This window comes from Rattus norvegicus, chromosome 1 (genome assembly GCF_021556685.1).
Source record: "Rattus norvegicus strain SHRSP/BbbUtx chromosome 1, alternate assembly SHRSP_T2T, whole genome shotgun sequence".
Classification (NCBI taxonomy): domain Eukaryota; kingdom Metazoa; phylum Chordata; class Mammalia; order Rodentia; family Muridae; genus Rattus; species Rattus norvegicus.
Window position 1 is genome coordinate 96,233,102 of NC_141534.1, and position 131,005 is coordinate 96,364,106.

The following is a 131,005-nucleotide window of genomic DNA, read 5'->3' on the forward strand; positions in this document are numbered from 1 at the left end:
GTTAGTAAAGACAAACTGAAGGGCTGATTTGCCAGAACAAATCTGATCTGATGATGGCATAATTGAACAATGTCGTGTTGTAGCTTTAAGGGGCTGGGATATGACTGAGAAGTGGAGAATACATTCTACCTCATTTACAAAGGCAATACCGGGACCTGCAGAAGTGCTCACCGACTTCTTACAAAGACTGGGTTCAGTTGTAAATAGAGCCATACCAGACCCTGAAAGCCATACAGCCATTGATACAAATATTGAATGTAAATACTGAATGTAAGAGAGCAGCCAGACCATTGAGGGTACAAGGAGCCCTGGTAGATGAATGGATAAGAGAAAGACAACTGGTATTGATTTTCAGAAGCATCATACTAATATTGTAGGACAAGCCATAGCTATAAGTCTTAGAAATCTAAATGTCCAATGCTTTAAATGTGGTGAATTTGGCCACAAAGTGTCCAGTGGATTACCTATGTAGGACCAGAAGAGCAGACAGGGAAGTGGAAACCTTATGTAGCTAACATACCCATAAATTTATATGGAAGGGATTTTTTTTTTACAGCAAGGAGGTACTAAACTAAATGTTTGCATAATTCCAGGAACAGCAAATGAGGAAATTAGGGGCGGTGTGGGAGATGCTCCTGGGGAAGGTATTGATGCAGGTTGCTAGCATTCTGTCTGAGCTCCACCCACCACAGTTACCTGGCAACAGCCAGGTATGCCTGACACTGTAAAGGGGGCTGCTTGCCCCCTCCTCTCTCTCTTGCTCCTCTCTTGCTCTTATCCTCTTCTCCCTTTCTCCCCATTCCCTTGCCCCCTTCTCTCCACAGGTTCATGGCCAGCCTCTACTCATTCTATTTCTCTCTCTCTCTCTCTCTCTCTCTCTCTCTCTCTCTCTCTCTCTCTCTCTCTCCCCGCCTCTACTACCCTCTTAACTCCCCTCCCCATACCCTGAATAACCTCTGTTCTATACTATACCATCATGTGGCTGGTCCCTCATGGGGAAGGGATGTCTGAGCATGGGCCTGCTAAGGCACCCCCTTCCCCATACTTCACCACACCTCCATAGAACATAATCTCCCCTCTCTTTACCTTTTGATAAACACAAAGTTGGTGCCCAAACCCGGGATATATCCTCTCTTTTTCTTTTTATAAACACATCACAGGTGATCAAAAAAAAACAACAAAAAAAACAAACAAACAAACAAACAAAAAAAACAAACATGCTATGCCCATGATTCAAAAGCAGGACATCATAGGAACTAAATTTCCAAATTTATAAAAAGGGCCACTGCTAATATACCAACAACCTTGCCCATAAAATGACCTGTATGGAAGGTGACCCATAATAAAAGAAAAATTGCAGGCACTTGAGCAACTGGTATAAAAGCAGCTGGAGACTCAACATGCCAGCCCATGGAATTCCCTGTGTTTGTTGTAAAAAAAAAATCAGGTAAATGGATGATAGTAATGGATTTAAGAGCAATTCAACCAATGTGTCTGTTATAGCCTAGACTTCCTCTATTACTGAAATCAGGGCTAATAATAATAATTGATTGGGAAGATTGCTTTTACACAATACCCTTGCTTGAGCAGGATAGGAAAAGGTTTGCTTTCTCAGTACCTACCTTTGAATAACAGTCATCCACTAAAGAGATACCCCTAGAACGTACTTCCACAGGGAGTGATAAATAGTTCAACTTTATGTCAGTATCTTGTGCAACAACCATTAGAAATCATTCACAAGCAATTCCCTCAATCTATCATTTATCATTATGTGGATGACATTCTCTTGGCTGATTCTGACAAACATGTTTTAGAGAACATGTTGGAAGTAACACAAAGAATTCTGCCATGCTAGGGGTCATAGATTCCTCCAGAAAAAAATATATATAAAAGGAGATTCACTTAGTTGTTTAGGTTATAAAATCAACAACAATTTAAAAATGACCACAAAGTCATTCAATCCTGAAGAAACCGAAGGCTCACCCCAGCAAAACATCATTTGACATAACTAACTTTCCAAAGAAACTAGAAGTTTCCACTTCATGTTTCTTCCACAATTATCCCACATCCTTAATATCCATCCCCATATGTATTCTGTAGACTTCTGTGTGAATTAATTAGCATATTCATTATGATCTTTAGTGCACTATATCTTCTGCTGAGAATGGAGAGATACTTTCTCAGGAGAGACAAATCATTGAGAATCTGAGGGTCCAAAAGTTCTCAGTCTCAGTGGGATTTCCTTCCCCACAAATCTCTATCCTGAGTTACTAGATCCCATTCTGTATCAATTAATGTCCTTACTTTAACCAAGGCTGAAACTTTCACCGTAACCCAGCCAACCATATAATGAGGGCTTTGGTTTGATTTTGCACAACTTGAGCTCTGTGGCTGCTGGAAAGAAGATTCTCCTCCAGGGCATACTCAGAAATCTTGACTGTTTATGTGCATCTGGAGCAGTCAGTTCTATCAGAGACCTTCATTATCCTTCACTGGATTCTGAGATGCTAGACATGAGTTAATTTTATCATGAGCTCATTCTTTCCTTTGTCAATTTGTGTGGCTTAGGTTTTTCAAAGCCTAGGGTTTTATTTATTTAGGGTTTTATTTAGGGTTCTTAAATGCTTCAACTTCTCTTCTAGCCCACTGACCAAAGGTAGAGGGAAAGGTGGTTAATAGGACAGAAGAGTTATGGGCCTGTTTATTAGTAGTTCTTTGGGGTGATTCCAATCTTCGTTGCCAGGATATCAGCAGTCCAGTCCAGTAGCTCTCACAAACCATAATCAGCAGCAGTGGCTTGATCCAGCAGAAACTGCAAGGTCCTGCCGAGCCAGCATGAGTCAGCAGAATCAGCCAAATACCACTGCATGTCCAGCAATGCAAAAGCATCTCTCACTGTTTGTGGGGTTCTGTTTATGCTCTTTCCAAACATCATGTGCCCTCTCATGTGTCTGCTTCACCAAAAATCCTCTCACAAAACAGCTTCCAGAAAAACATCACGGGACACAACTGAGTTTCCAAAGAAACCAGAAATTTCCTCTTTAACTTTACCCAAAGATTCTAGGAGCAACAAACTACCATCATCATTGTCCATATTTTCCATAAATTGTCAGAAGTTTTTTTTTTTTGGAGCTGGGGACCGAACCCAGGGCTTTGCGCTTGCTAGGCAAGCGCTCTACCGCTGAGCTAAATCCCCAACCCAAAAGTTTTATGTACAGAGTCATAAATTGACTTTCTTGCCTCTCATAACAGTCGAATTAGGATAATAAAAAGCATTTGTCTCGATATGTTTGTAAAATAGCTCACATGGGCTTTCAATTCTCTCTGAGCTTCTAAGCAAGGATTTAGTAACTGTAAGTGTTGGCAAATCAGAAAGCCTATTCTAGATAATTTTTTAAATTTTTACTTACGTTTCTGTTACTCTAGAACTATGTCTGGTACCAAAATCTGTGTTAGTCAGGGTTCTCTAGAGGAACAAAACTATTAGAATATACATATGGTTTATTAAAATGGCTTACAGGCTGTGGTCCAGCTACTACAACAATGGCTGCTTTTGAATGGAAACACCGAGAACCCAGTAGTTGTTCAGTCCACGAAGCTGGATGTACCAGATAGTCTTCAGTATATTCTGGAATCCCAAAGAAATAGGCTGTAGGCTTGGATTTTTCTCTCTAAACCTACTTTATTTAGGGTTCTTAAACACTTCAACCTCCCTTCCAGCCCACCAACCAGGGATAGAGAGAGAGACACTTCTCAGAAGAGACTTTGACTTAGAATTTTTAAGCAGTGTTGAGACTGTGATAGACTATGAGGACCTTTGAAGTTGGACTTAGTGCATTTTGCATTATGATATAAGTACAGGCCTATGGGGGAGCAGGGAGTGGAATGTGGTGCTTTGAATAGGTATGGCCCCCATAGGCTCATAGAGCATCAAAGGACTACTGAGAGGTATTAGGAGCTGTGGCTTTGGAGTAGATGTGGCCTTATTGGAGGAAGTGTATCACTGATGTGGGCTTTGAGATTTCAAAAGCCCAAGGCAGGTCCAGTGGCCCTTTTTCTACTGCCTGTTGATTTTGGTGAGGATCTCAGTTACTTTCCAGCATCATGTCTGCCTGTGTGCCACCGTGCTCCCCACCATGACAATAACAGACTAAACCTCTGAAACTATAAGCAAGCAATGGCTTCTTTTCACAAAAGATGGCATGGCCATGGTGTCTCTTTACAGCAGTAGAACACTGACTAAGACAGCCATACACGTGACTTCAATAACTATAAAACGAAGTTAACTCATCAGTACTGACATACGCCAACATCATTCTGTACAGAACCCACACACTAGGCCGGTGTGGCGGTTGATGGGGATAGTACATCTTCTTGAGTGGCAGTGGCAGCCAGAGGGTGAAGTAGCTGGCAAATCACAGCTGTGGTCAGGAAGCATTGTTATGTTAACTTGAACTCTCTGTTAACATGGGATTTCATAGTACTGTGATAAAATTTGGCTTTGGGAGGACCTAAGGATGCAGGTCAGGTGGTAGAATGCTTGCATTGAAGGAGCTCCGTTTGTACGCCTCAGTGCTTCACAGACCTAGTATGGTGCTGCAGCCAGTAATCCTAGTATTTGAGAAGTAGAGATGGGAAGACCAGAGGTTTATGGTCATCCTTCGTTATATAGTAAATGTAGATCAGACTTAGCTACATAACGCTCCCCCCCTTTTTTTTTCTTAATGTGTTTTTAAATCATGGGAAGATTCTTAGAGTTCTTCATTACCTCCCATTTACCACCTCTGACCTTGTCATGGTTTGAATATGCTTGGCCCAAGGAGTGGCACTATTAGAAAGTGTGGCCTTGGAGTAGGTGTGTCACTGTGGGCGTGGGCTTTCAGACCCTCATCCTAGCTGCCAGGAAGTCCGTATTCTGCTAGCAGCCTTCAGATGAAGATGTAGAACTCTCAGCTCCTACTGCACCAGGCCTGCCTGGATGCTGCCATGCTCCTACCTTGATGATAGTGGACTGAACCTCTGAACCTGTAAGCCAGCCCCAATTAAATGCCCTTTATAAAACTTGTCATGGTCATGTTGTCTGCTCACAGTAGTAAAACTCTAACTAAGACAGACATACACAAAACTATTCTATAAAACAAACAAAACTACAACAAAAAAGGAAGATCCAGAGCTGGGTGGCAGTGACTCACACCTATAATCCCAGCACTTGCAGAAGGCAGAGGCAGGTGGATCTCTGAGTTCAAGGACAGCCATGGCTACATGTCTCAAACAACCAAAAAGAGGAGGAGGAGCAGAAGCAGGAGCAGGGGGAGCTGGTGGAGGAGCAGGAGGAAGAGGAGGAGGAGGAAGAGGAAGAAGATCCATGGCTGGAGATCCTGGCTAAGAGCACCTGCTGCTCTTACAGAGGACCTGGGTTCAGTTTCCAGCACCCACATAGTGGCTCATTTGTAACCGAAGTTACAAGGGATCAGGATTCCACTTCTAGCCTTCAAGGACACTAGGTGTGCATGCAGTACACGCATACATGCAGGCAAACCTGTCCTGCATGATGGAAACCGGAAGCAAAGAGGTGTCTCGCCCACCTCGTCCGGCAAGGAAGACGCAACACGGTTGGATTCTTCTCAATAGCCTTTACTGCAGGACACCTTCTTTGTTGATACAGGGAGGTGGCGGCAGCCAGCCCTAAGTGTTACAGCTCCAAGTGTTACAGCTTTAAGTGTTACAGCTTTAAGTGTTACCACGCCGAGCGGCAAAGCCGCTCGGCTTATATACACAACAGTATGCTAATCTTCCTTCAGGGATTGGTGGGGCACGAGTCACCCCACTGCCATCCCAGCTACTTGTCCTCCAGAGATTGGCGCTGCATGAACTCCCATTTAGCATAGTACCGCCCCAGCCAGACTGACGTCAGGTGCAAAACTCCACGCATGCTCAGTACTGTTGTTAGGAGGGCGCCAGATTCACCTCATTATCATACAGCTGCCGCACCGCTCCCTACATCTCCCCCTTTTTTGTTTAATAAAATGACTGGTCTAGATCTGGGTGTCACGTCAATCTTGTCATTGTTCCTGTCTTAGGTCGTTCCTTAGGTTGGTCCGAGCTCGAGGAAAGTTGCCCGTCCCTGGATACAATGACCCCACATGACTGTGACAAAAATGATCTACGGCCAACTCTTAATCTTTCAAAGAGGCCAGCCATTTATTGGGAGAAGCACCATTGTCAATGGCGGTCATAGCCTGGTAAACAACCGCTTTGTGTCTGGCATGTTCTCTTTTTAAATGGCCAATAAACCAGAGACATAATGCATAAACCTCTTAGGGAGGAAAGACAGCTCTGTCATATGATACAGTGTTTCAATTTGTTCTTGAACTAAATCTATCCTTTGATTGGCTAATAGAAGGCCAGATGACAAATGAGTATTAAATTCTTCTTGTATCTTTAGCGCCATTGCAGTTCTTTCTACAATCTGATTGACAGTCTCAGCTCTCTGTATTTGATTGGTCATAGCGATTGCAGCTGTGGTAGCTGCGGCAGCAGACAGCACGATGGCTGAAATTATGGCTGCCGTAATTCCAAAATCTCTTTTGGTTCTCAGCAAATTAAGAATAGGGAAACTATCTGGGTTTGCCTCTACTGGGATTGGCACAAAGGAGGGAATCTTGACCATCACTGCGGTGTTATTGTTGCCATCCCAGCATTCAGCTAAATAGCAGACTACATCAGAGCTATTACAATTTAAAACATCATTGTTGACATTAGTGCTTATCAGAAAGAAAAAAGGTGATCTAACACATACTGAAGTACTAGTGGCAGTATTATGTTCCAAGAGGTTATTATATTGAATATTGGTCAACCTGGTATCATTTTTTCTGGTAGCCGAAACATTATACAGCGTGAAGTTCTCACCCATCAACCTAGCAAAGGGGGTCAGGGATGTATATGCCCCTTGCTCATTGGACAGCACCCACTGAAACCAAGGCCAGAGATTATGCTTGGCAGTCTTATTCTCCTCCCAATCATACTGTACATGGCCAAGAGGAGGGGAAAATTCAAATCCCGGTAGGAATTGTTTTGTTCTATGGAATGGACTCTGACATGGGGTAAAATCAGGTGGAAACTCTTGATTCGGGGGGCAAGCGGGTAAGACTCTACGACGGGTAGAGCTATTCTGTGCATAGTTACCTTGCCCTGGGCGTGATGGAACACTACAATTATGCATCACAATTAGTGTTGTAATGTTCAGATCAGCAGAACTATCGACTGACATGTCCTCGCTGGGTGTAGAGACTCCCTGGGCAATTTGACTCAAAGCAGCCAGGATGATCCCGGTGTTCATTGTGCTGTCACTCACAGGATTCAACCAATTAGCTAACGTGGCTCTACACAACCAAATACAGGGCAGGGAAGAGTCTTTAATGGTAAAACATAAGGTATGCAACAGAGAAACGTTAGTGGCGGCATACCATTGGGGCATTTCTCCAGTTGGCACTATACAGGGAACATCACGCAAACAGGAGGTAGAGAAAATGGTTGGTAAAACAGTAGAATTGCTATGGACTGGCATGGGTACTGGCCAGGATCTGGCAATAGCCCACAGGGTGATCGAATTAACCTGTATTATCATTCCCAGTAGCAATAGCAGGGTTCGTAGTCTCATCTTCAGGAAGAGCAGAAGGCAATTTTCGAGTCAAGTGCTCAGGTACCCAAATTGGATTTTCTTGATTCTGCGGAAAAACACAAACAGCTCCCCTAGATCTCGAGATCACGGGATCTGGGCCACGCCATTTATCAGTTAAGACATCCTTCCACTTTACTTCCGCAGCAGAGCGGCCATGCACATCCAAAACTAAGAAATTTAGAGTAAAAAGAGCTAAAGAAAGTTGTTCTTTTGGTGTTCGGCTGCTGGCAATTCCCTCTTTTTGTTTTTTTATCAGCTCTTTTAAGGTACGATGTACTCTTTCCACAATTCCTTGACCTTGGGGATTGTATGGCAATCCTGTAGTATGTTTGACCTGCATTGTCTGGCAAAATGCCTGAAAGGACTTTGCAGTGTAGGCAGGCCCATTGTCCGTCTTGAGACTATCAGGCTTTCCCCAGGCTGCCCATGCCTCTAAGCAATGGCTAATGGCATTACGAGCCTTTTCACCAGTCATCAGAGTGGCATGTATAATACCAGAACATGTATCAACAGAAACATGAGCATATTTTAAATTTCCAAATTGAGATATGTGTGTGACATCCATCTGCCAAAGTTTTAGCAGGATCAGACCATGAGGCTTAATCCCTACATGAGGAGGGTGGTGAAATTGAACACAATTCTGGCAACTTAACACCACATCACAAGCTGCAGCTCTAGAGATTTTAAATTTTTGTCGAAGAGTAAAGGCAGGTACATGAAACTTTTGATGAAATTCTCTAGCGAGGTCAATCAGAGCAGCATGAAAAATAAACTCTCTATGAGTACTAGCATCCACCAGGGCGTTATTACTGGTCATGGGACCAGGCAAATTAGTATGAGCTCGAATATGTTGTATGAAAAATTTATTTTTTCTGGACCAAATCAAATTTTGTAATTCTAAAAGAATTTGACATACAGTACTAGTCGACCGAATTGGCCCTGCAATTTCAAGTGAGCGCACCGCATTAACCACATAAACAGAGTCAGAAATTAAATTAAAAGAATCATGAAATCTTTTGAAAACTTCCAATACTATTTTACATTTTGTAATTTGGGGGGTACCTGGACTATATTGAATTAATACTGGTTCTTGAGAGTCAACCATATAGGCACCTACACCTGTTTTGGAGCCATCTGTAAGAATATCTAACGCTCCAGACAAAGGCTCTGAGGCAGTGATCTTAGGAAAGATCACTGGATGTTCAGTAAAAATTGTAGCAGCAGATCCTTAGGATAATGATTGTCAAACTCTCCATCAAAACTACAGCGCAATATGGCCCAATCATCTATCAATGCACACAATGTTTCTACCTGAGTGGTTGTATATGGTATAATAATTTTCTTTGGTGAAATACAAAAATGCTGAATGCAAGATTTAATGCCTAATACAGCAAGCTGTGCAACAGCAGAAGGGTAATATTCAAGGGTTTTATTAGGAGAAATATGGGGATAAATCCACAGAAGTGGACCTTGTTGCCATAATACTCCTGTAGGCTGACGAAAAGTTCTCAGTATACACAAAAGCAGAGGAGTGATTTTTGTTCCTAAATATTCTCCCATTTGGCCCATTTGAACCTTTTCAGGTGCTATGAACAATTGATTGTTTTTAAGCACCTTAACCACTTTTGTATAGGCCGCTTCTAGGGCGGCTAGTATAAACATTTAGCCAGCCCCCTGGGGAGCTTGCCCAGCCAACTTAGGCTTCTAGCTACAGATGCCGGCTCCGAAAGCCAATTGAAACTTTTTATTTATTTGTTCCTTTCTTGAAAGGAGTTAAAGCTACATCAATGGGTGAATCAACCAGCATTTAAAGTTTTAACCATTTTTTTTTCTTTTAAACATGAAACACAAAACATTCAAGCAACAAGAAGCAAAACCCAGACATAAATTGACATACATCCACAGCTTGGTGCACCAAGGACAAACAATAGACACAGAGGAAAAGGACTAGATGGTGTTCCACCAAAGGGACCCAGACATCCTACCTAAAGAACCAGAAATAAGCACTTCTCCAATAGGAGCCAGCAAGGAGGCAAGACGTCTCTCACCTCCTTCGGTTCCCAGGAGAGCTCCAAAAAGTTTAGGCTCATTTCCTTCTTCCGCCAAAGCATCTGTGGAGAGTTCGGGAGGACTGTTTTTCTCAACCCCATTCTCTCTCTTGTCTAGGGTGTAAACTCTCTCTAGTCAGGGTCCAAAGACTAAAAGCATCTATGAGAATCAACTTTGTTTCTCTAGATTTTAACATAACTCTAAAAGAACACATACACAAAAACATTTTACCATATTACCTTGTCCCCTTTTGACCACTACCACTACCCCAAGTCTTTATCTTTGCACATGCTTTAAATTTCTGTGATACTTCTGAATTCTGCTTACTGGGGCCTTTAAAATCTGTATCCACCACCTGAGTTCCCATTCTAGGGGTCAATATGAGTCTGGTGGTGGAACTGAGGTGGAGTCCTGCGCTTCCTTTTGTTGCTCTGTGGGAGGCCCGGGACCCGATGGTTCTACCTTTACTTTCACTTTCTCTAAGTGGTCAGTGATGCTTTCTAGATTGTCTGACATTTCTAAGGTCAAGGCTTTTAAAGAATATATCTTATTTGTTTCCTGGTCCTGATTATCCTCTTTTTTCATCTCTGCCTTCTCTCTGTTCCTTTTATCTCCTTTTCTTTTCTTTTTTTCTTTCAAGACCTTTACTCCCTCTGACATACTATCTTGTTGCTCTGCAAGGACCCTCTGACCTGTCCTAACAGCTTTCTCACATCGTTTATCCTCTAAGCAGGCACGGACCATTTGTCAAAGAGGTTTTGGTCCGGGCTTAAGCTTGTTGTCTGTGGCTTCTCTATTCCACACAAAGAAAAAAAGAAACAAAATTATAAATCCTGCCCACAAAGGATCAACTTGAAACAACATTGCTGCAGACTGCAGACCTTTTAGCCTCTAACCCAAGGCTTCCATCGTCTCTGCTCACCTCCAGAGAACTTTATCTTCCCTTACCGGGAACTTTTCCGACGTCGCTGGTCCTGAATCTGAAGAGTTCTGAGATCCACGAGGATGTCCTCGTCTCCGTACGGGCCACCACTTTGTCACGCCCACCTGGTCAGGCAAGGAAGACGCAACACGGTTGGATTCTTCTCAACAGCCTTTACTGCAGGACACCTTCTTTGTTGATACAGGGAGGCGGCGGCAGCCAGCCCTAAGTGTTACAGCTCCAAGTGTTACAGCTCCAAGTGCTACAGCTTTAAGTGCTACAGCTTTAAGTGTTACCGCGCCCAGCGGCAAAGCCGCTAGGCTTATATACACAACAGTATGCTAATCTTCCTTCAGGGATTGGTGGGGCACGAGTCACCCCACTGCCATCCCAGCTACTTGTCCTCCAGAGATTGGCGAGGCATGAACTCCCATTTAGCATAGTACCGCCCCAGCCAGACTGAGGTCAGGTGCAAAACTCCACGCATGCTCAGTACTGTTGTTAGGAGGGCACCAGATTCACCTCATTATCATACAGCTGCCGCACCGCTCCCTACAAAGAGGCTGGAAGGTAAAACCTGCCCTGCTTCTAGGGGCTGTAAAGATCAACAAATGGCACAGGTACAACAGGTTAATGTGCAGCCAAACGCACCTCGGAGAATCAGCTCGGGCCTCACGTGCACCTTCAACCTTCCCAAGCCTTTGTGCAGCACATGCCTGCTAACAACGGTGAACAGGCTTACAATGAATTGACCTGGAGACGGATACAAACGTCAGATTTAAAGCATTTTGTAGACCAATAGTAATGAACAGTTTACATTCTTCCTTTGTCAAAGAAATGCTAAATAACTGGGCTATGCACCATGGGGTTATCCCACAGGATTGGAAGGGATTGGTGTCAGCTGTTCTAGAAGCTGGGCAGCAGTTTCAATGGTTGTCATGGTGGAGGCACGAAGCCACAAAACTAGCACAACGTAATTTAGCAAGGGGGATAAATGTTACTAAAGACCAGCTGCTTGGTGAAGGCCTCACGCTGACTTATAGGAACGAATCAGATCTGACAATGGTGTAATTGAACCATGTTGTACTGCAGGTTTAAGAGCTTGGGATTTGAGGGGCTGGAGGGATGGCTCAGAGGTTAAGAACACTGACTGCACTTCCCGAGGTCCTGAGTTCAAATCCCAACAACCACATGGTGGCTCACAACCATCTGTAATGAGATCTAATGCCCTTTTCTAGTATGTCTGAAGACAGTGAAAGTGTACTTATATAGAATAAATAAATAAATCTTTAAAAAAAAAAAGAGCTTGGGATTTGGTTGAAGAACGGGGGGGGGGGGGAGGAAATCACCCCCCCCCCTTTACTGGGATAATACAGGACTTTGGAGAAGCCTTCACAGAGTTCTTACAGAGGCTGAGTTCAGCTGCGAATAGAACTATAACAGGCCCTGAAACCAGTCAGTCATTGATAGAAACATTGGTATTTGAAAACGCAAATACTGAATGTAAGAGAGCAATCAATCAGACCATCGAAAGCATGTGGAGCCCCTATAGATGAATGGGTAAGGGAAACAACTGATATTGGTTCTCAGGGGTATAATGCCAGTATCAGTTGTGTCTAGAAATATCAGGAATCAAACGCTCGATGTTTTAAATGTGGCGAATTTGGTCATTTCCAAAGAAATTGTAAGGCAAAGGACCCATAGCACAAAATAACAGGTGCAAAGACTCTAGAGAATATGGTAATCATAGGCGAGAACAAGAAGGTTCTGGTTGTTATGAGCAGCAAAGGCTTCCAGGGTATTGTAGCTCTGTGGAAAGGGCAAACATTGACCAATGGACTGCCAATCTAAGAGAGACATAAGAGGTAACCTCTTGCCATCAGGAAATGAACAGAGGGGCCTGTCAGCTCGAGTCCCTGCAGTAAACAATATACCCATTTTCCTTTGGTCTGTCAGGAGGCAAGAAAACCAAAAGTAGGATTTCTGATCTTGTGCTTGCTACAGAAGGAAGTGCAGCTTTGGCTCTGGCCACAGATGCCCCTCTTACATTATCCCCAAAAGTGGAAAGTAATAAGTTAACCACTGGTGTGTATGGTCCCTTTCCTTCAGGGACAGTGGGAATAATCCTGGGAAGAAGTGGGTCAACTTCTCAAGGATTTATTGTGCATCCAGGTGTTGTAGATGGGGATAGCAAGGAAGAAATCAAAATTACAGCATATGTGAAAACGGAAATGCAGATTGATGCAGGGGATAGAATCGCTCAGCTGCTGTTTCCTGACATCAAGGGCAAGGCTGCTCCAGTAGGAAGGACAGGAGCTTTAAGGAGCACTGGAAAACATGTGTTCTGGCAAACAATGGTTAATGGTCAGAGACCCAGATTAATGGTACAACTGATGTCAGTATTCTTCCCCAAAAGTCTTAGAATCCAGATTGGCCACTTCAAAAGGTTTACACACAGTTTATAGGAATTGGCAAATTATCACAAAAAAGACAAAGTACCCAATGTTTTACCTATGTGGAACCAGAAGGGCCATCAGGGAAGTTGAGACCTTATACGGCTGACCTACCCATAAACTTATGGGGAAGAGAGCTTTCACAACAATGGGATACTCAGATTAATATTCCTGAAATTCCGGGGACAGCAAATGAGGAAAGTAGGGTAACATGGCAGATGCTCCCGGGGAAGGTATTGATATCAGCGACAGAGAACAGTCACAAACTGTACCCATGGTCAAAACACAGGATGTCACAGGGATGGAGCCTCCCAATTTATAAAAGGGGCTGCTGCTGACCTACCAACAGCCTTGCCCCTGAAATGGCTATCTAAGTGACCTCTGTGGCAAGAGCAGTGGCCCATAACAACAGAACAATTGCAGGCACTTGAACAACTGGTATAAAAGCAGCTGAAGGCTCAACTTATAGAAGAGTCCACCAGCCCATGGAATTCCTGTGTTTGTTGTGAAGAAGAAGAAGAAGAAGAAGAAGAAGAAGAAGAAGAAGAAGAAGAAGAAGAAGAAGAAGAAGAAGAAGAAGAAGAAGAAGAAGAAGAAGAAAAGAAATCAGGTAAATGGATGATAATATGGATTTAAGAGCAGTTAGCAAGGTAATTCAACCAACACGTCCTTTACAGCCAGGATTCCTTTTCTATCTTTGGTACCAAAATCCCGGCCAATAACAATTGACATGAAAGATTGGTTTTGTTCTCAATACTTGCACGAGAAAGACAGGGAAAGGTTTGCTTTCCCCGTACCTTCTTTGAATAGTAGTCATCCTCTGAAGAGATACCACTGGAAGGTTCTTCCACAGGGAGTGTTAAGTACCCCAACTTTATGTCAGTATCCTGTGCAACAACCATTAGAAATTGTCCATAAGCATTTTCCTCCATCTATCATTTATCGTTATGTGGATGACTCTCGGTTGGCTGATTCTGACGAAGATGTTCTAGAGACTATGCCTAAAATAACACAGAGAATCCTTTACCAGGTGTCCTTTCACGTGCTTGACTTAACAGAACATCCTCTCTCTCCCGTTGTCTGCTTCAGTGAAACATTCCTTCAGGAGTCTGCCTTAGCCTCTCGCCTGTATCCAAGGCAGGAAAACACTCCTTCAGGTGTTTGTTCCAGCAAAACACCATCCAACACAACTGCCTCTCCGAAGAACCCTTACGTTTCCACTTCACAAACCACTCATACACACAGAATAAAAATAAGTAAAACTTAGAAAAGGACACCTGACAAATTAAAGATGGGAAATTGAGGTGGTGGGAAAAGTGACTTTGGTGCCTCCAGTTTCTCAAAGGGCTTAGATTAAAAAAAAAAACAACTACTTTTAATAAGAGTTCTCAAACACTCTGACCCCCACTTCTAGCCCACTGTCCAAAGGTAGGGGAGACAAGATAAGGGGATGTGGACCTGTTTGATCAGACTCCTCTGAATCCTCATTTAGATCTCCCCAACCCCCACCTCCGCCTCGGTCATCCTGACATTAGCAGAGTCCCTTGATAAGAACATCTTTTATTGATATTCAAGTTCTCTCAGTGCTTAACCACCCACTCACTCATCATGCGGATTGACCGTAATTCCTCTGTTGCAACGCGTATTTATTTGAGAAAGCTCAAACTGGCCTTCGATTCGATTCCATTCGTAGAGCTCTCTTGCCTCATCTTCCTTGATGCTGGCATTAAAGACACGAGCCACTATGTTAGGCTTGTAGCAATCCAAATTGTTGTGATTTTAAAAAGACATTTGTTTATGTTTGTGTGTGTATGTGAGCGCTCAATGCAGCCTTCAGCAGACAACTTGCAGGAATAGATTCTCGCCTTCCACTGTGTGTCCCTGGGCCTTTAACCCTCTTAAAACCTTGCAGATTTAGCTGGTCTGTTTCTGTCTTTCTTTGACCCAGCACTACATCTCACTGCGAGTTTCCAAAGAACCGCCACTCAAGTGGCGACAAGCGGAACCACCGGATATTCTGGGAAATGTAGTTCGAGGCCGTGTTGGCGACCGGAGGCTCGCCGCTAGAGTCGGCTGAGTCATCCAATCCCCAGGCGGAAATCTGGCCAGGGAGGCTGTTCCGAATTTGACTTCCTGCTGGAAGTTGGAGCCGCAGACCAGAATGTAGGATCCCAGCGTCTGAGACCCACCTAGCAGTGGCAGTTTGACCAAGAGGAAGCCTGCCTCGTCCTGTAGGTGACAGAGTCCTCAATGACAGCCCTGAGTGTGTGTGAGAGAGAGCATGGGGAGATTAGATTGTGTGAGCGGCTGGATCTGGGAGGAGTTGAACCGCAGAGAAACTGCGAGGAAAGGAAAATGAGCCTGAGCGAGAGTTGGGGTCGAGCTGTGGCGCTTTGTGAGTAGAGCGAGCTGTTGTGGGGAGGGGACATTGTACGTGGATCAAATGGTTCTTGGGGACTGTGTCTCGACTGAATGGATCACAGTACAGGAGTGGCGAGATTGTAGAGATATCTGAAGTCTCCTAAATCTCATTTTCTTTTCAAATTACGACTAGTAAGTGTGATCTTCAGGAGTGTCTGCGTTACGGGAGGGAAAAGGTAAAGCTAATAATAACTAGCATTTTTACTTGTCTGTAAGTTCATTGTGCGGTGTAGGCAATCTACAGGCAAAGGCTTTTTTTTTTTTTTTTTTTTAACACAGTGTTTTGTCTGTCCGGGTGGTTTTTTGGGTGGGTAGGTGGGAGGGTTATTAACGCCCAGGGTCCTCCAAGCAGACATCTTCCCTTCTTTAGAGAGTTCTTGAGAAGACATAGGTGGGGTTTGGTTTTGAGGCTGGCTTGCAATTCTCTTTATAACCAAGGTTGACCTGAACTCCAGGTTCTGTTACCTCCCCTTCTCCAGTAGTTTCTGTTGTCTTGTTGTTTAGACAGGATCTTGCTATTTAGCCCTGGTCACCCCTCCGGAGGCAATCCTCCTGACTGAGATAACAGGTTTGAACCACTGTGTCCTGCTCCAGAATGGGATTACGTGTATTACAGAGAGCAGCCTCACCACGATTAAAACAAACTGCACACAGTACTGAAGAACCACTGGGGCCCAGCCACAACGGTGTGTGTCCAGATCATCCAGGTTTAGAAAGTAAATGTCCTCTCGTTTCCTTATCTGAAGTATTTAGAAACTTTGGTGCCATGAGCCTTCCCCCTTCCCTTTCTCTTTTTGAGACGGGGCCTCTCTATGTAGCCCTGGCAAGCCTAGAACTTGCTATGCAAATCCATTGAACTCAGGGATTCATCTTCCAGCGCTGGGATTACAGGTTTGGGCCACCATGCATGATATATATATATGCATGCCATATATATGCTGTGTGTGTGTGTGTGTGTGTGTGTGTGTGTGTGTGTGTGTAACATCATTAAAGACCCAAGCTCAAGCACAGTTGTCAAGTGGTGGTTTTTGTTTGATTTTGAGATAGGCTGTAGCCTCTGCTGGTCTCAAACAGGATATGTGTCAGATCAGAGTCTAGGGCTGTACTGGATCCTCCCAGCCCCACATTCCAAGTGCTAGCTAGAGCGATAGGTGATCACCCTCACACCCTGCTGGTGAGTTGGTATTTGAATTAAAATTCAAATCTTGCATCATCCTCTCTCAGGTAGATTATAAGTCACTAAACTGGATGCAACCTAGTTGAACAAGAGTCTGGTGGGTGGACAGAACCGTGAAGGACATTCTTAGCCCAGTAGCTGAGTGAGAACCATTTACGGCACAGATGTCCACTGAGGGACTGACCCCATTGAAGTGCCTTCAAGATGTCCTCGTAAGCCCTGCTCTTAAGTTTTAATCGATGTGAACCATCCTCCTCTATTGGGACTTAAGCAAGTAAACAGACGGACAGACTGGTATCACTATACCAAAGATCAATAACGGAACCACGAGCAGGCGTCTCAACACATGCGTTAAGGGGAACTGAAGGGGACGGAGAGATGGTTCAGCAGTTAACAACACTTGCTACTCTTGGAGAGAAACTGGCTTTGAATCCCACTACCCTCATGGTGGCTCACAACTGGCTGCAACCCCAGCTTCAGGGAATCTGACACCCTGCTCATTGGCAAAACACCCAAACACATTTAAAAAAAAAGAAAAAGAAAAAAGCATTTGGAGGATGGGATGAAGGTATTTCTGTTTGTTTGAGAGTGGAAGAGGCTAAACCCGAGTTCGAGGTAGGATTTCCAGGCAGGACACAGCTCAGGACCAGGCACCAACTCAAACATCTTTCATGGAAAAGCAGGCAGGTGTGCTACTGTGATAGGAGGTGGTGAGTGGTTCAGCCAGTTTGTTGTTGGAGTGTAGACTGTACAAACTCACCACTAGTGTGATGCTGTTTTACAACCCATGTGTCTTGTTATCTTTCCGAGGCCAGTTTCTCTGGCTGCCCAGGCAGTGGACTACATTTCCCAGGAGTCATCCCACCCAAGGATAGTGCTGGTCCAAAGATGGCTAGAGGCATCGTTCGCATAGCTGAGGAAGAGTAGTGTGTAGGTCTCAATATTGGTCATCTCAACGTATCCTAAAATTCCTGAAGCTCTTGTAAACAGATGCTAGCGTTGTGTGTGGGAAAGGACTGTGTCGCTGGAAGTAATGGAGTTTAAAACCAGGGCCTTTAAATTGACAGTTGCTGTGTAGTCTTTTGTTAAAGAGAATACAGAGACGGACTACATTTCCCAGGGTGCACTGTGACCAAGCGACTTCCGGTGGTTCAACCCAATTGGCTTCAAGCTTGAAGCCCTAGGAAGGTCTAGAATCAGTGGGGCAGAGTGAGTGTCAATTTAAGGCTTGGAATCAGAATGGTCATGAAAGCTGAGGCCAGGGGTGAACGGCTCTCCTGCGGAGCGCGGAGTTCTGAAGAGAATGTGGTGCCGTTAGTACTTGAGATTAATGTGGGAGCTGTGGTCAATCACCTTACCCTGGGTGTGTGTTCCGAAAAGTGATGGTCACAGTCAGTGGACGGTTTATGTGCGCCTGTATGTACACGACCGTGTACACGACAGAGCAGCTGCCCTGGCACACAAAGAATGAACGTTGTGTTTAATAATAGACACTGTACTTTCTGAAAGCGGGCGTGGAGCGGAAGGACGTGCTCTCCCGTCTTGGTGAGTGAGAGGGCAGAAACACAAAATTGAACGATAGCTTGGCTAGATATACAGTCATTGATTCTCTCATCTCTTTTCCCACAAATATACAAGCCATAAATTTTCAGGGTGCAAAAGTCTAATAAAAACTTGAATATCCTCTCAGAGGTAGTTGACCTTTATAGCATAACTCTTGGTGCGTTTTAAATTTTTTAATAGCTTTATTTTATGTGCTTGAGTGTTTGCCCGTGTATTTGTATGTACACCACATGTGTGCCTGGTTCCCTGGAGAGGTCAGAAGAGAGCACTGAAGCCCCTGGAACTGGAATGCTGGATGCTCCTGTGTTGGGGATGAAGCCAGGGTCTTCTGCATGAGTAACAGTGCTCGTAACCCCGAGGCATCTCCCTAGCCCATCCACTCATCATGGGTTTTTATCTAATGTTTTTTAGGTGATGTTTTGTGCCATTTCCCCCACACCATTGTATTTCTTTAGGCAGGTAGTATCAGTAAACACTCACGGTCTCACAGTGTGTCTGTTTAGTCACCTTGAATCCAAACCATGTATCCCTGGCTGTCCTGGAACTCACTCTGTAGACCAGGCTGTCTTCAAACTCAGAGATCAGCCTGCTTCTGCCTCCCAAGTGCTGGGATTAAAGGTGTTCACCACCACCCACTGGCCCTTATATTGGGGATATAGGGGGGAGGCACGGGGTCTCATTAGCCCTAGTCTCTCTAGCCCTGGCTGTCCTAGAATTTACAGTGATCCTGTGAACTCCCTGCCTGCTTTTCCTGTCATGTCTGTCAGAATCTTGTGTTCAGTGTTTGCCCACTTCTTACAGAGTGAGGATTTCTCGTTGCTGGACTGTCCACATGGGTTCTGTTTATCTCTGATTCCTCTACATGGCTTCAGGAGGAACTCGGGATTAGAACAGTTCTTCCTTCAAACTGTGTAATAGTTGCTCTCAAGTCCTCCCTCTCTCCTCCCAAACACAAAGTGTGTTTCATATAACAATTGTTCAGGAACCGTCACTTGACTCGCAAAGACCCATCACAACCATGGAGCTCTTTGTGTCCTGGGGAAATGGATAGAGTATGCTTTACACGGAATTTACATGAGCCTCACTGTGCCCTGCTCTGCTCTCTGTGACAGCTTCCTCCTTCCATCCACACCCCCCCCCACATATACATACACACTTTTTTTTTTTTGAGACAGGGTCTTTTTTTTTTTCTTTTCTTTTTTTTCAGAGCTGGGGACTGAACCCAGGGCCTTGCGCTTGCTAGGCAATTGAAACAGGGTCTTACTATGTAGCTCCAGCTGGCCAGGAACTTGTGTTGTAGACCAGGCTAGCCTCAAACTCAAAGATCTTCCTGCCTCTCATTCCTCAGAGATAAGATTGAAGGCATTGACCACTATGTCTATCCTTTTTTGGTTGGTTGGTTAGTTTTTAGTCTGTTTGTTTGTTTGTTTTAATTTTTCTGTGTGGTTTGGTCTATTCCATGCATGCAGTGCCCGTGGAGAGAATGACTGATCCCCCAAAGCTGGAGTTACAGATGCTTGTGAGCCAACATGTGGGTGCTCGGAATTGAACCCAGGTCCTCTGGAAGGGCAGCCTGAACTCTTAACTATTGAGTCACATCTTTAGCCCTTTCCATGTCTCTACTTAAGTTTAAACCTTATTCTTAAAATGTAAAGTTAGAGACCGGAGAGATGACTCCACAGTTAGGAGGACCCACTGCTCTTCAGGAGGACCTTTTTTTTAGTTTCCAGAACCCACGTGACAGCTCACAACCATCTCTGATTCCGGTCCCAAGGGAATCTGACACCCTCTCCTATCCTCAGGGAGCACCAGGGACACGTGTGGTACACAGGCAAATACTCATTCACATGAAGTAAAAGTAAAGTTTTTAAAAAGCAGTTACTTCTCTCCGAAGAGGCGAGGCCTCCGCCCAGGCTGAGAGGCACACGTGGTAGGACTGTGCCAAGGTTGGAGTTTCGGGGGCTGGCAGTGATGCTGGACTATGTGCAGGTGCCCTGTGAGCTATGTGGCCTGTGCTCATGCTTGTCTCACTGATGGCCTGGCGAGGTTCTTCAGGCTCGTTATAGCCTCAAAGCTGTCTCCAGTTTTCTAGCGTGACCCTTTGTAGATGGTCTAGATGGAAATGACCCAGTAGGTGCCGTAGAGTTTGTTAGACATGGGAAGAATAAGGAGGCCCTGTTCTACACATACAGAGGAGTCCCACCAGCTCCTGTGGACACCCACAAGGGAGAGTTCTGTTTCCTTTGGAAATGTCTACGCTAGTTTTGTAGAGCTTTCAGAGGCATTTAGACTAAATGAGAATAACCTTGTCTCATACCCTGACCTCGGGAACGATTTTGTTTGTTTTGTTTTGTTTTTCAAGACAGGGTTTTTCTGAGTAGCCCTGGCTGTCTTGGAACTCAGTCTGTAAAGCAGGCTGGCCTCGGACTCAGAGATCTGCCTGCCTCTGCTTCCTGAGCGCTGGGATTAAACATGTGTGCCAGCACCTGGCTATAGAATGATTTTTGCCATGACTGATTAGATTACAACACCATCCTGCTTCACTTGGGGGTTCTCTTGACTTTTGGCGGGGTGTCATTTCACACGCTCCCTCTGGCCTTCCTCCAAGGAAGAAAATGGCCTTTTTACTTGCCCTCTGAAATGGCCTGTGGAAAGCCAGGCATCTCATGATTCTCTTCCCTGTGTGCTGTCTTCTCAGGAGCTGGCCTCATCAACATAGGAATCAAGAAGAGGACTGACTGGTCACTTTTAGGAGTTTCAAATCATGGCTCATGTGAGTTCACATTGTCTCAACAAAAACTATTTCTCCTCACAAGAATGTCTTTGTCTCTAATTCTGCAAGATCAGTGGTGCCATGGGGCAGTCTAGTACTTTCTGGACATGGTGTTCTTTCTTCTGTTAATAGACCCTTATCTCTCCCACAGGGCAGTCCTGAGGTTTTGTTTGTTTTTGTTTTTGTTTTTTTTTTTGTTTGTTTGTTTGGGTTTTTTTTTTTTTGGTTTTTTTTTTTTTTGGTTTTTGTTTGTATGTTTTTTACTTATTTTACTTATATCCCACTCAGTGCCCGGCTACCAGTCACCCCCTCCCATTATCCTTCCCCCATCCCCCAAGCCCTCCCCTGAGCAGGTGGGGCCCCCTGAGTATCCCTCCACCCCACCCCGGCACTTCAAGTCTCTGCAAGGCTAGGAGCTTCCTCTCCCACTGAGGCCAGACAAGGCAACCCAGCTAGAAGAACATCCCACAGACAGGCAGCAGCTTTTGGGATAGCTCCCTGCTCCAGTTGTTCAGGACCCACGTGAAGGTTAAGTTGCACATCTGCTACACGTGTGCAGGGAGACCTAGGCCCAGCCTGTGTATGTTCTTTGGTTGGTGGTTCAGACACTGAGAGCCCCAAGGGTCCAGGTTAGTTGACTCTGTTGGTCTTCCTGTGGAGTTCCTATCTAATCAGGAGGACATCATGTCTGTGGAGGGCATCCTAGACCGTCATGTCAGACCCATAGGCGGGACGATGGCGACCGATGGCAAGAAGGTTTTCATGTTCTGTCTGTACTGACTGGAGCATTTTAGTCAGCCAGGATGAGACTCGGTGCAGTTCTGGGCCTGCTCCAGTATATGTCTCTTTCCTATGCATTCAGAGGAAATGGCAGGAACCCTGAGTGTACGGGAACCTGGGAATTAGCAAGAAGTTAGCTGATTGACAGTTGCTTCCACAGAGCAACACGGTTCAGCTCAGAAACAAAGAAAACAAAACAAAAACCTAGTATCTATTTTGGGAATGCATCTCTAAAGACTTCTTTGAATCTAAACCAATGGAAAATCGGCCAGAAAGTACCCACCACTAAAAAGAACAAACATCCACAAAATGACCAGATTTACTCATGGTTTAGTACATCTGGAGTTAGCGACTTCCAACAGGTGTCGTCTCTCCAGGATGTCTTTTCTCCGATGTTCCTTCCGTGAAGCTGATAAGGATGTTGTGACCAAGCCATAGTTTTTTTGTTTTTTTGTTTTGTTTTTTTTTTTTTTTTTTTTTTGTTAGTGCATATGTGCGTCCGCTTCTGTAAATAACATGATGTGGGTTGGTTTGGGAGCTGGCGGAGGCTAGAAGCGGATGTCAGATCCCCTGGAGCTCTGGGCGGGATGGGCGCCAAGGATGGGTACTCGTAACTCAGTTCAAGGCCTCTAGAAGAGCAGTAAGCACGGAACCACTGAGCCGTCCCCCCAGGCCCCAGAGCAGTAGTCTTTCTGAGCCTGTGGGCCCTCGACTCCGTTTGTCACACTTGGTCCCGAGCCATAGCTGCCAGCTCTACCTACTGTTCCCTGCCCTCCCTTGGCCATCTTTTGCCTTCCAGCGGAATCATTTCTTAACCTTCACCATTAACACTGGGTTTGTCCCGCGGCAGGTAATGACGTTCAGAGATGTGGCCGTAGACTTCTCTCCCGAGGAGTGGGCGTGTCTGAGCCTGGAACAGAGGAGTCTATACAGAGACGTGATGCTGGAGAACTACAGCCACCTCGTCTCCGTGGGTAAGACTCGACCCTAGACATTCCGGGCTTCCTTATTGGCAGCCACTGACTTTCTTTTTTATAAGAAATGTCAGGGGGTTTTCTGACCTGCGTTTATTCTGGAAAACGGCCCGTGTTTTCTGCAGAGATGGTGTCGTCACTGGGGAAGCCCGTGTTCACCGTCCTCCCAGAATGCGTTGTGCTTTTTCTTTGTCCTTCCTGTCCTTGCTGCACTTCCTTTGTTACCAGGGCACCAGCTCAAACTTTTTGGCTTCTCTTCCGTGTGGTCACTACCTGCCTATATTTTATCTTACACGCAGGACTTTGCATTTATCAACCGCATGTGTTCCCTGTGTTGGAAAAAGAACAAGATGCCTGCGTGGATTTGAGCAATGAGACCAGCAGATTTCTCCCGGGTGAGTGAAGTCCGCTGGGGCCGTCATCCGGTAGTCTGGCGGTGGAGTGAGTCAGCAGCACCTCTCACACACTGCCCCAGACCCTCTCCCTGGGGAATGCCCGTGGCAAAAGCTAACACGCGGCTGGCCTTTCCTGCACCGCCCGTACTCAGCTCGGAACCTCCTGCCGTTCTTTCTCTCCAGTGGTCATTGACAGGCTCTTCCTGTCCCTTGCTGACACAGATAGAGGCCAGATCAGACTAGATTAAAAGTAGATAAAGGCAGGTTTATTAGGAAGCAGCCTTCCGGTGGATTCATCGATCTCATGGGTGGGTAGTGAAGTCACACATCCAGGCTAAAACGGGTGTTTAATGTGTCTGAGTGCAGGGTAATGATATGTCTGCTAAGACTTGGGATGGTGTCCCATTCATAATCAAAAACTGAGCCCCTGGGAGGCCACCCTTGGGTAGGTTGCTGGAAAAGAGGAGATGAGGAGGAATGACATGTTAGCCTGGAGTTTCTCCAAGCAGGTGGGGGAGTTTTCTCTGTGCAAGGGGCCGGTGTTTGGGGAAGGAAGGCTGACGGGGTTTCTCAGCCAGTACAGGGGCGAGCAGGGGTTCCAGGCTAATAGTCATGATTTTACGAATGATGGAGATCAGACGCCTGCCCCTCCCTTGCTGTTGTCTTACCGTTTTCCATTTGGGTGTTTATAAAGTTTCCTAAAATTGTAAACACATCTTTTATTTTAGCCACCTTTAAACTTCCTCCCGTGGGCCAGCACATGCAGCCTTCTTGAATTACCCCACTTCTTGCTCCTTCCTTGTGTTTCCTGAATTCATGAGGCATTCTTTTAACCTACAGTTACCAGCTTTCTAATTTCATTTTGACTTGCTAGTGTTAAGAAAGTATGCATTAAGAAACCTTGTATTGGGCTGGAGAGATGGCTCAGTGGTTAAGAGCACTGACTGCTCTTCCAGAGGCCCTGAGTTCAAGTCCCAGCAACCACATGGTGGCTCACAACCATCTGTAATGGGATCCGATGCCCTCTTCTGGTGTGTCTGAAGACAGCTACAGTGTACTCATATAAAGTAATAAATAAAATAAATCTTTAAAAAAAAAAAGAAAGAAAGAAAAGAAACCTTGTATTCTTTTCTGTGGCAGGAATGTACCCAGAAATGTTTGGGAAGAAGGTCATCTGTTAACAAGTAAAACCAGTCTGGACTACTTAGGGGAAACTACTTGCAAAGAGGTCAGGGCCAAAGGGGGACAACCAGGAGAGATGGCAGGGGTGAGCCCTGGCTGGCCTATGTACTTCTCTGTGTCTCTCCATTTTCTCCCCTGCCAGAGAGGATGGCCTTTGTCAGTTGTTCAGCACGACCTGCCAGGTGCTTTGTAGTGCTAGGAACAAGCAAGATGGCCAAGCAGGTGAAAGTGTTTCTTGCTGTATTCTTCTAAGGCCCCGAGTTCAGTCCCATGGTGGCAGAACTGGCTTCTGAGAGTTGTAGTATGACTTCTGCACATTCATGCGGTCTGTGTGCACGCATCCGCACACGCGCATTCGAGCACGCGTGCGCGCGCGCGCTCACACACACACACACACACACACACACACACACACAGTGACTTCCACATGTCTGCTATGTCGTGTGCTTGCCCAGAGTCACACACACAATGACTTCCAGTTGTTCACTGTGGCATGTGCATGCTCACAGTCTGTCTGTCTCTCTGTCTCTCTTCACATAATAATAATAATGATAATAATAATAATTTTATTATTTATATATATTTAATTAAATAATTATATATTTATTTAAATAATTATATATATTTTTATTATTATTATTATTATTATTATTATTAGTCTTTGACTGAGGCAGCCTGTATATGCCTTTGTCTTCTGTCGTACAAAAAGCCGTCCAGGGGCTGGAGAGACGGTTCAGTTGTTAAGAGCACTGGCTGCTCTTCCAGAGGTCCCAGGTTTGTTTTCCAGCCCCATGTGGTGGCTCACAGCTGCCTAACTCCTGGAGGGTTTGTTTCTGGCACTTCCGGTGTCCTTGGGTACAAGCACACACACGGTACACAGACATACAGGCAGGCAGGCAAACACCCACACACAGAAAATAGATGCATGCATTTTTAAAAGCCATGAAGGAAGCAGCCCATGGAATCGTTAACATGGCGGTGCAAGAGACTAACCTGGGCTGGGCTACGCTGTTGTTACTGGATCAACCCATGTGTGCTTTTTGGTCCCTGGGTTTATAAAATGTTAGTCTGTTCTAAGCAAACTGAGCCCCCCACCCCACCCCACCTTGACACCTTTTTAAATATTTCTCTGAAGTCTCGGTTTATTTTTGCCCTTTTTAATATTGTCCAGATTTGGGGTTTTGTTGTTAATGTTTTTCTAAGACATTCACTTCATGTGTGATTTACTTTAACCTTAGCTTTTGATGGCTTTTTTTTTTTAATGGAAAATAAAACAGTACACGTGTGCACTCTCATGTTTTCAGATACAGATTCCGGGTGGCAGATGAAGAAAGTCCTACCAAAAAACAGCATTTTCGGAAGTCGGTTGTCGCGCTGGGAGGTAATGAGAATGGAGAGAAACCAAGGGCTCGAAGGCTCGAATCCTGGAGTCGATTGGGAAGATAAAGGTCAGGACCAATCACAAAATGAGAATCAAGAGGAACGTCTCAAGCAAATGACACTCACCTGTGACAAATTGCCCCTTTTGAATCTGCTCACAGCTTTTAATCAGTGTCCAAGACTGAATACAGCAGAGAAAGCGAAGGAATTTAAATCTGAAAAATCCTTTAGTTTTGCACCCGAGCCCTCTCAGCTTCAGTTAATCCACACAGACGCGAAATTCCGGGAAGATAAAAGCTGCGGAAAGACCTTTCCTCCTGGCCCTAAACTTCCTCGCTACCGTGCAGTTCCCGCCGGCAAGAAGGCATTTCAGTGTGAGGAATGTGGCAAGGCGTTTAGCTTCCGCTCTAGCCTCACGGGTCACAAGAGAATTCACACCGGGGAAAAGCCTTTCAAATGTAAGGAGTGCGGGAAAGCCTTCAGATTCCATTCACTGCTCAGCGTCCACGTTCGGACTCACACGGGCGAAAAGTCATACGAATGTAAGGAATGCGGAAAGTACTTCAACTACAGCTCAGACCTGACCCGCCACCACCGGATTCACACTGGAGAGAAGCCCTATCAGTGCAGGGAGTGTGGGAAGGCCTTCAGCTGCGGCTCAGACCTTACTCGCCACCAGAGGATCCACACGGGCGAGAAGCCCTACGAGTGTCACGAATGCGGAAAGGCCTTTATCCAGCAGTCGCACCTCATTAAACACCAGAGAATCCACACGGGCGAAAAACCTTACGTGTGCAAGGAGTGCGGGAAAGCCTTCACGTGCGGGTCCCAGTTAAGTCAGCATAGGAAGATTCATACTGGCGATAAGTTCCATAAATGTAAAGAATGTAAAAACTCCTTTAGTTTCGCCCTAGACCATACCCAGCGGCAGCTAATTTACATCGGGGAGAAGTTCTTTGAAGACAAGGAAAACGGGAAGGCGTTCTTTCCCGACGCCGAGTTCCCTCAGTACGACACAGCTCCCAGCGGTAAGAAACTGTACGAGTGTAAAGAATGCGGCAAGGCTTTCAGTCTGCGCGCCATCGTCAGCAGCCTCAAGAAAATTCACAACCGGGAGAAACTCTTTAAATGTAAGGACTGCGAGAAGGCCTTCCGGTGCCCCTCAGACCTCTCACGACATCAGAAGATTCACACGGGCGAAAAGCCCTACAAGTGTAAGGAATGCGGGAAGGGCTTTATTTGCAGATCCGACCTGGGCCGGCACCAGAGAGTTCACACCGGTGTGAAGCCTTACGAGTGTAAGGAGTGTGGGAAAGCTTTCACTCGCGGAGCCCACCTGACCCAACACCAGAAGATTCACAGTAAGAAGTCGCACGACTTCAATGAAGGAGAGAAGGCCTTTGGTTCTGGTTCAGACCACACTCCAGGATCCTTGATTGATACCGGCGAGAAATGCTGGGAAGGTAAGGAATACGGAGAGACCGTCCTTCATGACCCAGAGCGTACTCAACCTCAGACTGCTAAGACAACATATGACTGTAAGGAGAAGGGCAAGGACTTTAGTTGGCGTTCACGTGATACGGATCTCAAGACAGTTCATATTCGGGAGAAACGTTTTCAATGCAAGGAATGCCCGAAGGCCTTCAGGTATAGCTCGGAACTGACCCGACACCAGAGACTGCATACTGGAGAAAAGCCATATAAATGTCAGGAGTGCTGGAAGGCATTTGCTTCTGCCTCAGACCTCGCCCGGCACCAGAGGATTCACACCGGTGAGCGGCCCTACGAGTGTAATGAGTGCGGCAAAGCCTTCATTCAGCAGTCACATCTCATTAAACATCAGAGAGTTCACAATGTCGAGCAGCCCAAGGACGTGATGAGTGCGGAAAAATCATCGCCTGGCAGTCAGATGCTGTTAAACATGAGAGAGTTTACACTGGTCAACAATCTTATAAATTTACGGAGTGTTGGAAAGATTCTGCTCATGGCCCAGCTCAGTCAGTGTCCAAAGGTTTATACCGATGAGAAACTAAGTTAAGGTGGGGAACTGGGAAAAGCCTATTTCTGAGTCTCAAATCCTACCCAGCACTAGAATGTCCACATGGGTGGGAAGTCTGGGGAAACCTTCAGCTGTAACTCAAGTGTGTCCATGTCCATCTGTGGCGGTAGAGAGTCCCACAGTGTTAGCAATGTGGAGACGTTTGTGGGTTCAGTGTCTTGCTCAAAGGGAGAAGATTCATGGGAGGAGACTGGATATAAGGAATATGGAAAGACCTTTCTTCATGGTCTTCAATAGACATCTATAAAATCATGCTGACTAAGAGAACTGAATTCAAGGGATTTGGAAACATTCATTCATGATTCTGAACCTAACTGGTAGTAAATACTCAAGAGGCGTAGGAAAGTGTGGAAATGCCTTTCAGAATCACAGTGTTAGAGAGCGTAGACTGGCGAGCAACCCTGGCTGTCCGAGAAAGGTGGAAAACCTTTGATCTTGGACTTGCCTCTCATGTGACAGCCCCATAAAGGTTATGAAAAGTGACTTTAGTTAGTCAACACCCGGACATTTATACTTCCTCCTGTGGAGCGAAGCCCAGACCCTGTGCGTGCTGAACACGAATTCCTGTTTCTTAGCTGCACCTCTGACCCTCATGTTTGAGGAAGCCCATGAAGATAAATAAATATATGGAGATGTTTTACACAAAAACAAGAAAAGCTAATTTATTTCTAACTCACTGAGTTAATTTTGTTTTTTAGTAAAAAAAGAGCTTTTGGTAAAATAACATGTCTGTCATCCAACGTCATGATGTAATGGCTGTTAATTTAGGAAAAGCTTTACTGGTGGGTTATTTATGTATGGTGAGGATGTCTTATAAGAGAAGTGGTATATAGCTCTATTGCAGAATATTTGTAGTGACATGTAAATGTGTAACATATGTGAGACGTGATTTTTATATGTGTCCTAGGGAAACTTTGAAGTGCTTGTGTTTTTGTTTTTTTTTTTTTTTTTTTTTCGGAGCTGAGGACCGAACCCAGGGCCTTGAGCTTGCTGGCCTCTACCACTGAGCTAAATCCCCAACCCCTCTAAGTGCTTGTGTTTTAATACAACATAGAAAGTCCAAAAGAATTTTTAAAAAAATTCAGAATTGCATTTTAAAAGTTCTGTGAGGGCTGGAGATGTGGTTCAGTTGGTAGAGTGTTTGCCTGGCCTGCACGAAGCCTTAGGTCTGTTCTCCAGCTGTATAAGCAGGCATTGTGGCATCTGCCTGCCTTCGATTCTAGATCTCAGAAGTTCAAGGTCAACCAGGAGTTCATGAGTCTGTCTCAAAGGAAAAGGAAAATCGTGTCCAACTAAGGTTACCGGAGATCCATAATATAGATTTACATACACACACACACACACACACACACACACACACACACACACTCTGTAGGCTCATTTAGCTTAATTCTTTTTTATTTTATTTTTTTTTTTTTTGGAGCTGGGGACCGAACCCAGGGCCTTGTGCTTGCTAGGCAAGCGCTCTACCACTGAGCTAAATCCACAGCCCCTAGCTTAATTCTTATATTTGAAAAGTTTCAGCCATAAAGGTAAATGACTCGTCACGGAAGAGCTGAGCCTTACATGGAAAGGGATGGTGACGCTGGCTTCGTCTGAGCGTTTTCTGTGGGTGGGCGACAGTTCTGAACGATGTCCTGAGTGTCATACAGGTGCAGTTCCTGGTGCCTCTTAGTACCATGTGTTATATACACGATTGCGAGTGAGTACATACAGGGCATTTAAACGTGTCTCATGTGCATGCCATTCTGAAATTACTGTTATCTATGAACATTACCACTTGGAGAATTTTGTCATCTATCTTTACTGTAATAAAGCCATATTCACTCTTGCTGGCCAGGTTTATTTTTTAAAGACAATGTATGTGGATTTTTGTGCGTCTGTACATGTCTCAAAAGGAGAGGGGCAGCACCCGAGGTTGTCTTCTCGTCTATGTGCTCACACATACACATACACCATAAGCACAATAAAGGCTCTTTTTTTTTAAAAAACACACTATATGAAGAGCTATGAAACTCCGAGTTTAATTTAGAAAAGGCTGCCAATCCCAAGACGGTACAGATTAATAGGAGTTGAAAGTATTTATTTCTCTGATAATTTCATGCATTATGTAATGTGTTCTGACCACATTCACCCTCATTCCCGTATCCTCTTCACAACAGTGCCTCCTCCTGCCCTCGTGTGTGTGTGTGTGTGTGTGTGTGTGTGTGTGTGTGTGTGTCCCACTGAGCTTAATCAGGATTTGTGAGCATTGGTGTGGGGGTATTTATTGGAACATGAGCAACTTGAGTGGTTACACCACTGAGCCATATGTGGACAAGGATTTTTTTACTGCAGAAAGAGATGGGGATCCACAACCAGTGCTTGAGAGTTCATTTTAGTCTAGTTCCAAGTGTTAAAACACACACACACACACACACACACACACACACACACACACACAAGCTTGTCTAGGTTTACATTTCCCAGAGTGCATCTGCCCAGCAGCTTTGTCTTGTTGGTGCTGATATCTTTTCCCAACCTTAGTCTCCAGGAAAGACTACAAGATGTTTTGAAACTTCAGAATCTGGCTAGAGTGAGTCTAAGACCAGGAATCAGTTAGACTCGATTGGGTAAAGTGGGGGCAGGTAGAGGGGAGGAGCATTCTAGCGAAGTGGCCTTGTCACAGGCAATCATCCAGGAGTGGTAAGTGTAGAAGGCCTCATACGTGTGTGCGATCATGTGTGTGTGTGAGAGAGCTGTGTGTGATGGTTGTATTTTTTTTTAATTACCTTTTGTGTTGCATTTTTGGGGAGTGTACACATATGGGCGTGTGGATAACTTTGGGTCAGTTCTCACCTGCCTCTGTGTATATTAAACATCGAACTCATGAACTCAGGGTGGATGGCAAGTGCCACCTCCTCAACCCTATAGTAGGTGTTTTTTGTTTTGTTTTGTTTTGTTTCCAGAGCTGGGGACCGAACCCAGGGCCTTGCGCTGGCTAGGCAAGCGCTCTACCACTGAGCTAAATCCCCAACCCCTATAGTAGGTGTTTTAAGCGTGACATAGGTATGCATTTGATACCAGGTTACTATTTGTAGAAACAGTGGTGGCCAGCGACCCTGTGACCAAAAGGAAATGAACGTTGCATTTAACTACTGTTGTTAAGTCATTTGTAGGAATGAGGATATAGTTAAAGGCGGTGGGATTTGGCCTTGGTGAATGCAAAGGAAGGAGCAGAGGAAGAATTATTGCCTGTAACTGGTAAGGCAAGCACCGGGAATGTTTGCAAAGCGGCCATCTCTCTGAAGAGGCATGGGGATTTTATTCCGGAAGCCTGAGTGTGTGTGTTGGAGAGTAGTGTGTAGGGATCATAAGTTTTCAGCCTGGTGAGTTTAAGATGTACATCTGTGGGTCTGCCCAGCAAAAAGTTTATAGTTCAGGAGAAGATGAGGGGTATTTTTCTGACAGTGTTCAGCTTTCAGTCATACCGCTTATGTTAAAAAACAGGAAGATGATGCACAAGACTGCTTCAGGTCAGGCCACGCTATCGTCAATATGATAAGGGGCCGAGGTTAATCTAGATCCCTTGAAAGAAAAAGTCTCAGACTGGAGAGGTGGCTCAGCGGCTAAGAGCACTGACTGCTCTTCCAGAGGTCCTGAGTTCAATTCCCAGCAACCACATGGTGGCTCACAACCATCTTTAATGGGATCCCTCTCCTGGTGTGTCTGAAGACAGCGACAGTGTACTCAAATAAAATAAATTATAAAAAATACTTAATCTAAAAAAAGAAAAATGTCTCACTGGCTAGGTGACTTGGGCTGGTTGACCATAAGGTTTGTGTTTTTTTTTTTTTTAAAGAATCTTAAATAAATAGGTAGGTAGTAGGTAGATAGACAGACTGATAGAGCAAAATTAACTTGATCAAGTGGAGCAATGTGTAAGCAGTAGGGGACAACATACATGGTATATTCCAAGTGTATGAATGTGAACGGTACCTCATGGGAGGAAGAGTAAGAGGAAATGATTAGTATTCTCTTAAGAATGAGACACGAGAATGGGCAGGTCCAGGAGAGGTAAGCAATTCAAGCCCATCTGCATGCATGGTTATGCTAAAATTGCAAGAATGGGAAGCAAGACTTGGTCTAGTTGCAGTGCACGAGCCTTGAGCTCAAGATTTTAAGCCATGAGGAAATAGCCTATGGCGGTGTCATCCTAGGGTATAGAAGAACATATGGCGTGAAGTTTAAAATGAGGTAAGATAGGAGGAGAAAAATCTAGAAGTCCTAAGCAAGCACATAATCAATCCACTTGCCCATTTCCTGACCCAGTGGCAGGAGCAACATTAATAGCCTTTCAGACTGTGCTGAGCAAAGCCACATTTGTGGCAGACCCACCAGGTAAGAGGCTATCCAGACAGTGGCTGAACATAAAGAAGTGTCCTTGCTAACGAATGATGTGTCCCAGAAGGCGTACTGGCAAAAATGTTAGAACTGGAGAGGCATGGCCTTCTCTCCCCATAACGGTTTGTGCCCGTCCCCTCAGATCAGTGTACTCTGAAAAGGGGGAGTCATCTGGCAAGAATGTCACTTTGCCAGCTGTGTTCAAAGCTACCATTCAACTGGATATTGGGAACTTCATTCATACCAGCTTGAAGAAAAACAACAGACAGCCCTATGCCATCAGTAAATTAGCAGGTTATCTGACCAGTGTGAAGTCTTGGGGTACTGCAGAGCTGTGGTTTGAATTCCAAGAGTTCAAGGTGGTGGGACCCACTGTTCTCTCCAGGGTAGAATTTGAAATATGTGTCATGGGGGGGCGCATATTTGCACCCACCAAAACCTGGTGTCTGGTGTTGTTGGCACCTCAGAGTGAACATAACCCAAAAACCGTATGCTATCCGTTCTGCCCTGGCTGCCTCAGCCTTACCTGATTTGGTGATTGTTGTAGTAAAATTTTAAAAGGAACGTTTTCTATCAGTTTCCACAAGCCAGATCCTCTGGCTCTGGCTGCTATTCTGCCACAGGGTCCACAAGCTGCCCACTCCAGGCTGTCTCCCTTTTAGCCACCCTCTCTGCTCAGTCCCCTAGGTGGTAGTTACCATGCCTGGTGCACACACACACACACACCCCTCTCATTCTGCAGGCCCTGTGTGTTCTCACTCTGCTCAGGCAACAGAACCAGAACCACACACTCTTACTGCCTCTCAGCCATTTCTGTCACACACTGTCCTCTTTAGCCCGGTAAAATCAAAGTTCCAGAAACTTAAAATTTAACAATTAGATTTATATGTTAAATTCTCAGTCCACAATTCATCCATACAATAAATTCACTGCCAAGTGATAGATATAAACCACCCACCTAGACGAGATAAATCTGAACCATCTCTTCCGTAGACTCCATCTTGACCATCTTGCCGCTCTACCTCCTCCTCTCTCCTTCCTAAACTCTTCCCTGCCTATCCTTCCTTCTCATCTCATCCAATGACGTCATCCTATGGGAGATGTCTAAAGGTCATCGTGTTGAGGACCTTCCTGAACTGCCTTTTTTTTTTTTAAAGATTTATTTATTCTATGTAAGTACACTGTAGCTGTCCTCAGACACACCAGAAGAGGGCATCAGATCCCATTACAGATGGTTGTGAGCCACCATGTGGTTGCTGGGAATTGAACTCAGGACCTCTGGAAGAATAGTCAGTGCTCTTAACCACTGAGCCATCTCTCCAGCCCCCTGAACTGCCTTTGGTGGTTGAAGATAAAGTTGAAAGTTACAAGAAGACCAAGGAGGCTGTTCAGCTACTTAAGAAACTTAAAGCTTGGGTTGGGGATTTGGCTCAGTGGTAGAGCGCTTGCCTAGGAAGCGCAAGGCCCTGGGTTCGGTCCCCAGCTCCGAAAAAAAGAAAAGAAAAAAGAAAAAAAGAAACTTAAAGCTTGGAATGACATTAAAAGGGTCTATGCCTCTCAGAGAATGAGAGCTAGCTATGGCAAAATGAAAAAATGAGGGCAGATCCAGCACAGGGGACCCTGCATCATCTACGATGAAGATAATGCTATCCTCGAGGCAGACAGAAACATCCCTGATTTTACTCTGCTTGATGGAAGCAAGCTGAACGTTTTGAAACTTGCTCCCGGTGGGCATGGGGTGGGCGTTTCTGCATTTGGACTGAAAGTGCTTTCCGGAAGTTGGATGAGCTGTATGGCACTTGGCGTAAGGCTCCTTCCCTCAAGAGTAACTATAACCTCCCTATGCACAAGATGATGAACACAGACCTCAGACCTTAACAGTCTTGAAAAACCTAGAGATCCAAGAACCCCCCGAGCACCACGCAAGAAGATTCAGCGTAGAGTCTTGAAGAAGAACCCACTGACGAACCCGAGGATCACGTTGAATCTGAACACTGACGCAAAGACTATGCGCAGGAACGCCATTCTCCGCCAGGCTAGAAATCACAAACTTCGGGCGAAAAAGCTGGAAGCGGCAGCTGATGTTCGGGCAGCCAAATCCAAGAAGATCGTTCCAGACAAGGGGGCTGCAGACAAGAAGCCTGCGGTAGGCAAAAAAGGAAAGAAACCTGTGGATGTCAGGAAGCTGAAGAAGCCTGCAGGGAAAAGGTGGTTACCAGGAAACCAGCAGAGAAGAAACCTACTGCAGAAAAAAAAAAAAAAAAAAAAAAAAAAAAAAAAAGCCTGCTGCGTAAACTATTAAAATTTGTAAATTCCAGAGTGCAATAGATACAGCCTATTTGAATAAATCGAAGATACAGTGGGGAAAAAAAGGAATTGGAGAAAGATGAGAATCATGGGTGGATGGGACCTAAGAAGAAGTTGTGGACATCTTATGAACACAAATTCCTCTAGTTAGTTTCAACACACCCTCCCTGATTTCTTAGGTAAGCATCTAAGACAGGATTCTCCTATAGGGAAATTTCCCTAAAGAAATCATTTTGGTTTAGTTTTTTTTTTTTTTGGTGTTTTTTTTTGTTGTTGTTGTTTTTGTTTTTGTTTTTGTTTTTTTGTTTTTTTGGTTTTTTTTTTGTTTGTTTGTTTGAACAACTCTGCTCCTTTTACATCCACAGTAACTCTCCCTTCCTAATCATCCTGATTGCTCTCTGGCCCCAGGTTGACAGAAGTTCCTATAGCCCACTCCCAGGGAGGCCTCTGTGTAGACTCTGCTAAGTCACCACTCACCCAAAGTCAGTATTCCTTACAGCTTTGAATTCCTTTCATGAAAAACTCATCCTGGTGCTTGATGTCAGTAAAACAGGCACGGGGAAGGATGGCCCTACCAGTCCGTCCTAGCTAGGGTTCCATTGCTGTGAAGAGACACCATGACCATGGCAACCCATAAAGTCAAACCAATTAGGGCTGGCTGACAGTTTCAGAGGCTCAGTCTATTATCATCACGGTGGGAAGTGTGGCATTGTGGGGGCAGCCTTGATGCTGGGAGAGCCGAGGGTTCCATGTCTTGATCTGAACACATTGGCTACGATCAGGGAGGAAACAAAATAAAGTTGATTAATGTACATTGACAAAAATTTGAAGGTTCTCTGGTTTGAATTATTGTTGTATAGTGATGGAAATTTAAGGTTGTTCATTTGAATCATTGTATATTGATAGAAATATTTTAAGGTTGTTTTGCTAGATGATTGCTAGACTATATTATATGTTAGTTAGTATTCCTTCTAGGCTCTGCCCAACAGTAACCTGGCAATAGTAGGCCTGGCTTGCTATAAAAGGGGCCTTTTGGTCCCCTTCACTCTCTCTGCCCCTTCTCTCTCTCTCTGACTCTCTTCTCCCTGACCCATTTCTTCCTCTTTTCCCTTCCTTCTCTGCCCCTTCTCTCCACATGTTCCTGGCTGCCCTCTCTCCCTCCTGCTGAGGCACCCCCTCCCACCTCACCATACCATGCTCTATCAAATATATTGTTATTTACTAGATACATTCCAGGAAAAATAATTAAACACAGATTGTTGCCTAACTCAGATATGCTTAATAGATACTGGCTCTCAATCTTGTCAGAAATCTGCTAACTATAACATTAAATGTTTAAGCTTATTATAACAGACAGAGACTCCCAAAGCCTAATGGTGAACCCTGCCAAGATCTCTGAGAAGATATGGGCACAGCCTCAAGACTGCCTGGATTGTGGTATGATAACCACTGAGACACACTGCTCCATTGCCTTGCCTGCTGATAGGACTTGGCCTACACTTTGGACAAACAGAGGACACCCAGACAGGTAAATGTCTTACATTGCCTGAGACCAGGTGAGTCATTTCTACTCCACAGGAAAAAGCTTCTTGTCCTCTGGGCCTGATGGCCAGAATGACTCTGCCCAAGTTGCCATGGAGACCACAGGGACCTGGGAAATGTCTAGGGAGTGGACTATAAGACCAACCTCTGTCGTTTTAATTAATACATGACATCTATAATTTATATTTTATAATTTATAATTAGGTTATAATTCATTCTTCCCAGATTTCTGACTACATTAACAGCTAAGCAAAATGCAGCTTGACCGCTAGAAAACAGACCTGGCTCCTTATCGCAAGGTAATCCACCACCATAAGTCAATTCGTTAACTAGTTAAGATTACCAGATCTCTTATCAAAAAGAGACAGGTTTGCCTTGCTCACAGGTGTTATGATAAAGATGCACAAACTCAGATGTAACCTCCTGTTACTTCCTTATCTCAGTTTCCAGTGACTAAATGCTTCCTATTTCCTCCCTTTGTTGTGCCACTGTCTTAACATTTACCAATGAAGTTCTTATAAATTAGCCTCACCCGAATAAAACATTCCTCTATGATCCAACTTTTATATCACAAGTTCAAATTTTAAGTTTCCTTTGGTTGTCTTTCATCTCTACATTTAAGGTCTTTCTCACACTGTATAATCAGTGGTCACATTCACAAGGTCAAGGTTTTGAGTTTCCTTTAATTGTCTTTTAAATATAAACTTAAAAATGTTTCTCATTTTACTAAGTTTATATATATTCAGTCTCCGGGACAGAAGAAAAAAAGCCCGTCCTGCTCATTTTGCTCCATAAAAGGTTTTTTTGTTCCCTAAGGTCATCTTAAACAATGTTCATGCTGTTAAAAACTTTCTCTCTTTTGTAAACTTATAAGCTTCAAGAAACACACTCAGATCTACCTCTCATGGGCCAAACAGACTCCATCTGGATAAGTACTCCTGCCAATCTATTCCACAGGGTGGGATTCCTCTCTTGATCCCCCGGGACTGGGATTCTCCTCACTCCAACCACCGAGACCTAAGAGTTTCAAATACACACCTAAGAAATTTTTTTTCTCCCAAAGGTACTTAATTTTAGTCTCCACCTGTAATGTGGTGTGTGTGTGTGTGTGTGTGTGTGTGTGTGTGTGTGTGTGTGTGAGAGAGAGAGAGAGAGAGAGAGAGAGAGAGAGAGAGAGAGCTTCTTGCCAAGTCCAGGAGTTTACTCAAAATCTACATCCAGGATAGCTCCAGAGAAGCAACCCACAAATGCTCTAATCTACTCTCACAGACATAGACGCTCCTACTCAATCTGCTCTGTCCCACCCACAGAGGGCTCCACAGAGCCGGGACAGCAAGGACACAGCCAACTCTCCTAAGACTGGACCAACACCCCCATCCCCATCTTCTTAGGTTTCCCAGAGACACGTCTGCCCCAAAGTCATCAGGAAGCAGCTAAAGATCACACAATGACCCTATTCCTGCTTCACCATTACTTTCTAGCTTCTCAGTTTTTAATTAAACCAAAATGAACGAATGTCAGCATTCCTTTTAGGCACCACCCAACAGCTACCTGGCAATAGTGAGGTAGGCCTGGATTCCTATAGAAGGGGCTGTTTGGCCCCTCCTCACTCTACCCTTCTCTCCTTCTCTCTCTCTCTCTCTCTCCCCCACCCCCCTCTTCTCCCTCTCCTCACACTTCACATGTTCCTAGCTGGCCTCTCCTCCTCCTCCCCTTCTTCCTCCTCCTCTTCCTCCTCCTTTTTCTCCTCCTCCCCTTTCTCCTCCTCCTCCTCCCCTTTCTCCTCCTCCTTCTCCCCCTCCTGCTCCTCCTCCTCCTCTTCTTCCTCTTCCTCTTTTTCCTTCTCTTCCTCCTCCTTCCTCTATCTGTCTTCCTCTATCTCTACTTCCTTCTCAACTCCCCTCCCTATGCCCTAAATAAACTCTTTTCTACACTGTACCCATCGGATGGCTGGTCCCTCAGGGGAAGGGATGCCTCAGCATGGGCCATCAAGGCACCCCTCCCTCCTCACCGTACCGTGCTCTATCAAACATGCTGCCCATTTAAAATGTGATGTCAAGTTCTAATTTTCTGGTTCTTGTAATTATTTCTATTGTGTGTAAAATGTTGATGTTAGAGGAAAAATTTTTTAAGCAGAAAGGGGGATATGAAGTGGAAATTTCTGGTTTCTTTGGAAACTCGGGTGTGTCATGTGATGTTTTTCTGGAAACTCTTTTGAGAGGGTGTTTTGCTGAGGCAGACACTCGAGAGGACACATGGTGTTTGGAAAGAGTGTACAGAGAACCTGACAGAGTGTGAAGAATGCTCTTGGAATGGTTTGCCTTACACCACTTTACTGGGCTTTGCTGATCTTCACTCGTTGTGGCTTCATAGAGATAAACAAACCACCGAGCTTCTCATGGTGTCCCAGCTGCTTCTTGTTTCTTCTTAGACTCACGCTGATTCAGTGGAGCCTCTCTCTCTCTCTCTCTCTCTCTCTCTCTCTCTCTCTCTCTCTCTCCCACCCTCTTCTCTTTACCTAAGAAAGAAGGACAGAGAAGAGGGAAGGAAAGATAGATAGAAGTCTGTTCTAAGCTCTCTATTTAGTTTCCTCCCTGCCCAAAATTATAACTATTTTTAAATTATCTTTCTAAATGATAGCATATCTATAGTTTATAAAATAAACAAAACTGGAGGGACTGGGACAATGATCTTTTTATAATGTTTGCTGTTGACTTGGGGTAAAGAATTTCATTTTGGGAGGGAGGGCAAGAAAATTAGAAAAAAATAGTCTTAGGAAAGCTAGCTATAGCATTTGTTGGTATTGCCCCAAAGAACTACTTCTAAACAGGTTCACATTTGCTTTGTCCTATGAACCGTTTTTCTCCTACAGCCTTTGTCGTGGGCTACAAAGGAGGTTGAAGCATTTAAAAAGCCTTATTAAAGTAGGTTTTGAAAAATGTGAGCCTACAGATGGGAGCAAGGAGGGGACTATCTTCTTCATTGGGCAGGGCATGGTCCCAATGGGTGGAGCTTGGGACCTTAAAGCCCACCTATACAGTGGCACACTTCCTTCAACAAGGACACAGCTACTCCAGTAAGTCCACATCTCCCAACAGTGCCACGAGAATTGGGTAATAGGCAGTTGTAAATAAACATGAAGATGCTAAGAACTCAGCCCAGGTCTTCTTCAAGAGCAGCAAGCACTCCTAACCTATGAACCATCTTTCCAGCCCCACGTCCCATATTTCTAAGGAAAAGATACACATACAAAGTGTTGAAACATAGTATTGCTCACATAGTATTTTTGTTATCTTAGAATAGTGCTGGCCAGAACCATGTTCTCACTTTCTCTATGTCTTTACACTAAGTGAGGAGGCTGCAGGGAAGTTGTGACAGTGAGTACCGGGATCTGCGAAGTTCTTAGCACTGCTAATCCATCTGGGCCAGAGACTGGTGCAGAGTTCTGTTGGAGTCACTGTAACAACTGCCTGGGGTAATGATCAGTCTGCTTGCATTATTTTGGCCTCAGAATTGCCTTTAATTATGGGATGTGGCCTTCAAGGATGTTCTGTTTGTGCCATAGACTTCCTTGGATAAGGAGGGGCATCGTCACAGATGTGCACAGATCCCTGTGCAGGCATAGTGGGCGGCAGAATGAGGAAGTCCCATCATCCTTGAGGTAATTGTGAGAATATGTAACCCTGGGTCAGTATAGTTGTAAGGGAGTGAAGGCAAAATTTCTGGTTTCTCTAACAACTCAGTTGTGTCATATGCTGTTTTTCTGGAAGTTGTCTTGTGAGAGGGCATGTGATGTTTAGAAAGATAAATGGACCCCACAAACTCTTGCATTGCCATGCCTTGCAACACTCCACTGGCCTTCACTGGTCTTTGCTGGTCTTCTTTGGTCTTCACTTCATAGAGGGAAATGCTCAAAAGAACTTCTTGTGATATTCCAGCTGATTCTGGCTGCTTCTGCTAACTGTGGAGCCTTGCTGTTTCTGCTGGATCATGCCGCCACTACTGATTCAGATTTGGTGTTTGCTATTGAACTGGACTTCTGATATCCTGACAATGAAGAGTGAATTCACCCCAGGGAACTACTTCTAAACAGGTTCACAATTCCCTTTTCCTATTAATCTTCTTTTCCCCCTACCTCTGGTTTGGGAGGAAAAGCATTTAAGAACCCTTAATAAAAGAGGTTTTGAAAATATCTAAGCCTACAGGGGAGATTTAGGAGATAGTACAACTAATTGGACTGGAACTGACTTGCTTAAATTGAGTCTGCTTTTGCAAATGGTCAAGATAACTGTGATGGTCTGACCCCCATCCCCAGCATAGCTGGAGCCATTCTGTTCCATGCCTACCAGATATTTCATGTTGTTGCTGTAACATACCTACCAGTCTTTGACACAGAGAAGTGACTTGGCATAGAACAAGGACATGCTGACCACATACCCTGTTTTGTTTTGTATGCTCTGAATGTTCTGTATGAGGTCTGCTAATCTGAAGAAATTCCACAAAGCTTTATGTTGGACCCATCAAATCAAAGGTCAATATCACCTGTTATGTCTAAGATGGCTTGAGTCAGAGCTAACCACTGGGCTGCCCTTCCTGCACCTATGTATGAGCTCACTGTGGGTTTTATCGCTAACACTGAAGAATGCCACTAATAAGACAAAAGGGTATAATCCTCATGCTCTGATATCTCAATGTTCTAAAATTTCCCTGTTCACCACCGGTCCACCACTCCTCTTACCTTCCTCAGGCCCAATCAGCATAAAGGTTCACTGATGATACTTTGCCTAGTGAGCCAACGGCTCCCCTCTTCGCCCTTTACACTTTTGAACCTGTTTTTCCTATAAAAAGCCTACCCTGAGAGCAGACCCTCCTGGATGTCCAGTATTAAGGTGTGTGTTCAATAAACTATTCTTAACCGAAATCAGTGTTTGTTTGGTTTGAGTTGCGATTGCTGAACCCCAACAATATCCTGACTTCCTTTGAGGAAGAAAATGTCCCTCTCATTTGTCCCTTTGAAAGATCTGTACAAAAGCTTGTCTTACTAAGATTCTTCCCTTCTCTTGCTCTGCTTTCTCAGGAGAGGACTCTAAAAGAGGGCCAGTGACCTCTTCCAACTTTGGATCACGGCCCGTGTGAGTTAGAATTATCTCTAACACAAAATCACTCACGTGAAGGTTTTGTTTTGACTTGTCCCTGAACGACTGTCTTAAATCTCTACAAAGTATAAATGATCGTTGTGAAACTCTATGTAGGGGCTTGGTTTTGTGCACTATGTATTCAGATACAGATTTCTGGGCCCCAAGATCTATTTTCTATGCCAGATGCCTTTTCTACAGTCTGGACATTGGCATGGTCAAGCATTTCCAGTCTTGATATTATGTAAAAATTGTTTCCCATCCTCTCTGATTGACCAATATATTGTTGATTCAGCCTATGACTGGGCAGAGGAGATAGGAAGGCTGGACTTCTGATCCCAGGTAGGGGTCCCAGAAGGAGAGAGAGGAGTAGGGAAGGACCAGGAGGAAAGAGAAGGGAGAGGTAGTCATGAAGTGGATGGTGGCTTATACCTAAGTGAACATCGGGGAATCCATACTGCAGAAAAGCCCTCCAAATGCCCTGAATGTAGAAAGCCCTTAGTCCAGAGAGCATTTCTCACTAACCACAGAGGATTCACACTGGTAAAGAGCAAGGGGAAGCTTTCTTTCTTTTTTTTTTTTTTTTCTGTTTTTCAGAGCTGGGGACCGAACCCAGGGCCTTGTGGTTGCTAGGCAAGTGCTCTACCACTGAGCTAAATCCCCAAGGGGAAGTTTTCACTCGTGCCTAATGCCTTACTGATACTGGAAAATGCATAATGGTGAAAAATCATGCGGGTTGAAAAAATGTGGTGAAAACTGTAGTCACGGTACAAGTCTTACCCAGAATCAGCTTGCTTATCTGGAAGGGAAACCTTAGAATACTGTGAGCCATGGGAGATCCCATGTCCAGAACTGAGACCTTGCTCAACATCAACAAATTCATGCTGGTCAGAAACCTTCCAATTACAAAGCATTGTGGGAACACTTTCGTAGGCATAATTTTTTTTTCAACCTACTTCACCCTCTCCTCCAGCCCACCACCCACCAGAAGTAGTAAAAAAGAAAAGTTACTAGGACACAGGGGAAGGAGACCTGTTTGGAAATAGTTCTCTTGGGGGAAGAGTCCAATCTTCCTTGTCTGGATATCAGAAGTTCCGTCCAGTAGCAAACACCAAATGCGAACCAGCAGCTGCAGTCAGTCCAGTCCTCTTGGCAATCACCACACAGGAACCAGCAGCTGCAGTCAGTCCAGTCCTCTTGGCAATCACCACACAGGAACCAGTAGCTGCAGTCAGTCCAGTCCTCTTGGCAATCACCACACAGGAACCAGCAGCTGCAGTCAGTCCAGTCCTCTTGGCAATCACCACACAGGAACCAGTAGCTGCAGTCAGTCCAGTCCTCTTGGCAATCACCACACAGGAACCAGTAGCTGCAGTCCAGTCCTCTCAATAAACAACACACACAAACCAGCAAGGGCGGTTTCCACTTCAGACTTTCATTTGGGCTTCGCACTTCAATTCAGGATTTGGCATCAGAAAATGCACATCAGGAGGAATCTCTATGAATGTGAGGTGGCAAGAAGCCGCAGGGACTTATGGGAAGTTATTTGGAGAGTCTCTACGGCATCACCACAAGCAGAGTTGAGTAATGTAAGATGGACCAGTGCATGTGTGTCGTTAGCGAAGAATAGTGAGGCGGAGAGATGCTCAAGCTTCGACTGTCTATGGGGTCGTATTTACACTCTGTCATCAAGTGTCCTTTCCCAGGTCCACAATAGCAGAGCATCCTCTCACCTGTCTGCCCCAACGAAACAACATTCAACCATAAGTGACCTTCCAAAGGAAGCAGAAGTTCTCACCTCAGACTTTCATTTGGGCCTCACGCCTTGCTCAACATGAGAAAAGCCATTAAAGAAACTCTGTAAATGTTAAGAATGTAGGAGGACCTTCCTTCGGGGCTCAGAGGTTGGCATCAGAAAATCCTTACTGGAGAAAGAAAGTTAGGGCAAGGATTGTAGAAAGATCTGTTGTCATGATTCAGAATTTAGTATCAGAAAATGCCCAGTATGAGGAGTCCCTGCAAATGTGAAGATGGTGGGAACGTGTTTCTGTAGCTCACAACTTCCTTGACATTAGGGGATGCTCAATAGTGAGGAAACTCCCAAAGAACGGGAAGTCCTTTCTCTGGGACGACAGCTTACATAGCATAGAACAGACCATACTGATGACTCTCGTGTTTGGTGAATGGCAGAGAACTGGTCATCTCTTATTTTCATCAGGGTATGGGAGTGCTATTAATCATTCCTTGTTTTGCTCAAGCGTTTACACTTCCCTGGGTGGGTGGTGCCGAGTATGTAATCTAGCGTTCTGCGATCACTAAATGTGCTCTCTCCTAAGCTGTATCCTCATCTCCCAGAGTATTTACATTTTGAGGTATTCTGCAAACAGAAGGATGTCTGAGACACTCACTTTCGGTGTTGTGAAACCTTTTGGTATAAAACACAGATGGGCTGGGGGAGGCAGCTCAGCGGGTAACCCTGGGAGTTGCACAAGCTGGAGGACCTGGGTTCAAATCACTGGAATCCATGTAAGAAGCTAGTTGTCTGTCACCGTGCATGTGTCTATTTCCAGTGCTGTGGTGGAGAGGGGCCTGGGGACAAGACTTCTGGGAATTTCGCTTCCTCTATGTCTTAGTCACTGTTCTGTTGCTGTGAAGAGACACCATGACCAAGGCAATTCTTACCAAACAAAGCATTCAACTGGGGTCTTGCTTACAGTTACTATTATGTTGAGGAAAAATATGGCTCAAAATCAGGTAAGGTGTGGGAGCAGTAGCTGAGTCACATCCCGATATGTAGGCAGCAGGGACAGAGACAGACAGACAGACACTGGGTGTTGGAAGAGAAACAGGCTGGGCCTGGTGTGGGGTTTTTAAACTTCAAAGCCCACCCCTAGTGACACATCTCCTCTAACAAGGTCACACATCATCTTCCCCTGATTTAGGAGCCTATGGGGGCCAATCTCATTCAAACCACCATAACTATATTCTTTCCTTTCCAAAAATGGAATTATTGATGAATGTAGCGGTGCCTATCTGTAATCCCAGAACCAGGAAAAGGGAAGGGGGATAGGATTTGAGTTTGTGCCAATCCAGGTCCACGCTGATTGTGGCAATAGTTGGGATGGTATTACTGAAAGACTAGCCTACTCATTTTAAGGAGTCACACCAGCATCGGGAAAGTATACACAATGGGTAAACAGTACATGACTTGACTGGTGGCCCTATTGACTTTGAGAAAAAGAAGGCGGAGTTATGGCTTCACTGTCATCTTGGACAAGGGCAGTCTCATGGCTGGCAGCCATCTTTGTTATGGAGAAATTCTTACTTTCACCCGCAACTCTATGTATTCATGCCAAAATAAAAATAAGGTATATTTAATAATCAAAGTATATGTTTTCAAGGTTAAGCCTAAGATGGGTAACTGGACTCAAGCTAAGTCGATCTATTCAAATATACTATAAATAGATAGATGGTCCTTAAATCCTCAGACAGGAGTTGGTGGAAATGGCTTCTAAAATCTTTAATGTCCACAGAGTGACAGAGACAGAGCTTGGCTTGGTGGTACAGCTAGCTGTCTGATTGCTTGTGGATCTCAAGTCTTCACTGATCTTCACTGAGAGAGGCACAGCCAAGGACTTCTCTCGGTGTTCCTGTTGGTCCCTCCTGCTGACTCTTGCCAAAGTGGAGTCCTAGCTGTCTCTGCTAGGTTGGGTCACCAATATTGCTACCAAACTGAACTGCTGGTGTATCCATGCAGTGTTTGTTAGTGGATCGAGCTGCTGCTTCTGGCCTGTGAACTGAACTGCCGACTTCCAGACTACACAGACAGGAGTTGCTCTATAGAACCTTTCTAAACAGGTCCACTTCCCCCATATCCTTTCTTTCCCACTACCTCTGGTGGATGGTGGGCTAAAAGGGAGGTTAAAGCATTTAAGAACTATCATTAAAAATAAGGGTTGAAAAAAATTAAAGTTACAGAAAAGTGAATTATCTTTTTGTAAACTTAAAATTCTTATAAGCTTCAGGGAACCGGCCTCTCACAGGTCAATGGACTCTATATACTATCAATTCACAGCCTGTCCTCCCCCTCCTGCCCTCCAACACACACACATACATACCTGACTATCCCTGAGGGTGGGATTTAGTTCCCTTTCCCTGGTCCTGGGACCCACCCCACCCCCACCCCACCCCTCCTCCAACTACCAAGACCATGGGCCTAAGAGTTTCAGATGTACAACCAAGAAAAACTTTTCTTCCAGAACTCCTTAACTTTTATCTTCTGGCCCTAACACCCAGGTGTTCCCTCAAAGCCTGCATCCAGAATGGCTCCAACACAGTCACCCACAGGTGCTCTGGCCGGGCCTTACTGCTTCACCCGGGGTCACACACTCCTACCACCAGACGGCCCCACGACCTGGATGCAGTGAAACCACCAGCCTTTCTGGACTTGGTCAACATCATCCCACCTTTTTGCCCCTGCCCCAAACTGTGCCCCAATGTCAGCAGGAAGTAGACACGGATGATTTCACCACCCTTTATTCAGTTATAACCAACAAAAGGTTGGGATGTTTTGTTTTGGACCGGGGACAAGGGATTGAGGTGCATATTTTACACATCAAAGCAGACCTGGCCTCCAGCTCCCCCAACCCCTCCCTCAGTCCCCACCTGGCATGCCCTGCCCCCAACCCTGAACCTGGGGGCTGGGCTGCCCTTCCCCCAGAGGCTCTTCCCTGTATAATCCAAACATTTTGGTCTCCTACTTTCTTTCTCCTTCTTTCTCTTCTCTCTGTGCCCACACTTTCTCTCTCTCTCCCCTCTCTCTCCCCATGGTGACTCCTTGGCCTTGGTTCTTGGGGTCAGGGAACTCACCCAAGAGCAGCTTACAAGTAAACTATTCACCCAGTTCCTGCTAGGATGACCCTTAAGCTCTGGGTATAGCATTCATCTGCTTTTCTAGTCCAAAGTTCCAAAGTCTTCCACATTCCTCGAAAAACCTGCATAGGCTGTCTGTCAGCCATGGCCCAGCCCCTGGTACTGACTCCTGAGATAGCTACATTTCCAGGGCTGTGATAAAACACCGAGTCCAAGGAAACGTGTAAGAGGAAGAGTGTATCTGGGGCTCACGGTTCCAGAGGGATGAGAGTTCCAGGTAAGTGTGAGCAGACAGGCAGTGTCTGGAGCAGCAGCCGGCTTCGAGCTGAGGGCTCACATCTTAACAGTGCAAGCGCGAAGCCAGAGCAAATCAGCAATGGTAGGAATCTGAACTTTCAAAACCTGCTCCAGTGACAGAAGTTTGCCAGCAAGGCCACACCTCCTAAATATCCCCAAACAGCAGCACCAACTGGAGATCAAGTGTGCAAATGCCTGAGACTATGTGGCCATGTCCAAATATGACACCATGCACAACACACATAAACATGGGCTCATTCCCTTAAATCGTATAAACTGAAAGGTACCAGAAACTGAAATGATAAATCGTGACGGGAGCCGGTGGCTAAGAGGACTGGCTGCTCTTCCAGATGATCCTGGATCAATTCCCAGCACCCACCCAATAGCTACCAACCATCGGGAACTCCAGTTACCTGGATCCCACGGCCTTTTCCAGTGTCCCTGGGCATTAGGTAGCCACATGCAGAGGCACACGTGGTATGCATACATACATACATACATACATACATACATACATACATACATGAAAAACCATACACATTAAAAATAATGAAAAAAAAATGCAACCGAACTAAAACTTAACCAGGTAAAATTTACTTAAAGAAAAGCTTTAACATTCCAGGTAAATTTCAAATCTATTGTAACACTGGGCTCATGTGTCCAGAAAAGAAACAAAGAGTTGGAGCCCAAGTCTTGAAGGCTTCTAGTCTGACAACTTAGATCCCTGAGACCCCCATCGTAGGAGAGAACCTAATCCTCCACGTGTACGTTGTAAAATACATAGTCCACACACACACACACACACACACACCCCACACATACATACACACCGGCACACATGCACGTACATACAGACATGCATGCACCCACACATACACATGCATGCACACACAGGTGTACACGCAGGCACACATGTCCACACACACACACCCCACATACACATATGCATGCACACATATACATATGCACGCACACACCCCACACATACACACACAGATACATACGCATGCACACACACACCAATTTATACTTTTTCCAGGAACTTCCTGTTCAATGCTATCCTTATTTAATTCTGTTATGAGAATTATGCTAGCACGATATGGCAAATTTTAGGTAAGGCTTTCCGTTCCTTTATAGTACACCCTGATTTACTCTGACACCATTTTCAATTGAATTTTAAAATGCTTTTCCATTTTCTGTGGACTCTTGGAATGTTCCAGAAAAAAAAAATCATTAATGTTCACCTAGAAAATAAGCCACCAGCATATGACACTTGTCAAAATATAATTTTTGCACATATATTACCTTGAAATGTACCTTCTAAATATATACTATTGCCTCTTTAATAGCGGATAACTGATGACCAATTAGTACCTTCTCGCTTTAAAAACCTTTTACAATTAAACCTCTGATTTTCTCAAAAAAAAAAAAAAAAAAAAAAAAAAAGGAATGTCATAAGCTATCAGTTCTCAACCTCAGAACACAACCATCAGAACGCATTTCCAGAGGTCTTCGGAACCCCCTTCTTGCTGCTGTTTGATGAGTAGAATGGAGCAGTGCCTCAGTGCCTAAGGCCATCAGGAATATGTATTTCCGACGGCTGTGACCTACAGGTGGGGAACCGCATGCAGCTCTAAGCCGTGAACCCCAGATAAAGAATTTCCCATATCCGTTACATATTAAGGTTCCTTGTTAAGATCTAAGCAGTGGACACCACAAAGTCACACCATGTGACAGGTCTCACCTGGGAGGTTTATTGGGGAGGGCGAATACAGAGGCTGCCTCTGGGCAAGGGTGGAGGGAAAAAGACCAGGGAGAGGAGGTGCAGCCTCAAGCTTTTCTACCTGGCCTGTTTCTAGAATGACTCTGAGACTTCATGTTTTAGGAATAAACCTATGCAGTAGGCTTGGGCTCGCTCCTTGACTGGCTTGTCACTTACTTAACTGTTAAACTACGCTGTCCCCCTCAGGGTTCTCGGAACCTGTCCTCAGTTTCATGCTGGGGGAATCTCCTGCCTCCATCTAACTCCCTAAGTTCAAATCTCTCTCTGCCAGATGCAGATTTCCCACGTTCTATTTTTTTTTTTTTTTTTTTTTTTTTACCAATTTCCTTCCATTTCAGCTAACAGGTGGTGCCCCCACACAGAGCACAAGGGATTCTCTCTACACGGAGCCACCAGCTTTTTATGAGGATGCAGTGCATGTGCATGGGGAAGATGTGGGGCCGTGGCAGTGGTGCAAATGTGTTGCATCTTGGACGTATCCTGCTGTCGCTGGGTACCTGAGGTAGATGGTGGAGATGCCTGGTTGCTAACCGTCCTCCACAGCTCATGTTTTCTGAGGTGATTTAATATTCCTCGGATTACTTTGCTTCCCCAGGATGAAGGTTCTGGTGACGAGTAAGGCCTGCACCCCAGACTCAGGGCTTCCCACCAACGGGGATATCCTAGTGTGGGTATAACATACACCACGAACAAGGGTTTCCTACGTTCCTCGTACATCCCATCATTTCACACCAATATGGACTTTCTGATGTCGACATAGTTGTGGTCTTCGAGGAAAAACTTTACCACATTCTGACATTCATAAGGGCTTTCGCCAGTGTGAACTCTCTGATGTTTGGTAAGATGTGCTCTCTGACCAAAGTCCTTTCCACAGTCCCTGCATTTAAAAGGTTTGTCTCCAGCGTGGATTTTCTGATGGCGACTGAGATTTGAAAGGCAACCAAAACCCTTGCCGCATTCTTTACATTCGTACACTTTCTTGCCAGCGTTAACCACGTAGTAATGAATATTCTGGTGATTGGTCAGGCTTGAGCCACGACTGAAAGCCTTTCCGCAGACTCCACACACATAGGCTTTCTCTCCAGTGTGAATTTTCTGATGTGACGTGAGATGTGATTTCTGTGTAAATGCTTTCCCACATCCGTGGCACGCGTATGGCCTCTCGCCGGTGTGAACTCTGTGATGCCGCGTCAAGTTTGACCTCAAAGTAAAGGATTTTCCACATTCCTTACAGTCATAGGACCTCACGCCGGTGTGAATTCGTGTGTGCACCCGAAGATGTGAATGGAACCTAAAAGGCTTCCCACAGTGCTTACATTTAAAAGGTCTCTCTCCAGCATGGATTTTCTGATGATGACTGAGGTCTGAATAACAACCAAATTCCTTGTCACATATTTTACACTCGTACACTTTCCTGCCAGCATCGACCTCGTGATAATGACTATTCTGATGGCTGGTCAGGCTCGAGTCACAGTTAAAAGCTTTTCCACAGACTCTACACACATAAGCTCTTTTTCCAGTGTGAACTTTCTGATGTGACGTGAGATGTGATTTCTGTGTAAATGCTTTCCCACATCCGTGGCACATGTATGGCCTCTCGCCGGTGTGAATTCTGCGATGCCGCGTCAAGTTTGACTTCAAAGTAAAGGACTTTCCGCATTCCTTACAGTCATAGGACTTCTCGCCGGTGTGATCTCGCTGAAGGTCCGGCATTCCTGAAGGCAAACCAAATGGCCCTCTAGAGTCCTTCCCTCGCTGAGGTGTCTTATGACAGGGAACTTGCTGACCGTGAGTGCGCTCCCATCCCGGAACAAAGGTTTCCCCACACTCCTTGTTTTTGTTCAATTTGTTACCAGGGTGAGTTAGCTGATGAAGACCATGGACAGATCCCACACTAAGGGCTTTTTCACACTGAATTCCGATTGCTCTCTCTCCGGCATTAAGTCTCTGGTGATTAGAAACCTGGTTCTCAGTGATCATTCGTTCATAGGCGACTGCCAGTTGCTCACAATATTCTTGACTTTGATGCTTTTGAAACTGATTTTTGCCTTCCCGGTCGTCTCCAAAACGGAAATCTTCAAGACTTTGTTTTCTAAAATATTCCTTCATTTCCCATTGAGATAATTCTTCATATATGCTGGGTTTCCCCAGTAACTTCTTGTTCTGAGAACTGAAATCTATGTCTGAAAGATAAATTCATAATGTTTACCCAAAACCAGACAAAGCACCCAATATAAGCAGAGTAAATATTAGACTATGATACAGGAGATGAACGGCTTTAAAAATGGCAAAATTACGACTATGAAAAGGGAGCGAGATGTAAACACAAAATTAAAAGAGCTAATAAAACTGAGATGGGCCTGAAAGGCGTGACGTTCTCCTCTGACCACGTTCATCTGAGGAATCAAAGAAAAAACTGATTGCCGAGGAGTTGATTGAGAAGGGAAGAACAGACGTTAGGTTGTCTCACTCGGTGTGACCTACTCGAGTCAGCAAACTAATAATCATGACAAGAGTTCAGGAGCGGATACATGACAGCAGGAGGAGGGCGTGCTTGAGATGACGCCAATGATGTCACACACACCAGGGACCGGCAAGCATGAGTGGACAGACCTGACCGTGTGTTAACAGTGCAGCATGCTACGCTGTCTCATCCTCTCCGTCTGCACAGGAATGACGATGTCCCTGACTCCACATGCCTTTTGCAGACTCTGCTATGCTTCCCTGTGGCCCCGCTCCCCCGCACTGTGAAGTTCTCCACTCTCCTTTCCTCCGCTGTGCACGGCCATGTTAATTTTCCCTCACGTTACCTTTTATATCTTGACTTTTTTTTCTGATTTTTTTTTCTCTGTAAGTACACAAGTATGCTTGTGCCAGTCTTTGCACAGACCCTTCCCCTTTTGAGGAGGAAAAAAAAAAAAGTCACAACCTCAGAAACATGAGAGAAACAGAATCCTTTCACAGTGTGCGTAATACTCAATGCCTCCAAAAAGCCAACAGAGAAACCGCGCCGTGGGTAGCCGGGTGGCAGACCCTCTGTAGTGTGCAGCCCCTCACACAGAGGTTTAGGATCATGCTCCAGTCACAGGGATAACAAACTGTTTCATAATACATGAGGGGCACACGGTTAAAAGACTGAACCAACTGCATAATGGAAACACAAGCTAAAGGAGGAAGATAAAAAAGAATTAACAAGAGGGCTGGAGAGCTGGCTCAGTGGTTAGGAGCACTGGCAGCTCTTGCCAAGGATGTGGGTTTGGTATCCAGCACCCACAGGGTGGCTCACAACTGTCTGTAGCACCAGTTCTCGTGGAGTCGGCTGCCCTCTTCTGGCCTGCTCAGGCACTGCACCCCTGTGGCGCACACACAAACACAGGCAAACACTCACACTTACGAAACCTTTAAATATTCTGTTTTTTTAATTCACAAGGAAGTGGGTAAAATGGGGGTAGAGAGAGATCACAATTTCCTAAGAGAATGATGAAGCTTGTAACTATCTGAATGAAAATGATAGGGGATCAGAGGAAAGACTCGCTGTTGAGGTTGGTCTGTTGCTATGTGTTCAAATGTTCAGTACTGGGCCTGGTTGCCTCAGAGACAAGGGACTTCTCACACACACCAAGTGATGCTGTGTGACCTTGCTCCTTCATTTAAAACTACTGGTTGACTAAAGATGCAGACAGCCTATAGCTGGGCAGAAGAGAAGTAGGTGAGGTTTTTGGTTCCTGGGCTTTTCTCTGAGGAAAGACCATGAAGGGTAAGAGAAGATGTGGAGAGAGGAGACTTCATGGGGTAGATGAGTCATGAACCCATGGCCATGAGGGCTGGCCAACTGGATTTGAGTGGCCCAGATAGAACACACCAAGTTATATCTTGGGGTTATTGATAGAGTAATAGATACTAATAGCTTCTGGGATAGATGTCTGCCCAGCTCCAGTGCTATATATATATATATATATATATACACACATATATGTATACATATACATATATATATGTTTATTTATTTATTTATTTATTTATTTATTTATTTATTTGTGGTGTCTTTAATCTGGAAACTAAATGATCAAAGAGTTGGTAGAAACCTCTGATTGAGATTAAATATTTTATACAACTTGATCCAAACCATCCCCAGGATTGTGGCTAGTGGAGACACAGTGCAGCATGTCCTCTGTAACTAACGTGAGGACAGAGCACGTAAACAGAACGGAATCTCAAGTGGCAAGAGAGATAATCTGGAAAAGTTTTGCTCTAAAAGTCACGTCTCTCAAAGGCCTTTGGCCACTGAAAAGTTATTTCCACCATATCCTTGCCCACTCAGAAGCTAAGCTATTATGCAGGTTCCTTTTATGTCAACCTGACACAAGCTAGAGTCGCCTGAGAGGAGGGAGCCTCAATTGAGAAAACGCCTCCGTAAGATCAGGCTGTGGAGAACCTTCTTAATTAGTGACTGATGGGGGAGGGCCCAGCACGGTGTGGGTGGGGCCATCCTTGGACTGGTGGTTCTGAGTCCTAGAAAAAGGCAGGGTGAGCAAGCCATGATGAACAGGTCAGTAAGCAGCACCGCTCCCCTCCATGGCCTTTGTATCAGCTCCTGCCTCCAGGTTCATGCCCTAACTTCCTCCAATGACCGACTCTTGATGTGGAAGTGTAAGGCCAATAAACCCTTTCCTCCCCAGCTTGTTTTTTGGTCATGGTATCTCATCACAGCAACTGACACCCTACCTAAGGACAGCTATCATCTTTACTGATGACTGTCTCATTCTACCCCAGCTCTCACTCACCTGGATTAAGTCCTCTTGTCTCATCCCTCAAGATCATCCATGGGTCTTGTCCTTTTTCCAACAAGGAGAACAGCTGTGGCCGATAAACACAAAGTCCTGCCCAGAAGAGTTTTTTAAAAAGGAAATGAGCACGTGGGTAAGAACTGTACGTTTCTCGTCTGGTTCCTTGGTTATTATGAGAGAGACAATAGTAAGAATGACAAGAGAAAGTCAAAAACTATTTCTGAGGGGTGAGGGAGATGGAGGAACCCACCAGGAGTAACTATGGCTAATTCTGTAAAGTACAAGCCAACTTCAGAGGAACTGCTTTATCACTTTGAAAAAGACCCCGGTGCTGCTGCAAGAACATCTAGGGTTGAGCTCAGAATCTCACCCACGGAGACGAGGTGGCTGTAGTTCTCCAGCATCACGTCCGTGTATAGACTCCTCTGTTCCAGGCTCAGACACGCCCACTCCTCCGGAGAGAAGTCTACGGCCACATCTTTGAACGTCATCGGTCCCTAAAGGGATACACCAAAATAACACAGGTGAACGGGGGCTGGGGATTTAGCTCAGTGGTAGAGCGCTTACCTAGGAAGCGCAAGGCCCTGGGTTCGGTCCCCAGCTCCGAAAAAAAGAACCAAAAAAAAATAAAAAATAAAAAAAATAACACAGGTGAACTTAAAGAAAATGTTTAGATGAAAGAGAAAAAACTCTGAAAAAAGGAGAAGTCAGCAGAAAAAAATGAATGAGCATCTAGAGTTGGTAGTCTGGGGTAGGGCAGGAAGAGACATGGAAATGGATCCCCAGTCTGGTTATACAACAAACCTACAATAATAAAAACAGCATGGCACTGGCATAAAACCAGACACGTTGATCAAGAGAATTGCACTGATGACCCCGATATAAATCCATGTACCTGTGGACACCTGATTTTTGGTAAAGAAGCCAGAAACACACACTGGAAAAGAAGACAGCATCTTCAATAAATGGTGCTGATCAAACTGGATGGCTACATTAGAAGAATCCAAATAGATCCATGCTTATCCCCCCACAGGCTCAACTCCAAATGGACCAAAAACCTCAACACAAAGCCAGAATCGCTGAACCTGACGGAAGAGACAGTGAGGAACGGCCTTGAACTCCTCAGCACAGGAAAAAGACTCTCTGAACAGGACACTGTTAACACAGGCATGGAGATCAACTATTAATAAATGAGGTCTCAGGAGACTGAAAAGGACACTGTTACTCAAAGCCGCAGCCTAAAGAATGTGGAACGATTTTACCAACCGCACATCCCATAGAGGGCTAAAATCCAAACTGTATAAAGAACTCAAGAAACTAGGTATCAAGAAAACAAATAACTGAGTTAAAACTGGGACAAGGATCTAAACGGAATTCTCGAGAGCAAACCCAAATGGTTGGGAGACATTTAAAATGTCCAACATCCTTAGTTGTCATGATAACGTGAACCAAAAGCAACTCTGAGACTCACCTTACCCCTGTGAGAAGGGCTGGGATCAATAAAACAATGACAGTTCATGCTGGTGAGATGTGGAATAAGGGGGGACACTCACCATTGCTGGTGAGGTTGAAACCGTGTACAGCCACTGTGGAAATCAGTGTGGTGGTTCCTCAGGAAGATGGGCATCAATCTACCGAGACCCAGGTGTACCACTCACTCCTGGGCACATACCCAAAGATGCTTCATCCTATCACAAAGACACTCCCCCAACCATATTCACTGCTGCACAGTTCCTAATAGCCAGAAAACGCAAACAACCAGATGTCCCCCAACAGAAGAATCGATGAAGAAAATGTGGTATATTTACACAATGGAGTGTTACTCAGTCATTTAAAAAAAACGATTTCATGAAATCTGCAGGTAAATGGATGGAATTAAAAAAAAAAAAACATTGGGGTTGGGGATTTAGCTCAGTGGTAGAGTGTGTGCCTAGCAAACGCAAGGCCCTGGGTTCAGTTCCCAGCTCCAAAAAAAAGAAAAAAAAATCGTCTTTGAGGTATACCGGACCCTGAAAAACAACAATATGGTACGTATTTGCTTATATGTGGATATTGGCTATTATGTCAAGCTATCCCATAGAATCATAGAGGTCAGGTATAGAGGAAGGGACTAGAGGGGACAGAAAGATCTCATTTGGAAAGAGAAACAGAATAGACAGCTATGGATGACTAGGGGTTTTGCTGGCACAGAAAGATCAAGTGGGGAGGATAGGTAGAACTAGGGCCCATTTGAGGGGTAGCAGGGAACCCTGTATACAGTAGAAATGTCCTAAAATGCAAACATATATGTAGGCAATCTAAAAGAAATCACCAAATAATGGGGGAGGCAGAGTCCCAGTCGGCCATCTCTTGTCGCCAAACAAAGCGGCTGCTACTGGAACTGAATTACATCTAATTGACTTGTTGGCACCAGGGGAATTTCCAAACAACCCAGACTGTTGTCAAGCCCAGAGGCTGTTGCCCACAAACTGGTCTCATTGATGAAGACCACGCCTACCCAACTCAATCAACATAGAGAGGTCAGGCTGGTGCCTACACGGAGCCTTCCCTTCTGACACTGTTGGCACAGGAAGGAACTTGGTACACACCAAAAGAGAAACACAAACACGGAGCCAGCCACAAGCCCTTTGATCTACCATGCTGTCCCGCCGGCAAGACATGACAGCAATGGTGGCATGTTGTGGGAGTAACCAACCAACGTGTGCTCTGACTTAAGGCCCACTCCACAACATGGCGTCCATACCTAACACTGCTTGGGTGACCAAAAACCAGAGATTAGCCCGGGAACTGAGGGTAAAATCGAATATTACCATTCTTTAAAGAAAAAAATGTAGCAATAAAAGGACTCCTACTGACATCCTGTTCTTGCTCAGCGCCATCCCAGAAGCTTCCTCCTGCAGCAGATGGGAACAAATACAGAGACCCATGGCCAAAGAGGACACAGAGTGTGAGAGCCAGAGGGGACAGAGGACATCAAGACAACAAGGCCATCTGAATCAACATGAGCAAAGCTCGTATGAACTCACAGAGACTGAGGCAGCATGCACAGGGCACGCACAGGCCTGCACGACGGCCTCTGCACCCTTCATATATGATATACAGACATCGAGGCTTCCAGACTGGCAGGATGGCGACACAGTTTGTGAGAATAATGTGACAGAGCAAGACGGTGCAAAGAGGTTCCTCCATTTTATATTTGTTTGTTTTTGTTTCGTTTTTTAAAGGACAGGGTTTCTCTGTGTAGCTCCGGCTATCCTAGAATTCACTCTGTAGACTAGGCTGGCCTCGGACTCAGAGATCCTTCTGCCTCTGCCTCTCGGGTGCTGGGATGAAAGGCGCTTGCCACCACTGCCCAGCTAGAACTTGATCTCCTAGTGAAGAACCCCGTGGAAAATTACCCAACTCTACTCTAGAAACCCAAGGTCAAAACGCCCCAGTTATCTGTGCAAAGACTTCTCCAGCTAAGAGTTTAACTTAGGAAAGTCCTTCCCCCCCACCAGACCTCCCCTCCCCACCACACCCCCTAACAGACTCTCCCCCCAACAGACCCTCCCACCCCCGCCACGCCCCCCAAGTCCTCCCACCCACCACTGAGCACCCCCCCCAATATGTCCGCCCACCCAGTCCACCTCTGCCTCACGGCTGCTGAGATGTCAGACATGGTCTCTGCCTTCAAACCACCCCACCCCACCCCACCCCACCCCACCCCACCCCACCCCACCCCACCCCCGTGCTCTGGACACTCCGTGCGACACTTAGGTCTGGAATATCTGAGTGTACTCCCAGCAGGTTGGAATAAAGGGTTCCAATTGGCAAACTTAAATTATAATAATTCCTTAGAGATCCACTCCTTAATACTTCATACTAAGTACCTTCCAATCAACATGTGCTCCGTGTGCCAGTAATACCCAAGTATAATAATAATAATAATAATAATGATATTATTATTATTATTATTATTAATAAACAGGCCACACTTCTCTGTCTCTGAACCGTCTTTCCTGTCCAAAGGCTCATGATGGAGATGTGACTTACAAAGCAGACCCTTTTTGGATAAACCTTTATGCTGCAGATACTACTCTTTCTGCGTTCTGGCTTATTCCTCATGCCACAGACAGATAAACGCAACACTCTAATCCCTGTGAACTCAGTGTCCCGTGGGTGATGTCTACCAAAGGCATCACCAAGGGCCACACCAGAGTCAATTCCAACCCCGTCTTGATTAACTGAAATGTCCTACTCTATGAATTCAACAAGAACACTCCTAGACTCTGTTCCCCCCGTTAGCCACGCAATTCCAACTTGTAAAACTATGGTTTGGAAAGGAAACTGTAGTGCTCCCTTGACAGAAGTGATTTTCTCCTACTTTGGTGCTTTGTCAGAAGGTTAAAACCCAGAAACCATGGGCGCCATATACTGCTTCACAACCATCCCTTAACAGCCAGAAGATACTCAGAAGGGCAGTTTAAGGACGAGTAACAACAGACATTCACAGGCCATTTTGGAAGGCAATTCCAACTTACCTGGGCCATGGCTTAAAACTTCAGGGGTTGACACGTTCTCTTCTGGGTTCCGCTGTCAACAAAGTAGGGCTTGAAAAAGCTATAGGGAAAGAACCATGAGAGGTTAGAGTTTCCTTCAAGTGTGTCTTAGTTACTGCTCTACTGCTGTGAATGGACACCATGATCAAGAAGGACCAAGACAACTCTTTTAAAGGAAGTATTTAATTGGGGCCTTACTTCAGTTTTAGAGTTTTAGAGTCCACAATCATCATGGCAGGAAACAGGCAGGTGTGGAGCAACGGCTGAGAGCTTTACATCCTAATCCAGCAGGCAGAATCACAGAGACAGACAGAAAACTGGGCCAGGCATGGGCTTTCTGAAACCTCAAAGCTCATCCGCAGTGACACACCTATTCCAACAAGGCCACACCTCCTAATCCTTCCCTAACATTCAAACATATGAGCCTATGGGGGACATTCTCGCCCACAAAGCTTTCAAAGGGAAAAATGTGAAGGGCCGTTTTCTTCCCCAGAGGAAAATCTTAGGGACTCTGAGGGAATTCTACCCCCTTGCAAAGCTAGAGTAACTCAATCAAAGAGCGATGATTTGAATTCGATTAGTTATATGCAAACCATGGCAAAGACCAGAATATGAAATGGGATCACTCTGTCTCTCCATAAACCTTCCCTATAACATCCCAGGCCTGAATTAGATACCCAACGGTCATTTCAAAGATGGTGGAAATCTCCCAGCTGAAAGCCCACCCAATCTGCCCAGGGCTCTCCTGTGTACATCCATAACCAGTGCCTTCTACCCAATTCACGGCTGACAACAGTCCAATACCTACAGAGTCACTTTCATTCAGAGCATACAACATGAGGCATACCATAAATTTAAAGCCTAAATAAACCCTGAACAGACTCACCAGACACTTACTGAGATCACTGAGGTGATGGTGTAGCTTTTGGTAAATGTTCCTTTTTTGTTCTTTCGTTTGTTTCTTTTATTTTTAATTACTTTGTTTGTGGGTTCTTGTTCTATCTGTCTCCTAACAATGTCTTCTCTGGACGAGCTCAGCTTCTCCAGGCTTAACTGTTACCTCAGTCTGCCAGCCCAATTCACTTTCAACTGCCTCTTATTTTCATTCTTCACAATCTCTCCTTTCTCCACCCCTACACAACCTTCTTTCTTCCTGCATCAACTGTCCTCTCTGACCCTTCTAGACCCTGCTTCTGCCTGCTCCCCAATCAGCCCCCCACCCCGCTCTCCTACCCACAACTCTCTCCAGCTTACTCTCTCCACTCAGCGCTCAGCTTCTGCTGGATTGTGCTCCCAGAAGTCCAAGAGCCAACTGTCACTGACAAGCAAAGGGTCATTTAAAGGGCCAGGCACATAAAGTATTTCATACAGCATGTTGGTTTTTAAATAAAGATGGCCCCCACAGGCTCATACATAGCTGCTGATCAGTTTTGGGAAGGATTCGGAGCTGTGACATGCCTATTGGAAAAGAACATCCTTTTCACCTGTGTCTGCTTCAGTTCCTTCACCAGTCTGCCTTAGCCTTTCAGGTAAACATTCTTCCATATGTTTGCCCCAGCAAAACAACACCCAACTGACTTTCCGAAGAATCCTTATGTTTCCTCTTCAGATGATAGCAATAAAAATACTAAGCAAAATTATGTTTGTGTGCCTGGTGTAGAGACATGTATGTATGTGTGTTCTACTGGACAGATTCCACCCTACCTACAAGTAGGCACGATAGCATTTCCATTCTGTGTTCTTTTCCTTGAGACCAGTGATGTTTTTAGTCTGTTTTAACCTATACTCGCAAGTCAGCTCCGAAACCCAGTTATTACCTAATTAAAAAGACCAGAAAAAGTGTTCAGTGCTTGTCTTAGCTACTTTTCTAATTTACTTCTTAAAATGTGCTGGCACGATTTATGAAACTTGGTTTGCACGTCGAATGAAAATGCTCACATAAAACCCAACCCTGAATTTTTTTTTCTTTTTTTTTTTTTTGGAGCTGGGGACCGAACCCAGGGCCTTGCGCTTGCTAGGCAAGCGCTCTACCACTGAGCTAAATCCCCAACCCCATCCCTGAATCTTTTAACCATGGGTGGAAACTGAAATTTATTAAAAACAAACCTCAGGGATAAAAAGGTAGTTTAGAGCAATGAGCATGGGCTGCTCTTCAAGGAGACCCAGGCTCAATTCCTGGCACTCACATGAGAGCTCACAGCTGTCTCTACATTCAGTTCCAGGGGACCCAATGCCCTCTTCTGACTTTAGTGGGCCCTACACATACGGTCCACAAACATACATTTAGGCAAAATACCCATACACATAAAATAGTAGAATAATAATAAGTTTTAAAAAATGAAAACAAAACCTCATTTTGGTTTTCCATTTCCTACTCATGGGGAGTAGTGAAGGTTTGCAAAGAATGTATGTCCATAAAGAATTCAGTCCATAAAGAATTGAATTCTGGCTGGAGAGATGGCTCAGTGGTTAAGAGCACTGACTGCTCTTCCAGAGGTCCTGAGTTCAATTCCCAGCAACCACATGGTGGCTCACAACCATCTGTAATGGGATCTGATGCCCTCTTCTGGTGTGTCTGAAGACAGCAACAGTGTACTCACATACATGAAATAAATTTTAAAAATGATTAAAAAAAATCAAATTCGTATGTAAACTATGAAAATGAAAGAACCTTTTAGGACAAGCTGCAGAAAACAAACAAGCAAGCAAGCAAAAACCCAAGGTACTAACAGAGAATAAAATTACAACTAAAAAATTCACATTAATGAAAACTTAAAAGCAATACCTATTAGGAAGTCCTGAAAAAACACTTTAGTGGCGTCACTAAACACCTGCACCCTGCGTGCCTCTCCTTCACCGATAACCTTCTGTAGCTGGGCTTTGCTACTTTGCGGGTTCTTTTTTTCCTACCCTCTATCCCCCACCCCTGTTTCACCCCCTAACAATAGATAGGGAGAAAGAAGGAAAGAGGAGAGAGGGAGGGAGAGAGAGGGAGGGAAAGGGAGGGAGGGAGAGAGAGAGAGATCTTTGAATTTCTTCCTCTTGTTTCTTCTTTGAGCATGACTACTAAAAAACTGGGGGGATTGGTGGCAGTTGGTCACTTAGGGGGTAAAGACCAAACACCACCCACCTAAGGAGCTCTGGCATTTACATATGCTCTGAAAAATTCTCAGAATTCCAAACAGCACACAAGCCAGAAACTGGCTCCAACTGGTAAAACCATGCCTCTGCTGGAGCATGAGGCAAATCAGCACATCCACACACCCGGGATCAAAATGAAAACACAGTCTTATAATACTGCTGTGGTTTTTAGAGCCCCAAATTCCAGGATTCTCACTACAGGGTTTCTCTGTGTAGCCCTGGCTGTCCTGGAACTCACTCTGAACACCAGGCTGGCTTCAAACTCAGGGATCCACCTGCCTTTGCCTCCCAAGTGCTGAGATTAAAGGTGTGCTTCTCCTCCCCCTCCCCCTCATCCTCCTCCACCACCACCCCCAGGACCGCAAAGCCACAACCTTCTTTGTTTCTTCCAGCTACTATCATCTCCTCTTGTTTATGTTAGGTTAGGAATGTGGTCTTCTCTCTGTGAGAAAACAGTTAAGGCCCTAAATTTTAATTCAAATACCATCAAGAAACTGAACACCTTGAATTCTAGCAATGGAGTGGCAGAGGCAAGCATATTTTTGTGCTTTCAGGGTCATCCCGGTCTACTTAGTGAATTCCAGCACAGCCAGGGGGTACATAGTGAGAGCCTGTCTCAAAATAGAAGGAGGGGGGAGGAGAAGGAGGGGAAGGAGAAGGTAGAGGAGGAGGAGGAGGAAGAGGAGAAGAGGAGGAGGAGGAGGAAGAAGAGGAGAGGAGGAGGAGGAGGAGGAGGAGGAGGAGGAGGAGGAGGAGGAGGAGGAGGAGGAGGAGGAGGAGGAGGAGGAAAGAAAATGAAAAATATCTGAGCTGGAGAGATGGCTCAGTGGTTAAGAGCAGCGACTGTTCTTCCAGAGGTCCTGAGTTCAATTCCCAGAAACCACATGGTGGTTCACAGCCATCTGTAGTGGGATTCGTTGCCCCTTTCTGGTGTGTGTTAAGAGAGCAACAGTGTACTCATATACATAAAGTAAATAAATAAATCTCTTTTAAAAAAAGAAAAGAAAAAGTCCCCAAACTAACAGTATCTACAGCCCTTGGTATACAGACAGACAGACTGCAGGTGTGTACTGTGAACTATGGAGCAACCAAGTGCATGAAACCTCTCCTTTCCTGAGACCCCCACCCACCATGCCATCTCTCTGGAGTTGAGATCGCCTCTGCTCGCCTAAGCAAAAAGACAATAATCGGCCTTGAACCCAGGACTTTTCAGGTATTAATCATGATTTGAAGAGGAAATGAGATTTAGAGGGTTCAGGCTGTCCCACTCCCAGGTGATCCACATTCCGGGGCTAATACTTAGAATCATCACATGCACAGATCAAACAGGCACCTAATGAAGGTGAGGTGTTACCCTCACCTCCATTAGGCTACCCAGAACTTTGGTGCCTCCCCATTAATCCATCAATCTTATCCACGCCTAGTTTATCTTAATTCGCTTCCCTTCCACCCACCAGGTCTCACCAAGGTATCACACTCGGACTTCCATTGCTCACTGGTACCCACGGGGCTAGGCAGGCGGCTTCCTCTCATCAGACTGCGGGGTTGGTTTGGCAAACACTCAGGTCTCACACTGGGAATCGCTTTGGGGTTCGGGAACGCGCGACGTTCCTCATTTGATCACTCCACCCCCATTCCCACCCCCACCGCGGGCTCCCAGCCAGCAAGCAGGCGTGCAGACAGCTTCTAACCGGATTCTCTGTGTGTCTGATAACTCAAGCTTAGGGTCCACCACGAGACCCGTCGCTGGCTAAGCCTTGAACTACATTTCCCAGGAGGCCTTGCGACCCGTACGTCATCAGAGGGGGTAGCAGTATCCAACCTCGACTGGGTTGTATGAAAGAAAACTTGCCAGTGAAGTGACTTGCTGGCAAGGTGAGGATGAGCAGGCAAACAGTGAAAGTTTCAATCTTCCATGCCCTTATAGGCTTCCAGAAAAGAGTATGGCCCAGTTTAGAACTGGATTAAAGTTCTGGACCAAAGGTGTGTCTTGCTTATTCGAAGATCCAAAGTTGATCTTCCCATTTCAAATTAAGCAGAAACCCCTCAGAGGTGTCCCCTCTGTTTTGGAGTTTTAGTTAAGTCCAGATGTAACCAAGTTGACAACCAAGAATTATTGACTCTATTAATTGCATTGTATGAAGGAAAAGTTGTTCTCCAAAATAATGACAATAAATTTTATAAAAACAAAACGAAAATTGTCTTCTAAAATATAAGGTACTGATTAGTTAGATATTAAGCAATACTTAGTTATCTAACATGAATAAAATAAAGCTTACCATTCAATAGTTAAAAAACAATATTAAGGTAGAGTTATTAAATAAATGATATTGAAGATCGGGAGAGAGAGGATATGATATGTTTAGGCTTTCATCAAACAGGATAATTTTGAGATAAGTCCGTAGCAAGGTTCATGTCTTGGTTAGGGTTACTATTGGTGTAATGAAACACCATGACCAAAGGAACTTGGAGAGGAAAGGATTTATTCAGCCTATGCTTCCCCATTAAAGTTCATCACTGAGGGAAGGTAGGACAGGAACTCAAGCAGGGCAGTAACCTGGAGGCAGGAGCAGAGGCAGAGGCCATGGAGGAGTAATGCTTACTGGCTTGCTCAGCCTGCATTCTAATAGAACTCATGGCCACCTGCCCAGGGATGGCCCCACCCACAATAGGCTCCCCCATCAATCAATTAAGAAAATGACCTAAAGGCTTGCCTACAGCCAGGTCCCATGAAGGCACTTTCTCAGTTGAGGCTCCCTCCTTCCTGATGTCTCTAGCTCTGGAGTGGCAACTTGGCATAAGACCAGCCAGTACAGAACCACAAACAGGGAGTAACCATTTCAAAAATAAATATAGCATTAACCCCAAAATGAAATTCTCATTGTCAAACATAAAGGCCAAAGCTGGTATTTCACCTTTCGTAGTCACAAGTTTGAATTTTATAAAAATCGGTGTAGGAACATACAACTGGATCAGGCTGAGTTTGCTGAGTTCGGCCCTTTGAGTGGAGATTTTAAATTTAATATAGAAGCTCGCACAGTTTCTTTCTTTTTTTTTTTTTTTTTTTTTTTTGGTTCTTTTTTTCGGAGCTGGGGACCGAACCCAGGGCCTTGTGCTTCCTAGGTAAGCGCTCTACCACTGAGCTAAATCCCCAGCCCCGAACAGTTTCTTTTTAACGCGGTAGGTCAAATGTTTATTCAAATGTTTGGCTGAAGAATTTATGAAAGCTAAGAGATGCTCGATATCCCTTCGCTTGGTGTCCGTGAAGTGATTTTAAAGCTCGGGAATTGCAATGCTAAAGTGGGTACGCTGTATAAAACCTAAGCCTTCATGGAGAGAAGGCCCGAAGACATGACCTCCACAAATCCTATACAACGTACCCTGGTGAGAAGGGGACCAGCATTTGAAGAGTTCTGTTCTTGCCCTTTTCCTCGTGCAGACCTTAGGGTTGGAGAAGCTGCTGCTCACCTGGAAGAATTCAGTGCAATGAGCTTAACTGAGCCCTGAGGTAGCAGAGGCCTGGTGGTCACATGTTACACGAGGAAGTTGCCCAAATGCTCACGGCTTCTACTCTTACAATGCTGTTTCCTGACAAGCATGCCCCTATAGCCTCATGGTGCGAGGCCTACGCTCTGCTGGCTAAGGAAGAGAAGACTAGGGCCTGGTTTACTGATGGTTCTGTACATGATGCATGTACCACTCAGAAGTGGACAGCTGCAGCATTACAACTCTTTCCTGGGACAACCCTGAAAGACACCACTGAAGGGGAACCTTCACAGGGGCAGAGCTTCCGGCAGGGCACATGGTCATACATTTTGTTTAGAAGGAGAAATGGCCAGATGCGGGATTGTTCACTGATTCATGGGCTTGTGGTCCGTGGACTGGCTGGATGGTCAGGGACTTGGAAAGATCACGATTGGAAAATCGTTGCGAAAGACATCTGGGGAAGAAATATGTGGGTAGAGCTCTCTAAATGTGCAAAAGATGTGAAGATGATTGTGTCTCGTGTAAATGATTATTAAAAGGTGATTTTACCCAGGAGGAGTTCAATAATCAAGTAGATAAGATGACCCGTTCTGGGATTGGGGATTTAGCTCAGTGGTAGAGCGCTTGCCTAGCAAGCGCAAGGCCCTGGGTTCGGTCCCCAGCTCCGAAAAAAAGAAAAGGAAAAAAAAAAAAAAAGAAGATGACCCGTTCTGTGAAGGCAGCCTCTTTCCCCAGCCATCCCTGTCATTACCCAATGGGCACATGAACAAAGTGGCCATGGTGGCCGAGATGGGGGTTATGCTTAGGCTCAACAACACAGACTTCCATTCATCAAGGCTGACCGGCTAACCTGGCTACAGTTGTGGCTGACTGCCAGATCTGCCAACAGCAAAGCCCCAGATATGGCATTATTCCCCCAGGGTGACCAGCCAATGACCTGGCAACAGATTGACTACACTGGAACACTTCCTTTGTGGAAAGGACACTTTGTCTTTTCTGGAGTAGATACTCATTCTGGTTATAAATTTGCCTTAATGATTCTCCCAAAACCAGCATCTGTCAACTTACAGAATGCCTTATCCAACATCATAGTACTCCACACAGTATTGCTTCTGACCAAGGAACTCATGTCACAGCCAGAGAAGTGCGGCAGTGGGCCCACGATCATGGGATCCACTGGTCTTACCATGTTCCCCACCATCCTGAAGCAGCTGGCCCGATAGAAAGATGGAGTGGCCTTTTGTAGCTACAGTTACAGTGACAATTAGGTGCAGTATCCTGGAGGACTAGTGCAGGGATCTCCAGAAGGTGGTGTATGCCTTGGGTCAGTATCCGGGACATGTCTCAGTTTCTTCCATAGCCATGATCCAAAGGTCCAGGAATCAACAAGTGGAAAAGGAAATACTTCCACTCACTATCACCCCTAGTGACCCACTAGGAAAATGTTTACTTCCTGTTCCTGTGACCTTAAATTCTGTGGGTCTAGAAGTTCTGGTTCCAGAGCGGGGAGTGCTCCCGCCAGAAGCCAATGACTATTCCATTGAACTGGAATCTCAGACTCCCCCCTGGCTACTTCAGGTTTCTGGTGCCCTTAAGTCAACAGCTTTCGATGGGCATAACGGTGTTCAGATGGGTGATTGATCTAGATTACCACGGAGAAATTGGACTGCTTCTCCACAATGGAGATGAGAAAGATTAGGTCTGGAGTGCAGGACATCCTTTAGGGTATCTCTTGGTGCTACCATGTCCTGTGATTAAAGTCAATGGGAAGCTACAACAGCCTAATCCAGACCGGATGACAAAGGGTGTGGACCCATCAGGAGTGAAGGGATACACCACTTGTCCATGAAAAATGCAAAGCCCAGCTGTGGTTTTTGCTAAGGATGGAGGAAATACAGAATGGGTAGTAGAGAAAGCTAGTTATAAATACCGGTTAAGGGCATGTGACCACTTACAGAAAATAGATTATAGTTGATATGTTTCTGTCAATTTTTGTTAGGATATTTGTGTTTCTTTCTCCAATTTTTTATAACAACAATTAAGAGACTATCCACGGTTATAATATTTAAGTTTGAGATACTAAAAGAATGTCCCTCAAGAGCACTGTCACCTATTCTAAATTTATAATGCATTTGCAGTTGCACAAGGTATAGTTTTATTAGACATAATTAAGACCTGCTTATTGCTTTTTAATTTAGAGATTAAGCAACGATATAAGGAGATATGAGTGTGTGTCAAGTTGACAAGCTGTGAGCTTGTGATGGCCATCTTTGGCTATCAACTTGACTACATCTGGAATTATCAAAAATCCCAGCTGCTGAGTGCACCTCGGAAGGATTTTTTTCCTTAACTAAATTACTTGAAGTGGGAAGACCCAATTTTAATCCAGATCTTTTGAGGTTGGAAGATCCACCTTCAATCTGGGCCACACAGCTTCTGCTAGAAGCCTATATAAAGACATAGAGGAATGAAGCCTTGCTCTTTGCTTGCTTGTTCTTGCTTGAAAGTCCATTCCTTTGCTGGATTCTGAAATATACTCATGACCAGACGAGACATCCAGCCTCATAAACTGAACAACTCCTTGACTCTTGGAAGTTTCCATTGGAAGACCGCCATTGTTGGATGCGCTGGACCCCAGTCTGTAAGCCACTCTAATAAGTCGCGCGCGCGCGCGCGCGTGTGTGTGTGTGTGTGTGTGTGTGTGTTATAAGCTCTGTTCCTCTGAGAAGTACAGACTAGTACAGATTATAGGTAAAGCCGTGCTTCCCTTCAGCCTTCATTCGGGGTAACAGCTTCTTCCCAGAGGTAGGCAATGCATTTGTCTTAATTACTCTCCTATTGCTATGAGAAGACACTATGACTAAGGCAACACAGGAAAATGAAGTGGAAATTTCTGGTTTCTTTGGAGACTCAGTTGTGTCATGTGATGTGTCTCTGGAAACTGTCCTATGTTTGTGCTGAAGCAGACATGTGGGAGGACATTTTGCTGAGAACAGACATGGGATGTCTTTCTGGAAGCTGCCTGGAGAAGGGATCTGTGATGTTTTTTTTTTTTTTCTTTTTTTTCGGAGCTGGGGACCGAACCCAGGGCCTTGCACTTGCTAGGCAAGTGCTCTACCACTGAGCTAAATCCCCAACCCCGGGATCTGTGATGTTTTGCTAGAGCAGATGCTTGAGAGGACACGTGATGTTCGAAAGGGCATATATGTAACCCCACGGACAGAGGATGATGCTGTGTGGTATTGGCTTGCCTTGCCGTTCTCCGCTGATCATCGTTTGTTGTGATTTCATAGAAGGAAATTCACCAAAGAACTTCTGGTGCTGTTCCAGTGGTTTCTTGCAGCTTCTGCAAACTCCGGCCGATTTGGAAGAGCCTTGAGGTTTCTTCTGGATGGACAAAAGCCACTGCTATGGCTGATTCATGAATGTTGTTTATGAGTGGATTGAGCCAATCCGGGTGAACTAAATGGCTGATATCCTGACAATGAAATCACCCCAAAGAACTATTTCTCCTTTGCCCTATTAACCTTTCCTTTCTACCAACTCTGGTGTGTGGTGGGCTAGAAGGAAGGATACAGCATTTAAGAACACTTAAGTTGGTTTTTAAAAAAATATAAGCCTACAGGAAAAATTTATTTTATTTTTGTTCTTGTTCTTTGTCTTTTTTTTTTTTTTTTTTTGAAACAGGGTCTTTCTGAACCCTGGCTAACCCTGGCTGTCCTAGAACTCACTCTATAGACCAGCAAACCCAGAGATTCACCTGCCTCTGCTTCCTGTAGGGAAAAAATACTTTCGTTTTTTCTTTCTTTCTTTTTTTTTTTTTTTTTTGGTTCTTTTTTTCGGAGCTGGGGACCGAACCCAGGGCCTTGCGCTTCCTAGGTAAGCGCTCTACCACTGAGCTAAATCCCCAGCCCCTCGTTTTTTCAAGACTCCTGTATGACCCTGGGTCTCCTCGAACTTGCTCTGTAGACCAGGCTGGCCTTGAACCTATAGATCTCCCGGTCTCTGCCTCCCAAGGATCAAACACTTCTGCCTGGTTTAAAAAAAAAAAAACACTTTTAATTAGGGGCTTACTGACAGTTTCTGAGAGTGAGCCCATGGCCATCATGGTGGGGAGTATGGCATCAGACAGGCCTGGCAGGTAGGTAAGAGCTCACATCTGATTCACTTGGGCTTTTGAACCCTCAAAGCCCACCCACTGTGACACGCCCCTCCAACAAGGCCACACCTCCTAATCTTTCCTAACAGCCCATGAAGTGGGAACCAAGACTCCCCATCTCCCTCATTTTTCACAGTCAACGTGATCACACTGTCCTTAGCTAATGGGAACCCTGGAAGTTAGTGTGTGTGTGTGTGTGTCACAAATCATCATGAACAACTACTCAATTACTCCAGAAATATGTAGTGACTCTTCACAAACAAATCTCATGGCTGAAGTCTTTGTTGAGCAACCCCACAGTGGTATAAAATCTCATTACCACAAGTATAAACCATCTCAAATATTGAGGGGGGAGGGAAGGAGAGGGGGAAGGGAGGGAAGAGGAGAGGAGAAAGAGAAGGAGGGAGGGGTGAGAGAAGGTGGGAGGGAGAGAGGGGAAAGGAGGGGATGAGAGAGAAGGTGGGAGGGAGGAGAGAAAGAGAGGAATGGCGGGAGAGGAAAGGGAAGGAGGTAGGGAGGAAGGGGGAGAGAGAGAAAGTGGGAGGAAGGAGGGGGAAGGGAAGGAGGGGGGAAAAGAGTAGAAGGAGGAAGGAAGAGAAGGGAAGAGGGAGAGAGGGAGAAAGGAAGAGAGAGAGGAGGGAGAGGGGAGGGAGAAAATGGGGAGAGAGGAGGAGGGAGGGGGAGGGGGAGAAGCAGTCTTGACCCCTGCCATTGGACTACATTTCCCAAAGTCACCCGGTGCAGAACGCCGCTTCACTTCCGTTTCCTCGCGAGACTTCGAGGTACTAGTGTCGCGAGAGGTTTGTGTTGACAAGTGCTCCGTAGGCACCCAGTGGAGCAGGTTGACTGAAGTCAGGTGTTGGAGCCCCGCGGTGGAGGCGGGACCCTGAGCTTCGCTGCGGAGGTGAGAGTGTTGGGAACGCCTGGAGGACGTGTCTGTGGCATTAGGTGGCGGTGTCTCCCATGTGTACGATGCAAACCTGTGTTTCGGAGCCTGTAGCGACCCTGATTTGTAGTTGGCGTGATGTGTGTGAATGAGTTGTGACTCCAAGGGTGTGTGTGATTGTTGCTTATCTCACTGGAGATGTTTCTGGGACTACGATGGCGTTGTTGGCCCACGCGTGTGGTGGAGCAACGGTGCTGTTATAGCGAGGTATTTGGATGTTTATGTCACTCTGAGGTTGTCAGATGTGCCTGGTATTCTGTGCATAACTGGCTTGCCTGGGAAGGCATGTATGATAGTGTCACCGAGACTGCGATTGCTTGGTTCTTTTTTTTTTTTTTTTTTTTTTTTTTTTTTTTTTTTTTTTTTTTTTGGAGCTGGGGACCGAACCCAGGGCCTTGCGCTTCCTAGGGATTGCTTGGTTCTTGTTTCCGTCGCTGGTGACTTTATTGTGTTTTCCCATCTGGGTGACCGTGCGTGTGTGTGTTTGTGTGTGCGTAGGATGGTATGTGCTGTTCTCATGATTGTAAAGAAAGTGGAAGTGCACCCTGGTAAAGGAATGTCGCTGACAGTATTTGTCCCTGACAGGATGTTCCGTTATTGTACATGTTTGGATCCTATATAAGAGATAGTGCTCCAACAATGTAGCTCTAACAATGTAATTTGTGATACTAGCAATGTGACTCTGGAAATTTTAGTGCATGTGTCTTCATGTGGCCATTAGTATATTTGTACCTGTAATCCTTCCCTAATGTAGTAGGGTGCAAAGCTGAAATTTTGTTTGGAATTCATAGGAGGTGAGGGCAGAGTCTGCCAAAGGATAGTGAGTTTCTTGTGACTTTGTGTCGCTTCCCAAATCACTCCCAGAATTAAGGACTTAACCTCTGTTTTGAGCACAGTGGCAGCTCATCCATCCATCCATCCATCCATCCATCCATCCATCCATTCATCCAAGGCCAGCATTGAGTCAGTTCCACCATCCCTCCACTTTCCACCTGGGGATAGTTTTGTTGCTGGTTCCCTGTGCTCCCTAATTGTACAGCCAAGGAAGCTGGCAGGAAGGAAGCCAGAGAGTGGAGACAACTCCTGAAGAAGCTATCGGCCTAGGTTAAGATGAGACTTTGACGATGCGAGAGCACGCCTACCACTCTTGTAGAAGACGTGCTATAAAGGCTAGGACTTATGCCACAGCCATGCAGGCTGTCTCTAGTGGAAAGGTTTAAGGCAAGAAATAGAGCCTAAGACAGCCCAACCTTCTCCGTTTCCAATACCAGTGTCCTCACTGCTTTATATTAGATGATGGACGGACTGTGGGACGGAGGAAGAGGTTGTCTCTAATTCAGAGTATGTAGAGAACAACATAGCATCTGATTTAACTTTCTTATTTTCAGGCTATAACATAGAAGAGAAAAAATGGCCGTTGTCCATTTAGAAGGGAAGTTTGAGGTAAGTAGATATTTGTTCCCTCAACAGCCTTTATCATGTCAGAAAATAATCTTTGCTTTAAACTTTGTTGTTTTCCTGAATGTCTCCTACCCACGTCTTCTCTTATACTGGTGGAACAAGTCAATTTATTTATTCTTAGTTATTTTTGAGGCAGGATCTTTGCCTGGTTTGAACCGCCTTATGTAGAGCAGACCGACCTTGAAATCATAAAGACCCATCTTCCTCTTCCTCCCAAGTTCTGGATTAAAGGCAGGCACTCACCCAATGGCATTTGACTTTTATATTTTGAGAGTAATGAAAATGTGTAGCTTGTGATAGAAGTTTTCCAATAGTGGGTGTATTTATAAAGAATGGATTTGATGCTCAAATTCAAAATAAGAGCATTCTTGTACTATTTATGTTTCTTTAACCTTTGGGAGAATTTAGCTTTTGTTTAGTTTGTTTTCTTTTGTTTTGTTTTGTTTTTTTAGACAGTTTCTCTTTGCAGCCCTGCCTGTCCTAAAATTCATTCTGTAGACCTGAGTGGCCTTGAACTCAGACATCTACCTGCCTCTGCCCTCTGCCCTCTGCCCTCTGCCTCTGCATCCTGAGCACTGGATTAAAGGCATGCACCACCACCACCACCACCCAAGGTTTTAGCTTTTTTTAAAATTTTTATATTTATCAACACCATCTTGCTTTATAGCTCAAACTGGGTCAAATTCTTGCTTCAACCTTCAGTTTTGTCTTTCTGTCTATTTAATAGATGAAGTCTTACATTCACGTGTATTTGAGTGAATTTGTTCTGTGTGTGCAGGCACTCAGGGAGACCTCAAGAAGGCATTAGAACTGAAGTTACAGGCAGTTTCGAGCTGCCAGATATGGGAGCTTGGGACAAAACTGGGATCCTCTGCCACTGCAGATTTCATTTTATTTTGTTTTGAGATAGGGTCTTGAGTAGCCCTGGTGAGGATCACCTTGAACTCTTGGTCCTTTTGTCTCTACCCGCTAAGTGCTGAAAGAGTACGGGCCTGGGCTGCCACACCCAGCTCTGTTTTTTTAGATTTTGATTGGAATTTTAAAGTGAGAAAAAGTGTAATAAACCATTAGTACACACACAGCTCAAAAGTCATTACACACCAACCGTTTCCTTTCTTGAGCCTTCACTTAAAGGCTCCAAGGTTTGTCTCCTGATCTACAGTGGTGCGTCTTGGTAAACCTTCTGTGTGCAATAGAAAAGGCTGTACTGTGCTCTCCTGGCCTGAGGTAGAACAGATGTCATTGGGGTCAGGTAGAAGGCTGAGTTGTTTAAATCCTTGAGACCTTTCCTGATTTCTCTTCCTTTAATTTGTTTATTGGATTTGTCTTTTTATCTTCAAAGGTGATCCTGGTAAGCCTCTTAGGGGGAGCCGCCCTCAGCATAGCAGACTTAGTGCACACGGAGAGCTGTGCAGTCTTCCAGGGGAGTTGAAGCCCGCCCACCTCAGCAGTCCTGTCTCATGCACACCGGCATCCCCAGCCCAGGCCCCTCTCCCAGGAGGTCCTTCCGGAGACCTGTCCTTATCACAGGGTGAAACCTGGAAGACAGTTAATCCCCACTGTAAACAGTCCTTTCCCACCTAGCCTCACCTCCATCTTCCTCTCCTTTGTGTCAGTCTCTAAAACGGCGGGAACTCTGGTCCAGTGTTACAGCCTTCTGTGAGTATTTCTTATTGGCAAGTGAAAACTGCAAGCAGTGCTTTGATTCCTGCTCTGACCTTTTGAAATGATTTTCCTGACTCAGTGAAATGGTTTGCATAGAATGAAGTACAGCTGTCCCTCAGGCAGCCTCATTGCATCCCTGGAAGACTCACCTGATAATAAAGTTGTCCAGGAATAAGGAAACAGATAAATTCATCAGGTACAGAAGACCATGCAAAACTACTTCACCTGAGAGGGACCAGACCCAGATGTTTAAAAACATGTTTTTTCCAGGTACAGCCCTATTTCGTAACTCACAAACAATTCATTGTCACACACTGGGGGACATCTAGACAGAAGTTGGCAAATGAATGTATACGTCTATTTTTGTAATAAAGGTTTATTGGTATGTAGTTGATACTCTTGCCTTCTAATGTAGTTATGTAAGATTATTGATACATTGACTATATTTTTTTTTTCGGAGCTGGGGACCAAACCCAGGGCCTTGCACTTGCTAGACAAGCGCTCTACCACTGAGCTAAATCCCTAACCCCGATACATTGACTGTTAACAGTGTTGTTATTTCTACCTTTTTTTTTTTAAAAGAATTATTTATTTTATGCCTATGAGTACACTGTAGACACTTCACACACACCAGAAGAGAGTATTGGATCCCATTACAGATGGTTGTGAGCCACCATGTGGTTGCTGGGAATTGAACTCAGGACCTCTGGAAGAGCAGTCGGTACTCTTAACCACTGAGCCATCTCTCCTATTTCTATCTTTTTAAGGAAAAGGTTTTTTGAACTCATGGTTTGAAGGTCAGCCCATTGCGTTAGATAAGATTAAATGTCAGCAACATGAGGCGGCCGGTCACATGATGTCTACCGTCAGGAAGCAGAGAGATGTTCTGTTGTCTCTATTTCTGATATCATGCATTTGGATATGTGAGAGCATCTGTTTCATTTTAGAAAGGGTAGAAAAATCATGCTCTCTAATGGGTAGCACTGAGTTTGACTAGGTTAAGAGCCAGTGAGAACAGGACAATGGGGCCCACACCTTTAATCCCAGCATTCGGAAGGCAAAGGCAGATCCCTGTGAGTTCCACTGACTGCTCTTCCAAAGGCCCTGAGTTCAATTCCCAGCAACCACATGGTGGCTCACAACCATCTGTAATGGGATCTGATGCCCTCTTATGTGTCTGAAGTCAGCTACAGTGTACTTATATATGATAAATAAATAAATCCTTTTTTTAAAAAAAGCCATCAAGAGTTGTGATGAAGAGATCAACAAAGACAATTCAGGTTTGGTCAGTTGGAGCCACGCAGAGTTCTGGCCTCATGATCCCAGGTTCTCCCCAGTTCTGCCTTTTCTAGGCGCCATGCTCCTCTAAGATGTAAACCTGGAGGAGGACCTGCCATGTCTGTGTACGGCGTGCCTCAGGTTCACGGCAGGTGGTTGGTTGCTGGGATTTTTGCACACATTCAGTTACTTCCTTTACTAGGCAGCTATGTTACCCATGTGTTCCTGGGGTTCCTGTCCTAGCTGTGCCCTCTTGAGAATATTCTCCCATGCTGTCTCACTCCTATAACTTGTGTCTTTCTTCTCCAGCCTTTATTTCTGTGCCTACTCAACAATAATACATTTGGCAACTTCTAAAAAGAAACTAGGAATCTTGATTTTAGATGCATGAATGGTTTTTCTACATGTGTGCAAGCGTACCACATGAGTGCAGGTACTTTAGTGGCCAGAAGATGGCGTCAGATGCTATGGAACTGGAGTTTCAGATGGTTCCGAGCCATCATATGGTGCTGGGAACTAAACCCAAATCCTCTGAAAGAGCAGCAAGTGCTCTTAATTGTTTTTAAAAGGCTCATTTTGCCTGTTTGAATATTTTGCCCGAATGTATGTAGAAGGCAATGGAACTCTGAACGTGGATTTGGGAAGGTTGTGAGCCACTACACGGATGCTGGGAACTGAGCTGCAGTCCCCTTCAACATCAGCAAGTGCTTTTTTTTTTTTTTGGTTCTTTTTTTCGGAGCTGGGGACCGAACCCAGGGCCTTGCGCTTCCTAGGTAAGCGCTCTACCACTGAGCTAAACCCAGCCCCTCAGCAAGTGCTCTTAAACGATGACCTGTATCTTCAGCCCCACACAGCTTCTCTGACTGATCTAACAAAAGATTTCATAAGATCAAGATCCTTCTGATTTTATAAGATGAGGAAGATGGTGCGTGACAAAAATCTTTCAGTTTCTCAGTTTGTGGCCTTGTTTGTTTGGGACTGGTCTTTTCATGGATCCCATGCTGGTCTTGAACTTGCATATTTAGACTACATTGACCCCCAAACTCTCTGTGTATCCCAGGCTGACCTCGCACTCATCCTCCGTCATCACCTCATGTACTAGGATTACAGGAAGTTCATGATTTATGTACCTTGAGATTAGAAAGTGGCCAGGCGTTGGACACAGAGAGGTGAGCAATGTGTAACTCACCCATACTGATAATTGGATCATTTTGAAACTTAATTATGTTCTGAGGCTGAATGTGTATATTGGAATGGATATAATTTCATCTTCCTATTGTTTAGATGGGAAAAGATTTAAAGAGTGATAAATAATAAGAAATTCAAAGGTAATAAACATAGTTCTAATAGCATGGAACTTTCATTGGTGAGAATCAGTGTACTTATTCTGTGATTGTAACAGTAACTTGTAATCTGTAATAATTCTCATCTTGGAGTTTTACTGCCTCCATCAGATAGTCCAGGCAGCCTAGCCCTGGGAGTTTCTAGCCTCTATACAATCTTATCTAGGTCTCTAGGTCTAGAATGTTTTCAGCCTCTGAGACTTACTGCTGAATATCACCCTGGCTAGTTCAACTCAGCTGTTCCAGCTCAAAACTCCCCTCCAAGCTGACTGATTCAATCTGGCTTCTCCCGGCCTCTCTTCAATTGCTCTGCTTGACCTCATACTAACTTTAGCAATTGGCTCTAATCTTCTGGCCTGTGTCTAGCTTGTTCTCTCTCTGCAACCTGTCTCTGTATAACCATCCCAGTAAAACTGCCTCCTTCCTCTCTCTGCACTGCCCCCAAGTAGCTTCTCTTTCCTCTTCTTGTGAGAGTTGGGCGTATCCTAGTCTTTCAGATCTTCCTCTGGCTCGTCGCTTTGTCTGTCACTCTATTAGACAGTACTTCAAGCATGGTTGCTTCCTTCTGCAAATGAATATTACCTTCACTGTTTGTGATCAAAGGTGTGTGCTAAGGGCCGAGCCACACCACAGTTAAAGAGTTGGTTGGTTGGTTTTGTCTTATGTTTTGTTTTAGTAAATAACCCAGTCTCGGGGTTCACAGTGTGATCAAATATCCTGCAACACACGATGGCTCTCCTGAAGTCTATAAAGTGATTAAAATCTGGTGATACAGGGGCTGGGGATTTAGCTCAGTGGTAGAGCGCTTACCTAGGAAGCGCAAGGCCCTGGGTTTGGTCCCCAGCTCCGAAAAAAAAGAACCCCCCCCCCAAAAAAAAATCTGGTGATACCAGAAGTGCGTTATGGTGGAGTACTGTGCGTGATAACTATTCTTGGCTGTCAACGTGACTACATTCTGAAATTAACTAAAACCCAAAAATAGAGGGCACACCTGTGAGGGATTTTTGCTTAATTTGAAGTGGGAAGATCTACTCGTCCAGATCTTTGAGGTCGGAAGCCATGCCTTTGATACAGCTCTAATCTGAACCATTCTGTCTGTTGGAAGCCTAGATTAGGACATGGAACAAGGACGTTTTGCTCTTTGCCTGCTCTCACCTTGCTTGCAAGTCCATTTCCTCACTGGCATTAGAAGTTCCCTTTTCCGGATTCCTTCATGTACAGTTGAAAACCAACTGAGCCAGTGGTTCTCAGCCTTCCTGATGCTTTGACTCTTTAATGCAGTTCCTCATAAAATTATTTTTGTTGCTACCTCATAACAGCGAGTTTGCTAACATTGACTCATGATGCAAAATATCTCTGTTTTCTGATGGTCTTAGACCACCCCCCCCACCCCCAAGGAAAGGTTTGTTCTAGCCCAGGGATCACGACTCACAGGTTGAGACCCCTGAGCTGAGACATCTGGCCTCATGGGCTGAGCAACTACTGGATTCTTGGACTTCCCTTTCATAGCCAGCCATTGTTGGACTAGCTGAAACCACAGCCTTGAAGTCATTCTAATAAATTCCCATATATATTCCCTAAGTTCCGTTACCATAGAGAACCCTGACTAATACATTCTGATCTAACAATGAATTTATTTTATAATATTGTGCCAGCCATGTCTTTGCACAGTTCGAAGATCTCAGTTCCTGAGACAAGACTCTGAATCTGGAATATGAATTTCCAGCAGGGGAGGATAGGGATCTGGAGAGCATGCAAGGGCCTCTGGGAACCCAGAGCTCCTCTTGCCCTGAGCTTTTATTAGAAGCAGCTGCATTGACAGATACAATATACACATTAAGCCATGTTTACAAAGAACAGGGTGTTTTGCTTAATCTATCGCCAGGAATAGCAACGACAGGGAAGTGTGGAGGGAAGGCGCTTGTGAACATAACAAACCCTTGCTGAGAAACAGCACGTTGCAGCTTTCTTGAGGGAAGCATCTGTTGTACACGTAATTCCCTTTGTCCTTAGCCTGCTACTTCGGAGTGCTCTAGACGGAGAATGTGTTTCTTTGTGGGACAAGGCTGTTGGCAGCCAGGTGTGCTAGCACTTACCTGTGATCCCAGCCCTACAGAAGGTGGGGCAGAGGACGAGGAGTTCAAGCCAAGGTCATCCTGTCCTACAGTAAGGCTGAGCCCAGCCTGGTATATGCAAGAAGCTCTCAAAAACAAGCAAAGAGAACAAACAGGATTTTACAGAACAAAATTCAGTCTTTCTTATTCCTAAACAGAGAGATGAAACCACATTTGTATGATATCCAACCTACATGTCTTTACAGGGTGTTTGTATATGTTGTTTTGTAGGAAAAACTGGGACACTATCTGGACTTCAGTGATTCCCAGAATCACCTGTATAACGCAATGTTTTATATGCAGAAGACAATACAGGAGAAACCGTGTTCTCGCCTCATTGCTTAATATTTGCTATCTGTCCTAGTTGGAGCCTTGAACCTGTTTGCTTGGCAGTGCCATTACAGAGAGCTCCTTTTCATCCCCCCATTACAGAGAGCCCTCCTCCCCATTACAGAGAGCCCCCCTCATTACAGAGAGCTGCTTTTTACCTCCATCCCCCATTTAAGGAATTGTGTCCTTTATTTCTACAGCTGATAATTGTGTTTGTTTGTTTTCAGAAATCAGGGATGTTTAATGATGTTGTTTTGACTTCTCTCAGGAAGAATGCAAATACTTGGGCTCTGCTCAGAGGGCTTTATACAGAGATGTGATCTTTGGAAAATGTAGTAACTTGGTGTCAGTTATCGTTTCTGCCCCTTGTGTCTCGTTGCCTAAATTTTTAAAAGATTTATTTATTTTCTGTGTCTGGGCATTTTGCCTACACATATGTATGTGTACAGCATGCATGCAGTGCCTGTGGAGGCCCGAGGGGCATCAGGTCCCCTGGAACTGGACTTACAGATGGTTGTGAACCACCGTGTGGGTGCTGAGGATGGAACCCAGGTCTTCTGCAAGAGCAGCCCTTGCTATTCCCCGAGGAACCAGCTCTTTACATTTACATTTCTGTGTTGTACGTTATTTAAAGTAGTAGTTGGACTTAGTGTTTGTCTGTCGTAGTACTCCAGGGGCAGGAGGACTGCAAGCTCCATGCCAGCCTGGAGTATATAAGGGGGGTGGGGCGGGGAGAGAATATGAATATCAATGAGAATGGAAGACAGCCTGGCTGGTTTAGACCTGCACTGGCCAGTCTCCTGTCCCACGCTGTAGTCCTTGAATTTTAACCCAAACACCAAGCAAGATGAGCCCCCCCTCCCCCCAGCTGAGGACCGAACCCAGGGCCTTGCGCTTGCTAGGCAAGTGCTCTACCACTGAGCTAAATCCCCAACCCCCCCCCTTTTTTTTTAATTTTTAATTTGCCAGGCATACCTTTCTTTAATCCCAGCACTTAGGAGGCAGAAGCAGGTAGATTCAAGGCCAGCCTGGTCTGCAAAACAAGTTCCAGGAGAACCAGAGCATTACACAGAGAAACTCTGAAAAACACCAAAAGGAAGGAAAGGAAGGAAGGAAGGGAGGGAGGGAGGGAGGGAGGAAGGAAGGAAGGAAGGAAGGAAGGAAGGAAGGAAGGAAGGAAGGAAGGAAAACTATGTGTTTGACTGCTTTTTCTACATGTATATCTGTGCACCAAATACAGTCATTGTCTATGGAGGCAAGAAGAGGGCATCAGATCCCTTGGAACTGCGATTATAGACAATTCTAGCTGCTATGTAGCTGCTAGAAATTGAACCTAGAGGGCTGGAGAGATGGCTCAGTGGTTAAGAGCACCAACTGCTCTTCCAGAGGTCCTGAGTTCAAATCCCAGCAACCACATGGTGGCTCACAACCACCTGTAATGGGATCTGATGTCCTCTTCTGGCGTGTCTGAAGACAGTGACAGTGTACTCACATACATAAAATAAATAAATCTTAGAAAGGAAAAAAAGAAAGAAGTTGAGCCCAGGTCCTCTGGAAGAGCAGTATTGATCCATCACTATATCCTTCCAAACCAGGCAGAAGTGTTACTATTTAGAAACAATAGTTAAACTGACACCTGAAGATAACAGGTAGAAGACAGTAATATATAGCTGTTGTTCTTGCAGACATTGTTTCCTCCTTGTCTTCTCTGGCATCCTACTTCTATTTTCTGAAGGTTTTTGCTTTTCTCTTATCTTTCAGGCTTCCTTCTGAACAAGGACTTAGCTTCAAAATAGCACACCAAGGGATCTGCGTTGTCTCAGTGGGAAATGAGGGAGAGGTTAAAAAACTGGGCGCCTAAGACTAATTCTAGAAAACCTTTGGAAGTCAGAGTTAGAGAAGGAATAAGACAATTAGAAAGACTATTACAGGCAAGAGATGATAACACATGACAAAATGTCCATTTTCAGCCCAGGGACGCACCTACCTCAGCATCCACAGGGTTACTCTACAGAGAAGCCCTATAAATGTGAGGAGTGCGGGAAAGCCTTCAGGCGAGCCTCACACCTGTCCCAGCATCACAGTATTCACACTGGTGAGAAACCCTATGAATGCAAGCAGTGTGGGAAGGCCTTTAGTCGTGATTCCCAGCTAAGTCTTCATCAGAGACTTCACACCGGTGAGAAACCCTACACGTGCAAGGAATGTGGAAAGGCTTTCACTCAGAGCTCACAACTTATTTTGCACCATAGAATTCATACTGGTGAGAAACCATACAAGTGCGAAGCATGTGGGAAAGCCTTTATTCGAAGCTCACAACTCAGCCGGCATCAAAAGGTCCACACTGGAGAGAAGCCTTTCGAATGTAAAGAATGTGGGAAGGCCTTCACCCAGAACTCACAGCTCACTCTGCACCAGAGACTGCACACTGGCGAGAAGCTTTACGACTGTAAAGAGTGCAGGAAGGTCTTTACACAGCTCTCGCAGCTCATTCTCCACAGACGAATCCACACTGGCAAGAAACCCTATGAGTGTAAAGAGTGTGGGAAAGCTTTCATTTGTGGCTCACAGCTTTCGCAGCACCAGAAAACCCACAATGGAGAAAAGCCGTACGAGTGTAAGGAGTGTGGGAAGGCTTTCATTCGAGGTTCCCTGCTTATGCAGCATCAAAGAATCCACACTGGCGAAAAACCCTATAAATGTGATGAATGTGGAAAGGCTTTTATCCGTGGTTCCCAGCTCACTCAGCACCAGAGGATTCATACTAACGAAAAGCCTTACGAATGTAAAGAATGTGGGAAGACCTTCAGTCATGGCTCCCAACTAACTCAACATCAGAGAATCCACACCGGCGAGAAGCCCTATCAGTGTAAGGAGTGTGGGAAAGCCTTTAATCGCGGGTCACTCCTTACTCGACACCAGAGGATTCACACCGGTGAAAAACCCTACAAATGTAAAGAATGTGGAAAAGATTTTAGCCGGGGCTCAGAGCTTACTCAGCACGAGAGAATCCACACGGGCGAGAAGCCCTATGAGTGTAAGGAGTGTGGGAAGTCCTTTATCCGTGGCTCGCAGCTCACTCAGCATCAGAGAATCCACACGGGGGAAAAACCGTACGAGTGTAAAGAATGCCGAATGGCCTTCATTCAGAGCTCACATCTTTCCCAGCATCAGAGACTTCACACCGGTGAGAAACCCTACGTGTGCAGCGAATGTGGGAAGGCCTTTGCGCGTGGGTTGCTGCTCATACAGCATCAGAGAATCCACACAGGCGAGAAGCCCTATGAGTGCAGGGAGTGTGGGAAGGCTTTTATCCGTGGTTCACAGCTCACTCAACATCAGCGAACTCACACTGGAGAGAAACCTTACGAATGCAGGGAATGTGGGAAGGCCTTTGGTCACGGCTCTCAGCTCACTCTGCATCAGAGGGTCCACACAGGTGAGAAGCCCTATGAATGTAAGGAGTGCAGAAAGGCCTTCGCTCAGAGCTCACATCTTTCTCGGCACCAACGGGTTCATACCGGCGAGAAACCGTATCAGTGTAAAGAATGTGAAAAGGCCTTTACACGTGGGTCCCAACTAACGCAACATCAGAGGATTCATATCAGTGACAAATCTTTTGACTGTAAGGAATGCCGAATAGACCTTAGTCATCATTCACAAATTTTTATATGAGTTAATTTATTCTATGCAAGTAACACAGCTCTCCCTAGCCATTCATTCTTTATCAGTGAAGAATTCTTACAGATGTGAATCTGGGACTCATGAAGTTCAGCATTTGAGAATGTATGTGGGAGAGTGGAAATGCTGACATATCCACATAGGGAAACCGTTTGTTTACATGTTCTCATGGTATTACATTTTAGCGGTTAAAATGGAAAGTGATTCCATGCTGTTATATAGAAGGTCCTTAGCATAGAAAACGTCATTATTACATTATCCAGGTGCTATCAGTTGGTCTCCTTTGTGACATTTGTTATGAGTAACCTGGCTTTCATTGAAGCATTTGTAAGGCAGATCTAAGACCCAGTGTTTTCATAAGAGTCTTCTAAATATCATGTTTTAACATGTAAAAGCACTTGGATCAGTGCCTTTCACAAAGCGTATCATAAATATTAGCTGTATTTTTATTATTTGCATCAAAAGGAGGGAACTTGATGAATGTAGTTATCATTAAGAAATCTTTGATGGGGCTGGAGAGATGGCTCAGTGGTTAAGAGCACTGACTGCTATGCCAGAGGTCCTGAGTTCAATTCCCAGCAACCACATGGTGGCTCACGACCATCTGTAATGAGATCTGAGGCCCTCTACTGGTGTGTCTGAAGACAGTGACAGTGTACACATATATAATAAATAAATAAATTTTTATAAAAGGAGAGGATCATTTAAAAAAAGAAATCTCTCATTATTATTTGGGAAGCTTTATGTGCTGTCACAAGTGTGAGAAAGCTTTCATTCAGATCTTATATATTTATTATAAAAGGAAATTTATGCTATAAGGAAACCCTCGGTATTGGTGGGTTATTGGGTATCATGGTTACAGAATTGACTTGTCAGGGTCCCAAAGCTTATGTGTTTCACCATCTCTAATATCACTCACACATGATGAACTAAATACTCAAGGTAAATCTAGGAAATGAAGAAACCTTGAATTGGTAGTTTTGTGAACTAAACTGAAAGTACAGTTACACACATAGACTTACAATAAAAAAATGATCTTGTATCAGAGATCGCTATTCTACCCAATTTTCATCTCCTTTTTCAGTATAAAACCTAAGGCAAAAACAAAACAAGCAAAAACAATCCCCTCCCAAAAACACTCAGATCAACAAGATGAAAATGGTGTTGGTATGAACTGAACTCCATCCTCTCTGCTTCTGTCCCTTCTTGGCACTGTGGACACGTGAGGTGGAGCGCAGACGGCCTCGTGAGGCTTTGACGTACTAACTGGGCGTCAGGGCTGACTGAGTCTTCAGGGCTCTTGAATTGGGAACCGTCGTGCTCACTCTGCTCTGCCTATGAGTTTTATTTAAAATGAGCTCTCATCCTTTTTGATACTCTCCTAGTTTACTGAATAATAAAACTTCTCTTAAGGGCATGAAATCACGCTTTATCTGGAAACAGGATGCTGTGGATGAACAGTCTCCATTGACAGAAGACGGCTGTGGAGACAGAGTGTGAGCCACAAAACGGAATATTCTGATTTTTCAGGCATTTGATCAGCCTGCATCCTGTCTCCTACAGCAGTGCTGGTGCCTGCGATGTTAGGTGTAGGCTGCAGTGTTAGAGGACGTGCAGGAATGATGCAGAACACGTTCAGTAATTCTCACCACTTTAAGAAATATCTTATAAAAGATATTAATTCAGAGTAGATGTGACCAGGGTGATATCATATTGCTTCATTAAGAAACGCAGCCACAGATGGGGGATGGCCCATGCAATTAACCTCAGCAAGCAGGAGGGAGACACAGGTGGATCTGTGCTAGTTTGAGGCTGGCCAGGGCTACATTTTTGTTTCTGTTTGTGTAGAGACAGTTTCTTTGTGTAGCCCTGGCTTTCCTGGAACTCATTTGTAGACAAAGCTAGCTTCAGCCTCTGCCTCCTGAGCACTGGGATTAAAGGTGTGTTCCCTCCATGCCTGGCATGTTTGATCTTTTTTTTTTTTTTTTTTTTTCTTTTTTTCGGAGTTGGGGACCGAACCCAGGGCCTTGCGCTTGCTAGACAAGTGCTCTACCACTGAGCTAAATCCCCAACCCCATGTTTGATCTTCTTAACTGAAACCAATGAACTGACTTAAAGGAAGAACTTAGACAAAAGAGACCACAGCTCACGCCTGCAAAGGTAAGTAGTCTACAGAACAACTTAAAGTTTAATATGCTCCCTGAAACCAAGTGTATTCTACAAGTAGTCCCATTTATCTGAGTGCTTGTTAGAATCCAATCACTATTCTTGGCATTTGGGGTATATCTGTAAGAGATCGTAGCAGGAGGTGGCAAAGGTAAATATAGACTATGTTGACTGTAACGGAGCAGGCATGGTGGCGCACCTGGAATCCCAGCGTGGGGAGCTGAAGCAGGAGGAGTTAAGGTTCTGGGTCACACTGGACTAAATGGTACATTGTGGGCAATCCTAGACTATATAGAGAAACCGTGTCTGCAGAAACTGGTAATAAAGTGACAGCTCATGACAAAAGGAATGGCATCCGTGAAGAACGAGGGCCGAGGTCAGAAAGACAGGCATGAAGTTCACAGACAACACCCCAGGAAGGGTTTCCTGCGTGGATTATATTTACACTTCCCTCTTCCCATGAGAATTCTCAAGCTGAGCTTCATCAGACAGATATGCCCCGTATTCCCAGGACGTGAGTGTGTGTGGAACATCAGAAGTCTAGGAACTCTGTGCAAAGCTCTAATGGGACAGAGGCCAGAGACAGCCAAGGGCTGTCTTACAAAACCCTGTAAGCAGTTTTTATTTTGTTCTGAGTGAAATGGTCAGCCATCAGGGTTTTGAGCAAAAGGCACGATATGATGTACGGCTTTCTTTGAAGATAAACTACGCGGTTGGGCTAGAGCAGAGGTCCTCAAGTCTCCTAACGTCGCGACCCTTTAGCAGCTCCTCATGCTGTGGTGACCCCAACCATAACATTATTTTGTTGCTACTTTATGACTGTGCCTTTGTTACCGTTATGAACTGTGATGTAAAAGTCTGCTGGACAGCATATCCGATGTGCGACCCCTAAAGGTCACGACTCACAGGTTGAGAACCATTGGTCTGGACAGTGATTGTGACTGTAGGTAGAGCGAGAAGTGATTCTCTTGACAGTAAGTAAATACAAACTAGGCTTGTATGGCCAGGGGGGTTAGGTTGAGCCAGACAAGTCCTAAGGGAATTTAACTCAGGCTTTGGTTCTCAGCAGTTAGAAAGGTGGCATCAAATAACATGGCGGAAACAGCAGATCTAACAGGAAAACCCAGACTTCAGTTTTAAACATGTCAATTGGGGCTGGGGATTTAGCTCAGTGGTAGAGCGCTTACCTAGGAAGCACAAGGCCCTGGGTTCGGTCCCCAGCTCCGAAAAAAAGAACCAAAAAAAAAAAATGTCAATTACTATTCTCTGTGTGTCCCTTGGTATCTACTGTATGTGGGTGGGTGTCTGGAGGCAGGTGTTAGACCCACTGGAGCTGGAGTCACAGACAGGTGGGTGTGAGCCACTGATGTTCGTGCTGGAACCTGAACGTGGGTCCCCGAGAGCACTAGGTATTCCTAACCGCTCGACAGTCTCTGCAGCTCCAAGGCTGTTAATCTCTAAATGGCTTTTAGATCCCAGACAAAAATATGGACTATGCAGTTGGAGGCATAGCAGATTGTGTTACCGCAGACTGACCATTAATTTAGTAGTTATTAATTATACATAGTTAAAATCCTGAAGTAGAATGGGATCATCAGGGACATGAATGTAAAGAACAAAGATTGAACCAGGGAGTGGTGCTGCACACCTCCAATCCCAGCACTCAGGAGGCAGAGGCGGGCGGATCTCTGAGTTCGAGGCCAGTCTAGTCTACAGAGGGAGTTCTAGGACAGCCAGGACTACTCAGAGAAACCCTGTTTCTGGGGGTGGGGGAGAAGGACAGCAAAAATAATTAAAATAGGGAATCAAAGAGTTAAGAACAAAACCAAAAGACTAGAAGTCAGAAGCTAAGTTACAGTGACTAGAACAGACTGGCACATTAGACAATGACACCTGAAAATGGCTGCAAGACTCAGCAAAATAGACATTGTTACATAACTGAGAAAACCTGTCCAGGTTTATTGTTTTGGGGTGAACGTAAAAGACTGAAAAGATAATCTAGTGGAATACAACGAGAACATAGGCATCACTTAGGGGACGACCAGCATCCAGTGAGTGCTACGCAGAAAGCATATTTCCGGGCAGGCTTTGGCTGTTCCAAGACTCACAGTGAGAACACTGAGTGAAACAGGCTCCCAGGTCCTGGGATTCCCCAGTCAGGGCTCAAGGAAACTGAAAGCCGAGTCTGGAATCACAGAGGAGCTACTTGAAAACCATGCCAGGTTCTTTAAATGTTACAAAGGCAAAAGGAGGGTGAAGTGGAAACTACAGAGCTCTTTAGAAAGTCAGTTGTGTTGGATGATGTTTTACTGGGGCAAACGTGTGAGGGAACATTTCACTAACGTGGGCACGGATAAAAGGCTAACATAGACTTTTTGCTAAAGCAGATGCAGGTGAAAAGATGTTTGCTAAAATAAGCACATAAAAGGACACGTGACAAAAGATTCTTCACTAACAACACATGTATTGATCCACCTTACATTGCATAGTTGAGCTCCTGTTGTCAAGACTCCCTAGAGAGAAACATGGCGAAAGCCTGATGGTGTGCTGTGGCTTCTTGCTGCTTCCGAAGTCTCAGGCAGATTGGCAAAACGTTAGCTGAGACAGACTCACGTGCTGAGGCAAGACCCCTGTCTTGTGGTAATTATTAAAAATACCCTCAAACCCTCGCTTGCTGGCATCCTCGAGCCATATGGCCTTAGCGGGTACATCCATCTCAGCGGCGACTGGTTCTAGGGCACTATGTCACACTACCCACAGCTATTCTCTGTCCCTGGCAGTCTCCGCCCCTGTTGCTAGCCACACGCTGTGGCCGCCCTCTTCCGGCTGGCTCTCTGCCATGGACTCTGCCCACACTCCCAGCAACCGCCCAGCAATGGTTATAATATCAACTCCCCATAATTCATTAAAATCAAAACTCCAGATGCTTGTAGTTCAACAATCTAAGTAATTTATCTCAGTAAATTTACACTCCACAAAATGTCCACACGATAAACTCAGAGCCAATTGACAATGATGTAAACCGCCCACCTGAATAAGATAAACTGACCTATAAAAATCCATCCCTTAATAAATATTCCTAATAACCTATGGCCATTAAGGCCACACGGATCAGGTTGTCCTTCTCTGCCTCTATCTTTGTTTCTCTCTTCCTCTTCTTTCCTGTTTTACAAGAACTTTGTCCCCACCTTACTTTTTACTGTCCAGTTACAGGCCTCACCTTAACTTGTGCCAGCCCTCACCTGCATACAGACATCAACCTACACCCATGGAACATGTATGATATTTGGAGGGAACATAAAGAGGTCTCAATGGACTGTAAATGAGGTGTGGCTTGTCTAGGCTGGGCTTGCTGATAGAGTTAACTGTACACTGCTTGTTGGTCTTGAGTCTTTCCTGATCTTCACTTCGCTGAGAGAGGCCCAGCCAAAAATGTCTCCTGGTGTTCTTATCGGCTTTGGCCCCTCCTGCTCACTCTTGCTGATTTGGCTGAGGCCTGGCTGTTTCTGCTAGGTCAAGCTGCTGCTACCTATTTGTGTATGCTGACCTGATTCCACCGAACTAGACTACTGGTGTATCTGTAAAGTGTTTGTGAAAGACCCCCGGAGCGGGGAAACCCTCACTCAAGTCTCAGGATGATGTGACCCCCCACCCCAAGAGCTCACGTAAGACCGTCCTTGCTGTAATTTACACGAGGTTTATAGATAGGAACCAGTGCACTGGGGTCGAGACTCGTATTCCACACAGGGGCAGAGGAGTTTGACCACAAGTGGCTGGGGGAAGAGGTATTTAAAGGAAGAAACCACAACCCAAGTGGGTGGGGAGGGCGTCATTGGAAAATGTTAAGAATACTAGTGAAAAATCACAAGGAGAAGCTTCCTGCTTCTCAAGATTGTACTTTAAGATTTTAATCTAACTTTATGGTCAGTTAGTTCCTGGGAAAGAGTTGCCAAACCAGCTGGTGTAATTGCAGCCCAACCAGTTTCATTCTTCCACTCTAAACTTTTGTCTAGGGGGGCAACCTTAAAACTTCTACCTTTCATTTGCAAGCAGATCGAACTGCTGCTGCTTACTTGTGAACTGAACTGCTGATATCCTGACAACACAAATTAGATTTGCTCCAAAGAACCTTTCTAAACAGGTCCACTTTCCCCATATCCTTTGTTTTCAACTACCTCTGGTGGGTAATAGATGAAAAGAGAGGTTAAAAGATTTAAAAGCCACCATTAAAAATAGACTTTAAAAATTGTAGTTAGGGATTGGGGATTTAGCTCAGTGGTAGAGCGCTTGCCTAGCAAGTGCAAGGCCCTGGGTTCGGTCCCCAACTCCGAAAAAAAAGAAAAGAAAAAAAATTGTAAAGTTACAGGAGGGAAATTGCAAGCAATGGTGTTGTACAGAGAAAAGGCTGGAGATACGGCAGGACATCACCCCCACTGCCAGGCAGGTCCTGTGTATGCATGCGAAACTGGGGAGTTAGCCAAAGGGGCTGCTGTTTGCGCATGACACTGTCCTCAAGTCACTGTCGTGTTGGTCAATGAGCTGTAGTTAGATTTGCTGCCTTTAGGAAAAGGAAGAGTGTAGGTTTAAATTTTCCTCAGCCCCAATTTTAATAATGGTTCTTAACCGCTTTAATCTCCCTTGTAGCCCACCACCCACAAGAGATAGTGGAAAAGAAAGGTTATTAGGATAGGGGAGAAGTGGACCTGTTTAGGAATGGTTCTTTGGAACAAATCCCATCTGCACTGTCAGGAAAGCAGCAGTTCAGTTCACAGGTCAGCAGTGGCAGCTGGATCCACGCACAAACACACCACAGATACACCAACAGTCCAGTTCTGTAGTCAGGATAGCAGCAGCAGTGGCACAGCCTCACAGGGACAGCCAGGCCTCAGCGAATCAAGTCGCAGGACAGATTAGGACCAGCAGGGACACCAGAAGTTCTCTGCTCTGCCTTTCTCAGTGAAGCAAAAATCAGCAAAGACTGGAGACCAAGAAGCATTGCAGAGCTAGCTATGCAAGTGAGTCCCTCTCACAGTCCACTGAGTCCTATTTATATCCCTACAAACATCATGTGTCCTCCCTGTGTCTTGCTTCAGCGTGTTAGTCTGTTCAGCAAGACTCCACGTGGGTCTGTATCAGCTACCATCACTGTCGATCAGCCTGAGTCTGCAGAAGCATCAAGAAGCTGCCGGAACACCACCGGAGGGGTTTGTGTATTTCTCTCTATGGAGTTACAACAAATGGAGCTTAACAATGTAAGGCGAACTGATTCATTTCATGTCATTAGCAAAGATCTATCACACGTCCTTTCACATGCTTGCTTTAGTAAAACATCCTTTGTCCCGTATCTGCTCCGGCAAAATGGTCCTTCACGAGTCTGACTTAGCCTTTCACCTGTGTCAGCAAAACATCCTTTCGCTGGTGTCTGCTTCAGGAAAATATTCCTTCATGTGTTTGCCCCAGCACAGCACCGTCCAACTGAACTGACTTTCCAACGAAGCCAGAAGTTTTCACCTGAGAAGAGCTGTGTTACAATTGCCTCGTCTTCCGTTTGTACCTTTTCTCTAAGGCTAAACCTCTAGAGTGAGGGCCTTTGGGGGATAAGAAGAGGTCTCTTTTAGAAAGTTGCTGTCTGTGGCTGGAGGAAGCCACTCAACAAGCTCATGTGGGAATTCCTAACTGTAAGTCACACCTGGCTGCTCGGAGAAAGATATGTGTGTCTAGGACAACCTACGCTTTGATGTGGTCCCTTTTTGATCACAAAAGCCTGGTTTACTCCCTTAGGTAATTCCTCAGTCTATAAGGCTATGCTTTGACACATAAGCCCCCAGGAGAAGAGAGCAGTTCCAAGCACACCAGCGGAGACATATATTTTGGGGCCCCTTTATTAGGTTCTATTGTCTATCCCCCTTCCAACCCTTACTCCACCCCAATCCCTTTCTTTTTTTTTTTTTTTTTGGTTCTTTTTTTCAGAGCTGGGGACCGAACCCAGGGCCTTGCGCTTCCTAGGCAAGCGCTCTACCACTGAGCTAAATCCCCAACCCCTCCCAATCCCTTTCAAATCCCCCAACACTAGGTAAGAGAGAAAGGTGGTTAGAGAGAAAAGAGGGCATAGACCTCTTTAGACTAGTTCTTGCTGATTAGGAGCATTGAGTTCCTTGTGAAAAGTCCAATCTCTGTTGTCAGGGATCTCCAAACAGCAACTCAATCCAGCAACAGCAAATGCAGTAGCAGCAGCCGCAGCCGCAGCAGCAGCTGCCACCACAGGCCCTCTGGGGACTCTCCATTTACACCCCCTCAAGAGTCCCCATAATTCTAAACATAAACCATCTGAGGCTAGCAAGAATCACTCCCCTCCTACAGCCCAAGACAACCACAGTTGGTGGCCGGGGACACTCTTCAGCTGCCCTATGTCCCATATCTGGGATTAAGACAAAATCATATTCACATAACGTAACTGGGTTCTTTAGGGTACCAAAATTCTCACTACACAGAGGCAGCCCTGTTCTCTGGTTCAGTCTGGATTCCTTAGAGGGAAAGTACACAAGCACCCACAAAGTGACCTAACTCCCATGCTAGTTAAGCTCTCCCATCTCCCTACTTGGCCCTTCTCAACTTCTCTGATTCCAAGATCATCTACCTCAACCATCTGCTTCATCCTTGCATGGTGTATAGATGGGGTACTGGTCTCACAACATGTCCCTAAGCCACCATGATGGTCATTGTGATATAGACTCCAGGATGTGCAATTCTAACAGTTAGGCTGTAAAGCAGTACCAGCTAGGGGAGCAACTGGCTAAGATTGGATACTCTGTTCTCAGGATTTCCCTAAGACCTGAATGACCCAGACTGAGTCGTTTCTGCCAGTTTGGCAGTAGTCACGACTCCTGGTATGGGGTGGGCACAGTGGGCTCGTCTGTGGATTCCACCTCAGAGTGATAGTTCCCCGAAAGGTACCTTAGCATCATAGTGAGATGCAGCTAGGAAGGTAATGGTCCTTCCAGAGGATGTGAAGATGCTTGGTTATGTCATCAGGAAACTCACTGACCCCATGTCAAGTGCTACCCTGTGTCTTGGCCTAAAACAGACACTGAGCTTGTACCCAACCCCCAAGGCTACTGGTGCTAAGAGCCTTCGAGGACATGTTAATATGAATATCATCAGGATACAGGGAACTGAAAAGAATACTTATGCCCGTATGGATGTGGCACCTGTCAGTAATAAATCCGATGGCCTATGGCTTAGGTAGGAAATAGGAGGTGGGACATCTGAGAGGAGAGAGAATTCTGTGATAGAGCCAGGTAGGAGATCTACCTGGGGGAGAGGTAAGGAGATGGACTCCTGGTACCTTAGCACAGGTAACCAGTCACATGATAGAATGTAGATTAGGATAAATGGGATAATTTAAGTTATTATCTAATAAGGAAAGCCTAGCAATATGGCCAAGATATTTGCAAATACATTTTGAGTCTGAGTCTTATTTTTGGAAGCAGAGGATTGGGAGGAAGAACCAGACTTAACTTCCACAAAGTACATATAGCAGGTGTCTTGTGGGTCACACACAGAACTGGGATCCATGACAGAAAGTATAACTTTGGAAATGGTAAACCTGTATTCAGAGAGTGACAGTTGAGGTTAAGACTTAAATCCCAGGGTGCTCCAAGGAGAGTAAGGGGACATTTAAACCATGAAAGGGTTATTCTAGAGGCTAAGGTCTTTGCTTTTTAAATAAGCAAGCCCACCCCTTGGACCACCACCCCACATCCATGTCTCCATCACACAGGGCCTAGTTCTCAGGGAAAACTGGGAAAGCCACGCTGGGCATGTGGTGCACACCTTTAATCCCAGCACTAGAGAGACGGAGATCTCTGAGTTTGAGGCCAGCCTGATTTGTACAGCAAGTTCCAGGCCAGCTAAAGTGACATATTATTGTATGGCTTTCTCAGACCCACTTGCAGTTCAATAACATAGATGTGGAGACTTTTATATAATTTAAAGCTTTAGGCCTTTCTGCTGGGGAAGTCTCTCGGCTAGCTTCTAACTTCACCTGACTTTTAGACACTGCGTCTCCACCGTGTGGCTAGCTCTTTATCTCCATACTCTCTGCTCGCGTCTCCCTTCTGTTCCTTTCTTGTTCAAGTCTCCCTATTCTCTTCGCTGGCATCCCTCCGGTGGCTACGGTGGCTACGCATGCCCAGAAGTTCCACCTCCATACTTCCTGCCCCACCTACTGGCCACCAGATTTTTATTATGACCAATCAGCAGTAAGACAACCCCTGGTCCATCTCTTTGGTTGCCTAAGGCATTGAGGGTTTCCTGTCATTGGGGGAGGTATTTTAGGACAAGCATTTACAAATAAAAAACTTGGTAATGGGCCAGAGATGACAATACCAAAACCTGCTCTCAACCTAACAACCGAAAATACAGGATCCTACCATAATACAAAGTGAAGGAAGGTCACCCCCAAAACAGACCAAGATCTTACCTGAAAAAAGAAAACAAGCAAAAAAAAAAAAAAAAGAAAGGAAGAAAGAAAAAAGAAAGAAAGAAGGAAAGAAAGAAAAAGAAAAAAAAAGGCGGAAGCCAGGAGACTAGATTCTGTAAGGCAGCACAAGCAGCAGAACAGAATGGGAAGGGAAGGTTCAGATGGAATGAAAACCCTGGTTTGCTCCTACATCAAGGCATCCAAGGATGTGTGCATACACCATCCCACAGGGCCATCCAGCCCTATGACCAGATTGGTCATTGGAACTGGAGCTGTCTCATGTAAATATGGAATGAAAATTCAAGTTTACAGCAGTCACTTTCTCTCTTCATTAAGAAGTGTAGATGGGCCCGTGTCTCGGAATGTCAAGGCAGGGAGGTGGGAGGGGGAGGTGGATGGGTGGGGGAAGCACCCTCATGGACGCCAATCAGTATCAGGTCAAGACTGGAGGCAGAGTTTGGTATGCGGTAGGGAAGTTGGTCCTCTCTGTTGGATCCTCCTCTGCAGTAGAATAGAAAACATCAGTCTTGGTATGACAAGCCAGGGTCAACCTCCATACCACAGTCAGGCGTGAATGTAGACTTGGATGTAGATGGGGTAAACGCTGCAGAGTGGACAGAAGACAATTAGGTAAAGTATTCAGAGCAGGAGAGCCTCGGAGGATCAACAGGCTAGGATTTTAAGCCAAGAAGGCAGTGGGGATATGCATGGAGGAGCGGCATGCCCGGGCAAGCTACCAGATAAAACAACTGTGCTCTTTGAAGAGCACAACAGGTGAAAAGGCCCTGAAGCCAGAAGCCAACCGCTGTGTGGGAGGAACCTGGGAGAGAAAGGCACTGTGGATTGGATCACATGAAGGTGGACAGCGCATCTGGGGAATCAGCGGCTCTTTACACGGCCCCTTTGACAGCCCTCTATCTCCAAAAATATTTACTCTACAATTAATAAGTAGCAACCAAATATGGCTGTGGGTCACCACTGCATGAGGAACTGTATTAAAGGGTCCCAGCGCTAGGGAGGTTGAGAACCAGTGCGACACTTCTTGGTGTTCCTCCCCTCCACTCCTCAGCAAGCCAGGGAGTCAACCCAGTTTAGCATCTCATTACTAAGGAAGTGATTCTTTATCATTTCTAAAGAGGGGTTCTCACTGAGACGCACACCTAGCTGAGAAAACCTTAGCCAATGATGGCTGCCAGTGGTGGCATGGCAGCCTCTGCTCAACCCATGTACCTGCAGGCATTCAGCTAACTCCCCACCCCAGGGCTGTTGTAACAGAGCTGATTTATGAGGTCACTGAGGAAGGCACGGAGTGTAGAAAACTGGGACCAGGGTCTTAATTTGACCCAAGTGATCTTAACATTTTTACTTCGAGACTTCCTGAGGGTAAGGGAAATTCAAAAGACATGATACTTGAGGTAGGAGACAACATGTTGGTTGCTTTTGACAAAAATAGTTACGGGTAGCTTATAAAGTCCGTTACAGGTAAATGACAGCGGCGAGTCCACGAGCACGCTCAAGCTCGTGTCTGGATATGTCGTCACTGTGGTCTTTCTCTCTTGCTTTTGACACAGTTGTCTTACCCTGTAGCTCAGACTGGCCTTGAACTCATGGTGACCCTCCTGCCTCAGCTCTTCCTGAAGGTTGGAATTACTGACATGAAATGCCATACCCAGGCCTGTAGTGTATCTCGCTCAACAGAAGGAACGGATGCGCCCAAGAGGGCAAAGACGCCCACGGGTCTGTTAATGTTTGCAGCAAACAAGTGTCAGAAGAGAAGATGATCCCTGTCGCGTACATTACATTACCATCGATTAGTTGGCAGTGTCCACACTCCACCAACAGGATTTGCCTCAGTGTGAGCTGAGATGATCGTTCTGCTGGAGAACTTGGTAACAGTGTTCCGCCCGGTGTTTTTCCCCATGAGAAAGCTTTAATTGTATCCAATTGACACCAAAAGCTTTCATTGTATCCAATTGACGCCGTTTCTTCTCAGCGAGTAGAAATGTCCTTCCCCCGTAATGGGAATTCAGTGCCTTCTCTGACATCCTTTTCTGAGCAGTGATATGTGTCACTGTTCCGTGGCAGTTTTAGTTACAACAATATACATGCTGTTCTGTGCCACAGAGGCAGTAATTACAGTAAGACACATCCTCGGTATGAGTTCTCCCTCATACCGCTTGGGTGTGAAGACTCTGGTGGGCACTGAGCGCCGACTTCTGCACAAAACCTTCCCCACAGACTACACACTTATGAGGTTTCTCTCTGGTGTGTATTGTTTGGTGCTTATTCATGTTGGACCTGTCGGTGAAGGCCTTCCCGCACTCAGCACACGTGTAAGGCCTCTCTCCGGTGTGAATTCTCTGATGCACTTGGAGCTGGGATTTCTTGGTGAAGGATTTCCCGCAGCCACTGCAATCGTAAGGCTTCTCCCCGGTGTGGATTCTGTGGTGGGTAATCAACTCTGACTTCTGCCTGAAGGTCTTCCCGCACTCAGAACACATGTACGGCTTCTCCCCAGTGTGCGTCTTCTGATGCTTGCTGAGGTTTGATCTGCCACTAAAGGTTTTCCCACACTCGGCACACACGTGAGGTTTCTGGCCCGTGTGGATTGGCTGGTGCACCAGGAGCTGCGACTTGGAGGTGAAGGGCTTCCCGCAGTCGTTGCATCGGTAAGGTTTCTCGCCGGTATGGATTCGTTGGTGGGTGATGAAGTTGGACTTCCGGATGAAAGCTCTCCCACACTCGGTGCACACGTAGGGTTTCTCCCCGGTGTGGATTTTCTGGTGCACAATGAGAATCGACTTCTGGTTGAAGGCTTTCCCACAGTCGAGGCATTTGTACTGTCTCTCACCGGTGTGAATCGTCTGGTGTATGCTGAGGTGTGACTTCTGGGTAAAAGCTTTCCCGCAAATGCTACATCCATACGGCTTCTCCCCAGTATGAATTCTCTGGTGTGTAACCAGGTCTGATCTCTGAGTGAAGGCTTTTCCACACCTTGAACAGACATAGGACTTCTCCCCTGTGTGGATTCTCTGGTGCGTGATGAGGTTTGACCTGTTGGCAAAGGCCTTCCCACATTTACTGCACACGTACGGTTTTTCCCCTGTGTGAATCCGCTTGTGTACGTGGAGTTGAGACTTGGAAGTAAAGAGTTTCCCACAGTGACCACATGTGTAAGGTTTCTCTCCGGTGTGAATTACCTGATGTGCGACCAGGTGTGCCTTCTGGACGAAAGCCAGCCCACATTTTACACACGCGTACGACTTCTCTCCTGTGTGGATTCTTCGGTGCACGGTGAGGGCTGACTTCTGGGTGAAGGCCTTGCCACAGTCCCCACACTGATAAGGCTTCTCTCCGGTGTGAGTTCTCTGATGAATGATTAGCTCTGACCTGTAGGTAAAGGCCTTCCCACACTCAGTGCAAGCGGACGATTTCTCTCTTACCGGAACTTTCTTACGTGTGAAGCTGGGACTAATGCTGAAGGTCTTCCCGTGGTCGGGAGTTACACAGGGCCTCACTCTTGCATGAATTCGCTGGTGGACCTGGAGTTGGGACTTGGAAACAAAGGATTTGCCGCAGCTGTCGCACTGGTGTGGCTTTTCTCCAGTGTGAATCCGTCGGTGTGAGACCAGGTGTGTCTTCTGGATGAAAGCCTGCCCACACTCAATACAGATGTAGGCCCTGTCTCCCGTGTGGATTTTCTGGTGAATCTTGAGTGTGGACTTTTGTGCGAAGGCCTTGCCACAGTCGGCGCAGCTGTAATGCCTCTCTCCTGTATGGATCTTCTGATGGGTCCTGAGGTCTGAGTTGTACGAGAAGCCTTTCCCACAGTGGCCGCACTCGTAGAGCTTTTCTCCAGTGTGAATCCTCTGATGCCTGAAGAGAGAAGACGCTTGGAAAAAGGACTTTCCGCAGTCGCCACATGGATAGCGCTTCTCTCTAGTGTGGGTTTTTTGATGCGTGAGGAATTCTGATTTCTGAGAACACGCCTTCCCGCATTCAAGGCACACATAGAGCCTGTCTCTTGTAGATTTCACGTGTACGGTCCGCTGTGGCTTCTGGGTAAGAGTCTTCCCAAATTCAGCACATTCGTATGATTTCTGATACCGACAAGGTACTTGTTCATAGCTGAGGGCTCTTTCACACTGACCATGGTCCTGTAATTTCTCTCCTGTGAGAGTGTGATTGGTGTTGGAATAGGATGAAATCTTACCATATTCGGTAATCTTCTGACCTCTCTTTGGTTCATTACTCTCATGACGAGTCTGTAAATTTAAATTATGCTCCGGGTCACTGGCAAGTGGGTCACGGTAACGGAGCCTCGTGGGGGAGGGAACAGTGTATGAGTTCACGTGGATCACCGTTCTAACGCCCGTGTACTCGTGGCGACTCTCTGCATCCACGGTCTTCTTGATGAAGACCATATCACTGACCGACTTAGGTTCTATTTGCTGATAGTGGTCGCCGGTCTGCTGCAGTTCTTCTAGAATGAAGTATGAGAAAACATCATTTGTAAAAACCACAAAGAACAGAAGCAAAACTACCTCCTTGCTCAATGTGCCAAGAGGCTTTTTCAGAACTGCCCACTGTAAAGACAAGTTCCTTTCTGAGGAAGAAACAAATGATTTTAGTTCACTGCCACTAGATGGGTGCACACACGGCCCATTCAGGACAAGCACAGAGAAGAAGGGGTGTGGGGAGCACGATTTGATGATGAAGGTTGTGAGGGGACAAGAAACATCCAGGTTTACAATACATCAGAGGGAACAGCCAGATACATACGTTATATGTCAGATGTGAGCAAAGTAAAGGGAAAAGCGAGGGACACAGAGAAAGCTGCCATGCCTATAAACCGTTACACAGAAACTTTCTAATGCAGGTGATTTTTGCATGTCTCTGTTATATAAACCAGTGATACGTGGTGGGGAGGGATGAGGATGTGAGGCAGAGAGGAAAAAAGGGAATACAACATCTTATCCTAAGTCTAAGACAGAATTAGAATTATAATTTATACATTTACACTTATACATTTATACATTTACACTCATACATTTATAAATATGGACGAGAAGCCATACATTTATACATTTATAAATACATTTTCTTTTTTTTTTTCTTTTCTTTTTTTCGGAGCTGGGGACCGAACCCAGGGTCTTGCCTAGCAAGCGCTCTACCGCTGAGCTAAACCCTAACCCACATTTATACATTTATAAATATGGACTTAATTATAACTAAATGTAGGACTCATCAGTGAAATACAGTAATAAAATAGCAACGAAACTCAACTGACAGGAAGACAGACCCTGTTGAATGTGGATTAACCGGGCAGGATTAAAATGAAGCTTTATAAAGGGGCGATTAAGAATGCCAAACATGGGGCTGGAGAGATGGCTCAGTGGTTAAGAGCACTGACTGCTCTTCTAGACGTCGTGAGTTCAATTCCCAGCACCCACGTGGTGGCTCACAGCTATCTGTAATGAGATCAGACGCCCTCTTCTGGTGTGTCTGAAGACAGTGACAGTGTATACACACACACACACACACACACACACACACTGCTCAGTGAGGCTTCCTGCCCAATCCACGGGGACTCTGCTTACCCACTGAGCGCAGGTGGCTGTAGGTCTCCTGCATCACATCCCGGTAGAGACTCCTTTGAGCAGGGTCTAGATGCTGCCACTCCTCTCTGCTGAAATCTATAGTCACATCCATGAAGGACACTAATCCCTGTAAGAGCAAATTCCTGTTCAGAGTAAACACACTGGGGGGTGGGGGACAGGGGACGGACCATATTTAGAAATAAGGATCCTGGGCTTTGCTTTGTCTTCAGTTCATTCTTGTAAGTCCCTGAGTGAGAGGCCAGCAAGACGGCCAAGTAGAAACTGGAACAGGCATGCCACAAAGTAACAAAGAAACTACTTTGTTTGGATAGAAAGAACTGAAGAGGACAAGAGGACGTCATAGAAACCCAGGAGGGCCACAGGAGAACACAACACAATGGCATGCCACTGCCCTCCAAGAGCCTAGTAGCTGTCAGCTCTAAACCAGGAGGGTAAGATCCCAGCGACCACTGTTACCTTGGACACTACCATGGTTAAGTTCATCCACCTAACACAGTTTAGAATCGTGGGAAGAGCGTACCAGTGAGGGGTTGTCTAGAACAAACTGGCCTGTGCGAGGCTGTGTGGATTATGTTAACTGACAGCAGACACTGCAGTTTGTACCATTCCCTAGGTAGGCGATCCTAGACTGCAGAGGTACTGGCCAGGGGTGGGGAGGCAGAGCAATGTAAACATACATGTGTTTATTCTCTTTGCTTTTGACTGCAGGTGTGACTGTTTCAGGTTCCTCACACTTTGCCATCCCCTCGTGATGACTGCGACTTGCGACTATGAGCCAGATAAACCCTCTCTCTCTTATGTTGCTTTAGTGAGGAAATAGAACAAGGGCAGAAATCTAATCCCCAGTCCAGGGTGCTACCCCATCTTGCTGGGTATGGCTTGCTCCAGGGGCCGGGGAACCACCTCAGCTCAGCCCTTGAAGGACAGGGTGTAGACTTGTGGGGGCAGACAGAAAAGCTTTACAATAGTTTGGTGCCATAGGGTAAGATACAACAAAAGCTGTCTTGGGGACAGTGGGCCAGCAAACAGATGGGTCAGTGGTGAGCCCTGTTCATTTTTATTTAAAGATACTTTGATAAATGTTGTAATTTGTATCCTGTCTTTGCTACTTTGTGGATTCTTCTTTCTTCTATCCCTTTTCCACCTCTTTTTTTCCACCCTTTCAACCCCCTAAATTAGATAGGAGGAGGGGGATAGAGAGGAAATGGGGTGGTGTTATCATTAGACTACTTCCTGCTGATTAGGGGGTATCAAGTTCCTTGGGGCAACTTTGATATTTGTAATCAGAATAATACCAATTTCTCTTTCCTCTTTCTTCTTTTCCCATGACTACTTAAGAAACCATAACCAACCAACAAGCTACAAACCCACCCTGCCTTTGGGGGCCCTACCATTTATACACCCTCTGAAAAGTTCTCAGAATTCCAAAGGTTTCACGCTCACAGAAACTGTCTGCTGCTGGCAAAATCACGCCTCTGTTAGAGCGCGAGGCAAATCATAGTCACCTGCTGTGGACGGTCTGAAGCAGCCCCATATCCCACCCCTGGGATTAAAACAAAAGACACATTCTAACATTTCTGTGCTTTTGAAAGACACTAAAATCCCAAAATTGTCACCACACTAATTCTTTGTACATTATTACTATTCTAAGTAAAAAATCGTCCTCCATCTCAAAGTTGTGTCCCTAAATATGCAACTGTAGGCTTCTTTTGGTTCCTGTTTATCAGCCAATCTTTTCCCACCCCTTTATTTTTGAGTAAGAAGAGCAACTGCTGACGGCGGGGCCTGGTGCTGTCATGTGGGTTTCACTGTTGCTAGGAGCTGTTTGATGGGATTCTCTAGATCATGGTCTTCTCACACGGTGTTAAACACACACAACCTGACCCCACAGGCGGGAAGCATTAAAGACTCCTGCGACCACCTCAGTAAAGACCAACCCAAAACTGCTCTGTAACGTCTGAGCACTGCTCAACTGTAAAATGTAGCCGTCCTCTTATCCCACTTGTAACTGTGTTTTAACGTAGCCATTCCCTGAAGACTGAGACTTCTTCTATATGAAGGAATGCCTAGGCCAAAACCTTTGCTCTGTTCCATGACTCGTTCATGCCTCAGTAACCCAGTTTATTCTATTCTGAGCACACCACATAGATGGTTACCGGCTTCTCAGGTTCACGACTATGCTACTCCTTAGACTTTGGGGCTAATCTCCAGTGCTTATTTCCCAGAATTCCCCCCACTCTCTTTCTCTCTGCTGGAACTCCTGCTTTCTATTTCCTGACTCAGCTCATTGGCCATGGGCTTTTGAATTGACATGTGAATGCTTTTACACAGTGTACAAGACAGTCTCTCTACACGTACTAATACAAACATACATTTTGTACATTACACTTTGTAATTTGCACATTTGTGATGGTTGTGCTCAATTTATATCTAAGAGAAAGAAGCCCTTGCACAAATAGGGGGAGATGTTGTGGGTGGCCCTAGGGCTGTTTGTATTCTGATGCTAACTCTGCTTCCCTCTTATGAATCTTCTCTCCATTCTAACTGATCGAATAAAGGCTAGAGCCTGCGATTGGGCAGTGGAAGGGAAAAGTGGGACTGGAGAACCTAGAGAGTGTGCGTAGGTGGGGGAAGCAGGGAAGAAGGAGAGGAGAGAAGGTGGAGAGAGGACCAAGGAAGAAGTAGAAGCCTACACGGAACGGAACCACGTGACCAAGAAAAACTGCAAGTCTGAGCAAAGGGTCTGTCCCAGTGCTGAGGAATAAGATAGGATAGTGATAGATGTGCCCAATCTAGGCACATAGCTTATAAATATAACTGGGTTGTGTCATTTTTATACGTGCTTACTGGGGTTGGAAATTACTTCAACAAATTGGCACACCAACATATCCCTTAGAACCCAACTAAACTGAGATAAAAGTCCACCCCCATTCCCACCTCCAATAAATGTCTCGGGCTGTGCTTTAGGGCTGCAGCAACGTGTGGGTTGAAAGTTGAGTGGGTCTGGGGGCGCCTACAGAGAGCTGCTGAGATGCTCCCTCCCTATGCCCCAGGCAGACCTGGGCAACCAGGAGCAGCACCCCAACCTGAGCTGGGACTTGGGCAATGCCAGTTTTGCAAAACAGTTGGTGTTCCCTGATCCTGGCAAAGGACAGGGGACCTTGGGGGCAGGCAGTAGTCTTCTCGAAGATACAGTAGGCTGATCTGGGCACCTACCACCAAGGGAGCCCTCCTGTGCTCGCTTCCCCATACCCACTCATCTAAATAGGACACGGGACAGCCAGACCCATTGTCCACTCCCCCAACTGCTTGCACTGCAGACTGAGATCAGTGCACAGGATGCTGGTTGCAACCTAAACAAAAAAGGCAGAGCCGGTTCAGAAGCACAGAAGCATTAGGTCTTTCTACTGTTAGGCCCTCCTTGTCAATACAAGAATAAGAGAGGACTACTGTGTCCTGAATCAAAGAGCAGAGGGGGACAAAGGTACAAAAAACTCCAAATTAAGTAAAAAGAATTATACATTGATAATAAAGAGACAAAGAGATAGATAGATAGACAGACAGACACTTAAAGATGAGAAACACAATAAATACCTTTACCTTTTGAGTTTTAGGGAATGATATTTTGAATGGTTCAACAGGGGTGGATTTAAAGGAAATTGATACCTTGTCGATACAGTTATCACAATATTGAGTAGATTGTTTACTATGTCTTCTCAAAAGACAGGGTCCTAAGATAAAAACTTATAAGCCTTAGAAAAGGGATTAGGGTGTCAATGCCCGTACCAACACGGCACCACCGGGTGTAAGCCTGCGGGATTAAAAAACACACACCTACGGGTCATTCTTGTTAAGTGAGAATGCCAAATCTGTAGCTTTATTCACTGAATGTATACCTCAAGTTCACAGGGTGGAAAATCCCAGGAAGCACAGTGGAAAAACCTGGCTTCAGGAACAAAAGAACAAACACGTGCCCCAAATTTACTGGGGAGGAATCCAGGAAGACAAGCCTAAGTCTCAGGAACAAAGACTGAGAACAAAAGACAGGAACGGAATGGACCATCGCCCAGGTATATGCCCAGGTACACGCCCAGGTATATGCCCAGGTACACGCTCAGGTATATGCCCAGGTACACGCTCAGGTATATGCCCAGGTACACGCTCAGGTATATGCCCAGGTACACGCTCAGGTATATGCCCAGGTACACGCTCAGGTATATGCCCAGGTACACGCTCAGGTATATGCCCAGGTACACGCTCAGGTATATGCCCAGGTACACGCTCAGGTATATGCCCAGGTACACGCTCAGGTATATGCCCAGGTACACGCTCAGGTATATGCCCAGGTACACGCTCAGGTATATGCCCAGGTACACGCTCAGGTATATGCCCAGGTACACGCTCAGGTATATGCCCAGGTACACGCTCAGGTATATGCCCAGGTACACGCTCAGGTATATGCCCAGGTACACGCTCAGGTGTGTCTACTGGGCCAGGGTGTTTCTGTTAGTAACAAAAGGCTACCACATGCATCCGAAGGGCTCAGCAGGGGTCAAACATGCAGGGGACCCAGGAGGGTCGGACCTTAGGGGAAACACTAGAGCTAAAGGCACAGGAATTTATAGGTCATGATAAGGAACAAAGAGAGGAAAATGAAGGCTGGAGACAGGAGCTGGAAAAGACGCTAGAACAAAATATGCAGCAGCTCATAGACCAGGCTGAGCCACAAAGAGAAAAATAATGAGGATTGGAAGCAGGGCTTGGAGGAGAACCTTTTAAAATTAATCAATCAGAATAAAATGGACAGCAGAATATCAGAATTATAATATAAAGAAAAATTAAACTGTGGAAGCAGAACCTTGAGCAGAGATTACAGGGCCTCGAGCAGCAGGAGGAGCGACAAAAGGAGATATGAAGCAGCATCAACACAGACCTCAAGGGAGGAATTTCAAATTCCAATTAAGGAGGATACTCAGGTAGAAACAGAAGATAAAATTAGGGAAAGCCAACCGGAGGTTATTAGAAAACAAGATTTAGTCTCTCCAGTTAGTGTGCGACAAAGCCCTCCAGGTGATGATCAACCACAGGGCTATCGGGGGCTCGAATGGCACCCCATGGATGTGTGAGAACTGAGGAAATTTAAGGAGAGTGTCACTAATTTTGGAATGCATTCTCCATTTGTAGAATAAATCCTGACTTCTTGAGCTGTTAAAAATAGAATAATTCCCCACGGACTGGAAGACTGTGGCAAAGACAACACGAGAACCTGTGTCACATTTACAGCGGCTCGCACGGTGGAAAGAAGCGGTGAGGGAGACGGCACCACAGAACAGAGCCAGGGGTAGAGAGATCTCCACAGATCAGATGCTTGATGAGGGTCGCTCGGCTGAGGTAGGGGTGCAGGCTATATATGATGAAGAAACCTTGGCATTGTGTCGCTTGGCAGCCTTCAAGCCCAAGCACCCTTTAGCCCAAGCTAAAGGGCCTCTGTGTGCTGTGGTGGCAATACGGAGACAGAGGGCAAGGCTGTGGGCTCTGATCTCTTCACTTCTGTGGTTGCAGGAAATGAACTTGGGTCTCCAAGCTCATGGGCGAGCAGACTTAATGAGCCATCTCACTGAGTACAATGTTTAAAACCGCAACCTGAAATGAACGGTTGATAGCGGTTAACAGCGGCTCCACTGAGGAGGAGACAAAGTTGACAATGTTTCCCAAAAAGGAAAGCAGCAAAAAAAAATCGTGGAGGAGGAAAAATGAAAATTGGAGACCTACTGAGAAGCAGAAACGTGAGGAATGGAAGCAAGCGGATATTTGTGTCCAGTGTGGCGATTGGAAAAGGAATGATGCCATTTCTTCAAAGACCCTATAGGGAAGTAATTTCTACCAAGAATTTTATCCACAGACAACAGATGAACACCACAGGATGACAAAAAACAGTCATTCATCACGGTCCGCCCTCACTGCCTCTGGAGTGGAGAACATTTGCCCAGGTGTTTCTTGATTTTTGATAAATAGATCAAGATTGGTTCCCTGAGGGGCAGGTTTAGGGGTCCAGTTGCTCCTGTGGCTTATCTGCTTCTCCTCTGAGACTCCAAGGACAAATCAGGGCCATCTACTCCTGGAGGAATGCCCACCCACAAAACCCCTCCCCTCTGACCTCACTGGAGCTCCCAGGATCTTCTGGGGCCAATGATGTAGCTTCCAGGGTTGAAGTCCAGTCAGTTGGCATGATCACCCTGGGTCCAGACCGTGTTCTGTCAGCAACCAGATGCTTAGCGGTCCTCTAGGAGTTTAGTCAGAACTGCGAGGAAGAAGAGCTGTGGAATGTGGTGGAAGATCTGGAGCTGCGAAGAGATACCAAGACACCCAGGGTTAGAGCATTTGCCTAGCATGCTTGAGGTCTTGGGTCCAATCCCCAATTTAAAACAAAACAAAACAAAAACAAAAGAAGGACTGGAGAGATGGCCCAGTGGTTAAGAGCACTGACTGCTCTTCCAGAGGTCCTGAGTTCAAATCCCAGCAACCACATGGTGGCTCACAACCATCTGGAATGGGATCTGATGCCCTCTTCTGGTGCGTCTGAGGACAGCGACAGTGTACTCATATAAATAAAATAAATCGTTTTTAAAAAGGAAAAAAAAAACACAAATTAAAATATTGACATATATTATTTTCATCATGAAGCTAACAGGTTCTAATGTTTTATTAAAAAAAGAAATCTAGCAATTGCTTTTAAAAAGTCAAGGGGTGGGCTGGAGAGATGGCTCAGCGGTTAAGAGCACCCGACTGCTCTTCCAGAGGTCATGAGTTCAATTCCCAGCAACCACATGGTGGCTCACAACCATCTGTAAAGAGATCCGATGCCCTCTTCTGGTGTATCTGAAGACAGCTACAGTGTACTTATATATAATAAATAAATAAATCTTAAAAAAAAAAAAAAGTCAAGGGGTAAAAACTAGACAAAAGATATAAAACTTGCAAAACGGAAAGATACTTGCGAAAATAAGCTCTTTTACAAACTGATGGTGGACACTGAATTTGCTAATAATATCCTGGAGATACTTAGTCATACCTATTACTAAAAATAACTGGAAGGGGGTAGTAAGGGTTGGTGAGACGAAAATACATTGTATACATATCTTCAAAGAATAAACAAACACATTTTGCAAAAATACACATAAGTGTTGGTAACGATATAACTTCAAACATACAAACCAGAAATGGACAAAGGAGAGATAGACAAATCACCTTTCTGTTGTGAGCAATATACCTCCACCACAACTAAGCAGACAAAAAAAATCTGTAATGTCTGCTGGTGGGGTGCAGGCCTTTAATCCCAGAACTCCGGAGGCAGATGGATCTCTTTGAGTTCAAGACCAGCCTGGTCTACATATAGTGAGTTCTGGGACATCCAGGGCTCCAAAAAACAAAAAGCAAAACCAAAACTGTAAGGCCATGTGATATATAACTCACAATACAACTGGGGAGCGGTAATTTTTATGCAATGTGAAGTCATTTATGAAAATGATTACGATATAGACCATAAAGCATTTTTCAACCTGACCACTACCCAGAGATATTATCTAAAACGGAAAATGCATTTCCAAATGACTCCTGGATCAAAGAAAATAAATTTAAAAAGAAAACCATTTGTATTTAATCAACAATAAAAAGTCTACATATAAATATGTAAGAATATAAATTCTTACATTAACCAACGCTAAAAATTAATGAGCTAAACTTTCGGGTTAGAAAGCAAACTGATCACAGACCCCAGGGGCTCTCGGGTGTTACAGACCCTCAGCCACTCATCACATTCCCTAACATCACATCACTCACAAGTCAGGACAGTCACACGTCACCCGGCCGGCCAACCTCCCTCCTCCAAAACTCAGAATCCCGTTATTGATCGGAGAAATCCTTACCACTGACAACCATCAACACAGCAGACAGTACCCAATACAGTAACTAACTCGCAACATACACACACATTACTGATTCCCTAGAATTCTAGTTGAAATCACCTCCAAGGTGCTTGCTCTTAAGACTTCAATGGAAACCGCGCGGAGGCGAGGGGAGAGGGGGAGGGGAACCATCTTCAAAGACCAAGGTCACTTCCGGTCTTTAAAAGAAAAAAAAATCCTTGGCTATTAGTACTGCGCATGCTCAGCGATACCTGCGACACAGGAGGACTCCAACAACCCACTAGGTGCCTAAAGAGTTTGCAGAACCTTTATATACCATTCCTTAAGAGGCTATGGCCGCGCCCGGAGATGCCGCGTAGGCCACCATCTTTGAAACTTAAGCATTCCGTACAGCAGAGGAATAGCTATCCAGCCAGATTACACAGAATGGGATAAAGAACGTAAATCCAAGCACTGTAGCCCTTGTCTGTGCATCATCCTATAGGAGGAGGTTCCTCTAGCTTTGAGGGCATGAGTTCTGTTATACTTTAAACCTAGTTGCCCGCCCCCTGCTGGAAGAAACCATGAGGTACAGGGGATCCAGCCAAAGAAGGAAAAAAATTGAGGGCTTGTGGGAGAAACCATATGAGGGGAAAAATCAAGGTGGTACAATCACTTTATAGAAAAATCATTCATGAAAAAGGTAGACAATTCAGGATGGAACTCTGCTCCTGAGGAAAAAAACCCCAGCAACCCCAAGATGCATCAGAACCAGTATCAGAAGCAACTGGAAGAATGTCAAAATCTTAAATAGGACAAACCGCATTGGGAAATAGAGTAGAAGCTGGGATAAACCCCCTGGGAGATACCGCCAGGGGTGGGGGTGGGTGGGAATAGAGCGGTCAGAATGTCCTTTGGAAGGACAGAGTAGAATACAGGCATAAAACCCGCTCGTTTCCGTTATTCACCACTCTAAGCACCTCAAGAATAGCTTAATACGAGGCATAGTGGCTCACATTTGCAGGCAGGATGAATCGATAGGCCAAGCTGAGATATGTAGAAGGAGGTAGGGAGACAGGAGGGAGGAAAGAAAGGACTTAGTAAGACCAACATGTGACTAAAAGCACCTAAAATTAAAATATAATTTATACACAGCAATGCCCTTAGTGTGTAAATGAAGCCTTAATTTAATACCATGGCCCACCCCCTTAATACCTAATTAAACACACACACACACACACACACACACACACACACACACACACACACACACACATACAAAATGACATTGCAAGCTGAAACAGAGTCTCAAGCATTAGGTGCTCATACTGCTGTTGCCTAGAACCAGAGTTCTGTTTCCAGCCCCCACCACAGGTAGCCCACAAATCTGTCTGTAACTCTTGGTGATGTGGCATCCCCTTTTGGCCTGTACAGACACATATGTATGCATTAAAGCACATACCCATACAGAAAAACAGTAAAAACAAAACTTTTTAAAAGTACTGACAAAAGCCAGGGATGGTGGCACATGCTTTTAATCCCAGCACTAAAGAACTAGAGGCAGGCAGAATCTGTGAGTTCGAGACCAGCCTGGTCTACAGAGTGAGTTCCAGGACAGCCAGGGCTATACAGAAAAACTCTGTCTCGAAAAACCAAAAGGGAAAAAAAAGATAAAAGAATGGTAAACAAATGCTTATATCTGCTTTATTAAAATCAATTAATCTAGAGATTACCACAACAATCACAAACATGTGACTGGATATACAAACTCATACATATAACTCATAAAACAATATTGTTCAGCTAAGAAAGGAAATACCTATGTAGAAATGAGTCCCATAAACACCAAAGCAAAAAAATGTACCTAGTATTGGACCTTCCCTTTAGTCTAAGTGTTTGTGTGACACGGACAGACTGATCTATATGAATTCAGTGCAAACCAAGTCTACTGAGTGACTCGCAGGTCGGCCTAGAGTAAGACCCAGACTCAAAATAAATAAAAATTCGAAGACAATTTTTTTCACTACTCTATAACAGAACCCTCTACCTCCTCGGGAACAACCACTCGTTTACAATTCTTTGTAAATCTGCTAGATTTTAATAACTAATATTCATTTTTTATGCCACCTAAATGGATCATAAAAATCCTATGCTGGGCCTCGCCAACAAAGAAGGGGAAGACGGGGAATCTGTCGTCATCCTGAATATTGCTACAGTGAGTTACAAGGCCCAGAAATATCCAGACTCAGGGTGTGGTATCTCAGAAATCATTTCAGCAACTTTGTTCCAGGAGACCAGTGCCACGCAGTTCCTTTTCTAGACTACATTTCCCAGAGACACATGCGACTCTACACAACTTCCGTCGCAAACCTACTCCAAAAAACATACAGTGATTCGGTGAGATTGGCCCCTAATGATGCAAGGGGCTCGTGCCCAGGGTGTCTGCCCTACGTATTGTGAGAATTTCGATCCCAGTTTGTATCTCTGTCTAGGAATTTTCCGCACAAAATTCCAAATGCGGAGCCAGATCCTCGGCCTGCCTCAGGCCGTGCCCTGGCGGGAAATCCAACAATGGTTGCCATTTTCCCCGCCAGTTCCCATCGCAGACTACATTTCCCAGAAGCGCCCGCAATTTCTAGGCAGCCCCTTCTTTTGCCTGCGGGACCCTCATCGTCCGGGGACAGGAAAGTGTACGGTGAGCGTCCTAGGCCCTTTTTAAGGCTCCAAAGGTGCGGCCCTGGGGTCTGAAGGGAAATACCAGTCAGTATCTGAGATGTCAGGTCAGTGGGAGCTAGTCTAGCCGGGTGAGCAGCAGTAAGGCTGTGGCTGTGTGTAAATGTGACCTTAAGTGACCCTAGGACTCCGTGAGTGCGTGGCTATGATTTTTTAGGGTTCTCTGGTGGGTGTGTCAATGACCTGTGAACATGCGCAGAGCTGTGTGTGTACGTATGCCCATTTTCTTTATTAGTATGTGGTTAATAACTTTGTGGCAGTACGGGTAAGTGCGATTGAGTCCCCGTGTGTTTGGACCTATTGCGTATAACAGTATAACTCTTGTGTATGAGAGATATATCAGGTAATCAGTAATTACGCTTACTGTTAATCTGAGAGGGGCAGTGTGTATGTTTGTATACTATGTGTACTGGGTGCCTGTAACTGAGGCTGTTTGAGTGTGATTATGTAACTTTATGTGGTACAATGAGCCTGGTTGAATGTAGCTGGTCTTTGCTACTTTGTGGGTTCCTCCCCCCACAAATAGATGGGGGGCGGGGGGCGCGGAGGGGAGGTCCTTGTATGTAATTTATTTCTTCTTGTTTCTTCTCTGAGCAACGACTAAGAAACCGTAACCAGATCCTCTGAACAACCAACAATCATCAATCCTGCTTGTCTGGACCCTAGCATTTATGTACCCTCTGAAAAGTTCTCAGAATTTTAAATGTCACACAATTGCAGGAACTATCTACAGCTGGCAAAACCGTGCCTCTGCTTGAGCAGGAGGTCAATCAGCTGCTTTGAGTAGCCCAGGATCCGCACACCTGGCATTAAAACAAAAACATACTCTTAGACTATTTCTATGGTTTTTGTTTTTTTTTTTTTTTTTTGGTTCTTTTTTTCGGAGCTGGGGACTGAACCCAGGGCCTTGCGCTTCCTAGGCAAGCGCTCTACCACTGAGCTAAATCCCCAACCCCTCTATGGTTTTTTTTTAAAAGATTTATTTATTATATATCTGTACGCTGTAGCTGTCTTCAGACACGCCAGAATTGGACATCAGATCTCATTACAGATGGCTGTGAGCCACCATGTGGTTGCTGAGAATTGAACTCAGGACCTCTGGAAGAGCAGTCAGTACCCTTAACCATTGAGCCATCTCGCCAGCCTTACTTCTGTGTATTTTAATGAAACCAAAATTTCAGAATTCTCACTATCATCGGAGGATGCATGTGAATGTCAAGCCGACAGTGTTTCTGTCTTAGCGACTGTTCTGTTCTGTTGAACGTGTGTAGTGTGTAATTCCAGGAGGACAAACGAGGTGATTTTGACTGTTGCGTGGCTCCGCAGTGAGTGTGCTGTTGTGGCCATTTGTAGCACAGTGGTTTGATGTGGTGTTGGATCCAAGGGTTCTATAAATGTGGATGTGGTTGCAGGATGGATGTGTGACTGTGAGTGTGCAACCATACATTATGCTATTGTTTGGGTAGAGCGTGCTTGTGGGAATCAATGTGGTTGCATGGTGGGTGATGGACAGCAGCTGTGGGTTTGTAGATTTGGCGTGCCTCTGACAGCCTGGGTGACTCCAGTTTTCTGTCCTAAGAGACCCCAGTGAGATGAGAACAGATTCCAGTATTGGACATAGGCTTCATTCCTTCTCTTGACTCTAGACATCATCATGACAACCTAGACTTCTCCCTGGGTGACAGGTATGATTCTAGGTGGCCCTTTATTAAAAAGGCTTAGGACTTCACGACTCTTTGTTCCCCAGCTCTGCCCCTCCAGAGGTACCCAGTGGAGAGAGGAGGAATGGCTGCGGACCATGCCAAACATAAGGTACACTGGGGTTTCTGTTGGGATGACCCACAAATACTGTATTTTCTGGCTATAGAAAGAGTGTGTTCTTATTTTTCTATTGTTATTTGGAGCTGGTAACAACTGGCTATCGGGATTTATAAATGTTGTATGTAAGGTGACCTTCCACTGCCTACACTTTGAATAAGAAATGTTGCTTTTTGCATAATAAAGAGCTGGTGTGAGAGCAAGAAGTAAGAGGGTGGGACTTCCAGGCAAGCCAAGTTACCCCAGGCGAAGGTGGAGCCCAAAGGTCTCCAGGACTGGTAGAAGCAGGTAGTGAGAAAGAACCACTTGGAGAGACAGAATTAAGGAGAGGTCAGGATAAGTTAGTAGCTGAGACACTGACCCAGCAAAACTTAACAACAGCTTTAAACTAGGTAGATGTCACCATGTCTTAACACAGCCTCACAAGTGAGCTGGTTCTTCAAACCTCCATCCATGAGAATGGTGGGAAGCTCAAAAGACACACGCAGCCTGTGTTCTCCCTGACTTGCTTCAGTTTAATGGTCACATGTTAATTTAGGCATTAGACAGCTCAGTTTTTGTTTCTTTCTAAATGCGTATCTATAACACGGTTATTTCAAAGAATTTGGGAAACAGGACCAAGTTAAATCTCTGCCACACAAAGATAGCCCCTGTTCCTTCACGTTATGGTCTAGGGTGGGGTCTTACAGCATCAGTCATTCGTATATTCGGACTGAAAACTGTGTGTGGCAGTTGGGTGGTTCGGCTGTTGTTTGCTTCCTTTTGACTTTTGAGACAGGCTGGTCTCAAACGCTGCATGTAGCTGAGGACGATCACATACTTCCAATTCCCCTGCCTGCACTTCCCGGAGCTGCAACTGCATGTATGTTCGTATAACACCACATACAAGCAGTGCTAGTGGAGGCCAGAAGACAGTGTGAGATTCACTGGAACTGAAGATACAGAAGGTTGCGAGCAGGAAGTACTCTTAACCACTGAGCCAGCACTCAGCCCCCATTTTGAGTTTTTTGTTTTTTTTGTTTTTTTTTAATTGGCTGTATTTAGCTCTGAAACAGGGCCTCAGTGTATAACCCAGGCTGACTCCAAGCTTTAAATCAGTGATTCTCAATCTTCCTAACGCTGCACCCCTTTGATACAGTTCTTCATGTCGTGGTGACCCCCCCAGCCATAAAATTATTTTGTTGGTACTTCATGAATGTAATTTCGCTACTGTTATGAATCATAATGTAAATATCTGATACGCACAATATTTGATTATCTAGAACCGCTGCTCTGGATTTTCCTGCTTCAGCCTCCTGGGTACTGAGTTACTGGAATAAGTCTCTGTGCCAAGTTCTGTACAAGGGTTTGAATCCTGCTTTTCTTTTAAAAATCCAAGCCAGGCAATGGTAGCACATACCTTTAACCCCAGCACTCAGGAGGTAGAGACAGATAGACCTCTCTGAGTTTGAGGCCAGCCTGGCCTACATAGTGAGTTCTAGGACAGTCAGGGCTACACAGCAAAAGCCTGTCTCAAAACAAACAACATCAGAACAGAATTTACTAGATGAGAATCAGACTGATTTCTGGGAGTTTAAGGCTAGCTTGGTCTATGTTGAGGACTATATACTGAAACTCTTTTGTCTAAAAAAAAAAAAAAACTAGGGTTGCCTTATCATAAATAACAAGAAACCTTATGCCTACACTTCATACTGTACAAAACCATCCCTCCAACATGTACCGATTTACAATATGGTTTTTACAAGTTAGATTTTCATCAGTGCTTCATAAAAATTATCACTGTGTCTTCTAATCTTCGATTCTTTGGTATTGCAATGTGGGGTGAATCTAATAAGAAAGTAATAGGTGATGATTCAGAACAATAACACAGGGTAGGGATGTGCTTCAGGTGGTACAGTGCTTACCTAGTTTATACGAGACCCTGGGTTCAAGTCTCCAGCACCACAGTAAGGCTCCACAGAGGTGCAGTCCTATAATTCCAGTACTTGAGAGGTAGAGGCAGAAAGACTAGAAGTTCAAGGCCATGCTTGGCTACATGGTGAACTTAAGGCCATCACACACACATGAGATCCTATCTAAAAAAACAGGTCTGGCAAGACGGCTCAGCAAATAGTGTGCCTGCTGCCAAGCCTGACAGCATGGGTTCAAGCCCTGTGACCTACGTGTTGGAATGAGAAAACTAGCACTCTCACACTCTGGCCTCCATTCGTGCACAATTGAAAACATTAATTTTAGAAGTATAAGACGGGACTGGAGAGATGGCTCAACAGTTTAGAGCACTGACTGCTCTTCCAGAGGTCCTGAGTTCAATTCCCAGCAACCACATGGTGGCTCACAGCCATCTGTAATGGGATCTGATGCCCTCTTATGTGTCTGAGGACAGCAACAGTGTACCCATGTACATGAATAAGTAAATAAATCTTTTTTTTTTTTTTTTTTGGTTCTTTTTTTCGGAGCTGGGGACCGAACCCAGGGCCTTGCGCTTCCTAGGTAAGGGCTCTACCACTGAGCTAAATCCTCAGCCCCAGTAAATAAATCTTTTAAGAATGCACACATTCGGGGTTGGGGATTTAGCTCAGCGGTAGAGCACTTGCCTAGCAAGCGCAAGGCCCTGGGTTCGGTCCCCAGCTCCGAAAAAAAAAAAAAAGAATGCACACATTCATTTAAGCTGAGGCAGCACTCCAGAACTCCTGTTCTTCTCTGTTGCTCTCTCTCTCTCCCCCAAGGAGAATGTTTATTTATTTTGTCTTCTGTATCCATAGATTAGTCTTGCTTGTACTATATTTTATATAAACGGAATCACAAAATGTCTACCTTCTTTTGTTTTCTTTTGCTGGATATATTTCACATTTCTTGAAGGCGTTATTTAATAGTTTATGGTATAAATGGTGTGAGAGTCGCCCGTGTGGCTGTATGTAGTTAAGAGTTGTTTATTACCTTTGGTCTCTAACTTCTCATTGTAAGAAGTCAGTTGAGGTGGCACCTGTAATCTCAGGACTCAGGAGGCTAAGACAGCAGGAGTGTAAGACTACAGAATGAGGGCCAAGCCAGCGCTCACTGTGTTCAAGACCCCATGTGGCACAGCTTATGTCGTCATCATCATTTGAGTTGTTTTCAGTGTTAGGCCATGTGAACAGGACATTCTTTGTCTTTCAGTGCACATATGCAATGTGTGGTTCTTGTTTTATGTAAATCCCTAGTACATAAATTGCTGGCCCATAAGTTACACATGCATTCCACTTGATGCTGACTTCCCAACATGGTTTTATCGATCTGCGGTTCCAGCTGCAGTGCCTAAGACTGCATATCGAGACAGGTGCTTCCCTAGAGATAAAGGGAATAGTTTATAAGAAAATAGCTGGACAAGATGGTGCCTGCCTCAATCCTAGCACTTAGGATGCAGAAGCAGACAATCTCTATGAGTTCAAGGCCAGCCTGCTCTCCATAACAAGTTCCCGGCCCACCAAGGCTACTTACTGTGATCCTGTTTCAAGTGTAACAATAAAGGATAGTAATATTTGTTCCAGTTGTCAGTCACCAGAGTTCTAACAGGAAAGTATCAGTGTTCATCTGACTGCTTTAAGCATTCGTGATAAGACCAGTGTAGTTTCTAGGGTACTTTGCTCCTTACCCAGTCTTACTCTCTCAGAACCTTCCCTCGCTCCAGAACAGCCTTGACTACGATGGCCATATCCTACAGCACTTGAAACCATGGCTGAGGTAACTGACGTGTCTTACCTGACGCTCCATTATCCCTTCCATATGAGATGGGTACAGTTGTGAATACTGTGGCCCGGACATTCAGGTGCTGACTTTGTGGCTGATGAGGAGCCCTGCCAGGTTCTGGTCCTGTTGACTCTCTAGCCAGCTAATCCTCCATCATCCCTCAGTGCCCCTCATTTTTGAGCAACATTGGTATTTTCATTCAGCAAATGACTGATCATCTCTTCCTGGCCTTTTCCCAGGCACCGTAGTGGAGAGGAGAAATGTGCTCGGAAAGTAAGCTGGAGTGGTAGAATAAACTTGTCCTGCCTGGGCTGTGATCTGATGAGGCGGCAAGGATTCACTTAGCTGGAGAGACACACGGGGAAGCCAAAGTCATGTCTACAAACTAGCAGTTTCCAGTGATAGAGGATGGGAGGCGGGGGTGGTAGTTTCTAATGTTGAAAGATTTGCTAGCTTATGAGGCTTTGAGAATCTTAGGTACAGATCTCTGAGGCTCGAATGGCATTTATGAAACAAGTTGAAGTCCAATAGGAAATGTGGGTGATGCTGTTTTCTGTGAACCTTTCGTTGTATTTATTTCAGATAGGGATGAGAATGATAATCTGATAATGGGTGATTCTAATAAGTTTGACCAGTGTGTATAAGCTGTTGAGATTGTACAGTCAGAAATCCAAACATTTGGCCACCAGAAAAATAATTTGTATTAATAAGAAGTAGATTCTTGCGTTGGCATTGACCAGGGCATTATCAGGTGCTCTATGCGGGAGCTAACTCCCCAGTTCTGTGCAACCTGGGCTGAGAGCTCAACTCCAAATCAGTCCTCCTGCCTTACCCTCCCTGGTGCTGGGATTACAGTCGTGCAGCACCATGCCTGGCTCTGTGTCCTGTTTCTGGATGAACAGACATCCAGAGGTGCTAGGCCTTGGTGACATCAGTCATGCAATGGCTCATTCGCTCAGCTGACAACTGGAGCACCGAGGTTTTGGAAGTGCCTTTTGTGTTGTACATCTGGGCGTGTTTATTGTTTCAGAAACAGGTGGCGTTCAGCGACGTGTCTCTGGACTTCTCTCAGGAGGAGTGGGCGTGCCTGGGCCCTGCGCAGAGGGCCCTGTACAAAGATGTGATGCTGGAGAACTACAGCCACCTGCTCTCAGTGGGTAAGGGCTCCTGGACCAACAGCGCAGCCGCCTCGGGAGCGCCTGCTGCTTCCTCAAGGAACTGCTCAGCTGCCTTTCAAGTTTGCCACCTGAATTCCTGCTCCTTGGTTGCAAATCAGTGGTATCAGCTGGGCTGGAAAAGAAGCCTGGGAAACAGGTTCAGTTCCGTCCAGTGGGCGTGGCTGACGCTTCTTCCTCGTCCTTGGCTGTTCCTGTCTTGGCATCTCTTGCTTGGTGATCGAGGGATTGCATCTGTTTCCCACAGCATAACTAAGTTCCATATCTTTTCTTGTAAGCAGGACTTCACATTCCCAAGCCTCAGGTGATCTCTTTATTGGAGCAAGGCAAAGAGCCCTGGATGGTTGGTAAAGAGCTTACGAGAGGCCTGTGCTCGGGTAAGTGAGAGAGAAGCACTGAGCAGAGCGGTGCCCACAGGGACGACTCACTGGTGACCCAGGAAACTGCACCTCTCCCATGTTACCTTGTTTTAAAGGTTATTTGTTTATCTTATGTATACAATGCTCTGTTGGCATGTACACCTGCAGGCCAGAAGATGGCATCAGATGCCGTTGTAGATGGTTGTGAGCCACCACGTGTTTGCTAGGAATTGAACTCAGGACCTCTAGAAGAGCAGCCAGTGCTCTTAACCTCTGAGCCATCTCTCCAGCCCCTCGGTGGTTATTTTGTAAGCCTCTGCCAAAAACCTAGGTCTAAGTGAGAAAAGCAAATTCTTTTTTTATAAAAAAAAGCATATTTTTTTGTTTGTTTCATTTATTTTTTTATGGCATGGATTGAGTGTTTGGGGGTCAAAGGACAACTGTAAGAGTTCGTTCTCTCTGTGCATGGTGTTGGTCCTGAGGATCAGACACAGGTCATCAAGTTTGGTTTGGTTTTGTCATAGGTACGATTGTATAACTGGCTTCTCTGTCTTACCTTCTCTCCTCCATCCAGAAGTCAGATACCTAAAATCCCAACCTTCTAAGAACCTGATTCAAGACTAAAGCTTTTTTCTCTCTTTTAAAGATGTGTTGTTTTGTATTGATGGGCCTGAGTGTGTGTGGCATGTGCACCACCAGTTGTGGACTGGTGCCCATGGTCAGAAGACTTCATAAAACCCTCTGGAACTAGAGTCCCGGGTGTTTGTAAGCAGCTCTGTGGGCACTGGGAACTAAACCAAAGTCCTTTGCAGTAGCAGCCCACATTCTTACCCACTGGGCCATCTTTCCAGAACCAATCCTGAGGCTCTTGAAGGAAGGCCTATGGTGAATTGCCTCGGTATCAGTGCAAATACACTGCTGTCATTCGGAGAGTCCCAAGGTTCTTTGAAGTCCCACGGCAGGAAACCAGGACAGAGATGAGTGTGGCAGTGTGTGCTTATAATCCTAGCACTGGAGAGCCACTAGAGAGCCTGGGGAAAGATAATCCAGAGATCAAATCAAGGCAGAGCTATGCAATAAGACCTTGTCTCAGGAGACATTCCTTTAGTCCTTGCTCTTGGGAGGCAAAGGATCTCTTGAATTCAAGGCCAATCAGGGCTACATAGTGAGACCCTGTCTCAAAACATCAACAACAACAACAACAACAACAAAAAAAAAAAAAAAGAAGAGAAGACTAAATACATTATTTGTTTTATTTTTTTTTCGTGTCTTGTGCCCAAACTATTCTGACCTACATCCATATTTAAGAAGCATTGTTGGCAGCTCATGCCTTTAACCCAGTCTGAGGAGGCAGAGGCGGGCTGATCCCTAGGAGTTTGAGGCCAGCCTGGTCTATAGATCAAGTTCCGGGATAGCCAGGGCTACACAGAGAAACCCTGTCTCCAAAACAAGACAGTGCTTGTACGTCCACCGTGGTCTCCTCTGTTTCCATGCACATCTTGTTAATTGACCTGTGCTCTTTGTCCTTTTCCATTTTCGATCTCTGTAATAGCCTGTGTCATTTCCTTACAAGACAGTATATTCATTTCCTTTTTTCATTCCCAAATGAAAGTTTAGTTTTTTCAAATAAGAGTAGAAAAGAATATTTGCTACTTTTCTTTCAGCTCTGGAGTCAATGTGCGAAAGCAAGTTATTATCTCTAAAGAAGGAAGTTTATGAACTAGAATCCTGCCAGAGGGAGTTCATGAGGCTTACAAAGCAAGGCCTGGACTACCCCGGTTTCAGAGATGTCTTGGAATGTGGAAGCCAGCTTCAAAATGGACATGGAAGCCAAGAACCACTGGCCCGTGAGTACATGCCCACGTTTGTTCAGCAGACTTTCCTGACCCTACATCAGATCATTAATGACGAGAAACCCTATGAATGTAAGAAATGTAGAAAGGTCTTTACCCAGAACTCACAATTTATTCAACATCAGAGAATTCATATTGGTGAAAAGTCTTACGAATGTAAGGAGTGTGGGAAATTCTTCAGTTGTGGGTCACATGTTACTCGGCATCTGAAAATTCACACTGGTGAAAAGCCCTTTGAATGCAAAGACTGCGGGAAGGCCTTCAGTTGTAGCTCATACCTTTCTCAGCATCAGAGAATACATACCGGTAAGAAACCTTATGAATGCAAGGACTGCGGGAAAGCCTTTAGCTACTGCTCAAATCTCATCGACCATCAGAGAATTCACACCGGTGAGAAGCCATATGCGTGCAAAGTGTGTGGGAAAGCTTTTACAAAGAGCTCGCAGCTTTTCCAGCATGTGCGAGTTCATACAGGTGAGAAACCTTATGAATGTAAGGAATGTGGCAAAGCCTTTACCCAGAGCTCAAAGCTTGTTCAGCACCAGAGAATCCATACTGGGGAGAAACCCTATGAGTGCAAGGAATGTGGGAAGGCCTTCAGTAGTGGCTCAGCCCTTACAAATCATCAGAGAATCCACACTGGGGAGAAGCCCTATGAGTGCAAGGACTGTGGGAAGGCCTTCACCCAGAGCTCACAACTTCGGCAACATCAAAGAATCCATGCTGGCGAGAAACCTTTTGAATGCCTTGAATGTGGGAAGGCCTTCACTCAGAACTCACAGCTTTTTCAACATCAGAGAGTCCACTCAGATGAAAAACCATACGAATGTAATAAATGCGGAAAGGCCTTTAATAAATGCTCAAACCTTACTCGGCATCTGAGAACTCACCGTGACGACAAGCCCTGTAGCTGTAATGAATGTGGGAAGACGTTTAGTAATGAGTCAGAACTTATTCGCCATCAGGAAGTTCACTCTAATGAATGATAAAATTCAAGCTGGAGAGGTGCTCTCTGACATTGCTGACTAGGTATTTACATTTTCATCTGAATTTTCTGACTATAGGTTATGAGTTCCAGGCCTACATGTACTGTCTCATCCCACACCAATGCTCCTTGCGTGGAGGTCTGCCTTCCTGTTTATGTTTGCTCATATTCGTAGGTCTGTCTTTTGTTGTCCAGGCTGTTCCTGGTGCCTGTGCTCACAGCACAGTGTTTTAACTGTGTACGCGTTACTCAGTTAAGTCCCTCATGGAGCTCCAGGGTTGGATCTGAGGCGCTGCCGGCCGTACTGCTGTGTCCCATGAGCTTGTTTTTACTTTTTTTTATTATAAGTGAGGAAAAAGAGAAAAGTAGGAATTCTGAAGCTCAGACATGAGGATGAACTGTGATTGTATTGATTATAGATGACGACTATCAAATTGGTAGAACCAGTTTTGCTGAATGTGCGGTTATGGTATCCGTGTTCTTCCTTCGTCTGCTTTTATCATGCTAAAAAATCATCTTTGTAATTGCCTTTACAGCAGATACAGATTCTAATTTTAAAGATTTACTTAATAACTTTTAAATGACTATTTTTCATGTTATGGTTGCTTCTGAATTTTTGCATTTATAAAAGCTGTCTCCATTAATATGACTCCACACTTACATTTGGATGTCTGATGTTTTGTTTCTCTTAAAATGAGACCATTTAATGCTGAATTTACTTTCTCCTTGTATGCTATTTTGTTTACCTTTTCATTGACCCGATCCTAATGTCATACCAGAAAGGTAATTACAGTTAGGAAAGTCTTATTTTCCTGATTTTTTTCTTATATGTTACCAGTGTATTTCCTCTTTTACATATTTAATCATATGTGTGTATTGGTTTGCTGTAAGAACTCAGTGAACTCAAATAGAACTTATAGATCTGTTCCTAGCATACAGCATGGGTTTAATAAAATATTTCTCTGTTGTCATTTGTATACTCAGTTTCCTAATTTTCTTTATGAGTGGAAAGGGTGTTTGGGGTGGAGGTGCCGGAGATGGAAACGAGGGCTTTGTGTGTGATAGACAAGCACTGTCCCTGAGCTGTTGTCCAGCCCTCACTGGTGAATTCTGAGCTAGTGTTTACTGCTAACCAGCTTCAGGAAAATTCCTTTTAACTGTCACATACCATTATCAAAACTGGAGGCTTTGTGATGGAAAAGAAATAATTATGAAATAAAGCCTTCCATCTACTGCTTATTGAATTACAAGTGGGTAAGGGCATTGTGGATAGTCTTTGTCTAGGCATCTCCCTCCCCACCCCTCTCTCTCAGCAGGTTTTACTTTGTAGCTCTGGCTGGACTGGAACTCACTGTGTAGACCCGGTGAGTCTGGAAAACAGAGATCTGCCTGCCTCTGCCTCCTGAGTGCTGGGATTAAAGGTGTGCCATTACACCCAGCTTCAGACTTAATTTTTAATGTTGTACAAATAATGTCAGTTTGAAATTCTGGAAAGTTTTGGTGGATAGTTGAAGTCACAGCTATCAAAACAGCAGGAAGAGATGAGATTAGTTTTCCTTATTCTCCAAAGCAGAAAACATAGGAGCACCGTGTGGCAGTATTCCTGGGGAGGTTTGACCAAGTACTGTTCACCTCAGATAGGGACCCAATGACACACCAAAGGATGTCCTCCTGAAAGCTCGGCAATGAACTAGTGAGTTTTATTGGAATGGAATTGCATGCAGAAGCATGGGGGAAAGGTTACAAGAGCAGAAAGGACTCAGGAGATAGCTGCGCCACCAAATGGTCATCCCAGGATGAGCTACAACTCACGAAAGCTGAAAACATGGACCATACTGAAGAACTTGCAGGCAGCTGGACCAGTCAGAGATTAGCTCTTCCAGGCTGCTCAGTGGGTTCAGTCCTTACTGCTTACATAACCTTGGGAAAGGAGGGAATCTCAAGTTGATAGACAACTAGCCCTCTTAAGAGAACCTGACCCTGTGACCTTCAGTGTCAGTGGCCTCTTGGACTTCTGGGAACAGGAAAAGCTATAAAAAGCCATCAGAGGCTGAAAGAGAAGGGTATAGGGTCCGGGCGACCAAAGCATAGGGTCAGAGAGAAGACGGTGCAGGAAGAAAGAAGACTGAGTAAGGCTGACGAGAAGAAATGAGATTGATCGTGAAAATAGACTGTTGAGCCAGGAGGACCTGAGCTGAGCCAGAGAGATACCCTTAGGAGACAGTTGAAAGTGAACTGGGCCAGCAGAGTGAGGAGAGAAGACAGCTGGTGACAGCTGAGTCAGGAGAAGCGAGCTGAGCAGAGAGGTTGGCACAGCTGTTACAGTTTAGAACTGCTAGTATTGGGGAAACTGTGAGGAGAGACTGTTGAAGCACACGATTCAGAACTGAGGGAGGAACGGCTGGGAGAAACATTCCAAGGGTCTGGGTTGGAAACTGGGAGGAGGGCTGGCAGGGAGAACTGGTTTCTGTTTGTAAGAATCGGAGACATTAAAAGAAACATTTTAAAAGAAAAGGGACATATTTTGTGAGTGGCACCAACATGGGGCAGGCTGTTTGTTGCAAATAGGAAATATGAAAAGAAAATACATGTTTGACAAGAGACCTGACCAATCTAGTCAGTTTCAGGGATTTCCTGAAGCTTTTGAGTTGTTTACTTATGGATTTGTAAGAGGAACGGTTCCTGCACAGGGAAATATTTTCACTTCCCTATAGAACCGTGGCTCTCAACCTGTGAGTTCAACCCCCTGGGAATCCTGTAAATCCAAAAACATTTACATTATAAATCATAACAGCAAAGTTACAGTTATGAATTAGCAATGTAAATGATGTTATGGTTAGGGGTCATCACAACAAAAGGATCTGAATTAAAGGGGCGAATTAGGAAGGTTGAGAACCAGAACATCCCTCAGGATGGAATGTTTTATCTCAAAGGAAACAACAGGTCATATTCTTTGACAAAAATAGGGAGGGCATAGAGATAGCAATGATAGGATTAAATACCCGGGTAGTAAAACAGTATTCCCTGGACCATGAGTTAAGAGAACAAACTCCTACATTTTATCCTATAATAAAGGGGATTGGAGGAGAGGGATAATGTTAGTTACATGAAGTGAGGATAGTTGGGAATGGTGGTGCCTCGCATCTGTAGTGCCTAGAGTTGCTCAGGCAGGAGGAGTGGGAGCTTGGGCTGTGTATCAAGTCTCTGTCTCCAATAACAAATGCTTTTTTTTTTAAGTCTATAAAATGCTTAACAAGAAACCCAAAAAGAAACTTGGAGTTTTTAGTGGTGAAATAGGACTAAAGCTGACTGACCCAGAACGAGAAACTGAAGTGAATAGTTGAACTTAAAAAGAACTCATCTTGGGGCTGGGGATTTAGCTCAGTGGTAGAGTGCTTGCCTAGGAAGCGCAAGGCCCTGGGTTTGGTCCCCAGCTCCGGAAAAAAAAAAAAAGAAGAACTCATCTTTAGGAGCAATGATACTGTAGAATTAATGATACAGCTTGCAGAACTTTGTAAATATCTGAAATGTAGAAAACACTTTAAAGGGGTGATCAGGATAGCATGCCGTTTTTATCAAATCAAAACTTAAATATCAGCTGCATGGGGAGGTATACAGGTTTAATCCCAATCATTGGGAGGCAGAGAGAGCCAAGTGGTTCTCTGAATCTGAGGCCAGATTGATCCAGTTCCAGCAAGGCCAGGGCTACAGAAAGAGACCCTATATTAACCCACCCCACACATACGGTATCAACTGGCTATGCACGTGTGCCCCTGTATTCTCAATTGTTAGTTGCTGTGCCAGTGGCACTAGGCTGGCAGGATACGACACAAAAGCCACTTCTACAACTGCCCAAAAGGAAAGGCAAGCTGCCCTGGGGGAGGAACCTCTCCCACTGTACTAATAGCTCTTTTTGTCTAAGAAACTTTGCATTGTAAGCAAAGAAGTGCTAGCACCTGAAGCTGGGACAAAAGAGGAGACAGAGAAGCAGATCAGGAGCAGGGCCTGGAGGTGGAGAGTAAGCGCCACACTGGGAGACTCCACGGTGGAGAAGCTGGCTGAGGTAAGTGGTCTAGCTGAGAGACTGCCCCAGCAAGCAGGCCAACAACCTTACACTATACACATGTTTCCAGGCCCCTCAATAACCTTTCCCCAAGGCAACAGCAAAAAGTAAAAATTGCCAGGGGTGGTGGTACACGCCTTAAATCCCGGCACTTGGTGGCAGAGGCAGGAAGATCTCTTGAGTTTGAGACCAACCTGGTCTGTAATAGTGAGTTCCAGAACTGTAAGACCTACACAGTAAGATCCTGTCTAAATAAACAAAAACGTAAAAGTTGGTAGTTTTGTAAAACATGTGAAAATTCTGAACAAAGTGTAATTTCTTATAGAAAATTTGAATAGATAGAAAAAATGACTAGAAAAGAGGTATATATACATATACATATACATACATATACACATATACATACATATACATATATACATACACACACACACACACACACACACACACACACACACACACACATATATATATATATATATATATATAGAGAGAGAGAGAGAGAGAGAGAGAGAGAGAGAGAGAGAGAGAGAGAGAAACAGTGTTTCACTGTATAACTCTGGCTGTCCTAGAGCTCACTTTGTAGACCAGGCTGTCCTTGAACTCCGAGATCTTCCTGCTTCTGCCTCCCGAGCGTAGGGAACAAAGATAAGCACCAGCATTGCCCGGCAGAAGTGTAACTTTTTTTTCTTTTTTTCTTTTTCTTTCTTTCTTTCTTTCTTTTTTTTTTTTTTCGGAGCTGGGGACCTAACCCAGGGCCTTGCGCTTGCTAGACAAGCGCTCTACCACTGAGCTAAATCCCCAACCCCCAGAAGTGTAACTCTTAAGAACTATTTTCCAAAAGCTTTTTTTGTATTTAGTTTGAGACAGGGCCCTACTATGTAGCTCTGGCTGGCCTGGAACTTCATATGCGTTGTGGGGATTTGATTTAATGCTTGTGTTATGGATTCCCAAATTTTCACGAGAGAATTCTGCATGTGAGAAGCTGAAGGTCCCTACCCCCAGTTGGTTCTGATTGGCAAATAAAGTTGTCATCGGCCAATGGCTGAGCAGGGAGACAGAGGCCGGGCTTTAGGATTTGAGGGCAAGGGAACCACCCAGGAAGAGGCAGAACTGCTGTGCAGGGGAAACAGAAGGACCCGGCTGGAGAGCTACAGAAGGGAACAGGTACAATCTTGTGAGGGCCAGGGAAGAGCGGCCCAAGGAGGACGGGGGACGGCACTGGGTCTAGGGTAGCAAAGATGGAATATAGATTTTAGTAAGTAATAATTCAGGAGTATTGGAGGGGAGGTGTTAGCAGCAGAGAAGCGTGAGAGTGGCCTAACCATTAAACTGTTTAGGCATATTAAATACAAGGGTGTGTGTGTGCGCGTGCGTGTGTGCGTGCGTCTTTCATTCGAGAATCCAGAACATTGGGGCAGCCAGCAAGGAACTCATGCCTACGCTGCTGGGGATATTAGAGTGGATTAATACAATACACACCTACACAATACAACTACAATATACACACCAGGCTGGTCCCAGACCCACAGATTCACCTGCCTCTGCCTCCCAAATGCTGAAATTAAAAGCATGTGCCACCACTCTCCACTTTTCTTTATTTTTGATATTTTCTATTATAAGTACAATAGAAAAGGCCACACAGAGCCTGTGGGCTATTAGACACTGCACGTGATAAACTAATGCATCAGTATCTGAGGGAAATAGTAACGACTCTCAGCTTTCATCAGTTATCGTGGGTTTACTTTCAGTGAGCTTCATTCTTCAAAGTAGCGACTCACAAATGGAGTTGCTGCCAGAAGGCTGTATTAGTAAAGCATGATTGTGGTGTGGGGGGGGCATTTGACTCTGGGAAGACAGGACATAGGACATTATAGTCTCCAGCTCTTGCAATACTCCACCACACTGAAGTAGACATTGGTGGTCTAAGCAAAGAAGAAACCTGCTCTTCCAGAGGACCCGAGTTTGGATTTTAGCACCCATGTCAGACAGCAGCTCACAGCTGCCTCTAACTCCAGCTGCATGGAGTCAGACGCCCTCTCTTGGCCTCTTCAGGCAGTACACTGCACACACATGTAATTGAACCGTTTAAGCCTGTCCCTGTCTACGAACGAGACTCAGACTATGGTTATTTTATTTGACTTTGACAGTTACTGGTGGAGGGGCGTAACTTTTCTAACTGCTTGCCCGACTACTTCCCCATTGGTGTACCCCAAATACTTGCTCTTTCTCCTGGCCATATGCTCATGGCCCCCTCTCTCATGGTGATTTCCTCCTCTCCCCGTGTCCTTTCTTCTCTCTCCTGGCTCTGCCGCCCCCAGCCAGGCAACTCAAAACCCACCTTCCTCTAATCCCTCCAGTAACTGGTATAGCCATTTTTATTTAACCAATAATTTTAAATTAAGGAAAAGGTTTTGCACAATAAAATCTGATAGCCGTGAGAATTTACTCCTAGGCAACGAGAACTTTGGGGATAGAAGTTAGAATTAGAATACATAGCAACAGATCAAAACTTTTTTTTTTCGAGTAGGGGTTATTTATTATTTGCTAAATTTTCTTAGACTGGCTGGGTCTTGGGTGCCTTCTTGGTGCTTAGAGCACGCGAACAAGTGGTTACTAGGAGCAGAGGTCAGGGTTCTGAAGCCACATTCCGATTGTGAGGAGCTAGGGTAGGTGTCTCTGTATTTTTAACTCCTCCTCTCTCCCCAAGTGAATATTCAACATTGCCAAAGATCTGCCCAGGAAGCAAAATAGCTCAGCTTATCCCAAGGCTGAAATAAGTGAGCTTAAATAATCACATCACAAAGGCAGCGCATTTGAAAGAATGAGAACGTCACTTGGAAATAAAGGGGGAGGGCATACAGAAATGGATCAGGGCACAATGGAGAGAGGATGAGCTGTAAATACAGCAGCATACACCATATATCTTAGAGGATCAGGCTCCTGCACACACAGGCTTTATAATACCAGACGGTCTATTTGTTCACAATGTTAAAGGGCATCTAGAAATAGCTATAGTAAGGGACTGAAAGTTGCCTGAAGAATGAGCACAGAAAGGCTGCGTCCAAAGATGGCCTGCCACTCAGGAGGGTGGAGCTGCTGGGCCTTCCTGTGGACCACTGTCTTGCAGAAAGTGCAGAAAGTGCAGAAAGGGCGGTAGCGCTAGTCATCTGCTGTCATTCCTTTCACGGGGTCCTTTTGTCTCATCTCATCCAGAACAGATCAAACCTTAACACACACACACACACACACACACACACACACACACACACAGAGACAAAAATGTTTTTTTAATCAATGGGCAGAGCAGAATAGGTGTCGCCCACCTTTAAACCCAGCACTTGGGAGCAGAAGCGGATAACATACTGTTGGTTCTCTTAATACTCATGTGGCTGTAGGAGGGTCTATTTAGTTCTAGTCAGCTTGGATCTATATGTAGACCAGGCTGGCCTCCAATTCACAGAGTTGCCACTGTCTTTGCCTACCAAGTGCTGGGACTAAAGTTGTGTGACACCATGCCCTGCCAGCTTTGGAAGTTTTGAGTTGGTGAATAGTTATGCCAAATGATCCTATTTATTTAAAATAAAATGGCCTGTGCACACATGCAGGTTCTCGAAGGACATATCCAAGTGAACTGCTTGTGTCTGGAGATGACTCGACTCCTGGCTAGGTTTTGTGTTCTGCAATGCGTATAGCTACTTTTTATTCTTTTTTTTTTTTTTTTTTTCGGAGCTGGGGACCGAACCCAGGGCCTTGCGCTTCCTAGGCAAGCGCTCTACCACTGAGCTAAATCCCCAACCCCATAGCTACTTTTTAAAAAGTTCATTTAAAGGACTGGAAGAACAAAACACAGAAGAGCAACTTTGAAGATGGGGCGATTGAAACGCCACACTCACACAACCCTTAAACAAAAGACACCAGACAGTAACACCCAGGCAGAAATGTCACTCTTAAAGTAAGATAGTCTCTCCACACGCTCGCAGTGACTTACAGTATGGGGTGACATACCCCAAGTTGTCACACAACAGCCGACCATCAGAGGATAACCCCCGTTGGTGCGCAGGCGCAAAAGTGCGGCAATAGTTTCACACAAACCACACGCCCATGCATTCAGTCACTGTCACACCCTTACAGTGCCTCACCAAGACCTCCCGAAAAACTACCCATCCCGGTGAACCACTAGAGACGCCTACAATTGCCCCTTGTACTCGCACTGCCATGCATCTTAAGGCGCAAGCGCAAAGTGGAAAGGGTTTTTGCCTCAAAGGGCTCTGGGGCTGGTAGTTCTTGGGGGCCAGAGTGAGCCGCTAGTTCAGAAGCCGGAGAGCGGTCCTCGCTGGCCTCAGCTCATTCTCTCCGCGCTTGAGACTGCTGGGAAGTGACGTCACGGGCCTGGGCCTAATCTGAGGCGCGGAGTAGTGCGTTAGGTTGGTCAATGAGGATCATAAGCAGACTGGAGATTGAGCGGGGCGGACGGAGTGGGGACCCGGCGAAATCAGTATGGTTAGAGAAATGGCTCAGCCATGTAAGAACCCTTACTGCTTTTCCAGAGGACCTAGGTTCATTCCCAGTATCCATATCAGGTGTCTCACAAATCTGTAACTTCAGCTTCAGAGAACCTGATCCCCACTTCTGGCCTTGAAAGATCCCCGTTTGATATTAGTGCAGCCATTTCTTAAGAATGAGAATCTTTTAAGCTGGCCCTTGCTTAGCCCCTAGATGTTAGACAATAGACCAGAAAGTACAGAAAGCACATTCCTACCCACTCTCTAGGAAGCTGCCAGACCATAAGAACAGATGGTATAGAACATATTTACTGCAGGGCAATTACAAGACAGGAAACATCTCTGGGAAGCTAACTGACCACTGTAGAAGTGAGATGTCCTTGGTACTGAATGCAGCTGTGCTGACATAGCTATAGCCTTGTCCTAGGAACTCCAGAAGAGAAACACCTGCCAAGACAAATATCCTTGGTCCTTGTCCTGGGAACCCCAGGATAAGAAAACATATATCAAGTCAGACGTCCTTGGTACTGAAATAGCTGCATTGATGTGGTTACGGCCTTATCCCAGGAATTCCAGGACGAGGAACATCTGCCTAGTTATCCTTGGCACCGAAATAGCTGAGCTAATAAAACTGTGTAATCTTTTTTTTTTTCTCAGATTTTTTTTAATTTTTATTTATTTATTTATTTATTTATTTTTTTTTTTTTTTGGTTCTTTTTTTCGGAGCTGGGGACCGAACCCAGGGCCTTGCGCTTCCTAGGCAAGCGCTCTACCACTGAGCTAAATCCCCAACCCCCAGATTTTTTTTTTATTAACTTGAGTGTTTCTTATTTACATTTTGAATGTTATTCCCTTTCCCGGTTTCCGGGCCAACATACCCCAACCCCTCCCCCTCCCCTTCTATATGAGTGTTCCCCTCCCCATCCTCCCCCCATTACCGCCCTCCCCCCAACAATCCCGTTCACTGGGGGTCCAGTCTTGGCAGGACCTAGGGCTTCCCCTTCCACCAGTGCTCTTACTAGAATATTCATTGCTACCTATGAGGTTGGAGCCCAGGGTCAGTCCATGTATAGTCTTTGGGTAGTGGATTAGTCCCTGGAAGCTCTGGTTGGTAATCTTAAATGACTATTTACGCTCTACATTTCTGTTGTTCGAGGCTCTTCACATCCCTCCTGCATGAGGACCGTGTCGAGCCCCAGTGCATTGGTATCCCAAAGTAAACCTCTTGTTTTTACATCAAGACTGAGTCCCGTGTGTTCATGGGGTGGTGAGTGTTCTCAGGACTGGAGCGAGAGTCTCCTCTGTCTGAGGGTCTTTCAGCCTCTGTGGGCACACACACACACACACACACACACACACACACACACGTACCCACGGGCCCATGGGATAATTAATAAATAATAATTATAAAATAAATAATAAAAACACACGATAAAAAATATCTTAAAAACAACAATAAGTATCAGGCTAAGGAAAAAAACTAGTGACCAGAAGGAACTCTGTGGGTAGGAAATTGCAGCAAAGTCCCTCTGTAGCAACAGCAGTGCAGGTAGGAGTAGAGAAAAGGAATGGATCATGTTGATTCCAGACAGAAGCAAAAGCAAAAGCACCAACCAGAAAGCAGTATCTATAGTGTTTGAGGAACAATGGGGAAACCTGTGTGTCTGGAGAGGGCTGGACAACGCGCAGAGGGGTAGGAGATCAGAAGGATGGTCAGGGCCAGATGGAAGATGGCCTTGTTGGTCATAGGAAAGGCTTCAGTTTTGTTGGGTTCCGGCGACACATCATGAATATATCAGGGCTTCTGCGATTGACTTCAGTCAGCATGGCCTTTTCTTCAGATGGTGGAAAAGGTGAGTTGTTCACACAGGGAGGCTGTGAGAATGATAGAGGTACAAGTCGGCCCTGCCTTTGAGAGTCTCCCGAAGGTGACAGTGCCAGCAGGTCACTTAGTCCTGCATAAATCCTTCCCTCACGGGGCTTTGCTCTTCCCTAGAAACTGAAGGCTGAAGGAGGAATGGCTGTTGGGCTTTTGGGAAGTTATGTCCCAGATAAGTTGATGCTGTTAGAACTTTGACCTTGTTTTTCAGGATTTAGAGAGAGAGCACGCAGGAAACTCACACGTAGCCCAGAGGAAAACTCTCTACTCTATGTTCACAGACCACTTTTATACAGTATTAGATATCTGCAGGCATACATTTTCTGCAACCTACTTTTAATAAATATTTAACCTTTCCTCTTGCTCACAACCCACTAGAGGAAGAGGAAAGTTACTAGGACATGGGGGAAGTGGACCTGTTCAGCAATGGTTCCTTGAAGGTGAGCTCTATCTTCTCGGGCAGCAAGCAGTCCCATAGCAAACACCAAATACGACTCAGCAGCTGCAGACCAGGCCTCTCAGCAGGCAGACACCAGGCAGGAACCAGCAGCTATAGTTCAATTCTGAAGAAATTGCCAGGGTTGCCAACTGCCTGGAGCCCACTGAAGCAGCAAGCTAGCACAGGAACCTCATAAGCAGTTCTTGGGCAAGTTTCTCTCAACACAAGCTGAGCTCAACAATGCTATAGAAGGCAAACCAATACATGTGTGTTAGGAAAGGATGGCGAGGCAGAGCAAACCAAGCCAATGTTCTCTGCTCCCACTGTCTGTGTGGTCATATTTATACTCCATCACGCGTCCTTTCACGTGCCTAGACAACCTCGTCACACCTGCGTCTGCTCCAGCAAAACATCCTTTGACATAACTGACTTTCCAAGCAAACCAGAAGTTTCCACCTCAGGACACCATGTTCCTGACCAGCAGCAAGCGGCAGAACTCAGCAGCTTTGGCCATGTAGCTCTGACTTTAGAGAGAATAGTAGAAGGAGACGACTGGGACAATTGGTGCTGGTGAGCTGGAGCTAAGAAACTAGCAGTGACTAAGAAGAGACCAGCATCACTGAGGTGAAATCTCCTGCCAAGTGTTTTCTGAGAGCACAAAGAAGCTGTGTTCCAGAGATAGCCAAGGTTATGCCTCATGCTGCAGCTGGATGTGGTAGTGTGTAAGGGTCACACAGATGGTACTGTTTTTTGTTTGTTTGTTTTTTGTTTTTTTCTTTTTTTTTCCGGAGCTGGGGACTGAACCCAGGGCCTTGCACTTGCTAGGCAATGCTCTACCACTGAGCTAAATCCCCAACCCCAGGTACTGGTTTTGAAGACATGAAGGGGTCATGAAGAACAGCCGAGGCTCGGCACCGTGAGAGGCCATGAAGGCCATTGGTGAAGGTGTAGCCTCCATTGCAGTTGATGGCCTAGGACTGCAGGGGTCATGCAAAGAAATTGAGGCTGGGCACCATGAAGAGAGCCTATGAGAGGCTACTGGTAAAGCCTAACTGCAGCAGGAGACCCCAGTGTATTGGAGATGCCAGTACCATGGGATGGTCACCAAGAACAGCAGCAGCAGTGGAGTGGATCAACCTGAGCTTAGAGGGCTATAGAGGGCAGAGCTGGAGAAGTGATGCCAGCCCTTTGGAGGAGCCCAGATCATGTGTGGGTCCCAGACATTGCCTTGGATACCTCAAGATGTTAGAGATGTCAGAGCCGTGGGCTATCTGCTGAGGAAACTTGCTAACAGGGAGAGGAACCAGCCTAAGAGAAGGAATTGTGTTGCAGTCAACAAAGATAAAGTTGGAGATCTGAACAGTGCTTTGACATCAACCATGGAGATGCAGAGTTTGGAGTTTGCCCATCTGGTTTTTGATCTTGCTTTGGTCCAGTATTTCCTCACTATAACATTTCGGAATGGTAATGTATATCTTGTGATGTTGGAGGTATATGTGATCTGCTTTTTGATCTTATACAGGATCACAGTTAAGTGATTAGATAATCTCAGAAGAGACTTTCAACTTCAAACTTATAGTGTTGCTGAGACCGTGGTAGACAATGGGGATTTTTGAAATTGAAATAAATGTGTTTTGCACTCTGGCTAGGTATGGCCCCCATATATAGGTTTGAACAAGCCTATGGGCGTCAGAGTGGGATATAGTAGTTTGAATAGGTTTGGTCCTCATAGACTCATGTATTTGAATATGCTTGGCTGAAGGAGTGGCACTATTAGGAAGTGTGGCCTTGTTGGAGGAAGTGAGTCACTGTGGGGATGGGCTTTGGAACCCTCCTATCTGCCTTCTGGCTGCCTTCAGATCAAAATATAGAACTCTTGGCTCCTTCTCCAGCTTTGTGTCTGCCTGGAGGCTGCCGTGCTTCCTACCATGATGATGATGGACTGAACCTCGGAAGCTGTAAGCCAGCCCCAGTTAAATGTTGTCCTTATAAGAGACAGTTGCTTTGGTCACGGTGTCTCTTCTAAGCAATGAAACTCCACCTAAGAAAGTTACACACACACACACACACACACACACACACACACACACACACACACACACATTCCATTAGTTCTGTGACTCTAGAAAACCCTAATACACCTCCCCCAAACCCCTGAAAATTTGCTGTGGAAGCTGGTGTGTCACTATGTGTCACACAGTGACACCCTTTTGCCCACACAACGTCACTTGCAGATG

The 131,005-nt window shown here is 45.2% G+C and overlaps 5 protein-coding genes, 2 long non-coding RNA genes and 1 pseudogene across 27 annotated transcripts; 4 read left to right on the forward strand and 4 right to left on the reverse strand.

Annotated features, from left to right (window-relative positions):
- Window positions 1-5,618: 5,618 nt before the first annotated feature.
- Window positions 5,619-10,951, reverse strand: LOC148007316 (uncharacterized). Of its 4 annotated transcripts, none has more exons than XR_015650535.1 (3): window positions 10,679-10,951; window positions 9,730-9,792; window positions 5,619-7,727 (listed from the first exon to the last, which is right to left on the reverse strand). It is a non-coding gene; the product is annotated as an uncharacterized LOC148007316 (long non-coding RNA). The 4 variants fall into 4 exon arrangements; XR_015650536.1 differs by having other exon boundaries at window positions 10,653-10,951; XR_015650533.1 differs by lacking the exon at window positions 9,730-9,792.
- Window positions 10,952-15,238: 4,287 nt separating this feature from the next.
- Zfp790 (zinc finger protein 420-like) lies at window positions 15,239-29,641 on the forward strand. The gene is given in 5 exon segments (NM_001409279.1): window positions 15,239-15,336; window positions 20,965-21,039; window positions 22,670-22,793; window positions 23,093-23,188; window positions 25,675-29,641. Coding segments are annotated over 4 exon segments (2,343 nt in total). The 5' UTR covers window positions 15,239-15,336; window positions 20,965-21,030; the 3' UTR covers window positions 27,789-29,641.
- A 2,604-nt stretch (window positions 29,642-32,245) lies between these two features.
- Rpl4-ps4 (ribosomal protein L4, pseudogene 4) lies at window positions 32,246-34,445 on the forward strand (annotated as a pseudogene).
- Window positions 34,446-45,946: 11,501 nt separating this feature from the next.
- Window positions 45,947-62,361, reverse strand: Zfp790l2 (zinc finger protein 790 like 2). 4 transcript variants are annotated; one of them, XM_087606976.1, is made up of 5 exons: window positions 58,343-58,759; window positions 57,439-57,517; window positions 53,286-53,412; window positions 52,913-53,008; window positions 45,947-50,311 (listed from the first exon to the last, which is right to left on the reverse strand). In XM_087606976.1, exons 2-5 carry the CDS (start codon window positions 57,445-57,447, stop codon window positions 48,855-48,857), a joined length of 1,689 nt encoding a protein of 562 aa, XP_087463102.1. In that variant the 5' UTR covers window positions 57,448-57,517; window positions 58,343-58,759; the 3' UTR covers window positions 45,947-48,854. The 4 variants fall into 4 exon arrangements, with proteins under 4 accessions (XP_087463102.1, XP_087463094.1, XP_087463100.1 ...); XM_087606968.1 differs by lacking the exon at window positions 58,343-58,759 and adding an exon at window positions 62,062-62,361 and having other exon boundaries at window positions 46,918-50,311; XM_087606974.1 differs by having other exon boundaries at window positions 46,918-50,311; window positions 58,711-58,790.
- A 6,695-nt stretch (window positions 62,362-69,056) lies between these two features.
- On the forward strand, window positions 69,057-83,014 carry LOC134478826 (zinc finger protein 420). Of its 4 annotated transcripts, none has more exon segments than NM_001432995.1 (4): window positions 69,057-69,146; window positions 70,577-70,631; window positions 71,992-72,584; window positions 79,141-83,014. In NM_001432995.1, a coding segment is annotated over 1 exon segment (1,737 nt). In that variant the 5' UTR covers window positions 69,057-69,146; window positions 70,577-70,631; window positions 71,992-72,584; window positions 79,141-79,317; the 3' UTR covers window positions 81,055-83,014.
- A 9,009-nt stretch (window positions 83,015-92,023) lies between these two features.
- On the reverse strand, window positions 92,024-92,954 carry LOC148007317 (uncharacterized). Its single transcript, XR_015650538.1, has 2 exons — window positions 92,869-92,954; window positions 92,024-92,312 (listed from the first exon to the last, which is right to left on the reverse strand). It is a non-coding gene; the product is annotated as an uncharacterized LOC148007317 (long non-coding RNA).
- An 87-nt stretch (window positions 92,955-93,041) lies between these two features.
- Zfp27 (zinc finger protein 27) lies at window positions 93,042-105,758 on the reverse strand. 2 transcript variants are annotated; one of them, NM_001432719.1, is given in 4 exon segments: window positions 93,042-96,191; window positions 97,309-97,435; window positions 103,487-103,673; window positions 105,354-105,758. In NM_001432719.1, coding segments are annotated over 3 exon segments (2,514 nt in total). In that variant the 5' UTR covers window positions 103,559-103,673; window positions 105,354-105,758; the 3' UTR covers window positions 93,042-93,876.
- Window positions 105,759-107,863: 2,105 nt separating this feature from the next.
- On the forward strand, window positions 107,864-118,859 carry Zfp420 (zinc finger protein 420). Of its 11 annotated transcripts, none has more exon segments than NM_001432916.1 (5): window positions 107,864-108,013; window positions 109,714-109,778; window positions 114,541-114,667; window positions 114,964-115,062; window positions 116,709-118,859. In NM_001432916.1, coding segments are annotated over 5 exon segments (1,473 nt in total). In that variant the 5' UTR covers window positions 107,864-108,006; the 3' UTR covers window positions 117,884-118,859.
- Window positions 118,860-131,005: the final 12,146 nt, after the last annotated feature.

Coding starts and splice junctions, on each gene's coding strand:
- Zfp790l2 (XM_087606976.1), bottom strand. Junction 53,009..53,285: donor CAGCCACCTCGTCTCCGTGG/GTGAGATTCTGA, acceptor TCTTCTGGGCAG/GACTTTGTGTTTATCGGCCA. Junction 50,312..52,912: donor GACAAGAGGACTTAATCCAG/GTGAGTGAGAGC, acceptor TTTATCTTTCAG/ACATAGATTTCAGTTCTCAG.
- Zfp420 (XM_087559946.1), top strand. CDS start 108,145: ATGACCTGTGAACATGCGCAGAGCTGTGTGT. Junction 109,779..114,540: donor CGGACCATGCCAAACATAAG/GTACACTGGGGT, acceptor TTATTGTTTCAG/AAACAGGTGGCGTTCAGCGA. Junction 115,063..116,708: donor TACGAGAGGCCTGTGCTCGG/GTAAGTGAGAGA, acceptor CTTTTCTTTCAG/CTCTGGAGTCAATGTGCGAA.